This window comes from Alosa sapidissima, chromosome 20 (genome assembly GCF_018492685.1).
Source record: "Alosa sapidissima isolate fAloSap1 chromosome 20, fAloSap1.pri, whole genome shotgun sequence".
NCBI lineage: Eukaryota > Metazoa > Chordata > Actinopteri > Clupeiformes > Clupeidae > Alosa > Alosa sapidissima.
In genome coordinates this window covers 25,941,149-26,074,057 of record NC_055976.1, presented here as the reverse complement: position 1 = coordinate 26,074,057, position 132,909 = coordinate 25,941,149, and the positions used below count along the sequence as shown (strand labels likewise).

Sequence of the window (132,909 nt, the reverse complement as noted above, 5' to 3'; positions counted from 1 at the left end):
GCTGTCCCTATAAGAGAAGATTTCTCAGTTCAACTAAATAATCACGGGTATCAAACAAATTAGTTTGTGTATCAATGTTTGGGATCAAGTCAGTCAAGCACAACGAAATACACTTGCAATTGTGAGACTAATGGGAGGTTAATGACAAGAGAAGCTCAAAGGATACATTAGGGATTCAGATTTAAAAGTACCTGAAATTCTTCTCCAAGGAGTTTGTGAGCGATCTCTTCTTCCTCGTTAGCAGAACGACTACAGAACTGAGAAAAGAGCCTTTGCCAGCGGCCTTTCTCCTGAGCCTACACAAGCATTAACGAGAGCACGTCAGCTCTACAACAACATACAGTATTTTCCGGACTATAAGTCGCACTTTTTTTCATAGTTTGGCCGGTCCTGCGACTCAGGTGCAACATATATATTTATATATATGGTTTTTTCCTCTTCATGAAACATTTTTTTGACTCGTGCGACTTATACTCCGGTGCGAATTATAGTCCGGAAAATACGGTATACTAAAAAACATTTTCACTTTCACACTACCTTTAAAATATACTGTATATGTGAACAAATATATGTAAAATATATGTGAACACATTGTGAGTTCAATGCATAAGGGACAAACATTCTGATAATGCAAAAACGCTGTGTTCTACAGGTTAAAATGTCTTCATGGACTAAAAATGAAAAGCAATTTTGTCCAACCACGGCTTTGACAAAGCCCGTTTGCATGTTGTTTTCAGCAACAGAGTAATTGTCTTATCTAACATTTCAGTCGACCAAATTTTCCATTAGGTGGGAAAAATAGCACGAGGCATGCATCATATCCGTCCGCCTTGATATTAGACTCTTAGAGAGGTGGCTATTTGTGGGCGTCCGGACCTCTTCAGTCAGCTTGAAATTGCACATGGCAAGTGCAAATTCATTAAGTCAACAGCCAACCCCATTTCCTGGAGTATGACATGTAAGGTGCTTAAGAGCAAATACACCCATCCCGCTCAGCCAATAATAGCCCACGAATGGAAGTCCTCCAATATTGCTTATGAAGCACGCTTATGAAGCACGCATTTACATAACAAGACCAAATACTGCTGAAAGGTCTGCTATGAGTCCATTAAGACTTTTTGCTTCAAACTAAGTAAAAAGGCAAATAAAGTACATACAATCATGATAAAATCATCTAAAGCTTTTTATACTAGTGGGAAAGGGTATAATCTTAAACATAGTATAATCCAAACAAGTATCTTCTTAATGGAATGTATAGCCATAACAAAACAATTTTCTTCAGTGTACACTGAACTCTGGATGAGAGAAAGATGGTAGAGTTACCTGTTTGACCACAGCCACCATCTTTGCCATCAGCATGATGCTGGAGGTTTCAGGGGGATAGTGGACACTCCTGAGGTCAAAGACAAATGGATGGTTAGCCCTCCCGAAAGCAGGATAACAGCACAGTGTCTCCTCAGTAACAACAAATGCCAGGGTGGAGTTTGAAAAGTCTGCTTAAATAGAGCGTATAGTCTGTAGTTGTAGTCTCCAACTCAGCAACCATTGAGGTTATTCTAGAGGTATTTTTTGTGTGTGAGTTTCTCAGGGTTCCCACTATTTTCTAGAGCTCATTTTCCAGCATATTATCAGAGAAGATCTAGCTGGTGTGACAGACCGTGAACAACATGTCCCTCTCTGTGGTAAGTCATCTCGCTTCTTACACCATATACTGCCAGAGGTAAGAGAGCAGTCACCTCATCTGGCCTCAAACCCAAGTTTCAGTAGAATAAGATAAGTACGGCTGCTGTCAGAGGCAGGACAGGTGATTGCTGTTCCCATCTGCTACACACATCAATGATGCCCTCATCGCTTTCTTCCCATCCTCCCTCTTATCTGGTGGAGGAGATAACACTTTCCTCCCTCCCTCTCCAATATCAAAAATGATGCAAGCATTTCCTGAGGATGAAACAGCCTATCTAATCTGAACAAGCGAACTGCATAAATATAGCGAACCTCATAAAGAGTAGCAACACACTTCTTCCTCTACTATTTATTAATCAACATTTCATCAGACAGCCAAGGTGAAGCGTGATTAATAAATAGTTTAAAGACAATGAGTTGTGCTGTTACTTTACAGTTTCACCACAATGTAATGGAAGGCAGCTGGCAATGTTATCTGTTTTTGGGGGCTCCGATTGATAGCAGTTTATTCTCAGCTAAAAGAAAAAAAGGGAATGTTGAAATAATTTCCTAGGACAATACAAGATTTTCCAGGACAGTTCACTTTTCTGTCATTTTCTATGTTTTTAATAAAGAATAAGTCAACTGTTTAAGAGGTTTCCCTGGACATGTAAGAACCCTGATTTCTATTTCAGCAGTTGAATTCAATTCAGCAGTTACATTTTAATCACAGTTCAGTCCCTGATGATATGCATAACCAACATAGTCGCTGTTCAACGCTTTGACAAAGAAACCTGACAACAGTGCACCTTCTCTTCCACTTCCTGTTGATCTTGCAGCGTTTCCTGGATCATTAATGCACCACTCACCTCCATGCATCCTGCAGTTTGTTGATGGGATGATCAGGATCTTCCTGGGAGGACCCAAGACACAGGATCCTGTGGTACTGTTCCTGAGCAGCTTTTCTACACTCTGCACTGCAGTACTTCACCTGTAGAGGGAGACAGAGGCCCAGGACATTGTGAGCACATTTATTCTGAACATTCTGTACCATGAATGGAATGTCTGTCTGTACCCACATGAATGGAAGGTCTTTTGTCCCATCTTAGTATTTTATTAGGTACTTAGAGTATTGCTATGATATCTGTTATGATCTGTGATGAGATTACTTTCATTACTGACACTTCCCATCCTCTGACTTCTCTAGCAGAGAGCATCAATGTGTGGTAGCTGGCAATGTCTGTCCGAGGGGGAGATGGTTGGTGTGTGTGTGTGTGTGTGTGTGTGTGTGTGTGTGTGTGGTTCACCTGGCACTGCGGGCATGCTTGGTGCAGCTCTGACCTCACCCTGCACAGCTCAGGGTGGGGCAGGCTAAGCCCAGGGACCCCACTGAGTCTTCGTGCATTCTCTTCGGCAGTCTCCAAGGATCGCAGGCAGTACTCACAAGCTAAATACAGACAAGCATGGGAAGATGGAGATGAGCGCGAGAGTGTGTGAGTGAGTGAGAGAGAGAGAGAGAGAGAGAGAGAGAGAGAGAGAGAGAGAGAGAGAGAGAGAGAGAGAGAGAGAGAGAGGAGTGTAGTATTATGTATTATGAAGGTACAGGAACTATTTATGATGACCGTAAATGCATCAAAGCATCTGTTTTCACCATCACAGGCAACTCACCTTTATATTTATATAACGCATTCCACAGGAACTGAGAGGAGATGAGTGGTCGCTCAATCAATATAGTGTCTCCTTTGCGGATGGCTCTCTTTGCAAATAATCCCTTTCCCTAAAGGGTTCCCAATAAAATAAGCTGGTAATGATGTTTTATAACATACGATCAGTGACCAATTATTAGATTTCTACATTAGCTGTAATACGTTTGCGTTTGATCCGGTGTTTAACTGAAAACAGCGTTTTCTGCTTGAATGAATGCAGAGAAGCACCGTTAGCCTGTGCTTGCATTGCTATACATGTAACAAGGCGTATGGCTCTGAGACATACGGCCAAAACACTGAACAGTACCAGATAGACAACAAAATCAAAAGAAATGCGAACAATTGAACTAAATCTAGGCACGTCAAAATCAGGCAAATTAACCAGACTTTAGCTAGCTTTAGCCAAAGCCATTATTCACTTCTACAGTCTCAAGCCCAGCTGAGGGACCGGCTTTGATATGTATATATATGTGTAAGTACACAATAATTAGCCGTATCCGCTTAATGTGTCAAAACTGTTTGACTGTAGAGGCGCAGTTTACCTTTATATTGTCAATGAATCGGACTTCTACTGCACTGCTAACTTTGCCGGGCTCCACGCAGAGAGAAAACATGTCATCTTGGGGGGCCGCCATGTTGGAATTTCTTTTTCAACCTTGACACTAGAATTGACCAATGGGACGTCTCGTTTTTCTTCTTCTTTTTTTTAGAAGAACTCGCTCTACACACAGTCAGATAGTACCAGCAGCGCTGTGGTGGATGTTAAAGCAGTGATTTATGATGAGGAAATATCCCTACATGAATAAAGAAGTAAATGCCAATGCACGTTAAATGTGTTTATATTGATTTTCAATTTTATTTTGCATTACAGTATTATTTGTAGGAGTATTGTATTTGCATTGCAAATATCACCCAGTGCTTAAAAAATTAGCAATATCATTAACCATCAATACAACATACTGTATTTAAATATTAATAGATTACATATTTTTGTTAAAAATGTTAATGACAATTATGCAATAATTATTTCTAAAGCGTTCTTAACTGATGCATATAGAATTCAAAGCATTTCACTTGCAAGCAATTAGCTGCACTTAAATGAATTGGTCATCAAAACACAATAAATAATGTCATAATTTAAGCTACATTTAATAAGTATATAGATAAAGTAAAAGTACTTTACAGATAAAAGTACATCGTCTGTACAATGATGTTTAGACCATGCAATTTTTACATATTATCATTGATTTTCCCAAATCATTGTATAAATGAATAGAAATTAGTCCCAAAACAGGTAGGAAGAAAAATCTTTTAACAATGTCCATTCTCAAAATGCATGAATCTCTGTTAGAGTTACAGTACTTAATCAATATCAAAATAGAAGCAAGATTAGAGATATGCTTGTTCCCTTTTAGTTTGTTAGAGGTTTATTGTTAGACAATTATGTCAGTGCAATTAAGACCCTGGATTATAACTCATAGACAACAGGTTTACCATTAGTATTGCTTTATGGCTACATACAAGTCCTCTTTGTGAGCATGTCCAGAATTGGCAGGCATACACTTTGCCAATGGTTTCATTCACATTTGTGATTGGCTGCACATCAGGAACTGGCTCCCTTCCCGTGCACTCCACTCGCCGCCTGCGCCTCTCCTCACAGTCCCTTGTTGTAGGTCACTACCTTGCAATCCGTCGCCATGGCAATCTCTGGCTCAAGGTGAGACACCTCAATCTGTGAAAAGTAGATTCTGATGAGCAAACCTCCAGCCCTGAACACCTATTCCCGTTTCAACCTTGACCATGGCTATACACCACAACACCTGCTTTTTAAATCAGAAAAAAAAAAACACACTGGATACAAGAAATCCTGTAACGAAATACAGGCAACGATAAGTAAGCTCAGCTATTCAGCAACCTCTCTCTGCTCTCCCCTCCCTTTAGCATGGACACACACACACACACACACACACACACACACACACACATACACACAAACACACACACACACACACACACAAACACACACGCAAACTCTGTTTCTCAGCTGCTGATTCCACTGGTTGGGAGGACGGGCAGTACCTGAGACATCTGTGGGAACAGGCTGATGGCCAAAGGCAAGGACAGGCCGAACACAGCCAGACACACAAAGCTGTGGATGGGCAGCATCAGCCTGCGGTGAGCCTGGAGCAGTGGCAGTCTGTCAAAGGCAAACACACGCACAGCCCTGAACAACTTTCTTGATTTTTTCTACAGTTTTTTTTTAAAAACCACACTGGGCTTTCCCAGTCCAGGGCAGAACAGAACTGGGTTACAGTGTCACTGTTAATTACAGCCTGAATTGGTATGGCTCATTTGAGATATTCCCATATATAAAGCCTGAGGCATTGGTTCCGTGCAATGGTTCCAGTGTTTCCCACAGAATTTAATTCTATTTGTGGTGGTAGGTTTGCAGAATTAACTTGAATGCAAAAGTTTTTAACAAATTAGCGCAGCGGGGTTATTATGCACAATTTACAACAAAGGCATTGGTTCCGTGCAATGGTTCACTCTGCGGACCTAACAGACAGTGAGGCATGGGGCTTAAATTCTGAAATATATCAGTAATCAATAACCACAGCATGCATGCTGTTTTACTGGATCAGAATGATCAATAGATGCTTGCTGGGCAGGCTGTATGGACAGCTGGTTCACATCAGGAGATAGTCATACTTTTCGAGGTAGGCCATTATCATTGGCGGAAGGACAAAGATGGGAAACGGTAGAACCACTCTTGTAAAGGCTGTCTCCATCAGTGCCTGAGGGGAAATATATATATATAAAAAGGTATTTTTTTATTGATTTTTCCTCCAATACTGAGAAAACAAAACATTAGCAATGGAATGTAAGCAGTCTTTCACAGACGTGTTTGGCAGCAATCCGGGACGAGCCCACGACGTTCCCGTTGTCGTCCAGCACATCGATCCCCTCGTGGAGCTCGTTGTGCCTCATTAGGCCCACGTTACAGATGTTGGCGCTGGCTGAGGAGGCACGAGGAGCTGGGTTAATCACTGGGACATCGCCGTGTCCTTTCTGCACTAAACATGGCCAATGTGTGTTCTGGCAAAGGCCCCTTCACATTATGCCGCTGCTTATGAGATCTGACAATTAGGAATGCAGGAGGACCGCACAAAGACTGAGGCAGTGTTAATAAGAAATGGATCACATTGCATAAAATAAATGAATGTCTTCACCCCTCAAACAGAGCAGATAACTTAAATGTATGTCTTCTCTCTTTAGGATTTTACAGGTAATTTATATATCAGTGGGATAAGTATATAGTATAAGTATACTCTTTTGATCCCGTGAGGGAAATTTGGTCTCTGCATTTATCCCAATTTGTGAATTAGTGAAACACACACAGCACACAGTGAACACACAGTGAGGTGAAGCACACACTAATCCCGGCGCAGTGAGCTGCCTGCTACAGCGGCGCTCGGGGAACAGTGAGGGGTTAGGTGCCCTGCTCAAGGGCACTTCAGCCGTGGATGTGGGCATGGGAGAGCAGTGAGAGGTTAGGTGCCTTGCTCAAGGGCACTTCAGCCGTGCCTACTGGTCGGGGTTCGAACCGGCAACCCTCTGGTTACAAGTCCGAAGTGCTAACCAGTAGGCCACGGCTGCCCCAAAATGAGTGAATGAGTGCCTGTTACAGCCATATTTTCAGTGCTGAAATCTGCATAACAAGAGTCAGTGTTAATAAATAAATATGACATCACTGTTTTGATTTAATTGAAATATGTAGTTTTCAAATACTGCGATTTACCTGCCAGATACTGTGTGGTGGCAAACATTCCTCTGCCAATACTATACAACATATTTTCCTGAAGGATAACTAGTCATCAAAAACAGCACTAGACACTTTATTAAAACCACAGTGTGCAACTAAAACAAATATTGAAAACTAAGCCATATGCAAGCCATGCATTCAGCCTGACACATGCTTTACAAAACAAACAAACAAAAACGCTAAGCAGGATGATAGTGTTGCCTTAGTAACACAGTAACTGTGAGAGACGATACGGCGGAGTGCAAGATAAAACATACCCACAGCAGGGAAGGGGACGAATCTCTGAATAATGACACGAGTTGCTGGACTGAATTTGCTGGATTTCTGGATCAGTATGTTAAGCCCCACCTTTATAGGCACAGGTAAAATAACAAGTCGACATACACACACACAGAGACACACAAACACACAGGCACACACACACACAGAGTTTTAGAACAGCAGAGTCTATTTCATGAATGTCACAGATGGCTTAAGTTTCAGTTTCTGTCAGGAAATGAGGTGCATGAGTTTTTGACAGCACACTTGCACAATCACACTCCATACAGCAGGGGACGCTGTGGTGCCTTTTTGTCTGATTGTACATAGGCCACAGGTGTGAGGCCTATGGCAGAGTCTGAGTGCAAACAGTAGAGCTTGAGTGCGAGCGATAGGGTGCATCCCAAAGCTCTATTTGCATGCGTCCTCTCTCCTCGGTCTTTGGTCCTCCCGCTCCATGCTCATATGATATTTGTAGGCTTTGGCATAAGTTCATATTCTCTGCCATTTGCATGTAAAACCGTTTGTTTATTCTAGCCGAAGGGGTGAAGCGCCGCATCGTCATTCGTAATTGACGTCTCTTAAAAGAGAGTGAGTGTGCAGGAAATCTCATTTCTAATATCTGCCTCTCCTTCATTTCTCCATCCTCCTATCGTTCCTTCCTCATTTCCTTCACAAAATTAATTAGAAGGAAGGGGTTAGGACAGGAGGAAGGAAGGGAGGAAGGGAGGAAGGTAGGGAGGGAGGAAGGAAGGAAGGAAGGTAGGGAGGGAGGAAGGAAGGGAGGAAGGGATGGAGGAATGGAGGGAGGAAGGAAGGAAGGACAAATAGAGAAATGATCTGCACCCGTAGTGTCTGCTCAGATCTGAAGTGAACAGGTGACTTTGTTTGGAGTATGGTCGACATGTGGATATGCAGTGTGGTCAGTTATCTGTATCTATTTGGATGACGCTTTTTTCCAAATCGACTTACAGATGTCTATTAATTGCACGGCCAGACTTCCTTACAGATGTCTATTAATTGCACGGCCAGACTCCCTGGAGCACCCTGGGGTTACGTGCCTTGCTCGAGAGCACAACAGTGGTGCAACTGGATTCAACTTAAGACGTCAAAATATAATTTTCTCTTCTTAGTCTAGTCCTACTGCTCCTTATTTCTCCAAAGGGGTATTTAAGAAAAACAGGTGAAATCCCCTATGTGTTGTGGTCTGAGCTTAGCTTGGCTAAAGGTAAGCTGGTTCATTCATTCTAACAATAGATTCACACACATGCAGCTTTCACTTCATTGCACATAGGTTAAGGACTTCGGTATACCCAGAATACCTAGAGGTGAGTGTTAGTGTTCGTAGTTGGTTGACTGCTTAACATTTACTAAGAAATACATACAGCTTGTATCGCAAAGAGCGGTTAGGTGGAACTTACTGCAATTGAGACAGCACTACCGACAGCTCCAGCGTAGCCTTGCAGAAACTTGGAAGTTGGTGTGGGCTGAGAGAATAATATGTTACAGGATAATTATTAGGATTTCAAGGAGTACAATGACAGGCTAATAGAAGACAAGTTACATTCATACAAGTTACATTTACCGGTACATTACATTTGCATCTATTCATTTAGCAGATGCATTTATCCAAAGCGCCTTCACATGCTGTCAGGAAGACAATACTTCGCATTTTTGAATTTGGAACTATGAGTGTGTTTTGTTCAAGTGCTTTTGCTGTTGGAGCGAGAGAAAACAATGTCGGACATACGGTTCATCCTACCTGCTACGTTGGTAAAACAGTTATTGATTTGTTAATACAGGAGGAGGATGCCGCCAAACGCAAACGGTGAGTAATGTAACTGTTTATGAAGGCATTATTTACCATACGTAACGATTACTCTCCACCATGTTGAAATGTCAAAGGTTATCTCATCTCGGAAACTCGTGTATCAAAATTATTTCCCAATTTCCCATTTAAAATGACGACCTCAGTGGGCATTAATGTGCATTTTGCATGATGCACTTATTTTTACCATAATTCTGATAGCAAGTGAAGGCAGCATAATATTCAAGCTACATTGCAAACGATACCTTAGGTAACAATAAATACTACTTTACAAACTCCACAAGACTACTGTAGCAGAGGATAAGAGCAAGTATTAGACAAAGTGTAGTTGAAGGAATTAGTGGCAGGAGGAGGTAGCAAAAGGAAGTGCATGGTAAGTGCGTTATTAGGTGGGTAGATGTGTTAGGAGAGATACTCTTGGAACAGTTGGGTTTTTAAGAGCTTCTTGAAGATAGAGAGGGACACCCTTGTTCTGGTAGCACTTGTTAAGTCGTTCCACCATCTGGGAACTACACTACAAATTAGTGATTGACAGTCAGATCTTACACAGCCCTGCTCTGATTGGACCAGAAGAACCGGGAGCTGTGGATTTTTGCAAAACAAATAACAGGCTCTAGGTGGAGGTAGAAGTGCGTTTTTTTTTTCTAAAACCGTCTGATTTATGTTGTTGTGTCGGAGCATAGTGTCGGTTTCAGTGAATATGATCAAAAAAATCTTGCCAACTGCAGCTCTAAGTCGTTCCCCCATCTGGGAACTACAAATGGGAATAGTCTGGACTGCTGTGTGTGCAACGGGCAGCAGAGCCAGACGGCATGTCTTTGGAGGAACGGAGCGGTCAAGGGGTAACATCAGCCTTTATGAGGGCATTTAACTAAGTGGGAGCAGACCCAGCGATCACTTTGTAGGCAAGCATTAAGTGCCTTGAATTTGATGCAGGCGGCTAGCCAGTGGAGTTCAATGAACAGTGGGGTGATGTGCCCTTTTTGGTTGATTGAAAACCAGACGCGCTGCCCACCGCATTCTAGACCATCTGTTACAGCTTGTACGGTAAAATTGCACTACAACTAAAAATACACTCTAGTGGAAACTCTTAAAAAATGTCTACGTCAGGGGCTTGTATGCCATATGCTAAGCAGACCCCTTTGCCCTGAGGACAGAGGGTTGATCAATCATGTGGAATTACAAATCTGCTCTCCCTCCATTGAAACTCCAGCTGTTTACATTTCTCAAGTGAATAGGATGACCTAGAAAAACCTAACTACATAACATATTACCTTTGTGGCATTGCGGTTTGCATAGTTCACACAGGCGTTATGACTCTGATTCAACCACTGCAGGAAAAAAAAAGATTTGGTTATTAGCGTAGTACCTACATAGTACATAGTAGTACTCATCTTTATATAAGGGACATGTCTTTATAAACTGCATCTATGAATGACAATGTCATACCAAAGCAAACTGCTTATGTTTCCTGTCTCCCCAGCCCTGCATAAGAAAATACCCCCCCCCCCCTCCAACCCCTACCTTCATAACATAACAGTGCATGTTAATGATATTACTCAATACTAAATATTACAATTTAAAAACTATTTCATTCATGACCTTCACACTCCAAGTGCAATTTCCAGAAAATGTCTGTTTGGTTATCTATTAATCTTTGGTGTGACAATGATTTCCTTCGTTCCTCAATCCTTACCTGCCAAAAAACAGTTGTAGCCAGTGTTTGATTAGGAAGCAGAAGGCCCACAACCTAAAACAGGTAGAACAGACAACAACCAATTAGAAACTACTAAATATGCACAGCCATATGGAAATGACCCTCGTAACAAACACTCTTAGAGCTACAGCATTTAAAAAATAAATCAATTATGTTTTAATTCAAAGCCTTTGCAGTGACCTATAAAAGGAGCAATGATTAAAACCCTGACACATAATGAACCTGCCATAAATAGTTAGAGCTTCATTAGGCTAATGAATGGTGTTTGTCTCTGTCTCACTCCTGACTGAGGTCTTGCTCTCATAAATCTCTGTAAAGAAAAGACCAGCAAAATAAATGGTCACACTTTACTCGGATAATCCACCTACAGATTAACAAAACAGATCAACAGCTATGCTCAGATTAACAACAAAATATCTGTTGACTGTTAACTACAATCTATGGTTAATCTTAGGGGTTGGATTTGGTTATGGGGATGTTAAATCATTATTCAACAACAATTTTACATACTGAACTTTAACCTAACAGCATTTCTTCCCTACACTCACATGTATCTACAGTATTTGACACTTAACACTTCCCTTGGATAGTACGTCCATGTGTTAAGGTTCTCACACTGATTAATCTGATATTACACTCCGGCAAGCAGCTGTAAACTTACTATTGGTGTTCCAAATGGGACATAGCCTGCCAAAAACAAACACGCTCAATTAGTTATAAGACTGAAGCATGACAAGAACAGCAACCATTTAAATACAAACATTTGCATCAAAACACAAAAATAAAACAATGTTTTTCTTCATGCATTACATACTATCAACACAAAGTAAGCATACAATAGAGTACATGTGGAATGAGTAAGACTGAATAACTCAGTATAGCCATGCATGCAGATGTAATGACAGTGTTAGAAAGCAATACCTGACATGCGAAAAGGCATAAAGATCTTTTCCCCTGTATCAGGATGAATGATAGCCTGCATTCAGACAGATGACAACCTCAGTGGTCATAGCATGACTAGTACTGTCAAATGTGCACCGATTTGACAGTGTCAGTGTACTTTTGTCTTTCAAAAGGCAACGTGTCTGTGCCTTTTGAGGGATGACAAAGGCATTCTTCAGCATGTTTATTGCAGGTTTATCAAGTGCGATAATATGCTGAGAATGGAATGTTTCCACAAGAAAAACAATATTGACAATAAATATCTCAATAAGTTTCACTTTTCTTTATACAAAAAATATCATTTAGATATGAGAGCAAACTTTTTTTGGGAAGACATTTCAGCTTCAGTGATTTTTGCAAAAGAGAAAACAATATTTGGAAAGAAGTCTTACCTGTTTGGCTTTTTGTGCTTCCCAGAGCTTTGAACAAAGAAATCATCTTTAAGAATCTTTTGAAATATTGATATGATTTCACGATGGGTAAAACAAACAAAAATCAAGAAATGCATGTCCTCACATTCACTCATTACAATGGAAAATATAAGACACCACAGTACCAACTGTAACTGTATGACCAATGGCTTTCAAATTATATAACTCTTCCCCTCTCACCCACATCGATGCAACTGAGGTGACCTTTATCTTTTATATTTTGATATCTTTTATTTATTTTTCCTTTTTGTATTTTCATGTGCAGGACGGTTCTGTTGTGATACTCAAATTTCTTTTGGGATTGGTATTTCTTATTTTTCTATCTTCTTGTATCGTTCATGTACCTGTGAGTCAGTTACTCCAGGGGAAAGGCTACCATTCTTATAGTCATCCAGGAGCTTCACACATTCATTTAATCGACCCTAAAAAGAGGGAGAAGGAAGGAGACAATACAGTCTACATTGGACTCCCACCAAAAGCAGAGGGCTTTCCGTGCAGGGGGTCCTTTGAACAATGGCAGCCACTGGGCAAGCTTTATTGTAAGTTAAGCTTGTTTTCATTCCGACCAATTTAACTTAACAGCTGTCACTATAACAACAGATACATTTTATGATGTAATTAATGACTGTAAATGGGTGTTTCCAGGGAACAATTAAGCCTAGTGGAGACCTCCTTACCTCTGAGACAAAGAGTGTGCTGGGGTCAATGATGTCAATGAAATGCTTCAGCCTCCCCAGAAATGAGCTCTATGGAACAAAACAACAACAGTTACAGTAACAACATCCAATGACATACTGCATGACACCACCTAAATGACTGAAAGTAAGGAACTGAAGTTGAAAGCCATTTCATGTCATAAAACATTTCTTACTGTATGTCTCCTTTATAGCCTTTTTATATCGCTTTGCATCTGTCAGCACAAATCTAATAGCCACGAAAGTATAAAAGCCCAATAAATATACTTAAAAAAGAACACTGTTTTTGCACTAAGATGCACAATATGAGCTTGCAAACCAGCTATGCCCATTATATTAGTCTAAGTATAATTCGACTCTGAGGTATCCTACACTACAGACACTCTCTGTGGACGAGTACTTCCAGAGAGAACACTCGGATGTGAGAATGCCTCTATAACTCCATTCCAATTAGTCCCTCTCACTCCGGTATGGCCATTGCTCCCCCTCCTGCTCTGTCTGTGTGCCCGTGCCAACTGGAATGGGTGCCAAGAGTTAGAGAAAAAACCCAGTGGACGATGGTTGTCAAGGGTTTGTTTGTTGGCAAATGCAAGGGACCAAACATGGCAGCTTCACTCAACTCTCTCTCTTCTTCCTCTGTGAAATTAGGCCACTCGGTGAGAGCGAGATGAATTTCCCTCCAAAGGTATCAATGAATACTTGAATTTCCCCTGGGGATCAATAAAGTATCTATCTATCTATCTATGACGGCAACTCCTCGGCCTTTTGTTCACCTTTCAGTAGCTCCGTTTCTTGGTTCCTTGCTGCTCATGTCATGTGTGTTATTTTTAAACAGGTTAGCGAGCAACACAGCACAGTGGAGCATCTCAGCTTCTCTGCTGGAATGTGTGATCTGTGAGTGTGTGTGTGTGAGACAGAAAGAGAGAGAGAGAGAGAGAGAGCAGGGCGCAGATGCAAGAGAGAAGCCTTTAATTATGCATGTGTTTCAGATCCCTCGAGACTACGCAACACAGCAAGCAGTGATGCATCTGTGCAATGAGAAACACACCCCCCATTCAAGGACTGAGAAGATTTTTACTATCTAAAAGAAAGATGGGTCTCAATTTGCCCAAATTATGCCAACCTAAAACAGTATAATTCATTAGAAGGGACCATAATCCTACATTCCGGTTATCCTACATTCTGAAATTTGAATCTACAACAGACTTTCAAGTGTGTACCGGATTCTGTATTTGCAGAGCTGTAAAAGAGAAGAACCTTGCATAAATGCTGGCACAGCTGTCCTGTAGCAGTCAATGAATATTTATGATGACACCCTTTGTCCTTCTCATGCTCCTGTACATACAAATCCCATGGTAAGAGGGAGTAGGAGCTGGAACTATGAGGGTGATACACTGACCAGCAGAGGGATCCCTCATTAAGGTAATGAGTAGGCCTATTATTTCACAAAGGTATTGGTAATTCTGGACCTGATGGTGAAATAGGCCTGTCCCGATAAAAAACAACACTACACGTTCACAGAGTCTAATGTAACGCTGGTATAGCACTCGATGTGTGATGATAATATCGGCGTATTGTGATCCCATTTAGTCTATAGCCTATCTCATTAAATAACGGGGAATTTGACGTGCCCGTGACAGACTAGCGTCGCAATTTGCTTTTCTAATTATAGAAGACTCCAATAGACAGTGGCGTTTCCATGGAGTCCTTTGGCAATGGTAACCTATTAGACCAAAGTACAGTCTGCAATGGTTATATATTTAAAGATCTGAACGATATGGACAGCCGGCCCATTAATCTTACATGCTTTACAGAACTGACCCAGATTTCCAAACGTTCTAAAAGTAAAGCACAAAAAATGAGCAAGAAACACAAACAATACAATGGCATCTAGGCAAGCAAAGAACAGCGATAGTATCCAAACAGATGCTGAGTGGGTTGTCCTGCTGTTGGAGACGTTTAAGTTCTGCTACACCCTGTATCCTGAAACAACAAAATATAATTTTTGCAATATTGATAGCCTACATTTTAAGTGTCAGTAGGCAACCCAATTGCCCAATTACGCACGCAAATTTCCCTTTTTTTCCATCCCAAATTAATTGGAAATCTTTGTAATTAGTCTTTATTAAATCATCTAACTACTTTCTGAATTTAATTCACCTATACCATTAATAGGTTATGAACTTGATCAAGTAGCTTCGAGTTTTCCCAGTCCAATCAAACAAACACAATATGCTTGATGACATTCACAACGATGGTTATCATAATATAGTAGAGGTTAGGCTACACGGTTGATGTGCCAGACACATTATGCAAGGAGCGGAAGACTATCTGCAACTTCCAATCGGCAGTTGCAAACAGCAGATATCATAACACCTCAAACCTATCTGCAAAAAATAAATGTTTATCTGTACCCGAGGAAACAATGCACTTTGCATACAGAAGAAACTCATCAGAGCCTAGTTACCTGATCATATCGAGGTCTTCCCAACTGAAAAGGCGGACAAGCTGCAGGTTCCGCCATGGCAGCGACGACGAACTGTTTTTAGATAGTGATGGGTATCATGAAATGAAAAATTGAAGATTGAACTCCTGTGACAAACAGAGCAAGGAATCGCTGAGACTCTTGGGAAGTGTAGTGTTCGTTTCCAGCCACCATGTCCACATGGGGCCCACACTTGGGTTTTAGGTGGGTAACACGGGACTTCACTGTAGGCAGTGGTCTGAGCGTGTATTGTGTGTGCGGTTGAATCAGAGCCAATTTCAAGAGACTGCCCACCTCCCATTCGTCCCGTTATAGGAAAGTATAGCTGAGGAACGCTAGAGGGCGCCTGTGCTTAATGAGAGGTGACTGAAGTTGCTTGCTGGGGCTGCCTGATGGGGGGGTGGGTCGGGTTGGGTTGTCATGTTTGTGTCATTTAGATCCATCAAAAATACAGCTGTTACACATAATTGAGAGGGTGATAACGAATATGTCCACTGGATCATTTCGTGACAAATACAATTTTGAAATGTTCAATTATGGACCACATGTGCAAAACATTTATCCACCTACTTTTAGTCAAACTTCACATTCTTTACCAAGATTTATAATATATTTGAAATGTTTTTTTTTTAAATAAGCACAATTACTCAAGCAGTTTACACTTTTGGCCAAGTGAAAAATTAACCAACCCAACCGAAAATGACAGATGGCTCTATCCCTCATGCATATGCAGTATAGGAAGAAGGTGCACGATTACAGATGCTTCCCATGGTGCCTGCAGGAGAGCTGCAGGGGCTGCGGAGGCAGCATCCGTGCCAACAGGTGGAGGTCTACCGCCGTACCACAAAAGGTCACAAAAAGTCCAGCATGGAAGGGAGACCCCACCAGTCTACTGGTGCAGTAAGCAACTCCATCAGCCTATGTCAATTCCTGGGGAACCCTTGATTAGAATCAAAGGAGACCCAACAGGTAGAGCATGTTTTAAAATCCCACATTTGTAAATGTAAATAGATGTAGATAGCTATTTCCCATATAGCAAAATAACATAATATCCAATACATTTCTATCAGATGGAAGGAACAATGGTTGGTGTGTAACTGGAAGGTGCGTTCTGACACGATACACAGGTCGCATACATGTGAAGTGGTACATTTCAACAGATGCTTAAGAATTCCTTACTCATCTCATTTCAGCTCTCTGCACTGTTTTTACTCTTGTACAAAAACAAGAACTAACAGTCAATATATTATTATATTACAAAATAAAAAATATTAATATGTTTATATATATTCCTTAATAAATCATAACTAGACTACACACCAACAGGTCCTGTGTTAATACATAGTCATACGTACTTATAATAGTAAAATGGCAGTGGCCATTTTGTTTACATGTTCATTAGTCACCATTTTGTTTATTCCTTTTCTCATTTTAGCTGGTTTGGACAGTTTATTTTCTACAGTCTGGGGGGTTTGGATAATTAACAGTTGCTCAGATCAATCCACTTTGGATCTGTGAACAGCAGTTGATGGACTCCTTCACATTTTAACTGCTCACACTTCTTGTTTATGAGGTCCGACTCGCTGGTCTGAGACTAAATCCATTACGCATCTAAATTCCAATCTATGTCCCATCTTAGATAATGACACTCCTAGAGGTTGTAATTGCCTCATAAATCCTTTTTATTCACCTTCTTCCAGAGCAAATTAACTTTACTTAATGTTCCACTTGGAAACCTTATTCACATTAAAAATTAGTCATCAACTGTCTGCAACTCTGAAAGTAAAGTGGATTTTATTTTGTAAGTAAGGTGGTATATAAGCACCCTGTTAGTTGTGTACTGTATGTATCATAATGCATTCATAGCTGGTGAAATGCAATAGGGTAGCAAATGGTTCACTAGCTTTGACTTTGTTGTGCTAGCCAAGCTTTCCAAAACAAGCATTTCTCTTATTTACAGTAGCTTGGTTGACCCCTAATGTTTTTATTAAGTAGAGTTACGGCAAGCTTATAGCAACTAACTAAACTAATGGCAAAGCTTTCACATGCATGTGTGCGCTATATTCACACATTCACAAACACTGACTCACAAATCATTTTTTTTTTTCAAATCAAGCATTTGGGATTTTATTTAAAAGGTGGCCAGGATTCTGTACAGCAGTGTTGGAGTGAGACAAGCTGGGCTCAGGAGGTCCGTCTGTGACACCTGCCTCCTCTCTCCCGTGCTCTCCATACTCCTGGGGGAAGGGACATGATTTGAAAGGGGTAGGCGAAAAAAAAATAATAAGAGAGAACAAAAAGTGACAAAAAATGGAAGGAAATGAAATAGCCACAGTCGGAGCGCAGGAGAGAAAGAGAAGAGCAGAGAGGGAGAGAGGAGACTCGGGGAAGGACTGTGGTGTTCAGGGGGGCGCGAGCCGGTTTTCGCCTTGGCCTGAATGAGAGCAGTCGGTCACGGAGACAGGCAGTCCTGTGCAACTCAAACCACACACACGGAGACTCCATTCCTCCCTCCCCCCCGGGTCCTCCCCGTCTCCCCCCCCCCCATGGAATCCCCAGGTGGAATGTTCCGCTCCGCTCCGCTCTGTCTCAGAGAGGGCCGGAGTCACGGCCTCAGACGTCTCTTCTTCTCTCCTTCCTCCTCCGTCCCTCTCCCTCCCTTCCGATCCTCCTCTTTCGCTCCTGGCTGGGCATTCACTTGCTAGCCATGGTGTAGCAGCCGTGTGGGTGCCACTGCATGTCGCGGATACGACGCACGGACTGGAACTGAGGGCAGCGGGCGCCAAACTCGTTAAAGTGTCTGAAGTCGCCCTTCTCCAGCAGGAACTGGCTGCCACGGTATCCAGGGAACTGGTAGCCCACAAAGCTGCAAGCAAAAGCCAATTGGGTGGGAGGTCAGAGCTGGCTAGTGCAAACTTACACATAACTGACACATGGCTTACAGTACAGGCCACACGTGTGGATACTTATTTGCATTCTGGATTTTGCTCAGATCCACACAATTTACTTCCAGATTGCATGAAAATACTCTCACAAACATACATAATTACACAGAATGATGATTCCTTTTTTAAACACTAAGACAGATACACAATGGCCCCTTTGCGACTCAAGCAAACAATCCCATTGCCATAGGAACCGAATGTGGTCTCCAGGGCAACACTTACGTTCCACAGCTGACGATGATGCTGCCGACTCTGTCGGTGAAGCCGTAGGAGGAGAGACTGGGGACGTCATCGTCCATGATCTCCATCTTGCGGCCCTTGAACTCTCCGACCTCATACAGACAGATCTTGTGTTTCTCAGGGTCCTGATGAAGGCACAAGAAACAGGAGAGAAGGTGTCGGGTCAGTCAGGGCCACTATTTCCTCTCGTCATTAAGATATTAGTTAGACAAAAAAACATGTCTCTGTTTGTCTGTTTTCAGCTTGGAGCCCTGTGTGTAAGATGAAGGATGAAAACAGATTCCCAAACCTGCTGTTCTGCAAGTCTGTGTCACTTTGGATAAAAGTGTTTGCTAAATACCAGTCAACTTTAACTTTTAAGTGGAGCAAGATGGCAGGGAGAAGAAGTTGGTGCAAGACAGAAAGAAATAAAGAAAAAGAAAGAAAGAAAGAAAGAAAGAAAGAAAGAAAGAGAGCAAACCATCCGGATGATAGAGGCGTTTCCTCACCATTCTGATGGGTCTGAAGGACAGCAGGTAGTCGTTCTTCTGGCAGTTGCTCCAGGAGTCCCAGCGGGGGTACTCTCCCTTCTCCAGAATGTACATCTCGCCACAGAAGTTCATCTGCTCGAAGCCCACGTAACTACACAGGGACAACGCAGATGTGAGACCACTTTCACACACACACACACACACACACACACTCACAACTATACAGACACTTGACAACTTTTTGTACTGGTCAAATACAAACAAATATGCTACAAAATAGTACTTTAAAATGGAGTCGTACTTACGGACCACACTCCACGCGTAGTGAGCGCACTCTGTCCATGCCCATGTCACACACGTTCATGCACTCGGCGGTGATCTCGATCATGCGACCCTGGAAGTTCTCCTGGTCAAACACGTACATCTGAGAGGAAGACATTAGAATTATTAAGTGTGTACTGTATGTGGCTTCATACAAACCAAAGAAGCATGACAACATTTACACCATATCCAGTGTAAGTATGAATATTCCCTGTCTGAAAAAAAGCAACAGTTGACCAAAGTGCTATACGATGAAACAGGGAGAACCTACAAGACTGTAAGTGTGTGTGTAGGAGTGTGTGACTGTCCATGTGTGTGTGTGTGTGTGTGTGTGTGTGTTTACCTTGTAGTTCATCATGCCCATCTCGGAGGTCTTGCTCTGGGCTGCCTTCCCGTCGGTCTGGGAGGCAGTTTTAGACTTATCGGAAGACATGATGCCTGAGGGGAAAAGAGAGAGAGAGAAAGAGAGAGAGAGAAGGAAGAAAGGAGAGAGAGGGAAATATATATAAAGAGAGAGACCGGGAGAATGAGGGCGTTTAATACACAGTTAACTACACAGGAGATACAGAGATGGGAAAACTGAGGGGAAAAAGAGCAACTATGGTGCAGAACTTTGGTTTACTGCCTCCAGTGCTCTTGGTGAGTATTCGTGGTGGACAGGGGGGTGTATTAGACAGTAATGTGAATAAAGTGATTTTTAAAAAGATATATTTGAGTGTGAAAGTGAGGATTTATGAAAGCGGGAAACTACTCTCGCAGTAGAGCTGATGTTAGCTGTACTAATGAGGCTGGCCAGTGAGCCTGTGTCTCTGTGTGTGTTATGTGTGTGTTTCTGTGTGTGTGCTATGTGTGTGTTTCTGTGTGATTTGGATGTGCTGTGTGACCTTACCTGTGTGCTCGGTGACGGTGTCCACTCTGAGAGTGTGTGTGTGCTGGGGCTCGTGCCCTGCTTTTATAGTCTGGCGCAGGGAGGAGCTGGATCACGCCGCCACAAAGAGACCTGCTGACCGCACAGCTGTCCGCCTGCCAGAGAATAGAAACACAACATCATCAGAGGCTGAGGGGAACAGAGAGAGAGAGAGAGAGAGAGAGAGAGACACAGAGAGTAGGGAAGGAGAGGGAGAGAGAAAGAGACAGAGTAGGGAAGGAGAGGGAGAAAGAGAGAGAGAGAGAGAATGAATGGGTGGTCAATATACCACTCAGACTCACAAATGTTAAATGAAGTAAAGTCACATGACTAAGTGTGGCACACACCCAGGGTGTTAGTGCCCTTTTGTGGAGTGTTTGTGTGTCTCTTATTGTTTTCCAACACTGCTCTAGAACACACCCGCATACACACGACCCCCCCCCCCCCCCCCACACACACACACTGAGCGAGCTGAGGTTAATCCCGGTGACACTGTGTTTTGCACGGGTCAGCAGTTCAACTAAAGTCACTGTCTTTGTACCTCCCCTGGCCCATTCAGAAATAACGGCCCGCTTTGGAAACCTCTGTGGAGCCACATAAGTATGTGCTGACCTGGCGTACCCCTCAGTGGCGGAGTGTGTCCCGGGAGCGCGCAAAACAAGTTGGCTGGAAAGAAGAGAAATGGGGTGTCACGCGCCGCTCCGACCCCCATGCACGCCTCCTGCACGGGACACCCGGAGCCGCGCGGCCGGCGGCAGTTGATATAAAACCGAAGCGCCAGGTCCTCTCAAAGCTCCACGCGAGACAGGCGTTCAGGCGCGTGCCACTTCCAAGTTCTGCGAGTCAGTGACGGCCAGTACGGTAAGGTGCCAAACACTCGACTTTACCTTCTCCACCAAAACACCTAACCGGATAGTCGCGGATATTCACTGACTGACACAAAACCAATAATGGAATTGGTGTTTCTACACAAATGAAATCACTCAATGGCCGCCACAATTCACAGCAAATCAGAAAGTTTTGTAAACCTTAACAAAAAATATATATTTGATTATCCTAACTGTGTCAGATCAGTATTGACTTTAACTACAACAACCAAAATGAACAATATTTAATTTTTGGTTGTTTAACTATAACAACCAATAATTAACAATGTTTAACAAATTCATATAGTCTACTAACCAGAGCAGACCTGATTAAGAGGGACTTTTCTGAAAGTGTATCTATGGTGAGGAGTTTTGCAATGGCAGTAGAGAGAGACAAGGGATACACAGATGGATGGAGGACAAGCACATAGGTCCAAACGTATATAGCAAGACAGAAAATCTTCATGGAGAAAGTAATAATAATAATAATAATAATTATTATTATTATTATTATTTGTATAGTATGTTTTCAAAAACCAAGATACAAAGTGCTGTGTAATGGCCAGTGACATGCTGTCATACATTTTGAGCTGGTGTAGGACTACTATACTAGTCCTTGTTCAATAGTACTCCATGCCCCATGGTCCCTCACTCACTCGTTCTCTCTCTTAGGTTAAAAGATGTACAGATTCACTCGTTCGTCGATGATGCAGCCAATGATGCACTCCGGCATGGGCATGGCCCCCTTTTTCAAGGTAACATACTAAGTGCACAGGCGTTAGTTCATCCAGAGGAAGTCGTGCTGCTCACAGGAACAGACACACTCACGGTTTTGGTCTCTCACTCGCTGTCTCGTCACAGGTGACCGTGTTCGAGCAGGAGCACTTCCAGGGCAAGTGTCAGGAGTTCACCTCGGAATGCTGCAACATCCAGGACTGTGGCTTCGACAACATCCGCTCCATCCGCGTGGAGTGTGGAGCGTGAGTATAGTCTGTGTGAAAGAGGAATAAGGAAATGCAATTGTGTCCATGTGTATTTACAGTATGTTTGGAAGTGTATGTGTGTGTGTGTGTTTCGATACTGTGTGTGCAATTGTGCATGAGTTGGGTTGTGTGTGTGTGTGTACATATATTGTATTGTAAGTATATACTATTGATCCATGTGTTGTAAGTATATACACAAGATATTCTTAGTCTCAAACTAGCAGTCTTTGTGGAACGAATGTATACTATATTATATTCGTCATGTATTAGAGAGACAGAAGGTGTAAATTCTTCAATTGTCTGAGATTTGATTGGATTAACACCTCCATTTCAATTCCTTGTGTGTCCCCGTGTTTGTTTCTGTGTGTGTGTGTGTTTGTGTGCAGCTGGGTGGGTTATGAGCACCACGACTTCGAGGGCCAGCAGTTTATCCTGGAGAGGGGTGAGTACCCTCACTGGGACGCCTACAGCGGAAACCTGTCCTACCACATAGAGAGGCTCATGTCCTTCAGACCCATCTACTGCGCTGTAAGTACTAGCATGTGTCTGGAGTACTAGCATGTGTCTGGAGTACTAGCATGTGTCTGAGGTACTAGCATGTGTATGGAGGGCTAGCATGTGTCTGGAGTACAAGCATGTGTCTGGAGTACTACATATGTCTGGAGGGCTAGCATGTGTCTGGAGTACTACATATGTCTGGAGGGCTAGCATGTGTCTGGAGTACTAGCATATGTCTGGAGTGTTAGCATGTGTCTGGAATCTGTGGCTGTACCAAATGTGCAAAGCATGTTAAAGTCTAAGAGGATTTTAGACCATTTGTCCAACTCTGAGCCCATATTTATGTGTTCTTCAAAACGTATAGTGTGCTATTTATTCTGTGGTGATGATGAAGTGTGTGCAAGTCTCTGACTTCCTGCCGTATTTTAGGTTTGGCATTTGTCTTTTCAGTTAAATAATGTGTACATTCTTTCTCAGACTAACAGGCCTAACGGGGTAGTAGTAGTATGCTCTGTAGCAGTAATCTCTGCACATGAGTGTGTGTGTGTGTGTGTGTGTGTGTTTATGAATACTTACTTACCTCTCTCTCTCTCATTCTCTCTCTGTCTCCCAGTCTCACCAGAGCAGTCGCATGATGATCTTTGAGAAGGAGAACTTCCTGGGTCGCAGCGTGGAGATCTGTGATGACTACCCCTCTCTCCAGGCCATGGGCTGGTGTGGAACTGAGGTCGGCTCCATGCACGTGCAGTGTGGCGCGTAAGTCTGAATCAGCTCACATACACACACTCCCCCTCTGTCCTTATAGAATGTATGTGAAAATGTAAAATCAATTGTAATGTCACAATTTTGACTATGTTTTCAGTTTCCTAATTTAACTCAATTGCAGAATATTTGTTTTCATGCTAAAAATAGCAAGCTGCCATATAGTTCAGAATACGAGTAAGTTTGGTGTTAGAGTTGCTCATTTAAGACATCACAAAAATATAGCATATTCTTACAAATGAATAAACACAGTTACAGCTCACAGTTACTACACAGACAGTCCAAGCCCTTTAGGAACATGGGAGTGTTAGAGCCAGGTGAGTTACAGCTACAACCTGTGGCACAGCAGATCTACCAACACAGACTTCATGCCCCCCGACCTTTCTCCTCAAAATTCAGTACTCATGAACACTCCTTCTATTTATCTCCCTTTCCATCCCACACACACACACACACACGCCCTTGTGTTCTGTCCCTCTGCAGGTTTGTGTGTTACGAGTTCTCTGGCTACAGAGGCAGACAGTACATCATGGAGTGTGAGAGACACAGTGGAGACTACCAGCACTGGAGGAACTGGGGCTCTCACAGTCAGACCCCCCAGATCCAGTCTATCCGCAGAATCCAGCATTAAGGACCTCGTAACGCCCGCAAACCCTCCCAGCACCACCGAGACCGCCACACACACATACACAACACAGACACACACACACACTTATTCAGCTACTCCAAGCCAGTGTCTTTTTACTCCTAGCAGAGAAAAGAAACCACCTTCATTCACACCTGCATTTCTATACTGTTTAAGACGTCTGGAACTGACTAACTTTGCCCCGCGCGCACACTCGCGACTGAGCCACTCCGACAGAGGGTTCCATCCAATCGGCACAGACTAGACCACACCCCCCCTATGTGTGATTTGTCAAGGGGTGGAGGCGTGGCAGTGGAGACCCATCCTTCTGCTGGTCCAGTTTAGGTGTGCAGGGGGATGAGATCATCATGAAGCTAAAAATAATATGGAAAAAATAAACTTATGTGCACTTCAGTACCTCACCTCTGTGTTATTATTAAGTGTGTGTGTGGAGGTATGTGTGTGTGAGTGCATGTGAGTGTATGTGTGTGTGGGTGCAGGTGTGAGCTTGTGTGTCTGGTTGTAAATGTTGTGGTGGTGTCCTGTGTTTTACCTTGTCAGCGGTCTTAAAAGTGTTTGACCATTCTGTAAGTGATAATACATCCAGCGACCATAGAGAGTATAGTTCATTACTTGGTAGAAATATAAATAAATAGATTTGCATTAAATTAAGTGTGTTGTCATCTATAATAGTGACTGAGAAATGGATAATTTCCTACATGTAGTAGCTAATAATATCCACTAGATGGAGGTAAACCATTACTCAATGAGAAGCAACAAGTGGCTTGTTTACACTGGTGTCAAAACAGTAATCTGATGACATCTAATCACACATATGTTGCATGTGCAGTATAACTACGTTTTAGCTTTTTTAAGTTAGAATAAACATTGTCTAAAATAAAACGCATAATAACTCCTTGTACAGCCTATATTACAGACCTAAGCTGGTCTGCTTGATGCAGGGTAGGTCAGTAGGCTACAAAGACCTACAGTATACAAAACCAACAGATTTTATGTTATGAACTTAAATGGTCTTGCATTGGTTAAGTAAGGGATAATGGCCGCCGAGGTGTCCTGTTATACGGAATTAATGGACAAGGGCGAGGGGCAAAAAACTCCGCCCGAGTCCATTAATTCCGTATAACTGGACACACCTCGAAGGCCGTTATCCCGCTTATCACCCGGTTGCCACTGTAAAGCAAAGGAAACACACGGTTCTGTTTAAATAGAAGCTCACTAGTTCAGCTTGTTGTATAACTTTCGTTGGCCCAGTTAGCTTGTTTACAGTTGATTCCACTGTTGCGAAGCCTGCAACCAAAGATTCTAGTGCGCTGCAACCGTCGTCCTACTATGGTTGTTATAGTTACCATTCCTAAGCATTGATATGGAACGGTGTCCTGTTATTCAGAATGAATAGCCACCCCACCAGCCAATCAGAAAAGAGTATTTCTTCTCTCCGGGTGATAAGTTACCTTTTCTGTAACACATCAGCCTGCTATTACTTGCCATTCCAAACATGAGAGAGATGACCCTTCTGTTTTATGACACCCATTCTGTTGGACAGAACAGCTCAGAGGTCCTTAAATAATTCAGAGGAAAAACTTACAGTAGGTGTTCTGCTGTAGCCTACTGGGGCCAAGGCACTCCAGCATCAATGCCAATTGTCCTTTTAAAATGGACACCAGAAAGTCTGAAGGAGAATCCTGGCTGTTTATAAAAAGCAAGTTAGGTTAAAAAAAAAATAAGTATCATAAAAACACATACACCTGTGCATTAAAAGAAACATTTTAATTTGAACCTTAACAAAACAACAAAAACATTAACACTACTCAACTGAACCCAAAATCTCAATCTGAACTCCTGCTGATCCACCTTTGACCTCTGGTGGAGTGTCATGACCTTTGACCTAAGCCACAGAACGTTTTCTTTCCTGTGCACTGCACAGTCTCCATCAAACTTAAGGGTGCTCCTACAGGGTCACAGCGCCCCCCTGTGGACTGGTCCTGCCCAGCCGTCCAGCGAGTCGATTGGCCGGGGCGGTTGAGGGGCTGAGGTGGGCCTCTGTGTCTGGTTCGCCTTGGCACGGGGACTGAGGCCTGGGGGGCAGAGGGGGCCGTGGGGACGTCTCAGCGCTCTCCCTCCCCCACACTTCTTCATCCTCCTCCTCTTCATCCTCCTCCTCCTCCTCCTCCTCTTCATCCTCCTCCTCCTCCTCCTCCTCCTCTCTCTTCCGCTTCCCGAGCAACTTTAGTCGCAGTATTTTCATGTTCTTCCCCGGCTGCCGGCGCTTGGGGTCGGGAACGTCCGGCCCCATGCTGCTGCTGGAAGCCCACTCGCTGGTGGCGGACTTCCGCAAAAGTTTGGCCTGATTCCTGGTCATCCTCCGCTCCTCGAACATCTCCGCCCGCAGGCTGATCTCCGCTAGGATCCTCTTCTGGCCGCTGCCTTCCATCTTGCGGTCGGCGGGATCGCAGTGGCGGCGCCACGGGGTGGCGGACAGGTGCATGGTGCGCGTCAGCCGCGGTGCCCTCCGGCGAGGAGTGCGCATGTGTGTGTGTGCCGGCGCAGCGTCTCTCGCCTCCTCTCTGCTGCACTGCTGCAGATCCTTGATGATGGTGTACGGCCGCATGCTCGACGGCTGCTCCAGCGACAGCAGCAGGTGATCCAACATGTCGCTGACCTCCCCATCCGGCTGCTGCTGCTGCTGCTGCTGCTGCTGGGAGCTTCTGGCCTCGGCGTTGTTTCCAGACGGGCAGAGAATTCTGGGAGTTGAAGTGTTTGTTTCTCCAGCACCGCTAGGCTGGTTGAGCTCGAACAGGAGTTGTTCCAGTAAGGACCTGGGTGGAGTAGAGGGGGGCAGGGGCAGGGTTTGCAGCATGAACGGAGTCTGGGGCAGGCAGGGAAGGGTGGGGGTCAAAGTGCCACTGTCGGGGGGAGGCAGGCGAGCAACGAGAGGGGGTGGCCGGACCCGAGGTCGCCCTCTCGGCTTTTTGATGACAGGGACTTTGTCCTGTGATGAACAACACATAACATATGTTATTATACGGCTCTTCACAATGCAAGTAGAATGCTCCATTGACTTGAATGGGATTTCCGAAAGTTCTAGCGGTCATTATTTCTTGGGAAAGGACCTCTGAAAACAAGAATGACCGCTGTCAATGGCAACGGAGTTTGTGCTTGGAACTTTATTCAAAAGTGAAAGCAGACGGTTGATCAGCTGTGTTCTAAAGAATGTTTGATTCAAGTTCAGCGTGTGTTGAACTATTTGTTTCTCAGCAAAAGCCACGACGAAACGGTAACAAATAAGTGTAAAGAGACATATCATGGAGTTTATTTTTTCGTTTTGGCAAGTAGCCGTATAATAAGCAGGATAATGTATAAAACTCCGGTCATTATGGGAAAATAAGTCCATTTAGGGCGAAACAAGACCCCTCCGCTGGCGCGTCGGGGTCCGGTTTGCCCTCTCGGGACTTATTTTCCCCATAATGACCGGCGATTTATACATTATCCCTTACATATGACAACACATAACAATCTCAATCCACACAGATACACAATGAAACATGCACAATATATATCATCCACACTCAAACTCACACAAATACATAAACACACACTCAAACTCACACAAATACACACAATTAGTAGACAAGTGTTCAAATACAAAGTGGAAAAGCTAAAAGGTGTGGAATCAACATACAATAAGCACTTGACCACCAGTGGTTACATTTGAATGTAATCTTAGTTTAAAGATGGATGTCTAAGACAAGAATTCATTAACTCAACAGCTGTTGCCAAAAGTACACTTTCATTCACACACACACACACACACACACATACATACACAGACACACACACATACACACATGCGTGTGCACACACTCACACACACACACACACACATACACACATGCGTGCGCACACACTCACACACACACACACACATACACACACACACACATACGCACATGCGTGCGCACACAATCACACACACAAACACACATACACACACACAGACACACACACACACACACACACACACAGACATATGTGAGCACACACACTCACACACACACATACACACACACACACTCACACACACACAGATTGACCGCATACCTGATTCTGCTCTGTCCCTTTCCCTTTCGCACTGTTCTGCCTGACGCACGATCTGGGCCGGGTCTTCTTCCTGGTCGGCAGATGCAGGGACCGTCCGATGCGTCCCCCTCCGACCCCCCTCCAGGTGAGGACCACGGGGCATCCCTCTCTCAGCGGGAAACGCCGTTCCACCTTCTCGATGGCCTGCCTGTCCTCGTCCCCTTTGTCCGTTTCCCCCTTCAGTCGCCTGGCTCTCTCGCCCTGTCGCTTCTCTGCCCGCCTCGCCCTCCGCGGGCCTCTCAGCGCCCGCCGGCCTCGTCTCCCGCGCCCCGCCGAGTCCAGGAAGTAGCTGATGAATTCTGGGATGTTCCCTTCGAACTGCTCAAAACCCTCCACCAAACCCGCTTCGCCGCCGTCGCCTTTGGAACCCCCCGCGCGAAGTCTCTCCGTTTCGTTTGGCTGCTCCTCTTGAGGCAGGAGGAGGAGGGCGGGGCAGGTGTCGGGGGCTCCAATAGCTGATTGGCTGAACAGCTGACACACCGTGACGTCATCAAGCGTGGACGACATTGCCCCAGCAGCGGTGACATCATCAGGGAGGGACATGAGAGAGTGTTCGACAGTAGACGCTTGAAAGCAGCCGTCCGTAACCCACGGAAACTGACTCATGTGGCCAACCGGAGGCACGTCAGACTGGAACTCCGTCGAGCTCAGCCTCTCATACATGAACTGGGAGGAAGTGATGTCAGAGTGAGTCTGCGTGTCCGTCTCCGCTGCGCGTCTTCCTCCGTCAGTCTGTGTCACATCGAACTGCGTCTCCGCATCCTTACACTCCCTTCTATCAGTTCCCTTCTTCCCCCCCCCCTCTTTAGGTCCTCTTGTCTTCCCGAAGGCCCCGTCCTGCAGCGGTTCCCTATCCTCTCCTGCTTCCCACTCTCCCTGCTCTTCCTCCACCTTCTCCGGAGGGAGCGTGATGCCCAGTTTGTCAGCGGCCTTCTGCAGGTCTGTCCTCTCGCCCTCCACTGTGCCCGTATACAGCACCCTGACCAGCCTGAGCAGCGTGTAGGCCTCGACAGCCTGGAGCTCGATTACTCTACTCTTCCCGTTGGGGAGGGCTGGGAGAGTGGACAGAAACTCGCAGAGCCGAGGGCTGAAGGCCGACAGCACACAGCCGTGGACAGGCACTGAGATATCTGTAGGAGAACAAGGGGGCACAGTTGGCAGTCGCAAGCTGGGTTTAACTGGGATTCAACTCATGAAAATTTGTTTAAAAGAAAGTGCGGATAGCCTGCGTTTCCATCCACTGTGTTATGCAAATTAAAAATTAAAAACATTCTACTAATCAAGGGAATAGCTCTGATCAGCTGTGGGATCAAAGCGTAAGGTGGTCAGGGCAATGTTTACAGACAAAAATGTAGGTAAATGTATCAAAGGGCAATATATGTGAATTTTGATGTGAATTTTAGGGTTTTAAAGTAAAAGGGAAATGCCAGTGATTTTTCAGGTAGATATCCGTTTTTTTTTTTTTTTAAAAACAACAAAAATCTGTTTCACCTGACCTACACTGTAGCTCAAGTTGCTGCAGTCAATAGCTAAAGTAGCCAGGCAGCTATAGCACTACACTCTGGGGGCGTGTTCATGAGCCCCCATGTTCATGCCCCCAGAGTGTTGTTCTTTTCCCTACCGACATTACTCTGTGACCTTGAGAATCGGAGATCTATGTGAAAAACCACCAGAATTCCCCTTTAAGAGCTTTCAATGAGTCATCATCATCTCTCAATCGTCTTCAAATCATCTACTAAGCCTGAATGCAGACAGTGTGTAGATGCCTACAGAGGAAATGAGAGCAGAGCAGAGTGATTAAGGGAGTGGGTGTACCATTGAACTGGAGTTGTACAAGTGCACACACAGAACAGAACATGAGAGACTGACAGAGAGACAGAGAGAGAGAGAGAGAGAGAGAGAGAGAGAGAGAGAGAGAGAGAGAGAAGATAGAATGAGCACATTTAAAATCCAAACCATGTAGGCTATGATATATGTGAGAAACAACTATCATTATCATCCAGTTTTACCATTTATTACACTACAGTAACATGTCTGTTCATGTGTAAAATTTTAGAAACAAGAGTGAGAATCCTAGCCATCCCTGTATGTGTGTGTGTGTGTGTGTGAGAGAGAAAGAGTTAATATCAAGTGTCTGTATACATTAACGGGCCTACCCTGTGTCTGCAGGACTGTATCACAGAACTGAGCTCTGTGCTGTTGCCTCTGCAGCCCCTTCATCAACAGCTGTTCAAACATCCCCATCTGGTGGAGAGAGAGAGATGGAGGATGACTGTGTGAGTGCAGGTGTGTGTGTGTGTGTGTGTCACTGCGATGGGCAGGGACAGAAGAAAGAGGACTAGCTTGATAGAGAGGCAAGCAATAATTAATCAGTCTTGGGGTGATGTGCAGTGCTTTTTACTTGAGACCCCTCTGATGCCAGTCTGAAAGAGGGCTTCTGTTCAACCGGACACACATCACATGATAAGAAGATTTAGACTTTCTAAATAGGCACATACATGTAAGTCATCTTAATTTTTTGCCAGTTATGAAGTGATGATATTCAATCTGATTTTGACGATTCTAACCATACCATGCTAGCACTTCAACAAGAACTTAGGCTACTTTTCATGATCAAACTGACTAATTGAACTGAATAACAATGGACTGCTCAGGATCCATCAATCTGTGAAATTAACATCGAATGACCAGGTAGTATATTTATATGACCACCACACTGGCTTAGGCTTACAGAACTTTTACTTATAATGCTATAAAGCGGCAACAAGCAAGAAGCATGTTCTACTACATAGCTTAGGCTAGCTATCTACATGTGCATAAGTTTGCTTAGCCTGTATATTTTCTTACCGATAATTCAGTAAATACGATGTCCTCCTCCAGACTTGACTATAACCGGGTGGTTTACTTAAATTTTCAACTTAATCTGAACCTTGAGTGACCTTTGTTTTGCCTTGCAGTGTTTCGCTTATCATCGCAGGTGTCCTAACATCTCCACTCCAGCTGTAACGTTACACTTGTCCCATGGCTTTGCTTGCCACGCTTGCCGCGCTATCAGTTTATTTGGTCTGTCTCAAACAACACGAAGAGCCCAAACGAAATGCATAAAACGTTCAAATACATCAAAAAGTTCCACATGTAGCACTGAATAAATGAACGAATGAAAACGCAATACATAAATAAACAAATAAATAAATAATTGCAAAAGGTTCATGCAAACTTGTATGTAAACTTCAGAGTGTAAAATCACATGTAGTCTAGTGTAATAGGCCTATTAGTCTGGCAGCTGCCATTGAATTGGACTAGGTTCACAACCTTTTTGGGGCTAAAGCACACCAAATGTCAAACCAAAACGCCAAAGCAGTAACTTATAGTTACGTCACACACATTATCATAGGCTATTTGAGCATCACTTTGTCTCACAAAACACGTAAGAACCCCTGGACACGTAAGAAACCCTAGATTAGATGTCCAGGGACCAGTTTTTCAAAAGTAGGCCTAGGCTACTACGGATTGAATCAAATCTGGTAAATGGGTTTAAAAAGCGAAAGAGGGATTCCGAAATAAAATCAGATCATGTAATCAGATTTTAGGCTACATTTGATCTGGATCAAACCTGTCCTTGGTTTGGGATCTATTTGATCAAAATAAAAAACAAGATTATCCTGATCCCATTAGAATTGTGGATTCAGTTGTGATTTTTCGATCTTAACCCATTTAAGCCCCATTTTTTTCCAGACATGCAAATATACAAATCATGTAGTATTAGCAACCCTTTGAAATAATCAATAATTATTATTATTTATTTTTTTTAAATGTAGAAAAGTAGATGAAAAAGTGTGTTTTATTACCGGTCACAATTGTGACTGGTGGAATAATATTCATATTCTCAACTAAAGGTTGCTCAAATTGTTTTGTGTTTTTTTGTTGTTGTTGTTGTTGTTAAAATAAGGGTATTCTGACAGCAATCACTGATCAGGAACTTGGGACTTTCCACACTGATATAAACACTGAGACCAATGGCAAAAATATGTACAGTACATTGTTTATTTATTGCGTCTCTGACCAGGAGTTTCTATGTCTGTGCGTGCGAGTGTGTGTGTGTGTGTGTGTGTGTGTGTGTGTGTGTGTGTGTGTGCGCGCGTGTGTGTATGTGTGTATCTGCAGGTGGGTGTGAGAGCAGTGAGCAAAGAGCATGCATGCCGTGTGCAATGTGAAGTCCCTTTGAGTGTGTATGTGTGAGTGTGGGTGTGTGAGTGAGTGAGTGAGAGAGTGTGTATATCTGAGTATGTGTGTGTGTCTGTGTGTTTCTGTATGTATATGTGTGTGTGTGTGTGTATACAGTAGGTAGGTAAGATACAACAAGAATTGTGTTTGTATAAAAATATGTGTGCATCTAGATACAACATTTTATCCGATTGGTCACAATGTTTACTCATTCTGCAAACAGAATAATTACAAATGTATATATCATAACTAGACAACTTAAAGAGCATGTGTACAAACAATCTTCCTATGTTTATTTTAACATACTTTAATAACCTTTTATTCAGGAGCTTTGAGACAGCCATCCTCTTTTCAAGGTGCAATCAAGAAGGTAAACAGCTCTGGACATGTGACAATTTACTCAAAACATTTGACATTGCACACATTTCATTGAAACACTCTATTATTTCAGTATACTGAAAGAGTATTGGGAAATTCCCCAGTAACAGTTTTAGAGGCTTATAAATATTTGTCCCATTTATGACTAATGGGTTGAAAAAACGAATGATCACAAAATCAATGTTTTCAGGTGATATGTATTCATATTAACGATTGAAACAGTCATTTTTTTACTATTGGACAGTGATTTTTTGGGTACTTAACAAAAATAACATAAGGAATGCAAAATGTTTCTGTTTATTACAGTGTTTCTGTTTCTTCAAATTAAAACAAACAATGGCAATTTGTGGCAAGTGGTATTTAAGATGTAACTTCTTTGCTTACCCAGTAGGCTACACTGTTGGCTCCATTTAAAGCTCTGTTAAACAGGATTTGGTAATCCTGAAATTCGTTATTTACATCACAGTGATCCAATCCAATGTTCCTTTAAAAAACTGGCATAAAAGTAAAATGGATCAGGTGATCCTGTATAGCAAAACATGGGATTTTCAATTAATAATTTTGTTCCAGATTACATTTTTTGAACTGGGCCCAGGAGACATACAGTAGCACCATGTCTCATTTCGGAAAATCACATGGTGCACAGCTGCTTCAGTTAGGCCTACATGTATAGCCTACCCAAACTGATTGTCAGAGGGGCAAATCATTCTCAGTCACTTCTCTTTCAGCAGCTTGCCTTAATGATGGTGTGAATTCTAAAATAAATGTTGTATGCCTATACTGTAAGTGAATTTAGCCTATTTGACCAACAATAATAATAATTAAAAACTAGAAATGTAATGCCAGAGGAATTACAGTAGTGGATGGAAAGCTGCTGGCTTAATGTTGGTGGGTGTTTCCTGAAAAAAAAAACATTGAATCACTTAATCTTTGGGTTCATACAAACCCTCGTACCAAAAAAACCTTGTGTGTCAAGGCGTTCTTGAGATATAACACTTAAAGGGTTTTTGAACTTGACCTTTGACCTCCAACATCAATTCACTGTGCTGTGACTTTTGACACACGGGAAACACTTAAACAGGATGTGTAGTTTTAGGGAGTGCCAGATTGTATGCATTAGAAGCTGAGACAGTTGGATTCACAGGTGACACCTGTGCCAGTGTTCTGATTAGCCCAGGAACTACTCTGGGAGCTTATCACCCGGAGAGATGAAATACTCTTTTCTGATTGGCTGGTGGGGTGGCTATTAATTCTGAATAACAGGACACCGTTCCATGTCAATGCTTATGAATGGTAACTATAACAACCATAGTAGGACGACGGTTGCAGGCTTCAACAATGGAATCAACTGTAAACAAGCTGTCCATGCTATCGCTGTTATAGGGCCAACGAAAGTTGTACAACAAGCTAAACGGAACCGCGTGTTTCCTTTGCTTTACAGTGGCAACCGGGTGATCCAGTTATTCGGAATTAATGGACTCGGGCGGACGCTGCGCGTCGGGGAGTTTTTTGCCCCTCGCCCTCGTCCATTAATTCTGTATAACAGGACACCTCAGCGGCCGTTATCCCTTACTTATTATACGGCTCTTCACAATGCTAGTAAACGATCCATTGACTTGAATGGGATTTCCCAAAGTTCTAGCGGTAAAATTAATTAATGTAATTACCGCTGCAAACATATAATTACCGCTGTCAATGGCAACGGGTTTTGTGCTTCTGATACGTCTTTCATATCACTACGCAAGGACTGGAACTTCATTCAAACGTAAAAGCAGACGGTTGATCAGCTGTGTTCTAAAGAATGTTTGAATCAAGTTCAGCAGCGTGTGTTGTTGCGAACTATTTGTTTCTCAGCAAATGCCACGATGAACGGTAACAAATAGGCTAGGCTATGTAGGCTAAAGTCATATCGTGGGGAGTTTATTATTTAGTTTTGGCAAGTAGCCGTATAATAAGCGGGATAATGTATAGAACGCCGGTCATTATGGGAAAATAAGTCCCTTCAGGGCGAAACAAGACCCTTCCGCTGGCGCGTCGGGGTCCGGTTCGCCCTGTCGGGACTTCGTTTCCCAATAATGACTGGCGTTCTATACATTATCCCTTACTTAACGAGCGCAGCTGGCTTTAGGCCATTATGACATCACAGCCATTCAAGTCTATGGGGGAAAAAATAGCTTTTTAACATTTTTAATCCCCTATTTCTCAAAAAGTATAAACTTTTAAAAAAATCTGAAATAATAACTCTCTTGCCCCACTCCAGACCTTCATAACAGTTATTTCAACATGTCTGTATGTTAAGCGGTTAGAGTTGCATTCATTCTTGAAAAGGTAAAAAGAAAAGGTTATAATCATAAGAAGAAGAAGCCAGGAGATTTCAAGATAGTGGATTCCATCCACTATAAAAACATCTAGAATAGGTCTGGTCTACATCAGTGTTTAATGTCTAAACTGTTGAGATGTGTGAGATTTACGACAGAAAGAACTGAAAGATGTAGGCTACACATGGGCTGCTCTGTTATTTCTGTGAAGTCTCCATCTCTTGGTAGCCATTGATGTCAACCCACCAAACTTTGATAAAACTCTAAATGCAGGTGCATGCAACACCCTAACAGAACGGCTGTAGCTTTCACAGCTCCCACCACAGTGATTCCCCCCCGTTTCACACTATACTGGTCCTTGTGTCTCTGCTGACAGATATTTAGAAGAAATGTTAAACTGTCCCCGACTCTAGTCTTAAGACTCTTTGATCAGACATTTAGTCTGATCGCAAATTGAGAACTCGAGATGTAGACTGTACTTTGTACTGGTTTTGGTGTTTAACGGCATAACGCATGGTAAGTAGCTTACGGTGGTATGAAGACGTTGATGATGGCAACTGTTCCTTTTTTTATTTGACCTTTACTGGGACACATAATGTTGTCAAACTAAGGTCCTTTAGCATAGGCTAAAGTTATTGGTTGGGTGGAGCAGGGCTACACGATATTTTCCAGTTTTCACAATGTATCAACTTTTGTTCATCCCAGTGTTATAATTCAAGTGCCCTGCATTTCATTATAGTCATACTTGTATCAAGTACATCTTCTGCATGGTAAACTTACTGTGTGGGCAGACTCTGTCAGCCATGGGAGGTTTGGATTATCCCAGCGGATTGTTCCACAGTATGTGTAAATTAGAAATGTGTCATCAATGTGTCAAGGATTGTTCCAGTGCACCTATGCAGCTATAGTGGAGGTGTGTGTGTGTGGGGGGGGGGGGGGGCGCTACCACAGAAACAGAAAATTCTCGGTCCAGCAGCATGTGTCCAAATTTCAATCTTAACCGTTCGATTTAATCAGAAACAATCTGAAAACAGGGCTTTAAGTGTAAAATACAGAACTTGTCCTTTAAGTGCATATGCAAACATTGTATCTTACTCCTTTATGACCTTAGAGAGTCATCGCATGACTGTCTCAGGCCCTTTTTGGTACTTTGGTCAGTGTAAACTGTATTTTAAATATGTGTTATACATTTTACTTGCTTACTTACTTACTTACTATAACCTAAGGTCTAGAGAAGGTGTCTTGCATGACTGCCTTAGACTGGTTCTTGTTGTTTTGTATTTATCACAAACTGTATCTGAAGCGGTTGTGGTTTAATCGCACCCCATCTTTTAAATGTCAAGCTACCTAAATAATCAGAAGTGTGCGAGGGTATGCAGCCAAATATTACGATGCTAGAATTCATACGTTTGTTTATGTCTCTGTAATAATTATGGGCAAAGACCTCATACCGCTTTGTAAGCCTCGCTGAGGAGTACTGTGCATAGTAAATAAAGAACTGCTTGACCTGGATACCTGCTGTTATCTGTTTAACTAGGTGTACCGCAGAGCGGTACAAAATATGACCGCCGCCAGTCCAGCACATATAAGTCCCAGTTCCACAAAAATAAGTCACGCTGAAAGGCATATATGATTCTAACTGTCTCACTGAATTGCATTATGCACACTCAATTCTCACTGGTATCTGCTAGACAACAAGTATCAAAACATGATTAGTTCATAGATTTCACATGTAAAATACATTTTATACAACCTCACCCCCATTTTGCCTGTTCATAATTCTGAGAAATTCTTGAATTGTGTGCGTGTACATGTTTATGTTTATGTGTCTTCATGAAACTTGGCATGCATTCGGAGGGTGTCATAATGATCCTACACTTCCAATTTCGTGCAGTTTTGACTATGATACCTGCGATTACAACACCTCATTTTTAGTTTTTTGTGTTTGTGGCGCTATACATGAAATGAGTGGTAATGGAATGGGTTGACATGGCCCCTTGAGATCAACATACAAAAAAAAGGTGGTCCTCCTAAACCCTACGGTTCTCGAGATATTCACAGAAAACTGTGTTTGCCCTACCCTCCTTTCGGGGGGTCCAGTCCAGCGGGAGGGTTACAGATCAAAATGAAAAACGATGGTTCCATGCTATCCATGTGGGGTTACATGCCCACCAAGTTTCGTGTACCCCGGTCTTTCAGTGTCCCGGGAATCCTTGACGGAAATTTGGCCATGCGAAAAAGAAAAAAAAAAAATCTGACTAAACCTATTTGACCGCCGCTTCGCTGCGCGGCGGTCATAATAATCAATAGATATTTTGTATTACCTATCAGTAAATTTAGAACTGGTATCAAGTGCCACTTATACAGTTTTCGTCCAGAGAATTACAGGGAGAATTGTTACAGGGAGTGTTCGTCTTTGGGTGATTTACAGGCTGCAGTGCCTTCTCTACCAGCTTCAGATTTAGACTACTATTGTACATTATTCAATGAATGAGTATAACTTAATGAATTTTGTCACAATACAATGAAACATGTATAGGTATTTTGAAGTGGACAAATATTTGTGTTTAGCAATTTCCATCAAGGAAATTATACTGTGTTTAGCAATATTTTTTTTCTCTTCTTTTGTTTCACAGGAATGGAGACCATTTGTGATGCTACACAGAATGTTTTATGTCATGGGACTCTGGGCCAGCCTTTGTACTGATCAGCTGATCAGAACTAGATATGATCAATTGAATTTGTATAGAATAATCAATGAGTCCAGAAGTGATCGACTTATTAGGATCAAATAAAAAAAAATCTGTCCCAGTGATCCGGCTGAGATGGACGTTTTTTTCACAATGGGACCTTGATTAAATACCCTGTGGAGTGGACTGATTCAGGAACGTAGTAAATATCTTCCTGAAATCTTTCTCCATAGTAAGCAATGTGCGGCTTATAATAAATGGTAAATGTTTACATTTTGAGAGCAATCTTCACTTGCTAGAGTTAAATATAGTATGGACTACTTTTAGATAAAAGTATTTTCTGTAATATTCTATTTAAAAATATTTAATATGAGTGCTGTACAGTATATGTGTTTCAGAGATGACCCCCATGACACTGACCATTTCAAACAGCACATACCCATCTGTAAATAGTGATGGATATCTGTCAAAAGAACAATGGAATATCATCTTCATTTTTGTGGTATACAGTATTTACACTGCTGTTGTTGTTTCCCTCACCGTTTCAATTCCTGTGCAGGTATGTATACAAACATCTCTGAAAAGTATCTGTGTTTAGATTTTTCTTTTGTCCTTTTTCATTCTTAGACATAATGCTTGTGCCTGGATCTGTTGTGTTTGACTGTGTCAGGACTCAGGAGGAATATTCTATATCTGCAAAAGAAGAAAGGGCACCTACAGGGCAGGTTAGACATTTAAACATTGTTGACATTTAGACATTTAATAATTGTACAGACATTTCAGAATAAATGGTAGCTTATGGCTAACTTGTATAACAAGCATAACAATTATTTCATGCCTGGCTTGGCTCTTGTGCTAGAGTTGGTACTTCTTAAAACTACATACAAATACCAATATTCTTGCAAGTGTAATCACAAATGCATCTCAAAAGAAATGGTAATCAAGTAAAACACTGGGGAAAATTAAGTTTCACCTTTCATAATCTTTGCCTTTTTGCTCTTTTGATGTGTTTGTAGATTTCTTTACATTAAACAAAATCCCTCTAGCACTGGCTTCGGTGTTTATTCTGGTGTAATCTAAAATAGGCCTACTACATAAAAACACTTATAATGAAATAGTTGGTGGCTGACAAAAAATAATAATAAAAAAAAACAGGGTTGATTGTGCAAGCGATTGTAATTGAAACCAAATTTGTAAAAAATAATTTGTGAGATCAGACTTGACATCAGCATTGTAATTATACAGTCCTTGAAATGTGCTGATATGAATGACTTTTTCTGCTTCCTGTTTCCTCTCATATCTGTCTCCCTTCAGCTGAGCCTGAAGAGTTGGAGTCCACATGGTGCAAAAGGCAGCCAGAGCCGGGCGAAGGGAGGGGGGGGGGGGGTGCAGTGGAGCACAGGTACACGTGTGGACGTGCAGACCTACCACACACCTGTGGAACACCTGAGGAGTGTGTGAGCTTGGTCGTGTATGCTGAATCCGGAAACTAGAGCAGTCTGTGTGAAATGCACTTGGTCTTGCCAGTTCTGTGCTCTTGCCATACCACAGTAAGACAGTGAGAAAAGCTCAGCACAGTTGTTTTTTTTCGCACGTTGTTACTTCTCTGTTCTTGCATCTGAGCTGCTATTGTGCATGTGTGTCGTAGAAGTGAATATTTGTGACACAAGTCAGTTTTCTGATAACTGTAATGATGACTTTTGATGTGTACTGTAAATTATTTCAGATTTTTCTCTCTCTAACAGAAATCCTCAAAGACATTAGTTTATCTGCATTCTTTCTCCTTTAGGTCAGTGAACCTACTGCAAATGTGTCAACATAATTCTGAATGGGCCTCATTCAAGATCACTTTTGTCCAGGGCTTACCATCCTTGTTACAGATTATGTCAATGGGCATTTTGCATGAATAGACCAATTCTGAATGTATCCTTATATGTTCTAGCCCCCCAACTGAAGAACTTGCATTTAAGAAGACTGTAACATGGTGAGGAATTGTTATAACTGTACCTGAAATCTTACAGCATGTTTGAAAAGAAAGCTAGAAAGGTGCGAGGAGACACACAATTAAATATGTTTTGTCTGCAATTACCTGTTGTTTGCATTTTTTACCTGTGGTGCGTGTTGTTTTTTAAAAAAAAGGAAATTAAATGTAAAACGCTATAAAGGAAATGCATTAAACATGGTATCCAACTGTAATTTCAGGCTTTCCCTGTAAATCTATATTTCCCGTAAATGTAATATGAGTATAAGAAGGGAACAGGTTTTCAGAAATAGAGGCAGATATTCTTTCATTAACCACTTCAGTAAAACTGTGACAGCCTTAATGCCACTCTACAGTAAATGTTTTCTTTTAATTACATGTGAAAATGATTGAGCGGTGTGCCTATGCAAATAGTTGCTTTGGCCTATATGGTAATCACGGTCACTCCTGGTTTGGGATAACAAATACAGCTACGTGGTTTTTTTTTTTTTACTGAGTGCAGTCCATAGACTGTGGCAAGAGGAAATGACAACACACTTTTAAGTCTCCATAGACTGTGGGAAGAGGAAATGACAACACACTTTTAAGTCTCCATAGACTGTGGGAAGAGGAAATGACAACACACCTTTATTCCATGTGGTAGCAGTAATCTCCTCTTTAGAGTTGACACTTATTAATCATAAAGTTTGTTACACCTCCAGCAGATCTCACCACAGGGACTTGTTAAAGTCAGCCCACAGAAAACTGTGACTAGCCTACTGTTCAGACAGGTGCATGACAACATAGACAAATCGACTGGGTGTTGCTTTCACAGCCCCTACCACAGTGCTATAACAAACGGTTTTCTTACCAGACCTTGTTTCTTTGCTGAGAAAAGGAAATAGTTACTCCTTCTCCAGCTCTATCATTCAGACTTCTTCGTAAGATGTATTTTGGAGCTCCGATCACTTAGACATGAAGCTATGGACTGTGCTAGTGTTGGTTGTGGTGTTTGTGAGGACAACTCATGGTGAGTATAGCCTACGATCATGACACCAATACATTGCAGATTACACTTATTGTGACATATTATGTTGACAATGCAAAGATCTTTTAAAATGTCTTGGTTCATTGGCCAGAGGCTACAACATAATAACAACTAATGTCATGTGCCGTCCATGATCCTCATGACCTGGTAAAATCACCAAGTGTTTGGTCTAAATAAAAGTGCAACAGTGACCTTTTCTTGAACGTAAACGGACACTTTAAGATTGTCTAGTTCCACACCTACCTACAGCAGCGCTGCCTGGAAAGTGCTAGGATTAGGGATAGGGTTAGGGTTAGGGTCAGGGTTAGGGCTAGGCAAGGCAGCGCTGCCTTAAAGTCAATGATAGGAGCCAATCCTGTCCAGTTTTCACTATACATCAACTTGATGTATCACAGCTTAAACTCTAATGCAGGGGTGTCCGCGAGCCAAGTGTGGCCCGCCACGCACTTTAATCCGGCCCACCGAGCATCTATTAGTTTATCATAGATACGGCCCGCCACGCACTTTAGTCCGGCCTGCCGGGCATTTAATAGGTTATCATAGGCCGCTCGCTATTTTTTTCCAGCGACGACATTGTGGTTTGTGTGTGGCCTGCCGGCCTATTTTCAAAAACCCAATGTGGCCCTTGAGTCAAAAAGTTTGGACACCCCTGCTCTAATGTCATAGAATGAGGCTAAATTCAGAAGTGGTATGAAGTTCCACTCATTAACTTTTAGACTGGAGGATTCCACCCACGTGCTATAGGGAGTGATGGTGATCTTTACAGTCTGATTGATGTTTTCCACTGAATGTTCCCTTGCACAACTTAGGCTGAAGCATGAACTGTGGAAAAAAAAACTGTGTTTACAGTAGATCTGGGAGATTTAGAGGCTGCAGTGCCTTCTCTTACCAGCATGAGTCAATGAATGAGTAACTTTATGAATTTTGTCAATGCAATGTATATTTTGATGTGGACAAAGCATTTAGCAATATTTTTTTCACTTTTGTTTCACAGAAATGGAGACCATTTGTGATGCTACACAGAATATTTCATGTCATGGGACTCTGGGCCAGCCTTTGCACCTACAGCTGATCAGAACAACAACAACAAAATATGGAGAATTGTTTTTGTATAGAATAATCAATGAGTCCAGAAGTGATCGACTTAAGATCAAATTGAATAAATCTGCCCTAGTTATCCTGCCGAGATGGAGGTTTTTCTCTGACAACGGGACCTTGATGATAAACCCTGTGGAGTGGACTGATTCAGGAGTGTATGAAGTACTGATCTATTCGACAAATGGCGTGGCAGCTGCAAGTGTCTATGTGCGGCTGATAGTAAATGGTAAATGGTTACTTTTTGAGGGAAATATTCCTTTGTTAGAGTTAAATATTTTACAGACTACTTAGATATAAAACACTTGTTTATTTGTTGATATTCTACTTTATTTGAAAGTATTAAATATAAAATATAAGTGCTGTATATGTGTTTCAGAGACGACCCACATTATGACCCCCATTACACTGACCATTTCAAACACCACTTACCCCCCTCTAAATAATGATGGAAAAAGAACAATGTCAAAAGAACAATGGAATATCATCTTCAGTGAGAATTTGTTTGTGGTATATTTTTGTTGTTAGTTTTGTTGTGGTATAGTCATGTTGTTTTGTTGTTAATGTTGTTTACCTCAGTTTCAATTTCTGTATAGGTACATGGATAAAAAAAAATATTCACCCCCTTGAATATTTCCAATTTTACTGCTTTTATAAATGGAATCTTGATCAATTGGCCTTTTTCACTATAATTAACAAAAATCCCCTCTTTAATGTCAAAGTGAAAGCAGATTTCTACAACATGTTAATTAATTCAAAATATTGTTTGTTTTTGTAAAAAATTACAAAGATTCCATTTATTAAGGGGAAATAACCAAGGGGAATTATTTTTTATAGGCACTGTATACAAATATCTCTGAAAAGTCTCTAAGTTTATATTTTTCTTTTTCCTTTTTTCATTCTTAGCCATAATGGTTGTATTTGGATCTCTTCTGTGTTTGACTGTGTCAGGAGGATTATTATATTACTGCAAAAGAACAAAGAACACTTATAAAGCGGGTAAGATTGAAACATTTACAAACATCTCAGACCAAATTAGTCTTTAGCTAATGTCTAATTTGTGGGCCTTAAAATATCTTTAAGCTGGGGCGGCAGTAGTGTAGTGGTTAAGCTTGTGGTTTCAATTCCCAGCTTCCACCGTTGTGCCCTGAGCAGGGAAGTTGCTTTGGAGACAGTAGCCCTTGTAGTATAATTGACATACAGTATGTAAGTCGCTTTGGATAACAGTGTCTGCTAAATGAATACATGTAAATGTAAATTTCATGCCTGGCTTTGCTCTCGTGCCATATTATATAATTACACAAAATACCACTATACTTGCAAGTGTAATGACAAAGACGTATTTGGTGATAACAGCTAATCAAGTAAAAACATAATTAAATGAGGTAAACAATTAAATGTTGTGGCTATTGTAACTTGACATGACAGCATGCACTCAAAAAAATATCTTGTTGGATTTAATTAAAAATGTTTTGTCAAGTGGTTCCACGAAACTGTATTAAATAACTCTAAAGATACTATATTCTTTACAATTGACTCAAATAAATAACATTAACTGAACAAGAGTGAATAAAGTAGATGGTAAGTAATTGAATTCCTTTATTTTTATTTAGTATTCTTACATTGAACCAACTTAATGCTGTTATGTTCAATTAATTCAGCATTCTTACATTGACTCAACTTAATACTGTCCTGTTCAATCAAAGTCACATTGTTATGTTCAATTAATTTAAGTTAAAAAGATATCTAGCACACATCCACATTAAGTTACGTTTAAGTGATACAGTTACGTGGAACCACACTTGACAAAACTTTGTTAAGTAAACTCATCCTAAACACAAAGTTCTTAAGTAAATCCAAAGTAAACAAGTTGAATTTGTTCTGCATAACATTTCTAAATAAAATAAAATGTCTAAAATTGAACAAATGTGTTGAAATAGCAAACAGACACACGGTCTTCAAAACAAATCTGCATTTATTTAGCAGCAACCTTTGTCTCCATTCTCATCAATCCATCAGGGACATTTTTTAGTAAAATAGAAATGCAATGAACAGAAAAATATCTCTGCTAAACACAGCATGTTTAGTTTTGTTACATTGTTAGTGATTCAACTATAATGTCTACATCTTCTAGTGGAGGCATTGGCACCCTCATGTTTGATTACAAAGATCCCGATGGTGGTTTTCTCCATCTGGCTCTGGGCATCAGTCCACGTCCTTTACCACAGACCAAAAAAAAATACATTTAATTGATGACTTTTCAAACAAAAGTATATGTTTTTAGATATGTTTGAATTCAGTGGATTAACCTCGCATCTCCCATCTCCTTTAAATTAAAGCAATGGTTCTGAGTGAATTTCACCCTTGGGTCATTGCATGATCATCGCGAGCGCCTCTCCAAAATCCTTTACACTAAAAAGGTAGTTAACCAAAGATTAAAACTTTGGGTGACATTTTACCAACACAGACTAGGAAGCTTTGTCTGTAAAGGGTTTATGCGTGGTCAAACAGACCGATGGTGACTTGTTCTGCTTTAACATGCATATAGACAGCCTTAACAAAACATTACAAGCACCGAAACATGAACAAGGAAATGTCCATGGGTACTAAAATAATATAAGAAGCCATATTCATTCATACCCATTTTCCACTAGACGTACCACTGCTACTCTCGCTGCTGTAATGCTTTACTGTTTTTTTGATATTCATTTACACTTACCAGGTATTCCTTTATGAGTTTCTCAGAGCCTTCATTTAAGTACACAAGTGCTTTCAGGTTGCAAGCTCTCAACAAGCCAATGGTATAATTCTGCAAAATAGGGAAATGAACACTACTTTACTTACATTTACAAATTAAGCACCTTAATGTTTACCATGCCTTACCATGCAACCCCCTTTGTTAAATGTTAAAAGAGATTTTTAGAACGCACTGATCTTCAATTTAAATCTATTCATGGGGTTGAAACAGGCAGTGCACCCCAAATATGTCAATGTTAACTTTCAAATTCATGTCATGTCAGCAAGGTAAGACCTTTCAAAAAAAGTTAGCAGGTGCATGGCAAGGTCCGGTAGCTCATGGCCTAATATTGGATCACAGGTTTTCAAAGTGGGAGGCACAAAACAACTTCTCACTAACCTAGTCAATGGCAGCCATGATCTCCTCCCTTCCTACGCACACACAGCAGACAGCCTTGTGCAGATGATGTCGAGTTCTGACATTCTGACAACGTTATGAGGGGAGAGGAGATAGAAAGAACAACTAACAATACAACCCAGCATTTGGAAATACAGAAAGAATTACAATTAGCATATGGTATGGGTGTCTGCGACCAAAGTAACCATGAGCTAACCTGTAATACTTCAATAAATGAGAACTTGATGACACTCCGGTCTTCCGCTCCACATTTGCACTGCCACATAAAGGCCTGTGGGGAGATGAGAAAGTATATCAAACTCAACAAATTTACACTAAAATGTGTAAAACTATAATAATATTGGATCACAGAATCAATTCAGTTTTTTCATAGAATTGAACTAGGAAGAAACCCTTTAATTAGATTGGCTTGTTTGTGATTTAATTAATTACTTGTTTGTGATTAACAAATCATTCAAACATTGAAGAGTAGGCAGCCTCTAGCATGTAAAATTTAAAATTATTTACCTCCTGAATAGTGGTTGACAACAAATGTGTGTGCTTAAAATGGGCAAGTTTCCATGCAAGAAACTGCCATTTGCTTTGCTCTTTTAACTGATATCGATATATAAGCCGGATGAGAGCCAAGTAGCCTATGATAGCAATACAAAAATAATGACAAGTCTGATGTTCCTGCAACTGCTGTCCTTCAAAGATTGCAGCTACACGTGGCTAATGTTACAGAGAGACTAGGCAAGATGGCAGAGTTTGCTACACGAACATTAAAATGATTCAAATGTTTCTTGATGGACTTTAGAGTCTGCATCAACCCTAGCTAATTGTTCATGACACAGAAGGATAATTTGGTCAAACAGAGTGGGGTGCACCTACGTTTCATTACATTTTTCAGATACTGATCCAACTATTAGTATTCACATAAACCCAGGCAGGGTTTGTATGTGGCTAACGTTAGCTGCTAGCTTATCTTAGCAGTTAAATACATGAAGTCATCCTGACCTTGGCACTTCTATGAACATTCAATTGTGATTTATATGAAATAACCCCATCAAGGCACCACCCCTGTCTATCTTCAGTAGGGAGCAAAACTAACCCGGGAAACATGATAGAATTCTAGCCTGAGATGACTTAACGTTAGCTCGCCAGCCACCATGGCAGATTTAGTAGCTAACATTAGCTGTTCGAGTTTAGTAACACATTTACACTTACACATAAGATCTACTAAAATGATTATTCAAGTTGTTGTTACGACAAACTCGCTAAACTCAAAACAAAAACACTATGAACAGCAACAAATACATACCTTGCAATTACAGGATCCAAAAATGTTCCGTGAGCAAGCGAGGAGAAAATGGCGGACCTTCACTTTCTCAACCGTCTCTGGCGGAGTCCTCACCATGGTCCTCCTAAATTGTGAAATAATACTAAGGCAACCAAAGAGGGACACATTTCCTAATCTAATGCGTTTTGTTCAAGAAAGTTGTGTAGATCCAATGCAAACATGTTAAGTTAATCAGCAAAAACGCATTATTGATTTGAAATAACACAACCAACTCAATTTCACCTTAGAAACCTAATTTTGTTTTGTAAATCCTACGAAAGAGGATTTATTAAGATGAACAATAGTGAGATTTCATTTTTTTGAGTGTGACAGGTTAGTATTTCTCTTTTCACCTCTCATTCTTCTGTTCTGTAGCGGAGCCGGAGGAGTTGGTGTATGCAGCCGTGACCATACACAATCGACAGGCGAAGCAGTCAGACCAGAGAGAGAGGCAGGAGGAGACGGTGGAGTATGGGGAGGTGAACGTCCAGAGAGGTCACACACCTGTGGACCCTGATCAGTGCTTTTCCCTGGCTCTGTATGCTGAGGTGAAGACTAGACACAATAAATAGCAATCTGAAATGCACCTTGTGTAATCATCTCTCTGCTCTTTATTGCCTGTTGACAAGGGCGTAACTTTAGGTTCCTCTTCATGTTCTATAACAATTAATATTTATGATTATTGGAGGTGTCATATTGGCTGGTTTTGGTTATTGGGGGTTGGGGGGGTTGTATTGGCTGGTTTTGATTATTGTTTGTATACAACCTCCCCACCACCTCACATAAATTACACACTTGTCTGTCAGTACAGAACATCAGATGTAGAAAATGAGAGAACCTTTTTCCACACGTGTTCCTTCTGCTGTTTAGTTTGTCAATTCTCTGAGTGCTGGTGTGACACAATACAAGCTACATTACATTCTCAGTTGCTTCACCACAAATAAATGAATATTTTGAGAAGCATGGTAATTGATAATGTAAATAATTTATGACAGCATTGCTTTTTTGGCGTATGGAAATCCTGTTGACCTCTTTGTTGTGTGTTTTGTGAATAATACTCCAAGTGGGTCAGTGAGGCTCCATTCATTCAGTCATAGCATAAACAGATTTCCTGTCCTGAAACATCACTATTACTATTTCAGTTGTGATAGTCTGATAGGCTTTGGAACCATTTGTGCCAGTTTCTATGTTGACTCTTTCTTGCCACTAAAACACTTTTAAGTTCAGTGAAGTTCACGGCAGACGTGTGAGGAATGTGTGAAGAGGCCCATAAAGGTGTCATTTCCTGTCGAGAGTATTTCCTGTTGCTTTTGAGTTTGTAAAAATCACAGAATAAAAAGCTATGCATAATGTAAACGTGGCTGTAGAACTGTGTGAATGCAATCCATTTGAAAGATTCAACTGCTTAATTATGGCTGCAGGTAAGATGACTGGCACATGAGAGAGCATGAAACCATCAAAACTAAAATGCCACATGGTAACAAGGCACCCCTGTCAAAGTCATACCTGTCGAGTACTTTGAAAGGTGACATCAAGAGTTGACTTCACAAATGTAGCCTGATGTCAAACATCCGCATGTTCCAAACAAGTAGGCCTACAGCACTTCGCTTGTCTTACCATGGGGCTCATCATATCCATTAGCTTGAACGCTAAAAATATGGGTCACGACTTTAAGCACATGGGAAATTGTGGGTCCCAAAGCCAGACCAGTTGAGAACCACTGGCATGGCATACTACCCACCATCATTTCCATAACCAATGAATGTAGAATGACAAATTTAACAGGTCGGCCTCTTTTTAAACTGAACTGCGTTTCCCTTTTTTTCAACTTTCAATGTTCTAAGGGGATGATGAAACAGAAAAGACAAATATAAAGCTTTTAAGTTGTCTACAGGGTGACATTAAATTGGCGGCACAAACAAAAAAATTGGGTTTACAACCCATGTTGACCATTTTGGCTCCATCAGTTGACTTTTCTTTTCATTTTTTCCAACTTCAGACATGTCCAGAGGGGATCGTAAAAGAGAAAAGTTGTATGTAACACTTACGTTGGTCACAATGTGGCAATACTGCAAGAAAAAGGAAAAATGGGTTTACATGTTACGCTGTCCTTCCAAAAGGGTAATGAAATTAGTATTTCTATGGACAAATTGTGGTTATGAGCCAATCTGTGCAGTAGTGCTAGAAACCAGAAATGAGAATGTCAAGTCTTCGTATGCAATTATGGAGGTCTTGGCTGCCCCCTGGTGGTGAACATCTTTGTGGCAGAAGGTTTGCAGTACAGTAAAAACAGTATTAAGACTGAGGGTGAAATGACAATATTGAATGCAAATGTCTTTTAAAGGTCAAAGGTCTTTCTTAGTACCAATTACTTGCATTAAAGTGTTGAAGGTTTTTAGGGGTCTAAAAGACAGGACAGAGGGTGTCCTGTCTTGTAGGCCCTATTTCTGTAGTGAGTGACAAATAGCAGTACAGAAACATCAACACATATTTTTAAAATACCATTACCAATTAAACACTTTCTTTGAGTTTTCTGAGGCCAATATGTTTTCTATTATAGCTTGTTGGTCAAGGCTATAATGGCTAGAATATTCATCAGTGCAACCTCTCAGAAAAGGAATCTTTTGTTTTGTTCTGTGCAGGATTGGCGAAGATCTGAGATGTTATGCAGGAGGCTGTGTTATGTGACCCTTGGCGTAAAGGAAATAATGTGTACTCATTTACACATTATTTATGTTATTTATGACTATTGCAGGACTGAGTTTGTGCACTACATGTTTTTTTTTTTTATCTATTATTTATTAGAGTTTATCAGAAACGATTCCACTAGGAGGTGGTGTGCTCTGTGTGATTTATCTGTTTGTCCGTCCGTGTCTGTGAGCAGGATTACACTAAAACTACCCCGCTGCTAGTATGAGATGGCATTCACACATGGTTTGTCTTTTAGTGTTCAAATCAAGGCCTCTTTAGGTAAATTCCCCACCAAAGAACACAGAGACAGTTTCCCAGAGTGGCTGGGCCCGAATTGTGTAGGCGTCCCCATGGCCCTTTTTGCAGTTTTGCAGTAGTTCTGCAACCGCTGCGCCAAATATTATTAAGCAAGTGTTGTATGCTGGCCTCTAATAGGCCCATCCCATCCCCCCATCTCATTATGTGGCACTTGGGTCACTTGCTTAGGGTCTAGCTCATGATGGGCCATCAAATTAGCAAATACATTTAGCTAATTACGTTAGCTTTTAGGCTTTGCATTTTGCATGTCATGTCATTGCATTTTTCACATGTATGACATTTTTTACTGTGTATCAAGTAATCAGCATAATAGCTTTTATCTTTCACCTGAATACAAATGTAAATAGTACTCTGAAACAGACCAACGTGGTGTGCATTTTCACAGCTCAACAGTTGGCCGCAACGACTGCACACTGTTATGTGACCACAGTATATCAAGATAGCTCTCTCAAAATAGACACACAAGAATATCATGCAGGGCTCATTCTCATGTATGCCTATGTCTGTAACCTTAATAAGTTGTTGGATGAAAGTGGCTGACAAGAAGCAAAGGTGAAGGGTTTCTAACAGGGGCGATTCTAGACCTAGAGCTTTGCTGGGGCACAGGCCCCCAACTCCCAATACATTAAAAAAAATAAAATAATAATTAACTGTGCGCGCAATATGAAATAAATGGCTAGCCTGATTTGGACCATCACATATCTCCCCTAGGTCACAGACATCCTCCTCCATACTCTGAATAGTTTTACAGTACGTCTAGCCCCCATCATGTCCTCATCTGTTTCTTGCCTGTCTCTCTCCTCCTCCTCCTCCCCCTGCCTGGTACTGGACTGCCCAGCCTGTGCTCTTTCTCCCCTGTCTTCTCCCTCTTTTCGACCTTCTTCTCCTCCTCCTCCAGCACTCTCTCCCTCAATTGTTGTAGCAGCCACTATCCAGCAACATCCAAACACAGGCATAAGTAGGCCTATACTCACTGCATGAATTTAATAGGCTTTCCTACTAACACAAGGGAAGCTTATTTTTAGTCAAATTGAGATATACTTCCCTCCCAGCAAGGGTCCTATAGACATCCTGGCAATACTGCAGTTCTTTGTAGCTTAAATAGCCTACTAAAGCCTTCATACTGACTTTTGGTGATAATTTGCAAATGTAGCCTATAATAATCTACACAGATGGCTACTCTGATTCTGTGCATATTATTATAGGCTACATTTGCAAATGCAGCAAACTTATTTAAGTTTGCCATTAAACCATTGATCAAATCACAGCACTGGCTATTACCAGCATAAATGTTAATGTTACCGTTATTGTGGGCAAAATTATCATACCTCCCTCATCCTCCTCACTGTTCCTCTCTCCCTCTGTTCAGGAAGAATTTTCTGATGTCCATCTCTACTATCTCTACAGTATACGTATAAATCCTTATTAATTGTCCGCATGTGTGCATGCAGCCTACGCATGGTGTGAGTGTGTGTGTGAGAGAGAGAGCACAAGCTGGTAAACTGTTGCTAAATTTAGGCTACAATGACGCTAAGCATTGAAAAACTGATGCTAGTTATGTGGGTAACAGCGATCAACTTGTCATTTTTTCTGTCAAACAAGTTGTGAATTTGTTGTAACATTAAACAGGGGACGACTTACTCTGTGCTCAAAGTGATGTAACAAGCTCCAGCGGATTCCACAGTGTGTATGTGTGTGCAGTTCAACGAAACACTCGGAAGAATAATGTGAACGATTTTTATTGGTTGTTGCGTTCAATCTTACCCAGCTACAGAGGTGCTATTTCCTGATTGGCTATTATGGCCCCTTTCTTTATTCCTTTTTTTTTTTTTTATTGGCTGGTAAGTGACAGGCTCGAGCCATGATTAAAGCAGGCACAGAGATGCGCTCATGAATGCCAGCTAGAGCCGCGCTAGAATTTTACTGGGGCACTGGAGACTTTTACTAAGGCGCGTGCCCCAGTGAATAAGGTCTAGTGACGCCCCTGGTTTCTAAAGGAACTCTATTTTTGAAATGTGGGACATTTCTGAGCACACTAATGATCTTTATACTGACAGATAATTGTTCCTGTTCTTCACTGCTGCTGTGCATGTGTTGCATAAATGAAGATACTGAGTTAAATCTTAGCAGCTTCACCATAAACATGCAAGTCAACCTTCTGAGAACGTATTAATGACGGCTACTGACTTAAAGTACCTCTGTAAATAATTTCAGATTATTTCTAGACTTTTCTAGTGTAGTCTAGTTTATCCACCTTCACTTTGCTTCAGTTCAGTTAACATACCACAAATGAATCAGTATTCACAGTGCACTGTAGTGAGACAATGGTGGTTCAGTTTGTACTCTTCTATCGTCTAGCTTTGTGTTGGTGAACTCTTTGGTCATTTATTTGTGCTAATCCTCCAGTAGCTCACAGTAACCACATGTCACTTATAGAAGTGAACCCACAGAACACTCCAGACAGCCCCTTCCACAGTGCTATAAGAGGCGTCGTATATGAGTGCTTGTCTCTTTTGTCTTTTTCTGCAGCTCTATCATTCAGTGTTTGATGAGAGACACATTTAGACATATCTCTAACAGCTATACAACCTGCTGAAACATGAGATTACAGACTATACTATCTTTGGTTTTGGTGTTTGCCGGGATAATTCATGGTAAGTAGCCCGAGAACCAACACCAAGATACCAACAAACTGTCTATTCTAAAATATTGAGATATGTGTTGACGACAAGATTCAGTGGTTCAGTAGCACATTTGAGATTGTTACCAAATGTCATAACCCATGCTGTGGTGCCGTTAATGATCTTCATAACCTGGTGCAACAGAACTGGAATAGACCAAGTGTTTGTATGTTCTGTGACCTTTAAATAGCATTGTGATGCTGGATGACATGGAAAGGTGGTAAAAAAAACAAAAAGAAAAAACGTATAGACTCATTAACGTTCATTTGTACAATGTCACGTTATCACAACTTGATGCTTCAGAGCTTAAATGTAAGTATCATGGAACGTGGCAAAATTCAGAAGTGGTATCGGGTGCCACAGAAGCATTCTTCACTGGAGAATTACACCTACATGCCACTGGGAGTATTGTCCATCTTCACAGTGTGATTAATGTTTTTTTTCACAGGTTTTTTACAGGCCACAAAGCTTCTCTCACCAACTTCATCTTTAGTCTATTCTCCATTATTCATCTAATCATTAATCCCTAATTGTGTCACAATGTTGAGAAACCTGATGGTATTTTGAGGTGGCCAAAGCATTTAAACAATATTTGTGTCGCATTTCTTTCACAGAAATAGAGGCCACTTGTGATGCTACGCAGGCTGTTTCATGTGACGGGACTGTGGGACAGCCTTTGTATCTACAGATGATCTCAAAAGAGAAAGCACAGAGAATGCAACAAGAATATGAACTTAAATTGCAAATAAAAAACAATAATGGTGAATCCAAACCACTTCGATTTAAGAAAAACTCACAGAACAAGCCAAGATGGACATTTTGTCCAGACAATGGGACCTTGATTATAAACCCTGTGGAGGGGATTGATTTTGGAATGTACAAAGTAGAGATCTATCGGACAAACGGTGCCTTCGTGGCAAGTAGCAACATGACGCTGATAAATGGTAAATAATCACTTTTTGACAGCAATACCACTTATTTATGGTACTTATTTATTAAAATTAGACATAATGGTCTCAGGATGCCTTGGAATCATCTTTGTTTCACTGTCAGGTGCAATATTCTGTTTAGGTGTTGCTGTTGCTGCCAATTCAAATTCATTGCCTCATAATAAGTACAATGGAGTCTTTGACTAATGCATGCCCAGAATGCCTGATATTGCACTATGACACTTTGTTGTTGGATTTAGACTAATCAGATTCTACATTGTGTTACTTTAGCATCTATCTCAGGGCAGCCTGCAAGTTCAGAGGCCACCATCATGACTCCAGCAATTCAGATATCCACCAACATTCCACCAACATCAATCTCCAACATTAAACTCCATCAGCATAGTTACAAACTGTCAAAGGAATGTCAGAACTTTTTCTACAGTAAGATACCTGTGATATTATTGTAGTATTTTGGATATTGTCATTGCCCTTAGTACCATTCATGTGTACTCATGGACATACTGTATCAGTTGTTTGTTTTTTTTTGTTTCCCTCACAGTTACAGTTATTGTGTGTGTGTGTGTGTGTGTGTGTGTGTGTGTGTGTGTGTGTGTGTTAGTAGCTCTGGATAAAATTAAGACACATTTTTCTGATGTCATCCTACAGTTGTTTAGTGACATAATTCAAATGAGCAGCGGTCTGACCGACCGTCAACTCATTCGAATGTCACTCAGCAACCGTAGGATGACATCAGAAAAATGTGCAGTCAGTGGTCTCTTAATTTCTTTTTTTTTAGCCGTAATGGTTGTATCAGGAACTTTTGGAGTCTTCTTTCTGTGTTTGACTGTGTCAGGAGGAATATTTTACTTCTACAACGAACGAAAGAGGTAAGTATTTAAACACATCTCAATTTGGTTTTTGTCTGCTGGCTGGTTGTAAGCTATGCCTTAATAGATTCAACACCTGGCCTGGCTTGTGTGCAAATGAAGTTGATGCTCATGCATATTGTATGCAAATCTACTTGGAAGTGTAAACGCACATAGAGATACAGTAGCCTATGTCTCAAAAGATATGTTGGAGATAACATGTAATAAAAACACTAATAAACAACTACCTGTAATAAAACTGTTTATGATGACAGAGTTGTGTCATTGCTGTGGCTGTACTCCGTGGACTGACTTGGCATGTTACTTTATCTCTTCTCTGCCTCTCCCTCTTCTTACAACGCTGCCTTTATATCTCAGGTGTCGGAGTACTCTAGTGTACTGAAAAGACAGAAGGAGCACACAGAGGCGCATTCAAACTCTGCAAACAGTGGCGAACCTTTGTGACAAACATGTTTTTTTTTCTAAACAGTTCAATTTGAATGATTTTGTGTAAACATTCTTCTTTTTTTTGGGGGGGGGGGGTATGATCTTTCTCTATAGCCACATTTCTATAGATACATGTATTGTCAAAACACCTTTTCACACAGACAAATTTGAATATGGGCTCCTCTTCATAACCCTTGAAAACGGTAAGGGATTAGAGTTAAATGATCAGTGTAAAAGACTGTACAGAGAATGTCACTGCTTATCATGTTCTTTCATGTGATTTCAAACAATTTCTATATTTGTAGCTTGTCTCACTTTAAAAATAAACATGTGGAATTTGAAATGAATGGCCTTTTTGTATTTGTGATACAAAAGTAAAAATAAAAACTAAAGTAAAAACTAAAAAAGAAAATAGAATAGAAGCGTAATCAACTGATGAAACAATCGCTGTACAAAGAAATCTGAAACATAAAGAGGACACTCAGATCATAAATAGCACAGAACAGGGGATCAAATCTGTGACCTGTTTTAAAACATCTGCACCTATAGCTTCAATGGGCACAGCGCCACTGAGTGGATGTTTATAGTAATTGGAGAGTGATTCATTGGACTGTGGTAAATTCTTTCTCTTGTAGTCAGAGCCACGTAGGCCTATATTCATGTGTTTCATCAGGTCCCTTGCCACAGGTGTATTAATCAAGCACCATGCAGTCTGCATTCATCAACTAGGTGCTTGATTTTCTAAATCTGTGGCAAGGGACCTGATGAAACCCATTAGTAGAAAAAGTTTGGCCAACTCAAATCATGGGTGCCATGTTGGAGACCAATGTCGATTGACTCTTCAGCGTAACCCTATGGGGTGAATATGCTATGTTGAAATAAATACTTATTTTCACCATTCACAGGCATAAATGTTATTATCAGCGTTTGTCAATATGTAAATATCCCAGTGTATATTTACCTTATATATCTTAAATGGGCCTGTAAAATGCCCATTGTAGTGAGTGACCACATCGCCTAATCAGTCTCGGAGCAGTGTTTACTTTTCAGTCTCCCGAGTCCTGACGGAACCTTTCATGGTTCATCCATCGCTGGCAATGTTGAGTAATTATTTGCCCTCCAGTTTGTTCTTTTGAGCTTCTGTTCCCATATTTTTCTCCTTTTTGGGGGAACTTGTGCAATTGTTTCCCACTTCCCAGTCTTGCACTGCAGCCAAACCCACAACAGTTAGGCATTTTGTTAATCATTTATTATATTTTTCCAACTATTCCCTTCACTTTATCAATGAGGATCGTTCTGATGAATGTTGGTATCTAACATACATGTCGTCCATGAACCACATGACCACCTCGGAACCAATCGCATAACGGGATAGCTCAGACCATTTGATCAGACACTTTCTAATGAGGAGACACAGCACTCAAAAAATCCTCCATAGAAATGCATAGGGTTAGTTTGTAATGCCAATATGGCAGTTGTCTACACATATCCCGCCCCTTCCGTGGCAAAAAAGTCGACATGTGAAGACATCGTTCCAATCATGTGTTGTGATCTCGCTGCTGGAGCAAGGTTGGTGCCTTGTGCACGCACATTTCTGCTGAAATAGATGCCCGATAAGTGCCCAAAAACCGCCGAGTGGAGGGACTTGCCTAAAAGGACTTTGATTTGATTCCCTGGTTGGCCATACTCTCTATGTGGCTGTATTTGTGGTGTTAATGCTGCCATCTAGTGTTGAGGCAGGCTGCATCTGTTTCCGCCTGTTCCTCAGGCTCTGGCAGGAATTTAAGCTTCACACCCTGGTTCTTAACTTAACATCAACAAACGTATCAGGGTTTCTATTTTAAAGAATAGCACACATCTCTGAGCAAGCTAATGGGCCGGTTGCAGACAGAAATTATGTCTGTTCTTCTATCTCAAGATACTTATCACAAGATCTTTCCAGCTGAAGCAATCAGCGCTGGGTCTGATGAAAGCCCCATCTGCACCCCTGCAAACTTTAGAGCGGAACAATGTAGTTGCATTATGAGAAGGAGGTTGACTAGCCTGGGTGCCATTCCGAACTTAATCCCGCCCACAACATTTGAGGTCGGGAAGTTCGGTCTGGCATTGCTCCATTGTGGTAGAAGCAGGGGGTCAAGAGCGTGCAGATTAGCTTCGGCATGTTAGCATACGCCATTTTCAAATATGACGCTGCATGGAGCATTTGGAACCAGCTCCATGCACGAAAATCCGTGTTGGGCACGAGCTCTCATGCGCGTACATGTTGGTGGGCGGGTACCTATCCAGCGGCTACAGCCAAACGTTATTCAGTGCGTATTTCTTGAGGATCCTATGAGAAGACGTGCATATTATGGTTGTTTATCCATCATATGACAAATAAGCAAATAAAGAAAATTGTATTGATCTTGTTTCATTGTTGTTTGTCCCAAACAAACATAGTCTAAACATGATTAAAAACAATAAATTACACAACAGCGGCATAAAGACCTTGTCTCGTTACACCATGGGTCTCCAACACGTTGCTCTCAACCTATAGCCGCCCCCTTAGTTTGGAGCTTGCCAGAGGCTGAAGCACTAGGCTACTACATTTAAACACAATTATTGGCGCGAGGCATTCCAGCCTACGAATTTAATAAAAAGTAAACCATGCATAATTTAAAAAAAAACTCAATTTAGGCTACTTCGCTATGCAATAAGGTTTCCATTAGAGCACAGCGCACGTTCAATGAATGAAGGAAAGGCCTTGTCTCGCAATAAACAGCTGGAAATCCCAACACTTTTTCAACTACACGAAACTTTACAGTAATCATCAAATACCCTCTAGATTTAAATGCCCATCAGTCTCAACATTTAACTACATAATAAAAGTCAAAAAGTAAATTAAATCCCATACCAAAACCGAAAATCGTCTGCGTTTGATAGCCTGGTATGCCGCTCCAAACAAAACGCATGTCTCACAATAACGTACAATGTAAGAAATAAAGGTCTGCCTCGAATAAGCCTACCTCAAATAAATACCTGTGCTTTGCAGCCTAAGTAAATAGCAGACCCTGGACATAATTTAGGATTTACGGAAAGTATGCAATCATATGATGTTGGATGCCTGGCGATGCTCTGGCCGTCTACTGTGCCTCTGACTCCGCTGCCTCATTTGGATGGTAACTCCACAGGTGAGCGCGAAGATTGGATGTCGTGGATGCGTAAGTAAACGTTTTTTTGCTGAGTCAACAGACAACATTCTCTTTAACCATTACTTTACCATCTGCGGTGTACAACTCAAAGTAAAGACACCACATTTTAGACGAGTTGGGGACGTAATTGTCCGCTCAGGCTGACCGTTCTGTGCGTTATCTTCAATACTATCTTCAATAATATTGAATATCTTCAATATTATATTCAAAACAGGGTGGCTATTGAGGGCTCTGGCTCCAGTCATTATTGTGGCTACTGGCTATTATTGGCTTGATTTGGTCATGGGCCAACACTAGAATATGTTTAGAGCACCCGCTATGAGATGGCAAACAATAAAATAAAAAACAAACTAATCATAGACTGTAAAAATGCGCTACATTTAGCACTAAAAACCGAATAGTTTATTTATAGTTCGACTACGGATATTTCACGTAATGTTCGAATGCATATTTGCAGCAGGACAGCAGACAGACCGCTCTTAGTTAGAGCCGCTGTGTTATCCAATGAAATTAAGTTGCGCTTCAGGGTGACTCCACTCGGACTCCATGCGCGTTCCTGAGCAACTTTTTCTTCTTCTTGTTATGAGGCAAGGACTTTATGTGCATTATCGCCACCCTCTTACTGGAGGACGACTCTCTTTTTACAGAATATCCAATAAAAATCGACGTTGGTCCATGCGTCATTTCCAGCTTTGTAACTTGGCGCATGGTCAGAGCCGACTGGCGCTGGATCCGAACCCCAGTGTTCAAGATGGCGTTGACTATGAATTGGCCGGATTTACTAGCCTAGCCTCCACCATTTATTTGTATGGAGGGCGGGACTTAGTCACTCTCTCCAGTTATATATACATGTAATACCTCCATGGGTGGAAGTATGCTCGCCCTATATGGGGCGGACCAATCAAATCAGGCTTTACGATGATGGACAGGTGAGCAACAGCGCCGGGCCCAGTTTCCCGAAAGCATCTTAAAGCCTAAGAGCGTCGAAAAGTCCCTCTTACGAACGTCTTAAGATTTGCCGACTGTTTCCCAAAACCATCGTAGCTTAAGAGCGTCGTGAAAACACTCGAGTGCTCCAGAGTTCTCGTTACCGGCTAAGACACTTACAGTAAGAACACGTTTGAAGATAAGAAGTCGAGTAAGAAAGTGAGGAAATGTGTAGGCTTAGATTTTGATGCAGTACAGACTAAACCACATGTTCCTTTCTCTGCTTTTACCTCATAGGCCTAATTAAATATAGCCTTCACTTAGCAAAGATAATGGCAAACTATTCTGGCAACGTCTCATTTCATAACTGGATTGCATTTTTGTCCACTTTTCATCACATTATTTTTTTCGCATGCCCAAATTTCCGTCAATGATTCCCGGGACACTGAAAGACCGGGGTACACGAAACTTGGTGGGCATGTAACCCCACATGGATAGCATGGAACCATCGTTTTTCGTTTTGATCTGTAGCCCCCCCACTGGACTGGACCCCCTGAAAGGAGGGTAGGGCAGACACAGTTTTCTGTGAATATCTCGAAAACCGTAGGGTTTAGGAGGACCATTTTTTTTTGTATGTTGATCTCAAGGGGCCATGTCAACCCATTCCATAACCACTCATTTCATGTATAGCGCCACCTAGTTAAACACAAAAAAGTAAAAATGAGGTGTTGTAATTGAAGGTATCTGTGACCTAACATAGTCAAAACTGCACGAAATTGGAATTGTAGGATCATTATGACACCCTCTGTATGCACGCCAAGTTTTGTGGAATTCCGTTCATGGGGGGCCACACAATAAATTAATTTATGTTACTATACACCAACTGGCCTGTAGGTGGCCGGAGACAGTTTTCTGTGAATATCTCGAGAACCGTAGGGCCTAGGAGGTCCACCTTTTTTATGTATGTTGGTCTTAAGGGGGCATGTCAACCCATCCCATTACCACTTATTTCATGTATAGCGCCACCTAGTTAAAAATTAAAAAGCAAAAAATTAGGTGTTTTCATCACAATATCTCTGGCTGACAAGGTCAAAACTGCACGAAATTAAAAGTGTAGGATCATTATGACACCCTCCGAATGCATGCCAAGTTTTGTGTACTTTCGTTCATGGGGGGCCTTACAATAAAATAATTTATGTGTACATTTAGTGACGTACACCAACAAGGATTCCCGGGACACTGAAAGACCGGGGTACACAAAACTTGGTGGGCATGTACCCCCACATGGATAGCATGGAACCGTCATTCTTCGTTTTGATCTGTAGCCCCCCCCCGCTGGACTGGACCCCCCGAAAGGAGGGTAGGGCAGACACAGTTCTCTGTGAATATCTTGAGAACTGTAGGGCCTAGGATGACCAATTTTTTCCGTATGTTTGCCTCCAGGGGTCATGTTAGCCCATTCCATGTGCACACGTGCATAAACAGATACACACGCACACACATACATTTACAGTAATCATACGTATGACACATACTCACACAGTAGACATATGTACGCATGCATGCACATGCACAAACACACATACGCAGGCAAACACACAAGCACGCACACACACACACACACACACACACCCACACACATAAACATATATTTGTACACGCACACATGCACAAAATTCAAGAATTTTTCCCGTCATCTACTCCCTGAATTTTTGGTCATTGATACCCAGGACACCGAACCACCGGGGTACATGAAATTTGGTGGGTATGTAGCCCCACTAGACTTTTACGGAAAAATTTCATTTCGTCCCCGGGGACCACCCCCCCGTGCTGGGCCCCCTGAACCGCAAAAAAAAAAAACAGTTTTTCCTAAATAACTACCTGAACCGTGGCACTGAGGATGAAGAATCTTTTATGGTATGTTGGTCTCAAGGGCCCACATCAACCTGGCTCATAATCACTCATTTGTGATTTGCACCCCCACCCCCCGGTAAAAAATGAAAATGCAATATTATCCTGCTTTAATCGCCCCTATCTTCAGTTAAGATGTTCAGAACTGCACCAATTTTATGTGTATGATTGACCTGGCATTCTCTGGGGGTATGCCAAGTTTCGTAGAATTTCATCCATGGGGGGTCTAAAAAAATTAGGTTATGTGTACAAGCTTTGTTTCTGTATGATTTGTTGGATGGGGAGGCTAAGCGGGAGATAAAGTTTAGTCCAGCAACTGATCGAAATGACCCACAGAAAATTTTTGAGATTCTGAAAAGTAACTTTCGCTGCCCTAAATCTCTTAACGCTTTGTACTGTCAGTTTTATCACCGCCGGCAGTTCGAAAGTGAATCTGTGAGAGAGTATTCACGTGTTTTAATGGAGTTGATGGAACAGATTAAAGAAAAAGACACCGATTTAGAGCATTCTGACCGCCTTCTTCGTGACCAGTTTGTTGAGGGCCTTCGTAATGAGAAACTGCAAGGCGACCTGCTAGATCAAATTGCAGCAAACCAGCAACTAATTTTTAGGGATATACGCAGTGAAGCCCTTGATTGGCTTAATCGGCGTGCACAAACCACACCCCGGCCTCGGGCCTACTCCTGCAATTCTTATGAGGCAGATACTAATGCAGTTTCAGCCAGCCCCTCCTCAGAGTTGACAGAGTTGAAGGAGTGCCTCCGCAAACAGCAGGCTCAGCTAGATGCAATCTTATTTCAATTAGGACAGCCACATAGTATTCCCAGTTCCACCAACAGACCGGTGGTTGCTCAGTCTAGGCCATACAAATTCCAAGCAGATGGTAAACCTATCTGCTTACGTTGTAATAAAGCTGGTCACATAGCAAGAATGTGTAGGGCCATGCTCCCAGTAGGTCAGGGGGTTGCAACACGGGGTGACTTACCTAGCGGGGGGCAGATTGGGGTAGCCACCAATAGTGTCTCTCAGCAGGAAAACTAGCGCCCTCCGGTGTGGGGAGCTCGGCACCAGGAGGGGGTTAGTTGGGCTCAGAACAGAATAAGACTCTTGCGATGAAGTCACATCTTATCGGAAGTTGTCCTGTCATCGACATCCGTCTTGGAGGCGTACTTACACGATGCCTTCTAGACACCGGTTCCATGGTGACAACAGTGACTGAAAGCTTTTTCCGGCAGCATGTACAGCCTCAGACCAACGAAACGATGCAGCCGTGTGATTGGCTACAGATTAAAGCAGCTAATGGGCTAGCCATTCCCTACTTAGGATATATTGAGCTGGATTTAGAGGTACTGGGCAAAGTGCTCCCAAAGATCGGAGTGTTAGTTGTTACAGATGCACTGGACCCCACCACCCGCCAACAGAAGACTACAGTGCCAGGTTTGTTGGGGATGAATGCCATTAGCCGTTGCTATCAAGAGCTTTTTGAGGAACATGGGCAGGATTTGTTCCACTGTCCACTAGTACAGACAGAGAGCGGGTGGAAACGAGCTCTATCTGAATGCCAAATTTTAGAACGCCTCTCTAGCTCTGGCTGCATTGGAAAGGCAGTAGTGCAGCCAGGGCCAGTCCTTCGTATACCAGCTGGGTGCCTTAAGTTTGTGCATGCAACTTGCTCTCTCGTCCCAGGCCCTGTTACATCATGCTTCCTGGAGCCACTGCCCTATGGAGAGGGCCGATTGCCACCGAACCTCCTTATCTCATCAGCCCTATTGCCAATCACCCAGGGCAAAGTGAATGTACCAGTGGTCAATGTGGGGACAGAAGATCAGTGGCTCCAGCCCCGCAGAACCCTTCATATTGTAGACCCAACCCCCTGTGATGACCAGGTAGTCAGTGCGCAATCCGCAGCAGTTAGTACCTCAGCCTCTGTAGATTTCTCGGTGTTACAATGGCCAAACCTTTCTTCCTCACAACAACAGGAACCTAGAGAGCTCCTAGAGAAGTATAGAGGAGTCTTTAGCGATGGGGATTTGGGTTACACGATGGGGATTTGGGTTGTACGGCGTTTACCCTCTAGGCGCCACAGTCGACTTTAGTCGACAAGATGCGGTACTGAATAAAACGGCCGATTTAGTCAAATAAGGTGTCATATTTCGTTCGACCTCCACTCCACTAGATGGCAGACATGTCATACGTCATCCCCGAGTCGGAAAAAAGTCATGCTTTAAACAAAACTTTCGCGCTACAGCTGCAGTGAATCAGTGCGTGCAATACTGGAGCTAGTGTGCGTGTAAGCTATTTTATCAGAGCGATATTGTCAACGTCAGCGAGTATTTGCATAGATTATCGTCTAATGGCATCAAAAAAGTTTATCTGAAATGAAGTGTTGGGTCTTCTATTCGCGGACCCTGATTCTGAAGGGGAATATCTGCCTTCAGAAAATGACGGTGATTCGTTTAGTGAGGCTTCAGATGCGTCCCTGCCTTGCAATGATGCAGCTGGACAAAGTGAGAGTTTACTCCATAGTTTAGCTTACACCAAGCACAAACGTTGAATCGTTTGCCCAATGTCACTGGTGGGGATAATGTTTCACGGATTCGGAGTGTTCATCGGGAAGTTAGCAGGGTGTTAGTGGTGTGGCGAACGAGGCTGGAGGTAGCCTAATGTCCATAGCGCTAGCTTCTGTCTTCTGAACGTGTGCCTCTCCACAAATCGCGGCGACAGTAACGTGGAGAAGCCTTTGTCTAATGCCACTGGGTATGTTAGACGAGGTCGAAGTGCTCATAGGACAGTTAGGGGGGAACGTAGTGGCAGTGTGGGGAGTCGCAATGAGAATGACAGTAGGCCTAGGCCGAGCTGCGCAAATTCTCTCCACTCGGCGCGCGCGAGGCAGATCTGGCCATGCTGCTCGCATGGTGGAGGTGGTGACACGCTCTCTCCCTCTCCCTCTCCCACACACACACACACATTAGGTCATGCAAAGTCTATCACAAGATGATGGGAATGCCGGCCCTGTATGGATAGGGATAGGGAGTCATTATCTCTACAGCAAAAGGCCTGCTACATAAAAAAAAATGTCAGCCATTTATTAGTAATGATTTACACTGTTGATTTGCTATCTATTTCCCTGATCATTTAGGACATACACTATGTGTTCCTTTTTGTGTGTTCATGTCCTTGTGATGTGTGTGTCTTTGTCAGCTAAGAAAAAAAACAAAAAAACATCAACAAAAACAACAAAAAGAAAAAAAAATACTAACATTGTCTCTTGTCTTGTCTCGTCATCTCACTCCTGATCTGTGCCTTGCCGTGGCAAATGAGCTTTTGAACTAAACAGGTCTTGTCTACTTGTGTTTGTGTGTCATCTGAATAATATATATGTGCCCCATACATGGAATGTATGTAGTAAATGGAAAATCTCTACAGCAAAAGGCCAGTCTACCGCTACATGCATTTGGTTTGTTTTTGCCATTTATTAGTAATGATTTACACAGTTTGTTCACTACTTACTATTTACCTGAGCATTCAGTATTGTGCAATATAGCATACAGAAGGTGAGGGACATTTTGGGGGGAAAGAAGTGGTGCATTTTATCATTCAAACATGCGACTTTTCATGAAAATTCTATAATCCAAGATGGCTGCCACCATATGACGTCATAATATGCAAATTAGATATAAACATTTAATCTCTACATAAACTTTGGGTCATCCTTAATATTTACTATCTCTTATCACTTTTAAGATATAGCCTTTTGAAATGAAGATGTCAAAATTGATCGTTTCGGAAAAAAACCTCTGGCGCCTAAAGGGTTAATCCAACATGAGATACCCTTAGTGGATACAGCCCCAGTACGCCAGCGTTACCGTCGTCTACCCCCATCACAGTTTGCACAAGTTAAAGCTCATGTGAAAGAGTTAGTAGAAAAAGGGGTGGCTCGGCCTAGTAGTAGTCCATATGCTTCGCCAATCGTAGTGGTTCAGAAGAAAGATGGTGTGATTCGCCTTTGTGTGGACTACAGGCAACTCAACGCCAGAACCAGGAAGGATGCGTATCCTCTTCCAAGAATAGAGGAATCCTTGGATGCACTGACAGGAGCTACTCTGTTCTCCACGCTCGATTTAGCTTCTGGATACAATCAAGTGCCTATGGCAGAACGCGACAAGGAAAAAACGGCCTTTTGTACGCCGTTTGGCTTATTCGAGTTTAACCGAATGCCCTTTGGGCTATGTAATGCACCGAGTACATTCCAACGCCTGATGGAAAGAATTTTTGGCAATCTAAGTTTTCAGTCTTTGTTGTTGTACCTCGATGATATAGTCATCTTTTCGTCTTCTTTCCACCAGCATGTACAACGGCTACAATTAGTCTTGAGCAGGCTTAAAGAACACAACTTAAAACTCAAATTGAGCAAATGTAATTTTTTCAAGGAGGAAGTGCAATATCTTGGCCATGTAATATCGACTGGTGGAGTGGCAACTGATCCTGAAAAGATTCAGACTGTCCTGCAGTGGAAGCAACCGACTACCCTGACCCATCTACGACCATTTCTGGGCTTTGCCTCTTATTACCGCAGGTTTGTGGCAGGCTTTGCCAAGCATGCGGGTCCCTTACACAGGCTTGTAGCCAAGGTCCAAGGTAAAGGAAAGAAGTGTGGAGGTCCTAATACCAGGCTGGGGAATCTATGGGATGACCACTGCGAGCAAGCTTTTCAGACATTGAAACAAGAGCTTGTAAGTGCCCCTGTGCTTAAATACGCTGATTTCTCAAAACCATTTATCCTTGAAATTGATGCGAGCCAAATGCAAAAACTTCAATATCTTGTGATTGCTCCACAAAATTGTACATGTAGTGTCCATTCTGCAACTGATGCATTTCAATATCTGAATCATATACTGAATCAGCCTTACTGTAGTTAAGGTTTTCAGTGACCTCCTCATTGCTGCTGATAATGGCATGACATACTACTTCATAGGCTTGAACATTCCATAGAAATAGAGTTTATCCATCTCTTATTAGAGTTTATCCACCTCTCAAAAGAATGTATCCACCAATTGCAAATTTTAACATTCAAAAATCACATTGTATTATCCACAATATGTACACTCATCAACACTCTAGGAACCATTTAATACCACTGGTATTGTTATAAACATTGGGCAATAACGTCCATCATCATCAAACATGTTCTGAATGCTTTTTTACATAATCCTATAGACCCTTTCAACAATAAAAACAAAAACAATGCTTGAATGTTCTATTTGGGCCCCAATCTACTTCCTCTGCATTAAGATAACATATGGAATGTTAAAAAGGAAGTCTTGTGGGGCCAACTATGATGCTGATAATGGAACTCTCTTGAAAGGGTCTATTGACCCTTTCAACAATAAAAACAAAAACAATGCTTGAACGTTCTATTTGGGCCCCAATCTACTTCCTCTGCATTAAGATAACATATGGAATGTTAAAAAGGAAGTCTTGTGGGGCCAACTATGATGCTGATAATGGAACTCTCTTGAAAGGGTCTATACCGCATGACGTAGTCCACCTTATCATGCAGAATTTATAGTTTGCCCACTTCTTATTTTACCACCCTGCTTACAACTCTCCAGACAGCCCCTTCCACAGTGCTATAAGAGGCGTCGTATATGAGTGCTTGTCTCTTTTGTCTTTTTCTGCAGCTCTATCATTCAGTGTTTGATCGGACTTATTTAGACATATCTCTAACAGCTATACAACCTGCTGAAACATGAGATTACAGACTATACTAGCTTTGGTTGTGGTGTTTGCCGGGACAATTCAAGGTACAGTAAGTAGCTTGAGAACCAACACCAAGGTACCAACAAACTGTCTAAATTATCATCTTTTTTAAATATTGAGACATATGTTGACAACAAGATTCAGTGGCAACACATTTGAGATTGTTACCAAATGTCATAGCCCATGCTGTGGTGCCATTAATGATCTTCATAACCTGGTGCAACAGAACTGGAATAGACCAAGTGTTTGTAGGTACTGTGACCTTTAAATAGCATTGTGATGCTGGGTGACATGGAAAGATGGTAAAAAAAACAACAACTCATAGACTCATTAACGTTCATTTGTACAATGTCAAGTTTTCACAACTTGATGCTTCAGAGCTTGAAGTATCATGGAACATGTCAAAATTCAGAAGTGGTATCAAGTGCCACAGAGGCATTCTTCACTGGATTACACCCACATGCCACAGGGAGTGTTATTCATGTTGTTCATCATCACAGTGTGATAAATGTTTTTCACTACTTGCAGGCCACATTTCTTTCACAGAAATAGAGGCCACTTGTGATGCTACGCAGGATGTTTCATGTGACGGGACTGTGGGACAGCCTTTGTATCTACAGATGATCTCAAAAGAGAAAGCACAGAGAATGCAACAAGAATATGAACTTAAATTGATTAAAAAAAACAATAACGGTGAATCCAGACTACTTCGATCTAAGGAAAACTCACCGATCGAGCCAAGATGGACATTTTGTCCAGACAACGGGACCTTGATTATAAACCCTGTGGAGTGGGCTGATTTTGGAATGTACAAAGTACAGATCTACCTAACAAACGGGACCTCCGTGGCAAGTACCAACATGACGCTGATGAACGGTAAATAATCACTTTTTGACAGCAATACCACACCGTATAAGCAAATACAAAAGAGGGGTTGTCACAGTTACTAAACATGGAATCGCACAAAATAGTCATGTTTCTCATAATGCTATTATGTTGAACTAACATATTTAGTAATTAATTAAATGTATGCAACACATAGACTGTATAGACCCTTTCAACAATAAAAACAAAAACAATGCTTGAACGTTCTATTTGGGCCCCAATCTACTTCCTCTGCATTAAGATAACATATGGAATGTTAAAACGGAAGTCTTGTGGGGCCAACTATGATGCTGATAATGGAACTCTCTTGAAAGGGTCCATAAAAAAATCACTATCTCTGTGGAGGCTTCAAAAACAACAACAAAAACAACCTGGGCAAACCCAGCCCATAATAACATAGCAACCTGGGCAAACCCAGCCCATAAACACATAGCAACCTGGGCAAACCTAGCCCATAAACACATAGCAACCTGGGAAAACCCAGCCCATAAACACATAGCAACCTGGGCAAACTCAGCCCATAAAGACATAGCAACCTGGGCAAACCCAGCCCATAAACACATAGCAAACTGTGGCAAACCTAGCCCATAAACACATAGCAAACTGTTCCAGCAAATCACAGACGAGATGCTCGGTTAGGAGAGTTTCAATTGCACGGGAGAGAGGGGGAGGAAGTAGTGAGCTAGCTCTCTGTTTTGTTTGAATGTCAACAGAAGTGACGTTACCCAGCATCACTTAGAGCACCTTTAATTACATTAGCTTTTATTAGAGTTTAGAGTTCGCATTTTGCATGTCATTTGAAATGAGTGCCTTTTTAAGCAGACATTTTTTACTGTACTGTGTATCATGTTAGGGGCATGTATAGAGCAGTTGTGGCCTACTATTTAGGGCTTCGGGCTTGGAACCGAAGGGTTGCCGGTTCGATTCCCGACCAGTGGGAACGCCTAAAGCGCCCTTGAGCAAGGCACCTAACCCCTCACTGCTCCCCGAGCGCCGCTGTAGCAAGGCAGCTCACTGCTCCAGGTTAGTGTGTACTTCACCTCACTGTGTGTTCACTAATTCACGGATGGGATAAATGCAGAGACCAAATTCCCTGTATACGCAAGTATACTTGGCCAAGAAACCTGATTTACATTTACATGTTTATTTACAGATTCAGCATAATAGCTTTTATCTTTCAAATGAATAAAAAAGTAAATAGGAGTCTGAAACAGACCAACGCGGTGTGCATTTGCACAGCTCAACAGTTGGCCGCAATGACTGCACACTGTTATGTAACCTTACCACAGTATATCAACCTTGCCGACTACCTCTCTCAAAATAGACACGCAAGAATCGTGCAGGTCTCATTCAGATGAAAGCATACAATATGTCTGTAACCTTTTAAAGTTGGGGAAATAAGTTCCAGCTGCTTGATGGGAAAGTGGCTGACAAGAAAGGAAAGTGAAGGGAAGGTGAAACGCTGCACATTTCTGAGCGTACTAATGATCGTGATATTAACAAATAATTGTGCCTGTCCTCCACTGCTGCTGTGCCCAAGTGAAGATATTAAAGTTCAAGCTTAGCAGCTTCACCAAAAACTCAACCTTCTGAGAATATAATAATGATGACTATTGGCTTAAAGTGCTTCTGTAAATAATTTCAGAATTTTCTGTCTAGTTTATCCAGGTCACTCTGGTTTAGTTCAGTTAAAATACTGCAAATTAATCAGTATTCACAGTGCACTGTGCTTAAAGTGAGGCCTCATTCACCTACAAAACATCAGCTTTACTTAGGGCTCACCGTCCTTTATTACAGAAAAAGCTAGTTCAGTTTGTACTCTTCTATCGTCTAGCTTTGTGTTGGTGAACTCTTTGGTCATTTATTTGTGCTAATCCTCCAGTAGCTCACAGTAACCACAGTCACTTATAGAAGTGAACCCACAGAACACTCGAGGCGTCGTATATGAGTCCATGTCTCATATGTCTTACTCTGCAGCTCCATCATTCAGTGTTTTGAATCATTGATTCGTTACCCTAATTTTGTCATAATGTCACAACCACTGACAAGGCAGTATACAAAGTATAAGTATAAGTATATATACTTTTTTGATCCCGTGAGGGAAATTTGGTCTCTGCATTTAATCCAATCGGTGAATTAGTGAAACACAAACAGCACACAGTGAGGTGAAGCACACACTAATCCCGGCGCAGTGAGCTGCCTGCTACAATGGCGGCGCTCGGGGAGCAGTGAGGGGTTAGGTGCCTTGCTCAAGGGCACTTCAGCCGCGGCCCACTGGTCGGGGCTCGAACCGGCAACCCTCCACTTACAAGTCCAGAGTGCTAACCAGTGGGTCACGGCTGCCCACTGTGTACACATTGGCCAGAAGAGTTGTCTGTGGAGTGCCCCACCCCCTAGCTTTACAGAGTGAAGGCTACACAAATCAGGGTTGCACCAAATATCTCAGTCATGTGCGGTGCAAAAGTGAGAGCCACAGAAAACAGCATTTGAGACTCCTAGCAGCAGATTCAAGCAGTTGTAGTTATTGTATCCTACTAATGGGCAACTCTTGTTGCATTAATTCACATAAAAGTTTACAAATGTACAAATTTTGTTAATGTTCTCACATTTTTAAAGACAGGTGTGCAAATGTGTTTTGCATCATATATACTGCATCGATAGTAAGTGTATGACTCTGTATGACTGCTCAGTTTGATCGATGAGTTTTCTTGAAAATAGAGATATCTGTTTTTGCTACTAAACTCTTATTTTGTCAGATTTGTTTTGAAAATGGATATCTGTTTTTGCTACTAAACTCGTCTAATTGTGTCAGCTTCTATTCTGTTAGAATCTGGTCAGATTTCACGTTGGAATGAGAACTTAATTCGGATACTGTGTTCCATTGGAGTGGTCATAATTGCTGTGGTTATTCTTCTGAACAGAGTTCAATTCTGTCAACAAAGAGGTAATCACTAAAAAAAAAACAATGGGCCTCATTCACCAATATCTTCCGAATTTTCTTAACTGTGTTCTTAAGAAGGTCCTACGAAAACTCCTAAGCAGATTTACAAAGGTGTTCTTAAACCTTACCTTAAACCTACCCTAACCCTAACCCTAACCTCTAACCCTAATCAACCCGAACCCTAAACCTAACCCTAACCCTAAACCTAACCCTAATCCTAACTTGTTATGACAAAAACCAAATGTCACTTAATAACAGAAGCGTTATGTCATAAACGTTTATGACTTGTTTATGACACGTTCATGACAGTGTCATGTCACTCTTATGTCGACACTGTCAAGTAAAGTGTAACCCAAATTTCTTCGTAAGAACGGTTGGTGAATGAGGCCCATTGCTGCTTCAACAACTTTCTCCCCTATCTACAACCTCCATGGCAACAAGTGATCCGATTTCACTGTTGCAACTGAAATATAGCCCTTTGTTGCTCATATGCATGTTCTGTTTACATTTTAGGTGTTGGTGAAGGAATGACTGAGACTAACCCTGGTGTGTGCATTCCCATGGTATCCCAGTCAGCTTCAGTGCAGAATGAGCCGTGCCATGTTCCACGAGACATAAATAAATAACTCATTTAAACAGCAATATTTGTATATTTATGTTCATTATCACAAACTGCTCTTAACCAGCTTTGTCTTTTACTGTGTTATAATGCATTTGAAAATGAATTTATTTTTAAAAGGATTTTGAAATGCATTTCTACATCAGTAATTCTGACGCTGACTTCAGTGTTATTACTGGTAACTCTCATAGCACCACGTTCTCTCACAGGAAGTCAGCTGTCTAAATGTAGCGGTGCAGGACCTTTAGGTTGTTACAGTCATACTGCATCTCATTTTCTAACCTATAATCAGACTCTGGTCCCATGCACCTCAGCTCCTGGTGTCAGAAACTCAGTAGGTATTATTTAAAAAAGTCTGTTTCATGTGAGTCAATGTACTAACAACTAGTAAATCCTTTTTCTTTTGTTTGTGTTATTTGTCGGTTTCTTCTGCGAAGCTTCACAGTGGTCAGGCTCACCATACTGTAGTACAGACATTTCTTCCTCATTCTGCCAGTAGGCTACATGGTACATGAGTACCCAAAAGGCGTTGCAATATGGCCGCCGAGTGGAGGGACTTGCCTAAAAGGACTTTGCCTGTACCCATCAGACTTGAGTGCAGGCCATTCAGACACAGAAAACAACAAGATGAAAGCCATCCTCTCCATCCTGTGTGAGTTCTTCAGTAAAATACAACATACCTGTTGATAATATATCCGAAGAGCAAACATTTTGAGTAAGTGTGTTGTGTCTAATGAATCTGCTTTGTCAATGTATCTGCAGTTCTTGTGACATAAGGTGTCAAGCCTGAGTGAAGATATGTGATAAATATTCAGTTCCTGTATTTTTCATTTATTTTTGCACTGCTGTGGAGCCAGCAAGGGTTTATGGATCTTCAGCTGTTACGAAGGGAGACAAACAAAATACCATCTGAGGGAGGTGAAAGGAGGCTAAAATACTATTTTTATTATAATGCAGTGGAGAGCCAACATGGACACAAACCAACTAAGAGCAGGCTCATATGAGCAGCCTCACTAACAAATCACACAACACTGTGGTTATGAGCCAATCGTGCGGTAGTAGAAACCAGAAATGAGAATTCCAAGTCTTGCAGTTGTATGCAATTATGTTGGCCTTGGCTGCCCCCTGATGGTGAGTGACATATAGCTTTGTGGCAGAAGGTTTGTAACTTTACTGTAATGCAGTACAGCAAAACGCATTAGGCTACTAAGACTCTGAGGGTGAGATGACAATATTGAATGCAAATGTTTTGTAGTCTTTCTGTTGGTACCTATTGCCTACATTAATGTGTTGAATGCTTGTTTTAGTTTATGCCAAAAAGTTATACTGAAAGCAGGGGATGCCCTGTTCTGTAGGCCCTATTTTAGATAGATAGATAGATAGATAGATAGATAGATAGATAGATACTTTATTGATCCCCAAGGGGAAATTCAAGGTCTCAGTAGCATACAGACATCACACACAACATGCACTAACAGCAGAAAAAGTAATAAAAGTATATAATACACAACTAAGCAATAAGGACAGTAGAAAATAAAGAATATACTAAAATACAAATTATGCTAAATAACACTAAATCTAAAACAAGTCTAAAACAGTATCCACATAGTGTGCTTAGGGGTGATTAAGCATGAGGCGCTTGCAATGACTGAGGCAGGTACTGAGCCTGTGATTCTGTGTGCATAGTAAGGTAAGGTGTTCTGTGAAAGTGAGTGTCATGGTGATGGTGCAAATGAGTAAGTCCAACAGTGCAACAGTGCAAGAATAAAGTCTAGAGACCAGCATAAAATAAATATGGACATATAAGAGTGTAGACATGGTAATATAAAAAAACTATAGAAAAACTATATCAGTGCAAGAATGGGTTGACGTAATAAGGTACATTTTTGTAAAAGGGGGGGGGGGGGCACATAGGAGTACAGGAACATCAACACATTTTAGAAATGGCAATTAAACACTTTCTTTGAGTTTTCTGAGGTCCCAAGTACATTACACGTTTTCATTTAATCTATTATAGCTTGTCGGTCAAGGATATAAAGGATAGAATATTCATCAGTGCAACTTCTGAGAAAAAGCCATATTTTGTTTTGTTTCTGTGCAGGATTGGAGATAATCTGAGATGTTATGCAGGAGGCTGTGTGTTAGGCTACATGACCCTTGGCGTAAATGAAACGTGTACTCATTTACACATTGCTTATGTCATTTATGACCACTGCTGCACTGCATGACTGTATAGAGTTTGTCAGATATTATTTCCCTCCACTAGGTTGTGTGGTTTGTCTGTCTGTTCACCCGTCTGTCTGTCTGTGTGCAGGATTACACTAAAACTACCCCGCTGCTAGTATGAGATGGCATTCACACATGGTTTGTCTTCTAGTGTTCAAAGCAAGGCTTCTTTAGGTAAATTCCTAACCAAAGAACACAGAGTTTCACAGAGTGGCTGGGCCCGAAGTTGTGTAGTCGTCCCTTAGCCTTTTTTGCACATTTGTTCTGCAACCGCTGCACTAAATATTACTAAGCAAGTGGCCTCTAATAGGCACATCACACCCCCCCCCATCTCATTATGTGGCAGTTGGGTCATGTGACACAGTGAAGGACAGAAATGTAAAAATATGGAATATCTTGTGATTCAAACTCCACAAAATTGTACATCACAATTCTGGAACTGATGCATTTCAATAGGCCTATCACAAGAACTGCAAAATTGGGTAGGCTATGCCTAGGGCAGATTTAGGCTACTCACATATTAAGTGTTATTTTATTTCAGTTTTTTTTGGCTCAGTCAACAAAATGGCCACAGCTACTTTGTCCATATCATGTTAGCGGCATGTTAAAGCATGATATAGCATGTTGGCACCAGCTAACTGTTGTCTTTCAGTAATAACAATTGTTGCATAAGGCTGCAATTAGAGACAAGGTGCAATGTCAATGAACAAAGTATCTTGTGCATGAAGTAAAGCTGTGTGGCATGAGAAACATTAAGATGACCTATCAATGTTTGTGCTTAGGGTCTAGCTCAGGGGTATTCAATTAATCTTCAGTGAGGTCCAGTTACGGAAAATTTCCTCAAGCAAAGGTCCGGCGCATCATAATGTTTAACGTGCGTGTTTAGGCTATTTATATGTATGCATGTATAATATTAGGATGGATGGATGGAATTCAAGAAATAGAAGATTGTAGGCCTAGGCCTAATGTGTAATAAAAAATAAAATAAAGTGAAATAAAATAAGTAGCCTAAAAGGCAACATTCGAAATGAGGAGAAATAAGGCAAGACTAGATGTACCGCATAGCGGTACAAAATATGACCGCCGCTCAGTCCTGTACATCCGTTCCGCGAAAATAAATCACACTTCAATTTGTCTCCATATTTTACTCCATCCCCCACTCTTGAAACTTTTGTGTATGCTTGTTTGGCATGCCTGAGTGTGTGTGTGCGGCTGCACAGAAAGTAGCCTACTGGTGCTGAAAAGGTGAATAGATTGTAGAATAGCCAAAGAAGATGTAGCATTGTTATAAAACCTTTAAAATCTCTAAACAATCACAAGTAGGGCAGTTCATCACAGTTCATCCATTGCAACTGGATTGATGAAAGGTCACTTACACCTGTAGGCTACATTGTATTTGGGAAAAGCAAAAGGTATCATCAAAATTTTATTTATTTATTTATTTATTTATTTATAAATAAACAAAAACATCTCTGTCAGTTCCATGCCGTTTTCAACAGCTATAAAAACAAAGGTCATTTTTGGATGGATTTTTTGTGAATGTTTCTTCTTTTACATAAGATATTAGTCATCTTTAGTTCATGTAATACTTTATTGTCAATGCACAAATTAAGTAACAGTAGTCTGAAACGTTATTGTTAATGCACAAATTAAGTAACAGTAGTCTGAAACGAAATGCTGTTTTACAACTAATCAGTGGTGCAAATAACTGACATGTCCAAATGGGCCTTGATGAAATGCGTCGCTAGACTAATACACATTTTAACGGGCCAAAGTTGAAGAGCTGTTGTCCATTATTGTTCGTGCAAATATAGGCTGATTCATGTTCCCTTGCATTGTGTAACTGAGGTCCATGGCTAGTCTGGCTTTCACCAGACCAAGCTCAATCTTTTAAGAAATCAAAAAACAAATAGCGGGCAGATCAGGCTGGGTTCACTCAGCCTAGTCCATAGGCACCCGATATTGTTTAATTTTCCGATTGAGATATCCACGCTCTGGCTATTCTAAATGCAAAAATGCATCAGGGAGTTTTGACAAAACTGTAACTAACAAACTAGATCCTAATAGAAAGCTGTTAGCTTCCCTAAGCTACAGGTAGGCTTATAAGGTAGGCCTATTTACAACATAAATTGTCAATAGGCTATGCTGGCGACACAAATAAAATCTCTTTTGGAAACCAATGGCTTACGCCTTACAGTATCAAGCGGACTTAAACTGCCATATCGTGGCGAAAAGTTGTAATAAAATTCACGCAGCTCCATGAGTCAAGGAAAGCGCGAATGAAGTAGCCACTTCTAAATGGGACCCACTACACAGTAGCTTAAGGTGTGTTGCTAAAGCAGCCATAATGAAATGAAGGTGTCATTGTTTGGATACTTCACACACACGTGCTTTTTAATTTCACAGACTACAACTACCAAGCTGGAATCAAAGCACATCGATTCCCCTCTCACACCCTGCACACACTTAAATAACTTAAATAATAAACACACAAAATAAACAGGCTTCTCAGTCTCATGCATGTATAGGCAAAACTGTATCAGACCGGTGTATCGTTGGTAAATCTTCCATTGCACATGGATTATGGGCCAGGTTGATGTGGGCCCTTGAGACCAACATACCATAAAAGATTCTTCATCCTCAGTGCCACGGTTCAGGTAGTTATTTAGGAAAAACGGCTTTTTTTGCGGTTCGGGGGGGGGGGGGTGGTGAGTGGCCCCCGGGGACGAAACAAAAATTTTCCGTAAAAGTCTAGTGGGGCTACATACCCACCAAATTTCATGTGCCCCGGTGGTTCGGTGTCCCGGGTATCGTTGACCAAAAATTCAGGAAGTAGATGACGGGGGGGGGGGGGGGGAACTTTGACAATCTCTACATGACCGCTTCGCTAGCGGCGGTCATAATAATAATAATAATAATAATAATTTATTCACTGCAGGGCATTTCTACGTTCCTGTTTCTATGTCTACATTGAAAGTTGCTTAGGCTACACTAGGTTAAGACAATAAATAAACAGTTTGGCTCAAACTGCTTTCTTTCCCGTGAGTGGGAGGAGATTTTGATGCTATTATATTAGGCTATTTTATATTATATTATATGATATTATATTAGGCTACCTTACAGTATAGCTATTATTAATAATAAAATTAGTTGCCTAGTATTAGCAGCCTATTAATACGTTATTAGAATAGATTCCTAGTAGCCTACTATATAGTAGTGGTAATAAACAATATAGCAGAGTAGTATTAGACCTAGGCAAACTTTTCTATTGTTAACAAAACAACAAATAATTAATTATTATAGTATAGGCTACCCTCTCTGTCAATAAGATCAATTAATTCAAATAGGTTTCTTTAGACTTACTTGACAACATGTTTTCAGGTAGTGTCATAAAGCCCTTCCCCCCTTCTCTTTTGTAATATATCTGGCTGTTTGACCCTCTGCCCTGTGGCTGCACGGAAAGCTACATGAGTGAAGTTGCCGCGGTAATGTACTTGACTGGACCCTTGACCCCTTACCCCAGTAACAGGCTTATCTAATTGGGAGGTAAGGGGGTAGTCCCCATCCCCCACCTATTGTCCCCAAACCCTAAGTCCAAAAACACCTCAAAGAGAAGTGACAAGAAAAGTGAGAGTGGTGTCTCTCTGGAGGTTAATTTCAAGAATATGAGCACCAGAAAGATGAACAATGTATGGATGCACTTCGACCAGGAGAGCACTCTAAAGGCTAAATGCAAGTACTGCAAAAACCTGGTTTCAAATCATGGAGGATCCACATCCAACATGAGAAGGCACTTAAAAATGAAGCACCCCACTGCACTGCTTGAAGTAGGACTGAATTTCCTTGCGATTTAGCAATACTGACTCAAGTGACTCGTCCAACCCGGATCAGTTTAGTGAGTGACTCAGAATAACCCGGATCCTTAAAAGGAATCGAGTTTGACAGGCCTAGTCCGGATAGGATCATGTCACAGTCCGGACTCGGAGCCTTTTGAAGTTGGGGAAATAAGTTATTGCATGATGGGAAAGCGGCTGACAAGAAGCAAAGTTAAAGGGTTTCTAAAGGAAACAGTGCACTGCAGTGCTTAAAGCGAGGCCTCATTCACCTCAAAAAGATTAATTTTAACCAGGGCTCACAATACTTTATGACAGAAAACGCCAGAGGCCATTTTGCACGACAAGGCTCGTTTAGTTACTCTTCTATCGTTTAGCTTTGTGTTGCTGAACTCTTCGGTCATTCATTTGTGTTAATCCTCCAGCACACTAATGATTGCTATATTAACAAATAATTTTGCCTGTCCTCCACTGCTGCTGTGCCCAAGTGAAGATATTAAAGTTCAATCTCAGCAGCTTCACCGGAAACACAGAAAAAAAATCAACCTTCTGAGAACTTAATAATGATGACTATTGGCTTAAAGTGCTTCTGTAAATAATTTCAGAATTTTCTGTCTAGTTTATCTACGTTCACTCTGCTTTAGTTCAGTTAAAATACTTCAAATTAATCAGTATTCACAGTGCACTGGTGCTTATATGGCCTCATTCACCTCCAAAAGATCAATTTTACCCAGGGCTCACCTCATCCTTTATTATAGAAAACATTCGTTCAGTTTGTACTCTTCTATCATCTAGCTTTGTGATGGTGAACTCTTTGGTCATTTATTTGTGCTAATCCTCCAGTAGCTCACAGTAACCACATGTCACTTATAGAAGTGAACCCACAGAACTCTCCAGACAGCCGTTTCCACAGTGCTATAAGAGGCGTCGTGCATGAGTGCTTGTCTCTTTTGTCTTTTTCGGCAGCTCTATCATTCAGTGTTTGATCAGACATATTTAGACATATCTCTAACAGCTATACAACCTGCTAAAACATGAGATTACAGACTATACTAGCTTTGGTTGTGGTGTTTGCCGGGATAATTCATGGTAAGTAGCCTGAGAACCAACACCAAGATACCAACAAACTGTCTATTACACCTTTTCTAAAATATTGAGACATGTGTTGACGACAAGATTCAGTGGTTCAGTAGCACATTTGAGATTGTTACCAAATGTCATAACCCATGCTGTGGTGCCGTTAATGATCTTCATAACCTGGTGCAACAGAACTGGAATAGACCAAGTGTTTGTATGTTCTGTGACCTTTAAATAGCATTGTGATGCTGGACGACATGGAAAGGTGGTAAAAAAAACAAAAAGAAAAAACGTATAGACTCATTAACGTTCATTTGTACAATGTCACGTTATCACAACTTGATGCTTCAGAGCTTAAATGTAAGTATCATGGAACGTGGCAAAATTCAGAAGTGGTATCGGGTGCCACAGAAGCATTCTTCACTGGAGAATTACACCTACATGCCACTGGGAGTATTGTCCATCTTAACAGTGTGATTAATGTTTTTTTTCACAGGTTTTTTACAGGCCACAAAGCTACATTTAGCACTAAAAACCGAATAGTTTATTTATAGTTCGACTACGGATATTTCACGTAATGTTCGAATGCATATTTGCAGCAGGACAGCAGACAGACCGCTCTTAGTTAGAGCCGCTGTGTTATCCAATGAAATTAAGTTGCGCTTCAGGGTGACTCCACTCGGACTCCATGCGCGTTCCTGAGCAACTTTTTCTTCTTCTTGTTATGAGGCAAGGACTTTATGTGCATTATCGCCACCCTCTTACTGGAGGACGACTCTCTTTTTACAGAATATCCAATAAAAATCGACGTTGGTCCATGCGTCATTTCCAGCTTTGTAACTTGGCGCATGGTCAGAGCCGACTGGCGCTGGATCCGAACCCCAGTGTTCAAGATGGCGTTGACTATGAATTGGCCGGATTTACTAGCCTAGCCTCCACCATTTATTTGTATGGAGGGCGGGACTTAGTCACTCTCTCCAGTTATATATACATGTAATACCTCCATGGGTGGAAGTATGCTCGCCCTATATGGGGCGGACCAATCAAATCAGGCTTTACGATGATGGACAGGTGAGCAACAGCGCCGGGCCCAGTTTCCCGAAAGCATCTTAAAGCCTAAGAGCGTCGAAAAGTCCCTCTTACGAACGTCTTAAGATTTGCCGACTGTTTCCCAAAACCATCGTAGCTTAAGAGCGTCGTGAAAACACTCGAGTGCTCCAGAGTTCTCGTTACCGGCTAAGACACTTACAGTAAGAACACGTTTGAAGATAAGAAGTCGAGTAAGAAAGTGAGGAAATGTGTAGGCTTAGATTTTGATGCAGTACAGACTAAACCACATGTTCCTTTCTCTGCTTTTACCTCATAGGCCTAATTAAATATAGCCTTCACTTAGCAAAGATAATGGCAAACTATTCTGGCAACGTCTCATTTCATAACTGGATTGCATTTTTGTCCACTTTTCATCACATTATTATGACCATTACATGTAGGTTATAGGCCTACTATTTTGCACGCTAAAATCTGATTAATCGGGTAAACACCATAAAGAATGGGAACGTAAATTGGATTATGTATTCTAAGTTGTAATTCCTCTGTATGTCCTGTTGGTGACCTCAGTGAGAAGTACTGTTAAGACACTCTTAGCCGGTGTTACATGGCAACTGGCACCCATGTTAACTGGCTGTGTTGGTGACGTTTCTTTGACAGATGTGGCCGCTTGCAGATTTGTCACTTTTTGGTGGAAACTGGAGACGAACAAATACAACTATGCATGACATATTTAAATGTCAAAATTGTCTGTAGTACGCTACATGTGTGACGGGTGGGAAAGGGATAAGCCGTTGATGCACCTGGCGTCATTGTGATCAGTTTTAGGGAGTCACATGACGTTTCAGCTCAGGTGACCGGATGTAATGCAGGTAGAATAGTAGGCCTACCTCGCAGTCACTCTTTCTTTTCAAACCAGATGGTGCGTCTAATGCAGTGGTGAGAGCACTGTTTGTCGCGTTTGAACTTGCCGGCGGTGATCCAACACGAAGCGGGTAAGGAAAGCGTTTTTGGCTTTATTGTTTGAGGCAGACGTCAACTATTACAGGCCATACGCTTACAAACTTTGTGATGTGTTTTGACAAATAGTGTTTCAGTCGTCCGGTGCCTGGTCGTCATCATCGGCTGTGGTACATGCAGGGGGCGTCGATATTCAGGTATTAAATGACTTTATTGTCCGTCCATTTAGTGCAGCTTTGCTATAACTAATGTGTATTTATATTGTAGCTCCCTCATTCGCGTTGTGTCCAGACAGGGTGGCTGGCTAGCTGCACGAATGTTTGTTGAAGATTCTATTTGCTTAAATGTTATGTATATTAAAGTGTAACCCGTTAATCTTAGGAGAAAGGTACATGCTGTTGTGTGTTGAATATGCACTCATTGTCTTTAGTGTCAATGTTGGTTGAATGTGCATGGATTAATGTGATCTTTTGTTATTTTCAGGAGCAAGTTGTAGCCACTGTTTTCCCTATATGTAAAAAATGATATGTCAGTGGGTTAACGTTATGTTGTAGGTAGCTGTAGTGTGTAAAACCACCTCCAAGGTTGCGTGTTTATTTATTCTCTTGCTGTGTATGGCGAGGCCTGCTTTTTTCCTTTCATTCCTTTGTCAGCTGGGGCTGGGAGAACTCCGAGGGTAGCATACTCTGCTCTGCCTCCACCCTAGTCAGTGTAGCCTGCAGGAGGCCTGTACTAAGTCTGTGTGTGTAGTGACATTATTCGCTGCGCGGCGGTCATATAGGTTTAGTCAGATTTGTTTTGTTTTTTTTTTGTTTGTTTTTTTCGCATGCCCAAATTTCCGTCAATGATTCCCGGGACACTGAAAGACCGGGGTACACGAAACTTGGTGGGCATGTAACCCCACATGGATAGCATGGAACCATCGTTTTTCGTTTTGATCTGTAGCCCCCCCACTGGACTGGACCCCCTGAAAGGAGGGTAGGGCAGACACAGTTTTCTGTGAATATCTCGAAAACCGTAGGGTTTAGGAGGACCATTTTTTTTTGTATGTTGATCTCAAGGGGCCATGTCAACCCATTCCATAACCACTCATTTCATGTATAGCGCCACCTAGTTAAACACAAAAAAGTAAAAATGAGGTGTTGTAATTGAAGGTATCTGTGACCTAACATAGTCAAAACTGCACGAAATTGGAATTGTAGGATCATTATGACACCCTCTGTATGCACGCCAAGTTTTGTGGAATTCCGTTCATGGGGGGCCACACAATAAATTAATTTATGTTACTATACACCAACTGGCCTGTAGGTGGCCGGAGACAGTTTTCTGTGAATATCTCGAGAACCGTAGGGCCTAGGAGGTCCACCTTTTTTATGTATGTTGGTCTTAAGGGGGCATGTCAACCCATCCCATTACCACTTATTTCATGTATAGCGCCACCTAGTTAAAAATTAAAAAGCAAAAAATTAGGTGTTTTCATCACAATATCTCTGGCTGACAAGGTCAAAACTGCACGAAATTAAAAGTGTAGGATCATTATGACACCCTCCGAATGCATGCCAAGTTTTGTGTACTTTCGTTCATGGGGGGCCTTACAATAAAATAATTTATGTGTACATTTAGTGACGTACACCAACAAGGATTCCCGGGACACTGAAAGACCGGGGTACACAAAACTTGGTGGGCATGTACCCCCACATGGATAGCATGGAACCGTCATTCTTCGTTTTGATCTGTAGCCCCCCCCCGCTGGACTGGACCCCCCGAAAGGAGGGTAGGGCAGACACAGTTCTCTGTGAATATCTTGAGAACTGTAGGGCCTAGGATGACCAATTTTTTCCGTATGTTTGCCTCCAGGGGTCATGTTAGCCCATTCCATGTGCACACGTGCATAAACAGATACACACGCACACACATACATTTACAGTAATCATACGTATGACACATACTCACACAGTAGACATATGTACGCATGCATGCACATGCACAAACACACATACGCAGGCAAACACACAAGCACGCACACACACACACACACACACACCCACACACATAAACATATATTTGTACACGCACACATGCACAAAATTCAAGAATTTTTCCCGTCATCTACTCCCTGAATTTTTGGTCATTGATACCTAGGACACCGAACCACCGGGGTACATGAAATTTGGTGGGTATGTAGCCCCACTAGACTTTTACGGAAAAATTTCATTTCGTCCCCGGGGACCACCCCCCCCCCGTGCTGGGCCCCCTGAACCGCAAAAAAAAAAAACAGTTTTTCCTAAATAACTACCTGAACCGTGGCACTGAGGATGAAGAATCTTTTATGGTATGTTGGTCTCAAGGGCCCACATCAACCTGGCTCATAATCACTCATTTGTGATTTGCACCCCCACCCCCCGGTAAAAAATGAAAATGCAATATTATCCTGCTTTAATCGCCCCTATCTTCAGTTAAGATGTTCAGAACTGCACCAATTTTATGTGTATGATTGACCTGGCATTCTCTGGGGGTATGCCAAGTTTCGTAGAATTTCATCCATGGGGGGTCTAAAAAAATTAGGTTATGTGTACAAGCTTTGTTTCTGTATGATTTGTTGGATGGGGAGGCTAAGCGGGAGATAAAGTTTAGTCCAGCAACTGATCGAAATGACCCACAGAAAATTTTTGAGATTCTGAAAAGTAACTTTCGCTGCCCTAAATCTCTTAACGCATTGTACTGTCAGTTTTATCACCGCCGGCAGTTCGAAAGTGAATCTGTGAGAGAGTATTCACGTGTTTTAATGGAGTTGATGGAACAGATTAAAGAAAAAGACACCGATTTAGAGCATTCTGACCGCCTTCTTCGTGACCAGTTTGTTGAGGGCCTTCGTAATGAGAAACTGCAAGGCGACCTGCTAGATCAAATTGCAGCAAACCAGCAACTAATTTTTAGGGATATACGCAGTGAAGCCCTTGATTGGCTTAATCGGCGTGCACAAACCACACCCCGGCCTCGGGCCTACTCCTGCAATTCTTATGAGGCAGATACTAATGCAGTTTCAGCCAGCCCCTCCTCAGAGTTGACAGAGTTGAAGGAGTGCCTCCGCAAACAGCAGGCTCAGCTAGATGCAATCTTATTTCAATTAGGACAGCCACATAGTATTCCCAGTTCCACCAACAGACCGGTGGTTGCTCAGTCTAGGCCATACAAATTCCAAGCAGATGGTAAACCTATCTGCTTACGTTGTAATAAAGCTGGTCACATAGCAAGAATGTGTAGGGCCATGCTCCCAGTAGGTCAGGGGGTTGCAACACGGGGTGACTTACCTAGCGGGGGGCAGATTGGGGTAGCCACCAATAGTGTCTCTCAGCAGGAAAACTAGCGCCCTCCGGTGTGGGGAGCTCGGCACCAGGAGGGGGTTAGTTGGGCTCAGAACAGAATAAGACTCTTGCGATGAAGTCACATCTTATCGGAAGTTGTCCTGTCATCGACATCCGTCTTGGAGGCGTACTTACACGATGCCTTCTAGACACCGGTTCCATGGTGACAACAGTGACTGAAAGCTTTTTCCGGCAGCATGTACAGCCTCAGACCAACGAAACGATGCAGCCGTGTGATTGGCTACAGATTAAAGCAGCTAATGGGCTAGCCATTCCCTACTTAGGATATATTGAGCTGGATTTAGAGGTACTGGGCAAAGTGCTCCCAAAGATCGGAGTGTTAGTTGTTACAGATGCACTGGACCCCACCACCCGCCAACAGAAGACTACAGTGCCAGGTTTGTTGGGGATGAATGCCATTAGCCGTTGCTATCAAGAGCTTTTTGAGGAACATGGGCAGGATTTGTTCCATTGTCCACTAGTACAGACAGAGAGCGGGTGGAAACGAGCTCTATCTGAATGCCAAATTTTAGAACGCCTCTCTAGCTCTGGCTGCATTGGAAAGGCAGTAGTGCAGCCAGGGCCAGTCCTTCGTATACCAGCTGGGTGCCTTAAGTTTGTGCATGCAACTTGCTCTCTCGTCCCAGGCCCTGTTACATCATGCTTCCTGGAGCCACTGCCCTATGGAGAGGGCCGATTGCCACCGAACCTCCTTATCTCATCAGCCCTATTGCCAATCACCCAGGGCAAAGTGAATGTACCAGTGGTCAATGTGGGGACAGAAGATCAGTGGCTCCAGCCCCGCAGAACCCTTCATATTGTAGACCCAACCCCCTGTGATGACCAGGTAGTCAGTGCGCAATCCGCAGCAGTTAGTACCTCAGCCTCTGTAGATTTCTCGGTGTTACAATGGCCAAACCTTTCTTCCTCACAACAACAGGAACCTAGAGAGCTCCTAGAGAAGTATAGAGGAGTCTTTAGCGATGGGGATTTGGGTTACACGATGGGGATTTGGGTTGTACGGCGTTTACCCTCTAGGCGCCACAGTCGACTTTAGTCGACAAGATGCGGTACTGAATAAAACGGCCGATTTAGTCAAATAAGGTGTCATATTTCGTTCGACCTCCACTCCACTAGATGGCAGACATGTCATACGTCATCCCCGAGTCGGAAAAAAGTCATGCTTTAAACAAAACTTTCGCGCTACAGCTGCAGTGAATCAGTGCGTGCAATACTGGAGCTAGTGTGCGTGTAAGCTATTTTATCAGAGCGATATTGTCAACGTCAGCGAGTATTTGCATAGATTATCGTCTAATGGCATCAAAAAAGTTTATCTGAAATGAAGTGTTGGGTCTTCTATTCGCGGACCCTGATTCTGAAGGGGAATATCTGCCTTCAGAAAATGACGGTGATTCGTTTAGTGAGGCTTCAGATGCGTCCCTGCCTTGCAATGATGCAGCTGGACAAAGTGAGAGTTTACTCCATAGTTTAGCTTACACCAAGCACAAACGTTGAATCGTTTGCCCAATGTCACTGGTGGGGATAATGTTTCACGGATTCGGAGTGTTCATCGGGAAGTTAGCAGGGTGTTAGTGGTGTGGCGAACGAGGCTGGAGGTAGCCTAATGTCCATAGCGCTAGCTTCTGTCTTCTGAACGTGTGCCTCTCCACAAATCGCGGCGACAGTAACGTGGAGAAGCCTTTGTCTAATGCCACTGGGTATGTTAGACGAGGTCGAAGTGCTCATAGGACAGTTAGGGGGGAACGTAGTGGCAGTGTGGGGAGTCGCAATGAGAATGACAGTAGGCCTAGGCCGAGCTGCGCAAATTCTCTCCACTCGGCGCGCGCGAGGCAGATCTGGCCATGCTGCTCGCATGGTGGAGGTGGTGACACGCTCTCTCCCTCTCCCTCTCCCACACACACACACACATTAGGTCATGCAAAGTCTATCACAAGATGATGGGAATGCCGGCCCTGTATGGATAGGGATAGGGAGTCATTATCTCTACAGCAAAAGGCCTGCTACATAAAAAAAAATGTCAGCCATTTATTAGTAATGATTTACACTGTTGATTTGCTATCTATTTCCCTGATCATTTAGGACATACACTATGTGTTCCTTTTTGTGTGTTCATGTCCTTGTGATGTGTGTGTCTTTGTCAGCTAAGAAAAAAAACAAAAAAACATCAACAAAAACAACAAAAAGAAAAAAAAATACTAACATTGTCTCTTGTCTTGTCTCGTCATCTCACTCCTGATCTGTGCCTTGCCGTGGCAAATGAGCTTTTGAACTAAACAGGTCTTGTCTACTTGTGTTTGTGTGTCATCTGAATAATATATATGTGCCCCATACATGGAATGTATGTAGTAAATGGAAAATCTCTACAGCAAAAGGCCAGTCTACCGCTACATGCATTTGGTTTGTTTTTGCCATTTATTAGTAATGATTTACACAGTTTGTTCACTACTTACTATTTACCTGAGCATTCAGTATTGTGCAATATAGCATACAGAAGGTGAGGGACATTTTGGGGGGAAAGAAGTGGTGCATTTTATCATTCAAACATGCGACTTTTCATGAAAATTCTATAATCCAAGATGGCTGCCACCATATGACGTCATAATATGCAAATTAGATATAAACATTTAATCTCTACATAAACTTTGGGTCATCCTTAATATTTACTATCTCTTATCACTTTTAAGATATAGCCTTTTGAAATGAAGATGTCAAAATTGATCGTTTCGGAAAAAAACCTCTGGCGCCTAAAGGGTTAATCCAACATGAGATACCCTTAGTGGATACAGCCCCAGTACGCCAGCGTTACCGTCGTCTACCCCCATCACAGTTTGCACAAGTTAAAGCTCATGTGAAAGAGTTAGTAGAAAAAGGGGTGGCTCGGCCTAGTAGTAGTCCATATGCTTCGCCAATCGTAGTGGTTCAGAAGAAAGATGGTGTGATTCGCCTTTGTGTGGACTACAGGCAACTCAACGCCAGAACCAGGAAGGATGCGTATCCTCTTCCAAGAATAGAGGAATCCTTGGATGCACTGACAGGAGCTACTCTGTTCTCCACGCTCGATTTAGCTTCTGGATACAATCAAGTGCCTATGGCAGAACGCGACAAGGAAAAAACGGCCTTTTGTACGCCGTTTGGCTTATTCGAGTTTAACCGAATGCCCTTTGGGCTATGTAATGCACCGAGTACATTCCAACGCCTGATGGAAAGAATTTTTGGCAATCTAAGTTTTCAGTCTTTGTTGTTGTACCTCGATGATATAGTCATCTTTTCGTCTTCTTTCCACCAGCATGTACAACGGCTACAATTAGTCTTGAGCAGGCTTAAAGAACACAACTTAAAACTCAAATTGAGCAAATGTAATTTTTTCAAGGAGGAAGTGCAATATCTTGGCCATGTAATATCGACTGGTGGAGTGGCAACTGATCCTGAAAAGATTCAGACTGTCCTGCAGTGGAAGCAACCGACTACCCTGACCCATCTACGACCATTTCTGGGCTTTGCCTCTTATTACCGCAGGTTTGTGGCAGGCTTTGCCAAGCATGCGGGTCCCTTACACAGGCTTGTAGCCAAGGTCCAAGGTAAAGGAAAGAAGTGTGGAGGTCCTAATACCAGGCTGGGGAATCTATGGGATGACCACTGCGAGCAAGCTTTTCAGACATTGAAACAAGAGCTTGTAAGTGCCCCTGTGCTTAAATACGCTGATTTCTCAAAACCATTTATCCTTGAAATTGATGCGAGCCAAATGCAAAAACTTCAATATCTTGTGATTGCTCCACAAAATTGTACATGTAGTGTCCATTCTGCAACTGATGCATTTCAATATCTGAATCATATACTGAATCAGCCTTACTGTAGTTAAGGTTTTCAGTGACCTCCTCATTGCTGCTGATAATGGCATGACATACTACTTCATAGGCTTGAACATTCCATAGAAATAGAGTTTATCCATCTCTTATTAGAGTTTATCCACCTCTCAAAAGAATGTATCCACCAATTGCAAATTTTAACATTCAAAAATCACATTGTATTATCCACAATATGTACACTCATCAACACTCTAGGAACCATTTAATACCACTGGTATTGTTATAAACATTGGGCAATAACGTCCATCATCATCAAACATGTTCTGAATGCTTTTTTACATAATCCTATAGACCCTTTCAACAATAAAAACAAAAACAATGCTTGAATGTTCTATTTGGGCCCCAATCTACTTCCTCTGCATTAAGATAACATATGGAATGTTAAAAAGGAAGTCTTGTGGGGCCAACTATGATGCTGATAATGGAACTCTCTTGAAAGGGTCTATTGACCCTTTCAACAATAAAAACAAAAACAATGCTTGAACGTTCTATTTGGGCCCCAATCTACTTCCTCTGCATTAAGATAACATATGGAATGTTAAAAAGGAAGTCTTGTGGGGCCAACTATGATGCTGATAATGGAACTCTCTTGAAAGGGTCTATACCGCATGACGTAGTCCACCTTATCATGCAGAATTTATAGTTTGCCCACTTCTTATTTTACCACCCTGCTTACAACTCTCCAGACAGCCCCTTCCACAGTGCTATAAGAGGCGTCGTATATGAGTGCTTGTCTCTTTTGTCTTTTTCTGCAGCTCTATCATTCAGTGTTTGATCGGACTTATTTAGACATATCTCTAACAGCTATACAACCTGCTGAAACATGAGATTACAGACTATACTAGCTTTGGTTGTGGTGTTTGCCGGGACAATTCAAGGTACAGTAAGTAGCTTGAGAACCAACACCAAGGTACCAACAAACTGTCTAAATTATCATCTTTTTTAAATATTGAGACATATGTTGACAACAAGATTCAGTGGCAACACATTTGAGATTGTTACCAAATGTCATAGCCCATGCTGTGGTGCCATTAATGATCTTCATAACCTGGTGCAACAGAACTGGAATAGACCAAGTGTTTGTAGGTACTGTGACCTTTAAATAGCATTGTGATGCTGGGTGACATGGAAAGATGGTAAAAAAAACAACAACTCATAGACTCATTAACGTTCATTTGTACAATGTCAAGTTTTCACAACTTGATGCTTCAGAGCTTGAAGTATCATGGAACATGTCAAAATTCAGAAGTGGTATCAAGTGCCACAGAGGCATTCTTCACTGGATTACACCCACATGCCACAGGGAGTGTTATTCATGTTGTTCATCATCACAGTGTGATAAATGTTTTTCACTACTTGCAGGCCACATTTCTTTCACAGAAATAGAGGCCACTTGTGATGCTACGCAGGATGTTTCATGTGACGGGACTGTGGGACAGCCTTTGTATCTACAGATGATCTCAAAAGAGAAAGCACAGAGAATGCAACAAGAATATGAACTTAAATTGATTAAAAAAAACAATAACGGTGAATCCAGACTACTTCGATCTAAGGAAAACTCACCGATCGAGCCAAGATGGACATTTTGTCCAGACAACGGGACCTTGATTATAAACCCTGTGGAGTGGGCTGATTTTGGAATGTACAAAGTACAGATCTACCTAACAAACGGGACCTCCGTGGCAAGTACCAACATGACGCTGATGAACGGTAAATAATCACTTTTTGACAGCAATACCACACCGTATAAGCAAATACAAAAGAGGGGTTGTCACAGTTACTAAACATGGAATCGCACAAAATAGTCATGTTTCTCATAATGCTATTATGTTGAACTAACATATTTAGTAATTAATTAAATGTATGCAACACATAGACTGTATAGACCCTTTCAACAATAAAAACAAAAACAATGCTTGAACGTTCTATTTGGGCCCCAATCTACTTCCTCTGCATTAAGATAACATATGGAATGTTAAAACGGAAGTCTTGTGGGGCCAACTATGATGCTGATAATGGAACTCTCTTGAAAGGGTCCATAAAAAAATCACTATCTCTGTGGAGGCTTCAAAAACAACAACAAAAACAACCTGGGCAAACCCAGCCCATAATAACATAGCAACCTGGGCAAACCCAGCCCATAAACACATAGCAACCTGGGCAAACCTAGCCCATAAACACATAGCAACCTGGGAAAACCCAGCCCATAAACACATAGCAACCTGGGCAAACTCAGCCCATAAAGACATAGCAACCTGGGCAAACCCAGCCCATAAACACATAGCAAACTGTGGCAAACCTAGCCCATAAACACATAGCAAACTGTTCCAGCAAATCACAGACGAGATGCTCGGTTAGGAGAGTTTCAATTGCACGGGAGAGAGGGGGAGGAAGTAGTGAGCTAGCTCTCTGTTTTGTTTGAATGTCAACAGAAGTGACGTTACCCAGCATCACTTAGAGCACCTTTAATTACATTAGCTTTTATTAGAGTTTAGAGTTCGCATTTTGCATGTCATTTGAAATGAGTGCCTTTTTAAGCAGACATTTTTTACTGTACTGTGTATCATGTTAGGGGCATGTATAGAGCAGTTGTGGCCTACTATTTAGGGCTTCGGGCTTGGAACCGAAGGGTTGCCGGTTCGATTCCCGACCAGTGGGAACGCCTAAAGCGCCCTTGAGCAAGGCACCTAACCCCTCACTGCTCCCCGAGCGCCGCTGTAGCAAGGCAGCTCACTGCTCCAGGTTAGTGTGTACTTCACCTCACTGTGTGTTCACTAATTCACGGATGGGATAAATGCAGAGACCAAATTCCCTGTATACGCAAGTATACTTGGCCAAGAAACCTGATTTACATTTACATGTTTATTTACAGATTCAGCATAATAGCTTTTATCTTTCAAATGAATAAAAAAGTAAATAGGAGTCTGAAACAGACCAACGCGGTGTGCATTTGCACAGCTCAACAGTTGGCCGCAATGACTGCACACTGTTATGTAACCTTACCACAGTATATCAACCTTGCCGACTACCTCTCTCAAAATAGACACGCAAGAATCGTGCAGGTCTCATTCAGATGAAAGCATACAATATGTCTGTAACCTTTTAAAGTTGGGGAAATAAGTTCCAGCTGCTTGATGGGAAAGTGGCTGACAAGAAAGGAAAGTGAAGGGAAGGTGAAACGCTGCACATTTCTGAGCGTACTAATGATCGTGATATTAACAAATAATTGTGCCTGTCCTCCACTGCTGCTGTGCCCAAGTGAAGATATTAAAGTTCAAGCTTAGCAGCTTCACCAAAAACTCAACCTTCTGAGAATATAATAATGATGACTATTGGCTTAAAGTGCTTCTGTAAATAATTTCAGAATTTTCTGTCTAGTTTATCCAGGTCACTCTGGTTTAGTTCAGTTAAAATACTGCAAATTAATCAGTATTCACAGTGCACTGTGCTTAAAGTGAGGCCTCATTCACCTACAAAACATCAGCTTTACTTAGGGCTCACCGTCCTTTATTACAGAAAAAGCTAGTTCAGTTTGTACTCTTCTATCGTCTAGCTTTGTGTTGGTGAACTCTTTGGTCATTTATTTGTGCTAATCCTCCAGTAGCTCACAGTAACCACAGTCACTTATAGAAGTGAACCCACAGAACACTCGAGGCGTCGTATATGAGTCCATGTCTCATATGTCTTACTCTGCAGCTCCATCATTCAGTGTTTTGAATCATTGATTCGTTACCCTAATTTTGTCATAATGTCACAACCACTGACAAGGCAGTATACAAAGTATAAGTATAAGTATATATACTTTTTTGATCCCGTGAGGGAAATTTGGTCTCTGCATTTAATCCAATCGGTGAATTAGTGAAACACAAACAGCACACAGTGAGGTGAAGCACACACTAATCCCGGCGCAGTGAGCTGCCTGCTACAATGGCGGCGCTCGGGGAGCAGTGAGGGGTTAGGTGCCTTGCTCAAGGGCACTTCAGCCGCGGCCCACTGGTCGGGGCTCGAACCGGCAACCCTCCACTTACAAGTCCAGAGTGCTAACCAGTGGGTCACGGCTGCCCACTGTGTACACATTGGCCAGAAGAGTTGTCTGTGGAGTGCCCCACCCCCTAGCTTTACAGAGTGAAGGCTACACAAATCAGGGTTGCACCAAATATCTCAGTCATGTGCGGTGCAAAAGTGAGAGCCACAGAAAACAGCATTTGAGACTCCTAGCAGCAGATTCAAGCAGTTGTAGTTATTGTATCCTACTAATGGGCAACTCTTGTTGCATTAATTCACATAAAAGTTTACAAATGTACAAATTTTGTTAATGTTCTCACATTTTTAAAGACAGGTGTGCAAATGTGTTTTGCATCATATATACTGCATCGATAGTAAGTGTATGACTCTGTATGACTGCTCAGTTTGATCGATGAGTTTTCTTGAAAATAGAGATATCTGTTTTTGCTACTAAACTCTTATTTTGTCAGATTTGTTTTGAAAATGGATATCTGTTTTTGCTACTAAACTCGTCTAATTGTGTCAGCTTCTATTCTGTTAGAATCTGGTCAGATTTCACGTTGGAATGAGAACTTAATTCGGATACTGTGTTCCATTGGAGTGGTCATAATTGCTGTGGTTATTCTTCTGAACAGAGTTCAATTCTGTCAACAAAGAGGTAATCACTAAAAAAAAAACAATGGGCCTCATTCACCAATATCTTCCGAATTTTCTTAACTGTGTTCTTAAGAAGGTCCTACGAAAACTCCTAAGCAGATTTACAAAGGTGTTCTTAAACCTTACCTTAAACCTACCCTAACCCTAACCCTAACCTCTAACCCTAATCAACCCGAACCCTAAACCTAACCCTAACCCTAAACCTAACCCTAATCCTAACTTGTTATGACAAAAACCAAATGTCACTTAATAACAGAAGCGTTATGTCATAAACGTTTATGACTTGTTTATGACACGTTCATGACAGTGTCATGTCACTCTTATGTCGACACTGTCAAGTAAAGTGTAACCCAAATTTCTTCGTAAGAACGGTTGGTGAATGAGGCCCATTGCTGCTTCAACAACTTTCTCCCCTATCTACAACCTCCATGGCAACAAGTGATCCGATTTCACTGTTGCAACTGAAATATAGCCCTTTGTTGCTCATATGCATGTTCTGTTTACATTTTAGGTGTTGGTGAAGGAATGACTGAGACTAACCCTGGTGTGTGCATTCCCATGGTATCCCAGTCAGCTTCAGTGCAGAATGAGCCGTGCCATGTTCCACGAGACATAAATAAATAACTCATTTAAACAGCAATATTTGTATATTTATGTTCATTATCACAAACTGCTCTTAACCAGCTTTGTCTTTTACTGTGTTATAATGCATTTGAAAATGAATTTATTTTTAAAAGGATTTTGAAATGCATTTCTACATCAGTAATTCTGACGCTGACTTCAGTGTTATTACTGGTAACTCTCATAGCACCACGTTCTCTCACAGGAAGTCAGCTGTCTAAATGTAGCGGTGCAGGACCTTTAGGTTGTTACAGTCATACTGCATCTCATTTTCTAACCTATAATCAGACTCTGGTCCCATGCACCTCAGCTCCTGGTGTCAGAAACTCAGTAGGTATTATTTAAAAAAGTCTGTTTCATGTGAGTCAATGTACTAACAACTAGTAAATCCTTTTTCTTTTGTTTGTGTTATTTGTCGGTTTCTTCTGCGAAGCTTCACAGTGGTCAGGCTCACCATACTGTAGTACAGACATTTCTTCCTCATTCTGCCAGTAGGCTACATGGTACATGAGTACCCAAAAGGCGTTGCAATATGGCCGCCGAGTGGAGGGACTTGCCTAAAAGGACTTTGCCTGTACCCATCAGACTTGAGTGCAGGCCATTCAGACACAGAAAACAACAAGATGAAAGCCATCCTCTCCATCCTGTGTGAGTTCTTCAGTAAAATACAACATACCTGTTGATAATATATCCGAAGAGCAAACATTTTGAGTAAGTGTGTTGTGTCTAATGAATCTGCTTTGTCAATGTATCTGCAGTTCTTGTGACATAAGGTGTCAAGCCTGAGTGAAGATATGTGATAAATATTCAGTTCCTGTATTTTTCATTTATTTTTGCACTGCTGTGGAGCCAGCAAGGGTTTATGGATCTTCAGCTGTTACGAAGGGAGACAAACAAAATACCATCTGAGGGAGGTGAAAGGAGGCTAAAATACTATTTTTATTATAATGCAGTGGAGAGCCAACATGGACACAAACCAACTAAGAGCAGGCTCATATGAGCAGCCTCACTAACAAATCACACAACACTGTGGTTATGAGCCAATCGTGCGGTAGTAGAAACCAGAAATGAGAATTCCAAGTCTTGCAGTTGTATGCAATTATGTTGGCCTTGGCTGCCCCCTGATGGTGAGTGACATATAGCTTTGTGGCAGAAGGTTTGTAACTTTACTGTAATGCAGTACAGCAAAACGCATTAGGCTACTAAGACTCTGAGGGTGAGATGACAATATTGAATGCAAATGTTTTGTAGTCTTTCTGTTGGTACCTATTGCCTACATTAATGTGTTGAATGCTTGTTTTAGTTTATGCCAAAAAGTTATACTGAAAGCAGGGGATGCCCTGTTCTGTAGGCCCTATTTTAGATAGATAGATAGATAGATAGATAGATAGATAGATAGATACTTTATTGATCCCCAAGGGGAAATTCAAGGTCTCAGTAGCATACAGACATCACACACAACATGCACTAACAGCAGAAAAAGTAATAAAAGTATATAATACACAACTAAGCAATAAGGACAGTAGAAAATAAAGAATATACTAAAATACAAATTATGCTAAATAACACTAAATCTAAAACAAGTCTAAAACAGTATCCACATAGTGTGCTTAGGGGTGATTAAGCATGAGGCGCTTGCAATGACTGAGGCAGGTACTGAGCCTGTGATTCTGTGTGCATAGTAAGGTAAGGTGTTCTGTGAAAGTGAGTGTCATGGTGATGGTGCAAATGAGTAAGTCCAACAGTGCAACAGTGCAAGAATAAAGTCTAGAGACCAGCATAAAATAAATATGGACATATAAGAGTGTAGACATGGTAATATAAAAAAACTATAGAAAAACTATATCAGTGCAAGAATGGGTTGACGTAATAAGGTACATTTTTGTAAAAGGGGGGGGGGGGGCACATAGGAGTACAGGAACATCAACACATTTTAGAAATGGCAATTAAACACTTTCTTTGAGTTTTCTGAGGTCCCAAGTACATTACACGTTTTCATTTAATCTATTATAGCTTGTCGGTCAAGGATATAAAGGATAGAATATTCATCAGTGCAACTTCTGAGAAAAAGCCATATTTTGTTTTGTTTCTGTGCAGGATTGGAGATAATCTGAGATGTTATGCAGGAGGCTGTGTGTTAGGCTACATGACCCTTGGCGTAAATGAAACGTGTACTCATTTACACATTGCTTATGTCATTTATGACCACTGCTGCACTGCATGACTGTATAGAGTTTGTCAGATATTATTTCCCTCCACTAGGTTGTGTGGTTTGTCTGTCTGTTCACCCGTCTGTCTGTCTGTGTGCAGGATTACACTAAAACTACCCCGCTGCTAGTATGAGATGGCATTCACACATGGTTTGTCTTCTAGTGTTCAAAGCAAGGCTTCTTTAGGTAAATTCCTAACCAAAGAACACAGAGTTTCACAGAGTGGCTGGGCCCGAAGTTGTGTAGTCGTCCCTTAGCCTTTTTTGCACATTTGTTCTGCAACCGCTGCACTAAATATTACTAAGCAAGTGGCCTCTAATAGGCACATCACACCCCCCCCCATCTCATTATGTGGCAGTTGGGTCATGTGACACAGTGAAGGACAGAAATGTAAAAATATGGAATATCTTGTGATTCAAACTCCACAAAATTGTACATCACAATTCTGGAACTGATGCATTTCAATAGGCCTATCACAAGAACTGCAAAATTGGGTAGGCTATGCCTAGGGCAGATTTAGGCTACTCACATATTAAGTGTTATTTTATTTCAGTTTTTTTTGGCTCAGTCAACAAAATGGCCACAGCTACTTTGTCCATATCATGTTAGCGGCATGTTAAAGCATGATATAGCATGTTGGCACCAGCTAACTGTTGTCTTTCAGTAATAACAATTGTTGCATAAGGCTGCAATTAGAGACAAGGTGCAATGTCAATGAACAAAGTATCTTGTGCATGAAGTAAAGCTGTGTGGCATGAGAAACATTAAGATGACCTATCAATGTTTGTGCTTAGGGTCTAGCTCAGGGGTATTCAATTAATCTTCAGTGAGGTCCAGTTACGGAAAATTTCCTCAAGCAAAGGTCCGGCGCATCATAATGTTTAACGTGCGTGTTTAGGCTATTTATATGTATGCATGTATAATATTAGGATGGATGGATGGAATTCAAGAAATAGAAGATTGTAGGCCTAGGCCTAATGTGTAATAAAAAATAAAATAAAGTGAAATAAAATAAGTAGCCTAAAAGGCAACATTCGAAATGAGGAGAAATAAGGCAAGACTAGATGTACCGCATAGCGGTACAAAATATGACCGCCGCTCAGTCCTGTACATCCGTTCCGCGAAAATAAATCACACTTCAATTTGTCTCCATATTTTACTCCATCCCCCACTCTTGAAACTTTTGTGTATGCTTGTTTGGCATGCCTGAGTGTGTGTGTGCGGCTGCACAGAAAGTAGCCTACTGGTGCTGAAAAGGTGAATAGATTGTAGAATAGCCAAAGAAGATGTAGCATTGTTATAAAACCTTTAAAATCTCTAAACAATCACAAGTAGGGCAGTTCATCACAGTTCATCCATTGCAACTGGATTGATGAAAGGTCACTTACACCTGTAGGCTACATTGTATTTGGGAAAAGCAAAAGGTATCATCAAAATTTTATTTATTTATTTATTTATTTATTTATAAATAAACAAAAACATCTCTGTCAGTTCCATGCCGTTTTCAACAGCTATAAAAACAAAGGTCATTTTTGGATGGATTTTTTGTGAATGTTTCTTCTTTTACATAAGATATTAGTCATCTTTAGTTCATGTAATACTTTATTGTCAATGCACAAATTAAGTAACAGTAGTCTGAAACGTTATTGTTAATGCACAAATTAAGTAACAGTAGTCTGAAACGAAATGCTGTTTTACAACTAATCAGTGGTGCAAATAACTGACATGTCCAAATGGGCCTTGATGAAATGCGTCGCTAGACTAATACACATTTTAACGGGCCAAAGTTGAAGAGCTGTTGTCCATTATTGTTCGTGCAAATATAGGCTGATTCATGTTCCCTTGCATTGTGTAACTGAGGTCCATGGCTAGTCTGGCTTTCACCAGACCAAGCTCAATCTTTTAAGAAATCAAAAAACAAATAGCGGGCAGATCAGGCTGGGTTCACTCAGCCTAGTCCATAGGCACCCGATATTGTTTAATTTTCCGATTGAGATATCCACGCTCTGGCTATTCTAAATGCAAAAATGCATCAGGGAGTTTTGACAAAACTGTAACTAACAAACTAGATCCTAATAGAAAGCTGTTAGCTTCCCTAAGCTACAGGTAGGCTTATAAGGTAGGCCTATTTACAACATAAATTGTCAATAGGCTATGCTGGCGACACAAATAAAATCTCTTTTGGAAACCAATGGCTTACGCCTTACAGTATCAAGCGGACTTAAACTGCCATATCGTGGCGAAAAGTTGTAATAAAATTCACGCAGCTCCATGAGTCAAGGAAAGCGCGAATGAAGTAGCCACTTCTAAATGGGACCCACTACACAGTAGCTTAAGGTGTGTTGCTAAAGCAGCCATAATGAAATGAAGGTGTCATTGTTTGGATACTTCACACACACGTGCTTTTTAATTTCACAGACTACAACTACCAAGCTGGAATCAAAGCACATCGATTCCCCTCTCACACCCTGCACACACTTAAATAACTTAAATAATAAACACACAAAATAAACAGGCTTCTCAGTCTCATGCATGTATAGGCAAAACTGTATCAGACCGGTGTATCGTTGGTAAATCTTCCATTGCACATGGATTATGGGCCAGGTTGATGTGGGCCCTTGAGACCAACATACCATAAAAGATTCTTCATCCTCAGTGCCACGGTTCAGGTAGTTATTTAGGAAAAACGGCTTTTTTTGCGGTTCGGGGGGGGGGGGGTGGTGAGTGGCCCCCGGGGACGAAACGAAAATTTTCCGTAAAAGTCTAGTGGGGCTACATACCCACCAAATTTCATGTGCCCCGGTGGTTCGGTGTCCCGGGTATCGTTGACCAAAAATTCAGGAAGTAGATGACGGGGGGGGGGGGGGGGAACTTTGACAATCTCTACATGACCGCTTCGCTAGCGGCGGTCATAATAATAATAATAATAATAATAATTTATTCACTGCAGGGCATTTCTACGTTCCTGTTTCTATGTCTACATTGAAAGTTGCTTAGGCTACACTAGGTTAAGACAATAAATAAACAGTTTGGCTCAAACTGCTTTCTTTCCCGTGAGTGGGAGGAGATTTTGATGCTATTATATTAGGCTATTTTATATTATATTATATGATATTATATTAGGCTACCTTACAGTATAGCTATTATTAATAATAAAATTAGTTGCCTAGTATTAGCAGCCTATTAATACGTTATTAGAATAGATTCCTAGTAGCCTACTATATAGTAGTGGTAATAAACAATATAGCAGAGTAGTATTAGACCTAGGCAAACTTTTCTATTGTTAACAAAACAACAAATAATTAATTATTATAGTATAGGCTACCCTCTCTGTCAATAAGATCAATTAATTCAAATAGGTTTCTTTAGACTTACTTGACAACATGTTTTCAGGTAGTGTCATAAAGCCCTTCCCCCCTTCTCTTTTGTAATATATCTGGCTGTTTGACCCTCTGCCCTGTGGCTGCACGGAAAGCTACATGAGTGAAGTTGCCGCGGTAATGTACTTGACTGGACCCTTGACCCCTTACCCCAGTAACAGGCTTATCTAATTGGGAGGTAAGGGGGTAGTCCCCATCCCCCACCTATTGTCCCCAAACCCTAAGTCCAAAAACACCTCAAAGAGAAGTGACAAGAAAAGTGAGAGTGGTGTCTCTCTGGAGGTTAATTTCAAGAATATGAGCACCAGAAAGATGAACAATGTATGGATGCACTTCGACCAGGAGAGCACTCTAAAGGCTAAATGCAAGTACTGCAAAAACCTGGTTTCAAATCATGGAGGATCCACATCCAACATGAGAAGGCACTTAAAAATGAAGCACCCCACTGCACTGCTTGAAGTAGGACTGAATTTCCTTGCGATTTAGCAATACTGACTCAAGTGACTCGTCCAACCCGGATCAGTTTAGTGAGTGACTCAGAATAACCCGGATCCTTAAAAGGAATCGAGTTTGACAGGCCTAGTCCGGATAGGATCATGTCACAGTCCGGACTCGGAGCCTTTTGAAGTTGGGGAAATAAGTTATTGCATGATGGGAAAGCGGCTGACAAGAAGCAAAGTTAAAGGGTTTCTAAAGGAAACAGTGCACTGCAGTGCTTAAAGCGAGGCCTCATTCACCTCAAAAAGATTAATTTTAACCAGGGCTCACAATACTTTATGACAGAAAACGCCAGAGGCCATTTTGCACGACAAGGCTCGTTTAGTTACTCTTCTATCGTTTAGCTTTGTGTTGCTGAACTCTTCGGTCATTCATTTGTGTTAATCCTCCAGCACACTAATGATATATATTATATATGTTATATATATATATTAACAAATAATTTTGCCTGTCCTCCACTGCTGCTGTGCCCAAGTGAAGATATTAAAGTTCAATCTCAGCAGCTTCACCGGAAACACAGAAAAAAAATCAACCTTCTGAGAACTTAATAATGATGACTATTGGCTTAAAGTGCTTCTGTAAATAATTTCAGAATTTTCTGTCTAGTTTATCTACGTTCACTCTGCTTTAGTTCAGTTAAAATACTTCAAATTAATCAGTATTCACAGTGCACTGGTGCTTATATGGCCTCATTCACCTCCAAAAGATCAATTTTACCCAGGGCTCACCTCATCCTTTATTATAGAAAACATTCGTTCAGTTTGTACTCTTCTATCATCTAGCTTTGTGATGGTGAACTCTTTGGTCATTTATTTGTGCTAATCCTCCAGTAGCTCACAGTAACCACATGTCACTTATAGAAGTGAACCCACAGAACTCTCCAGACAGCCCCTTCCACAGTGCTATACGAGGCGTCGTGCATGAGTGCTTGTCTCTTTTGTCTTTTTCTGCAGCTCTATCATTCAGTGTTTGATCAGACATATTTAGACATATCTCTAACAGCTATACAACCTGCTGAAACATGAGATTACAGACTATACTAGCTTTGGTTGTGGTGTTTGCTGGGACAATTCATGGTAAGTAGTCTGAGAACCAACACCAAGATACCAACAAACTGTCTAAATGATCATGTCACCTTTTCTAAAATATTGAGACATGTGTTGACGACAAGATTCAGTGGTTCAGTAGCACATTTGAGATTGTTACCAAATGTCATAGCCCATGCTGTGGTGCCGTTAATGATCTTCATAACCTGGTGCAACAGAACTGGAATAGACCAAGTGTTTGTAGGTACTGTGACCTTTAAATAGCATTGTGATGCTGGATGACATGGAAAGGTGGTAAAATAAAAAAAAACTTATAGACTCATTCCCTTTTTCCCCCTATATATGATTGCTTCTGCTAGACTAGAATGTATGGGAGAAGTGCGTGTTTGGCAAGGTAGCTGTCCGTGGTCCTGGAGCGGATATCGCGATAGAGCGATGACCGCTTGCACCCCCCTGTGTAAGGAGGATGAGTAACAGGGCAATTGGTGAAATGGAGGAGTAGGGGGAGGAGGGGGGATGATTTCGCGAACGTCGGAGCGTGTGACGTATGGAAAAGGAGGTCGGCTTAAATAGGCCTACCCTGCAGCGGCAGTGGGTGAGTTAATTGCTGTCAATCATCCCGAAGGCTCCACCCGAACTTTGTTTATAAAACATCATTTCACTAGTTCGCCCTTCTATATGATTGCTTCAGCTAGACTAGAATGTATGGGAGAAGTGCGTGTTTGGCAAGGTAGCTGTCCGTGGTCCTGGAGTGCCTGGAGCGGATATCGCGATAGAGCGATGACCGCTTGCACCCCAAAAGATCACAGAGAAAGGCCGCTACCAACTACATAAGTGCTTGCTGAGCGAGTCGTAGGCACTGGTAGGCATCCGAGGACCAACGGCCCAGTATTTTAATTTGTTGCTCCGATAAGCCGTTGAGCGCAGCTGTTGCGGCAGCTCCTATCCTGAAGGAGTGTGCGGAGTAGCGATCCGCGGGAAAACCAGATTTGGCTAGAATGGTTTTTAAGAGAATCTGTGTCTGGAATCTGTGGCGAGTGATGGGTAGCCCTTCGTCTGACACGAAGAGCGGGCTAGTAGACGAAGCTTGAGCTGACCGATATGAGATGTAGTGAGATAGGTATTGGAAAGGCTGAAGATCTGAGGCGGAGTTAAATGGATATGGAGTGTCCTTTTCGGGACTGATCGGTTTTACTCTGTTTGATGGTAAATCGAATGGTGTCTTGGTCTAGCTGCTCTAGATCTGCGATGCACGGGTGGACATCGGGAATGAAGAGAGACGAAGGGCATGTAAACTCGCTACATCTCAGCAGCCCAAAAAGGCCAGTAGAAACATAACGGAGATGGTGGAATCGGAATGCGGTGACATGAACCCTTTGCGAAGGGTAGCGAGGCAGGTGGCGAGAATGCTTGAGGTAATGGGAAGGCGGGAGTCTTGGGGGACTGGATGTTGCCTACGGATACCTTTAATTAACAAGCCTATCCTGGTGTCGGAGAAGGGGCATTCGGAGCCGTGGGGGCGTTTGTAGAAGAAATGAATGCCAGCTAGGTAGACTCTAATGGAAGAGACTTTGATCCCGAGTGAAGTGTGGGCGTAGGTGATAAATGATGATATGGTGACTGCATCGAAACTGGGAAATGGTAGTGAGTGCTTTGCGTGGAACTGTTTGAAGCACGACCAAGCAGTCCAGTAGGACTGCATGGTCCTGGGTGCGAGGGCTTGAAGGGGTAGGTCGGCCGTGATGGGCTGAAGATAGCTGAGGGGGTGGTTTATGGGAAGATGGTCTCCGAAAAGCTGGGGAGTGGAGTAGGGTACGTGTCCGCCTCTGGAGCCGAGCTTCTGAATCTCTGGAATTTAAGACGAGAGAGAGAGTCAGCAATTTCATTGTGGCAACCGGGGACGTGCGCGGCTCTTATAATAAGCTGGTAGCTGGCTGCTATCCAGATTAGACGCCTAATAAGAGGGGAAAGCGCAGGCGATTTTGAGCTCGAGTTATTAATGACGTGCACTACGGCTTCGTCGCTGTGGATTAGCACACTCTTGGAGGTCCACTCATTCCCCCAGGTAGGGCCGTGATGGCTATGGGGTAGAGTTCGAACACGGCTGACGATTCGTTTCCAGTTGTTAGCTCTCTGAACTCTAGTGGCCACGGGGATGCAAACCAGCGCCCTTTGAAAAAGCCTCCGAAGCCTGTTGAGGGGGCTGCGTCGGTGTACAACTGGAGCTCTTCTGGAGATGGTTGGCAGTCGTCGTAGAACATGCACAGACCATTCCATTCGTCTAAAACATCCTCCAGAGTTTGATATCGGCTAGACACTGGGCATCTAGAGATACGACGTCTTCGAGAGATGGGGTTGCTGAGCGCAGTTTAGGAGATGCGAGATGAAAGGGCGGCCCTGGGGAATGAGTTGACTAGTGGACACTCGACCGCGCTGTGACTGGGGCTATTGCAGAGGGGACAAGATGGCTTAAGTCCTAGGAAAACGCGGTTATGGAGCTCCATATCGAGCGCGCCCCAGTAGGGGTTTTGGTTCCAGAGGCCGACTCTGGCAGCGCATTTTGCTGAAAACAGCCGGTGGTAGCCTACGTATAAAAATGGGCTCCCCCGTAGGATACGGCTAGGCCAGCGATGATGGCCAGGTAGTCATTTAGCTCTTTGCGTCGACTGGGGAACACGAAACAGACGACTTCTGTGTAGTTGGTAAAAGCTACGGTGAACTCGGGGAATGACAGCATTTTTGATGCTGGGCCAGAATGTTTTAAAGACAAAACCAGTTCGCCGCAAACTAAATCCCGGTTATGAGAGGGAATAGGAAGGGAGGGAAGAATGGTAGAAAGGTCTACGTCTGCACCTGACAAAATGAGGTTCCTGGTGGACGCTGTGACGGGTGGTGGTTCGAATGCTGCAGCGTGGGGAGGCGGTGGCAGGGCCTTTGCTGTGGCTAATGAATAGCTTGGAAGCCGGAATGGGACGTCGTGATCCAAAGCACTCGCTGAATGCTGATGACCCGCTGCGGCGGGCTGGTCTAGCGCGGAGCCGGGGAAGAGATGGGAAGGGAGAAAAGGGGGGAGGGAGGGAGCGGTCGCTAACGCGACCGGAAGGGGAGCGACCTGGGACAGGGTCACGGGAAGTGGGACGGGGAAGGAAAGAGGGTTAGGGGGGAGTAGCGACGCTGTCGCTATCGGCGCCGGCTGAGACCAGGTGCTCGCTAACTCATAAGAGAGCTGGGGAGCTAGCGAGGTGACTCTTCGAGCTGACGCTTCGTGAGTTGAGGCGTGCTGTACAGACGTGGCTCCCGGAATGGAAAGGGGAGGGGGGAGCGAGAGGAGCACCTTCCGCGACCCTGTGTCCTGGAATCCCTACGCTGGCGGCAAGGGGAACGAATAAGATTATTTTTTGCCCGGCGGAGGGCCCTGGGTGTCGGGTGTTGGCGGGACGAAGTTGTCCTCCAGATCGCTGGAAGAGGCGTGGATTTCCAGTTCCATGAGAGCTGTCTTGTCAATGCGAACAATACGCAGACTGAATGATTTCGCGAACGTCGGAGCGTGTGACGTATGGAAAAGGAGGTCGGCTTAAATAGGCCTACCCTGCGGCGGCAGTGGGTGAGTTAATTGCTGTCAATCATCCCGAAGGCTCCACCCGAACTTTGTTTATAAAACATTTAATGTTTATTGGTACAATCCTGTCAAGTTTTCACAAACTTCAGAGCTTAAATGTAAGTATCATGGAACATGGCAAAATTCAGAAGTGGTATCAAGTAGGGGTGGGCGATATATATATATATATATATATATTTCAATCAAGTACATCTACTTGCCTCAAGCAGTCTGTTATTGTTCCAGTACCGAAAAACAAAAGTCCATCATGTCTGAATGATTACCACCCAGTAGCCCTGACGTCTACAGTGATGAAGTGTTTTGAGAAGCTTGTGAAAAACATTATCTGCTCATCCGTCCCTGCCTCCTTCGACCCCCTCCAATTTGCTTACAGAGCCAACAGGTCTACAGAGGATGCCATCTCAAACCTCATGCACACCACCTTAACTCACCTGGAGGAGGGGAATGGGAATTATGTGAGGATGCTGTTCATTGACTTTAGTTCAGCATTCAACACGATAGTACCTCTCACCTTGGTCACAAAGATGAAGGCCTTAGGACTGAACACCACCCTGTGTCACTGGATATTTGACTTCCTCACCAACCGTTCACAAGTGGTTAGAGTGGGGGGTCTGACATCTGACTCATTAACCATCAGCACTGGTGCTCCCCAAGGCTGTGTTTTGAGTCCACTGCTGTACAACATCTACACACATGACTGCAAAGCCAACAGTAGTCATACCTCCATCATCAAGTTTGCAGATGACACAGTGATCTTGGGCCTGATTAGTAACAACAATGAACAGCTCTACTTGGATCAGGTTGATGAGGTGGCACAGTGGTGTCAATCTAACAGTTTGACACTGAATATCAGTAAAACCAAGGAAATGGTAGTGGATTACAGAAGGCAGCAGCAGAACTACAGTTACACCCCACTAATGATCAGCGGGCAACCTGTAGAGAGAGTCACAAGTTTTAAATACCTTGGTGTCCACATTACTGAAGACTTAACATGGACTGTTAACACTCAATATGTTCTGAAGAAGTCCAGACAACGACTCTACTTCCTTCGTCAGCTAAGGAAATTCAAAGTTTCTACATCCATCATGAAGGCCTTCTACACTTCAGCGGTTGAGAGTGTTCTAACTGGTAGCATCATCACCTGGTATGGGAACTCCACAGTTAGAGATTGTAGTACTCTGTAGAGAGTAGTGTGCTCAGCTGAACGTACTATAAGAACTCAACTCCCTGCTCTACAAGATATCTATTCCAGAAGAGTACTCCTAAGAGCCCAAAAGATTCCGAAGGACTCTTCTCATCCTAACAATGGATTATTCCTACCGCTGAAATCAAGAAGACGCCTAAAACTGAGAGACTCAGGAGAAGTTTTTATCCCCAGGCCATCCGAACTCTGAACTCACACTATACTGACTTTGCACTCATTCACTCCTCAGCAATCATGACCCCCCCCACACACACACACCTACATGACTTTTAGAACTTTTACATCCCTCTCCCTATGCTACAGACCTTTTATTTATTTTCTTATTTCATCACACGTCAAAACACACACACACACACACACACACACACATATCTGACTTTCTCCAACTTTTGCACATCTCCATAGAACTTTTTATTTATTATTTTTGATTTCTCCTCCATCTATCTACCCATGTCCTTGATTGCCTAGCCTTTCTGCTAGCCTACGTGATTGCTCTAAAACAAAACATAGAAGGAAATAACTGAGATGTAGGCTACTCTGTTGGTCTGCTTTTAGTTTCATAGTAAATCCTATGTAAAGGTTTGAAAGGAACTTCAGCTTCAGACTTTCTCTTAGGAAACTGTTAGGCCTATTCATCTTCTCTAATGTAGCTGGCTAGACCATGTCATTGCCACACACACAAGTGGGGGCAGAATTGGAAATGTGTCAGAGTGACAATACATTGGTTGATTTGGTTAAAAAGTCACAGGTTAGGTTATTGGTTATTATTGTAATGATGCTATTCATAAAAAATGAGCTGTAAAGTAAATCAGACTTGAACAAAAACATTTTTTTAAAGGATATCGACTAATTATCGTTATCGTCAAAATCACAAAAAATATCGAGATATTATTTTTTGTCCATATCGCCCACCCCTAGTATCAAGTGCCACAGAGGCATTCTTCACTGGATTACATCGACATGGCACAGGGAGTGTTGTTCATGTTGTTCATCTTCATAGTGTGATAAATGTTTTTCACTATTTGTATCACATTTCTTTCACAGAAATAGAGGCCACTTGTGATGCTACGGAGGATGTTTCATGTTACGGGACTGTGGGGCAGCCTTTGTATCTACAGATGATCTCAAAAGAGAAAGCACAGAGAATGCAACAAGAATATGAACTTAAATTGATTAAAAATAACAATAACGGTAAATTCAGACTACTTAGATTTAAGGAAAACTCACCGATCGAGCCAAGATGGACATTTTGTCCAGGCAACGGGACCTTGATTACAAACCCTGTGGAGTGGGCTGATTTTGGAATGTACAGAGTACAGATCTACCTAACAAACGGTGCCTCCATGGCAAGTAGCAACATGACGCTGATGAACGGTAAATAATCACTTTTTGACAGCAGCACTTATTTATGGTACTTATTTAACTTATTTACTAAAATCAGACATAATGGTCTCAGGTTGCCTTGGAATCCTCTTTGTTTCACTGTGTCAGGAGCAATACTGTTTAGATATTGCTGTTGCTGCTAATTCAAATTAATTTTAATGCCACCCTGTAATAAGTACAATAGAGTCTTTGCCTAATGCATGCCATGAATGCCTGGTATTGCACTATGGCACTTTGTTGTTGGTTTTAGACTAAGTAATCAGACTCCTGCATGGTGTTACTTTAGCATCTATCTCAGGACAGCCTGCCAGTTCAGAGGCAACCATCATGACTCCAGCCATTCAGATCTCCACCAACATTCCACCAACATCAATCTCCAACATCAAACTCCATCAACATAGTTACAAACTGTCAAAGGAACGTCAGCAATTTTTCTACAGTAAGATACTTGTGATATTATTGTAGTATTTTGGATATTGTCTTTGTCCTCAGTACCATATGGACATATGGACATGTATGCCTCTGGTATGTGTATCAGTCAGTTTATTTTTTTTCCCCTCACGGTTACAATTATTGTGTGTGTGTGTGTGTGTGTGTGTGTGTGTGTGTATATAGCTAATTTTTCTGATGTCATCGGTTGTTTAGTGACAAATGAGTTGACGGTGATATTAAAATTTGCAGTGGTCTCTTCATTTTGAATATGACCGTCAACTCATTCGAATGTCACTCAGCAACCGTAGGATGACATCAGAAAAATGTGCAGTCAGTGGTCTCTTAATTTTTTCCAGAGCTATATATATATGTATACGTATATCATTGATCTCTTTGTGTTAATGTTTTACTTGTCTGCCTTTTTTTAGCCGTAATGGTTGTATCAGAAACTTTTGGAGTCTTCTTTCTGTGTTTGACTGTGTCAGGAGGAATATTTTACTTCTACAGGGAACGAAAGAACATCTGTAAGGCAGGTTAGTATTTAAACACTTCTCAATTTGGGCTTTGTTGTAGGCTATGCCTTGATAGATTTTAAAGCACAAAAACAATATTCAACTCCTGGATTGGCTATTGTGCAAATTAAGTTGATGCTTATGCATATTGTATGCCAATCTACTTAGAAGTGTAAAAGCACATAGATACAGTAGCCTATGTCTTCAAAATACATGTTGATAATATGTAGGCTAATAAAAACACTGAGAAAAATAAACAACTAATAAAACTGTTTATGATGACAGAGTTGTGTCATTGCTGTGGCTGTACTCCGTGGACTGACTCGGCATGTTACTTTATCTCTTCTCTGCCTCTCCCTCTTCTTACAATGCTGCCTTTATATCTCAGGTGTCGGAGTACTCTAGTGTACTGAAAAGACAGAAGGAGCACACAGAGGCACATTCAAACTCAGCAAACAGTGGCGAACTTTTGTGACAAACATGTTTTTTTTTTTTTCCAAACACAACGATGTTGTGTGAACATTCTATTTCAATGGTAAGGGGCCGATCACACTGACTCTTTTTTCACCCCAGGCTACGGAACAATGTGACTGACGTTGCAACGAATGGCTGTATAGAAATAGTCCATATACTATGCACAGTAATTGGTTGCAACGTGCCTCGCGTTTATATGAGCGAGGTGCAAAAAGAAAGAGAGTCGCATCTCCTGAAAACATGAAGTGTAAGTTAAGAATAGCTACACATTTGAGCCTGCTGCAACAGACAGCTGCCTGACCTAAGTCAGAGAGCTATATTTAGGTAAATATAACATGGCCTATCATAGCAACAACAACATTTGCACAATCAATTTCCACCTTACAAGTTTTTAACATTCACTACTCGCTTTTTGGAGGTGAAAAAAGTATTAGTGTGAAGGCCATGATCTGATCTAACCCCTCGTAGCTCTTCTCTATGTATGTGGAGAACTACCTCCTCAAACTGTTTGTGAGTGTTTTAAAACATATAATGAAGAGAACTCTGAACGCACCCCAGATCAGACGGAGAGGCTGGAGGAGCACGAGGAGGTGACCCTACAGAAAGTTCGTACATCTGTGGAGCCGGAGGAGTGTTTTCCCTGTCTGTGTATGTTGAGATGAAGGCTGAAAACCAGAAAGATCAATCTGAAATATACTCGGTGTAATGTGTTTTTTTTTCCGGTCTTTCCCATCTGTTTTAAGTACAGAACCATTTTAGCCATATGAAGAACATAGACATGCATTCTTTCCTCTGTGTGAACTTCTTCTTACTACTGGTGTTTCAGACTATTGAAGGACACAGCAGAAGGGACACAATTCTTTGTCAATTCTTTGCTTAATCAGTTTGCTTTACCATAAATTGTCTAATCTTCGGATGAGAATAATAATGGATAATGTAGATAAATTACGACAGAATTAGACTTAGATTAGTCAGATTAGCATGCACATCTTCCCAGTAAACCTCCCCACAGAGGCTGCGCCTATGCTGAACTTGAAATGTAACTGTGTAAGCAGCAAATACAATAATTGCACTGTCTGGAGTAGGTATGTCATGGTACCTGACATTTGGTATTCAGTAGGCTACCAGTGACTCACATGCAGCTGATTATATATATAAAAAAATGCAACACAATTTAAAGTTCAGTGTGCTTTCATATTCCTATTTAAACAATTTCTACATTTGCAGCTTGTCTCAGTTTAAAAATAAACATGTGACATTTGAAATGAATAACCTTTGTATTCAACTCATAAATAGCACAGTACAGGGGATCGAAACTGTGATCAGTTTTAAAACATCTGCACCTATAGCTTCAATGGGCACAGCGCCACTGAGTGGATGTTTATAGTAAGTGAAGAGTGATTCACTGGACTGTGATGAATTCACTTTACCGTCTTCTTCCTCTTGTGTTGTAATGCTGCCATCTAGTGTTGAGACAGGTTGTGTCTGTTTCCGTCTCTTCCTGACTCCTGCAGGAATTTGAGCTTCACACTCTAGTTCCTTCACTAGGAAGGAACCCAGGAAACCCTGGAATTATAATTATTTTGACTTTTTATAATGTTATTTTAATGAGTGTATTACTGTTATTCCTGTAATGTGCTGTGCTCATTTTATACTAGTGAAATGAAATGTAGCACGGAAATATGTCATATATTCATGACATCATAAAGTCATACACTCTCTTCCCTATGATATTGGTTTCTTTAAGCCTTGTGTTATCCTCAAATCTTACCGACATGCTTTATCCTTGGGGTCAATTTGACCCCAGCTAAATAAACCCTTAGAAAATGATTATAATTCATATTGTTACCCAGTTTTTGTGACAGGTACTTAACAAGAGTGTAATAATCACCATCAAAAGCCCTACAAAACAATCCCACCCCCACACACCCCTTTATGAACCGTGGAACCCTGGCTGGCAATATTGCCAATCCAGTGTCAGCAGCCCAAAGGCTTGCTGTTGCTTCCCCTTTTGACTTGTACAGTCCTGCCAAAATTACTTATATGTACTTGTGTATGTAATAATGATAATAACATTATATATTATACTATATATTACTATTCAAATAATGTGTCAAATATTCATGTATGTTTCATACAGCTGGGGTCAAACTGACCCCAAGGAACATCAATGTACAAAATATTTGTACAGGACATTGAAAACATATTGTACAAATTTCATGCTAACTCTGTTGTACCCTTCAATTGAGGAAAAGTCATGAAACATGAAGCAAAAAAAAAAAAGTGAACCATATATTTTATGATGATATTTTATGATATTATTATGTTGCTTGGGGTCAAATTGACCCCAAGGATAACAGGAGGGTTAAAATATTGCAGGCCGAAGTAACAGCTCACACATACATGCACACAGAACTCTTCCCAAGTCAGGAAAGGAGAAATCCGGCAAATTTTCACATAGATCTCCATTTCTCAGTACTGTCGGTAACAAAAAACCCCGAAAACAATCGGTTTTATCTAGCACGAGTTGCTACAGCCAGCAGCTAATGTGGCCAGGCAGCTACAGCACTACAGTCTGGGGCCATGTACATGGGGGCTCACTGACATGCCCACAGAGTGTAGCACTGTACAGTAGCCGCCTGTGTGAAAATTTGCCGGACTACTCCTTTAACTAGATGTACCGCAGAGCAGTACAAAATATGACCGCCGCACAGTCCAGCACATTTTTTCCACAAAAAGAAATCACGCTGAAAGGCCTATATGATTCTAACTGTCTCACTAAATTGCATTATCCACACTCAATTCTCACTGGTATCTGCTAGACAACAAGTACCAAAACATGATTAGTTCATAGATTTCACATGTAAAATTCATTTTATAAAACCCCACCTCCATCTTGCCTGTTTATAATTCTGAGAAATTCTTGATTGTTTGTGTTATGTTTATGTTATGTGTGTGTGTGTGTGTGTGAGTGAGTGTGTGAGTGAGTGTGTGTGTGTGTGTGTGTGTGTGTGTGTGTGTGTGTGTGTGCGTGCGTGCTTGTGTTTGTGCCTGCGTATGTGCCTGTGCATGCAAGCGCACATATGTCTACTGTGTGAGTATGTGTCATACGTATGATTACTGTGAATGTATGTGTGTGTATCTGTTTGTGCACATGTGTGCATATGAAATGGGTTAACATGACCCCTGGAGGCAAACATACGGAAAAAAATGGTCATCCTAGGCCCTACAGTTCTCAAGATATTCACAGAGAACTGTGTCTGCCCTACCCTCCTTTCGGGGGGTCCAGTCCAGCGGGGGGGCTACAGATCAAAACGAAAAATGACGGTTCCATGTTATCCATGTGGGGGTACATGCCCACCAAGTTTCGTGTACCCCAGTCTTTCAGTGTCCCAGGAATCCTTGTTGGTGTACGGCACTAAATGTACACATAAATTATTTTATTGTAAGGCCCCCCATGAACGAAAGTACTCAAAACTTGGCATGCATTCGGAGGGTGTCATAATGATCCTACACTTTTAATTTCGTGCAGTTTTGACCTTGTCAGCCAGAGATATTGTGATGAAAACACCAAATTTTTGGCTTTTTAATTTTTCACTAGGTGGCACTATACATGAAATAAGTGGTAATGGGATGGGTTGACATGCCCCCTTAAGACCAACATACATAAAAAAGATGGACCTCCTAGGCCCTACGGTTCTCGAGATATTCACAGAAAACTGTCTCCGGCCACCTACAGGCCAGTTGGTGTATAGTAACATAAATTAATTTATTGTGTGGCCCCCCATGAACGGAATTCCACAAAACTTGGCGTGCATACAGAGGGTGTCATAATGATCATACACTTCCAATTTCGTGCAGTTTTGACTATGTTAGGTCACAGATACCTTCAATTACAACACCTCATTTTTACTTTTTTGTGTTTAACTAGGTGGCGCTATACATGAAATGAGTGGTTATGGAATGGGTTGACATGGCCCCTTGAGATCAACATACAAAAAAAAATGGTCTTCCTAAACCCCACGGTTTTCGAGATATTCACAGAAAACTGTGTCTGCCCTACCCTCCTTTCGGGGGGTCCAGTCAAGCAGGGGGGTTACAGATCAAAACGAAAAACGATGGTTCCATGCTATCCATGTGGGGTTACATGCCCACCAAGTTTCGTGTACCCCGGTCTTTCAGTGTCCCGGGACTCATTGACGGAAATTTGGGCATGCGAAAAAGAAAAAAAGAAAAAAATCAAAAAAAATCTGACTAAACCTATATGACCGCCGCTTCGCTGCGCGGCGGTCATAATAAGACATCGAACTAATCAAACGTTTTTCATAGCATGGCCAGATTAACTAGCCTGATTAAAGCCATATTCATTCAGTTCGTGAAAAGAGTCTGGGGGTTCACAATGGGGAAACGTTTCTATGCACTAGCATGGTGACAGGTGTAGACTTTGCGTTAACTTTGAACTTTGATCCATCTTCCTGAAAGGAGATCTACTGTAGGTGGCCAGGCAACAGATCAACTATCCCTAATGACATACTCATATGCAAACACAGGTTACTTCAGGTTGCAAATGCAGAGGAGTATAAGGCACATTCTTCATTCAATGGTTCAGTGACAATACTTCAGTGAAAGAAACAATTCATAATGAGTAAAATATTTATGTCTGCACTCTGTACATATTTTTGAAAATGCCATCTAAGCCAGAGTATCCCACCATCATTATATTGAATTGATATGAAAACAATCAATGAGACGTAAATTATTTTTCCTTGATATAAAAGCTGACATAGGAAATATGCAAGTGTTACCACATCATATTTCCCTTATATGGTAGTCTAGACTGATCTGAAATAAAAAAAAACAAACAAAAAAAAACAAGCATTAGCTTGTGTAGATAGCCATTACAATGATCAAGATAAAAGCTTAGGCAGTAAAATTACACTGAAAATAGCCGCCTAGGCCTCAACGGGTTAAAGCATTCTGCTTTTCTGACTCGACTCCAAAGAAGCTCAGTCAGTGGAAATGGAGACAGAAGATGTAAGCTGTGCAAGGGTCAAGGGTCAAAGCATACTCTGCTTTTCTGCCCTGTGGAGATAGGTGTTAGAAGAGGCTGTTAGAAGTCAGCTCTTCTCTTGGGTTTTGGGCCAATGGCTATGGCTGAGGCACTCACAGACTATTTGGGGTCATGTTGTAACCTGAATTGAATCTGAGATATGTTTAAATCTTAATGGCCAGAGCAACAAAAATGTGTGTGTTTTCACATCAAGGGCTTGCCGTTTGTCTGGTTGTGTTGCTGATTGGATCATAAACAGCCACAGCAATGAACAGTATGAAATCTGTTGACAGAGAACGCGTCATGAGTGTGGAGGGTGGACACCAGACACTGCTGTTGAGCCTTCTGGAGGTATTGAGGGCCTAATTCAACAACACCAATGAAGGAAGGTGCCTGCTTGATAAACCCAGTGAAATGCTAATGCAAGCTGCTCTGTTGGTGATGCTGTTTTTTGTGGACTAAGGTTGCTTTGTTGGTGATTTCATTTTTGTTTTGCTTTGGTTCTTTGGTTGGGCATTCAGGCTACTGGCTGGCAGCGCATGTGGTGTGAAGGAGGATTGTTTCGGATCCTGGGTTCAACATGTGGTGCGTTTGTGGCTGCCACCAGCCAACTGTGCATTGTTGTTGTGTCATGCGTTATGGTGTGTAATGTTATGGCTTGTTGATTGACCCCTAAGGGAAATCCTCTTCCTACAGCACAAGGAATTTAACACCTCTCCCATGTATATCTGAAAAAGTATAGCATTGCTATCTGGTCCTTATGTCATGGGGAAAGGTAAACCCTCAGCCCAAGGAGGTTTACAAGGAGCTTGCTAGCATGCAACTGGTGCAACATAACTTTAAACTGTGAATTGTAGCACAAAATTAGTTCAGCAACCTGCTTCCTGCAGTTTCATTTGATTTTTTATTTCATTTTTGTTGCTTTGGTTCTTTGGTTGGCCATTCAGGCTTGCGGCAGCACAGGTGGTGTGAAGGTGGGTCGTTTTGGATCCTGGGTACATGTGGTGCGTTTGCGGCAAAAGCCCAGCTCTTAAGATAGGCGACCAAAATGTTAAGCATTTTCACAGCTCAACAGGTATGCACAATGACTGCCCAATGCTCAGCGACCAGATATCATGAACATTTGTCAACTAGCGACTATCTCAAGATTCTGCCAACTGAAGCCTTCAGGGCTGGGTCTGATGAAAGCCTCTCTGCGCCCCTGCAAATTTTAGAGTGGAACAAAGTTGCATTCTGGGAAGGAAGTTGAAAATAAACCAATAGGCGTGTTCGGCTTCAGGCAGATCTGTGCAGATCTGACTTGATGTGATGCATGCTGGGTTGAACACAATGCATACTAGGATGAACGCAATGCTTACTGGTTAGAAATTTTGTCCGACTTCTGTCAGCCGGGGAGGGACTTACCACCGTGACACCATGTCACATGACCTTAAAAAATCGCGGGAGTCTTAGCCTGCAGACAGATCTTGCAGTTGCCTTCCACGAGCTGAAACACGCCCTCATGACGTCAGTTCAAAGACGTGATAGGGCCATTTGGGAGGAATGTCCTCATGACGATTTTGACAGAAGTCTCATGCTGCTTCTTTATGTTGGAATATGCGAAAATAAACAGAAATCGAAGGGATACCTTCTCATACGTGATTTCTGCAACAATGGTAGGCTAGCCTACTGAAAATGTTTGGATATTCTGTTATTTTCTGCTGTTGGTTAAATAGATAGACACACATATAGGGAAAACACTTGATATTGAATTTATGTGCTATAAAGTAGGCCTGTTAACTGTATGACAACAGTGGTTTATTTAAACTACATCATAAGAATTTATTTCGTCAGTCATCATGCTCATTTTAATGAGTAAGAATGAAAGTTCTGCTGTGTTTATTGCAAACAACATTCCGCGATATCTCCCGCGATGTCTCCCGCGAGTCACGTCAGGCAGACTGTAGCCTGTCTGTCCGGGATGAGCTGCCCTCTGTTGTAGCTCCTCCCGGCTAGGCTCTGAAGATCACGTTTACGTAGTAAGCCAGACCAAGTCAGACTCAGTCCAGGTAACACTTTACTTGACAGTATCAACATAAGAGTGACATGACACTGTCATGACACATGAAACCTAACCCTAAACCCTAGCCCTAATCCTAACCCTAAACCTAACCCTAATCCTAACCCGAATGTCACTTAATAACAGAAGCGTTATGACATTAATGTTTACGACTTTTTTATGATATGTTCATGACAGTGTCATGTCACTCTTATGTCGACACTGTCAATTAAAGTGTATTAAATCTGCAACTTTTACTTTGAATCTGCTCAAAGTCACTGACAAAATATCAGAGGACAAATTAGTTCCTCCTTTTAAAAAGGTATCACACTATCAAAGCTTCTTAACACGCTGCCTCTTACGTTCGACATGACATTGATTGCTCAGGAATCGATTTTCTACTTCACGTGAAGGTGCATGACGGCGTTAAGAAACACAACACGTTCTATGCAAATGAAACATTCCTCAAATTATTCCAGTAACATTTATTTTAACATAGTTTAAGTTATCAGTAAAATATAAACTATTAACTAAATTATCAAAATTATCAGTAGGCCTAATATGTTTACACGATATGTTGTGACTGGTAGACTAACCGGGTAGGCCTATCCCTTGCTAATCATCCACCCTCCTTATCCCGTTGTGCCACTTGTGCCGCTTCTTGACATGGGTTTAACAACTTCTTAAAATGATGTAATACACTTTTATATTAATGGTACGGTACCTTACAATTATAATTGATTGGCAAGCAGCTGCAGTTACTTCTGTTTAATGCGGTATTGATAGATAGATAGATACTTTATTGATCCCCAGGGGAAATTCAAGGTTCAAATAAAAAAAAAAAATGCCATTGCTTAATGTTTTCAATAAAAAGCAACCTATCTACAATGAACAGAGAGAGATTTAGATACAGTATGGTGGGGAAGCAACGTAAAAAAAGGGCACCAAGCTTCTCGTCAGAGGAACTTAAAGTTTTGCTGGACGAGGTGAGCTTGCGCTAGGTGACACCGTTTTCCAGCTTTCGGAATAACTTGTGCAACAGCAACAAAAAAGAGCTAGGGAGCGACATGGACTACACAGCGTTTTTGATTCAATACAAGGACACGTTGGATCGCTGCCATAGGCCTAGTTGGTCGCTTACTGGACACCACCATGCTTACCCATTTATAGATCTTAGCCATTTAGAGGCAAATTCTTTGCCAGCTTCAAAAGTGATTGCCAATTTGAACGCTTTAATGACATTACTAAATAGCCTAGGCTAATTACCACCATATTAGTTCTGATACCAAATAAAGTAAACTTCATAAATAGGCCTGCATCCATTGCGAATATATTTTATTAGTCTTAAAATGTCCATAATAACATAAAATCATCGTTGAGCCACAACATTGTCAACATACTGTCGGCCTACCATAGTTTGACTTGTACTGCGCTGCACTGATTTCTAAAGACTGCTGCACAGTGGCAGCGACTAGCGTCTTGAGACCTCAAACAACGCTAAGAGAGAGCTTACGAATGGTCCAGACCAACCTTACGAACGTGTGACTTACAGAAGATATACTTAGCGTACGAACGTGTCGGGAATCGTGCCATAACGTTAAGGAATAGGTTAAGAACTACTTAGCGATAAGAACGTTTTGGGAAACCGGCCCCTGTTTCTGTAGGCTAAAGAAAATCATTGTATGGACTCCCATGCAAAGAATTAATTGTATTTAGATATCTGGGCCTGCACTCATTTAAGATCGACTGAGGTATAGTGGAAAACAGTCCTGTGGTTAGACCAATCAAAATGTTTATTTATTTTTGGAAATCATAGATTCTGTTAGCCTCGTGAGACCATCTTGATGTCACGAGCTTTCAAGGTTTCACTCGCAGATCAGTCTGGCAACTTTTCGTTAAAGAGAATTTGGAGCAGTTCACCAAACGAACGTCCAATCAGCGTTGGCTTTGAGGCGGGTTGAGGTGTGACGAACATGACGGCATCCACAGATGAGATGAGCATAGCTATTATATCGCGCACGTTTTATTCAAATTAGAAAGTATTCCTGGGTAAGCTGTGAAGCTATGAGTCTCAGCCATGCAGCTGGGAGGAATGAACGACACAGACATCCTCCACGGCCGATTCCAGTTCATAATGGATGAGTATACTTTCTTCAGAAGTGTAGGGCCTACCGTGAAAACTTGATGGGAATTGTCGTTGATTAGGTTAATGTCACATACAAATGGTAAGTTAAAACATCTTAACGTTAGTTACTAACGTTAGTAACGTTAGTTACTAATACAATTAAGTTACCTAACTTAATTGTATGTTAAACGAAGGCATTAGAAGAACACTTTGTTCATCTAATTCTACAAGAAAGGGCAGAGCAGGCTGTACTTCCGCGATGGAGGCTGCGGTCCTTCAATGTGTACAGTAAGCTCCTCAGGATGTTCTACCAGTCTGTTGTTGCCAGCGTCCTCTTCTATGCAGTAGTATGCTGGGGAGGAAGCACAAGGAAGAAGGATGTGGGGCGAATTAACAGGCTGGTAAGGAAACTGGCTCTGTAGTTGGAGCTGAACTGGAGTGCATCACTTCACTATCTGACAAAAGGACCCTGAACAAACTGATCAACATCTTGGACAATGAGTGTCACCCACTCCACAGCACTATTGTTAAGCAGAAGAGCCTGATCAGCTGGAGACTTCGCTCACTGCCTTGCACAACTGACAGACTGAGAAAGTCATTTGTCCCCAGGGCCATTGAACTGTTCAATGCCTCACTTAAGGGAAGAGGAGAGATAGACTTCTCTGCATAGTCTGTCTGCCTCTTCACCCCCTCCATGTTTGGTACTGTCTGTCCACTAGCCACTTGTACCACTGTCTTTATGCCTCACTGTATATTAGCACATCAGCACATATGCATAACCCCCCCCCCTATATTAGCACATTAGCACATATGCATAAACCCCCCCCCCCCCTCCATGCCACAGCCGAACTGTGGCCACACTTATACATTTTCTTAAATAGTTAAATATATAGATATATAGACTTTACTTTACTTTATTTCTGCATTGTTGCACTGTTGACTTACTCATTTGCACTATCACCATGGCCACTATCACCATTGCACTACCACCATGACACTCATTCACACAGAGCACCTTAGAGCACCTTACCATACCTTACTATGCACAGAGAATCACAGGCTCAGTCCCTGCCTCAGTCATTGCAAGCGCCTCTGATTTATTAATCACTACTATGTGGATACTGTTTTTAGAATTGATTTAGATTAAGTGTTAGTATAATTTGTATTTTTGTAATTTGTATTTTAGTATATTTTTATATATTGTATTAAGTGTTAGTATAATTAGTATTTTAGTATATTTAGCATATTCTTTATCTTCTACTGTCCTTACTGCTTAGTTGTGTTTTTATATTATATACTTTAATTACTCTTTCTGCTGTTAAAGAATGTGTTTGTGTTGTATGTATGCTGCTGCTGAGACCTTGAATTTCCCCTGGGGATCAATAAAGTATCTATCTATCTATCTATCTATCTATCTATCTATCTATCTAATTGGTTGATTTGGCCCGTCGATAACCACCAAAGGTGGTGATAGACAGATGGTTTATCCAATCAGCTAACCAGTATTTCCGCCCCTTCCCAAAAGTTCTTCAATGAAAAGTTCCCAGATGGATATGCGGAGCAAATCCATCTGGCGGAGTCAGGTTAAGATTCTGTATCCTCTGGGCTAAAGAGGAGAGGGACTACCTAATTTGTTATAATGCTCAGTTCAAAACCCAGATCTATGATGGTGTGGAGGTGCATTAGTGCCTATGGCATCTGGCAAAGCACAATCAATTCTGAATGAAGTATACAGGTTTTGAGCAAAACATACTGCCATCCAGACAAAGGGAAGACTTTGAATATTTCAGGAAAACAATGCCAACATGAATTCTGCACATATTTAAACAGTATGACCAGAGTCCAGGTGCTAAAAATGGGATGTCTGCAGTCCAGACCTGTCAAATTATGTGCATCATGTAACGAAAAACATAATTAAGAAGACCCCATGCTATTTAGCAGCTGAAATCCATATTGAGCAGTGGGACATTCTCAAAACTCTAGTCACTGCCTCCTCAGTTCTTAAACATTTACAGAATGTTGTTAAATGAAGAGGTGAAGAAACACAGTGCTAAAAAGCCCTATGAGACATGGCATCAACTTTTATTTCCCCATGAAATAGTAAAATTATTATTATTATTATTATTAATAATAATAATAATTATAATAATAAACTATATTAATATACTATACGGTGTTGTTGTTGTTATTATTATTATTATTATTATTATTATTATTCACTGTTTATTATTCATTGTCATTATATGATATATTAAATATATTTTTAGATGCACACAGCACTGTGACATCCACTAACACACTGATTACTGTCAATGACAACCCCAAGATGGAGACACCTGTTTGTGAGTATGTCTTTAATTACTTTAATTAATTACTCATTAATTAATTGATTGATTTATATATGTCAATTCCATACAATAATATTTTGTGAATATTCATATTCTCTTTAAACATATTTAGACGTGATCATAGCATCAGCTTGTCTTGGCGTGATCCTGCTGTGTGGGGCTGTGGGAGTGCTCTATGTCTGCCAGAGGAGAACACACACACCCAAACCAGGTCAGACAACCAAGTGCAGTGAGACATGAGTTAGACCCAGGAAAGTGTAAAGAAATCTGATATTTTTTTCTAATAATGATTGCAGAAAAAACAGCAAACAGAAACCAAATTGCCATAAAAATATCTGAAATGTCAGATATGAAAGTTATTGGCATAAATATTGTCCTTCAATGATTACTTGAATTCTTCTAGGTGATCACAGCTGAATTTGGGATTATTAACACTCCACGCTTTTTTGATGCATGTACCCCCCACCTTCCTGTCTTCCCCTTTAGCTGAGACTACTGAACTGGAGTATGCTGTTGTGTCTACACTGAGAAGAAAGAAAAAGCAACCAGAACAGGAGAGTTGTGAGGAGGAGATGGACCACAGGGAGGGGAACTTACCTGCAGCCATTACAGATTCTCCGATTGTAGAGCTAGAAGAGATTGTGTATGCTGATGTGCGACATAGAGAGTGAGAGAGGATTGAATGGTCTCCCATGCATCGTCCTGGCTCAGGATAAACCTCTGCTTTCCTTTATGTGAAAACTGCATTGATACATTTTAAATATGACCATGCAAAAGTTATTCTGTTGCAGCTTTGTTTTTTGCAACCTGTTTTATTTATAATTACATATTACATTAAATAAATACACTATTATACTATTTAATATACTAAAACTGCAAGACATATTCTACTGTTTGCCCCATTCATTAGTTGTACTCTCCATATTCTGTTGATGTTCATTCTCAGTTTATTCTGTAAATTCTAAAATAATTCCAAGCATTGAATGTATATATATAGAAAAATAATATTTTATTATTTTATATTTAAAAGTTAAAGTGTGATTGCCAAAAAAGTGTTAAAATAAATCTTTATGCTAATTTTGATTTTTAAATAAAAATAAACATTAGAGAGATCAATGTAGTATTGATTAATAAAAGTAATAAATAAGTAATTCATAATCTTTGACATATTATGTTGATGTTTCCAAGACTCTTTGTGTTAATGCATTCAAAATACATACAGTATACACCCATGAAACCTGCCTCCCAGGCCAAGAGCACAACAAATAACCCTACATGCAGCAGTCTGACTGCATACCCTTATGCTAAATGTCCCTACATGCAGCAGTCTGACTGCATACCATCAGGCTAAATGTCTAAATGACAATCAGACCGTACCTAACCCAACATGCCACCCAGCTCTAGTACAGACCGTAGTTATCTCACAGATTGACTACTGCAACTCCCTCTTCACAGGTCTTCCAGCTTGTGCTGTAGAACCGTTACAGACAGCCCAGAATGCTGCGGCCCGTCTGGTCCTCAATGAACCAAAAAGGGAACTCGTTACCCCACTGTTACTTCAGCTCCACTATCTTAGCCACCCACATCCAATTCAAGTCACTAATGCTTACATACAAATTGATTGCTTTGCTGGCACTGCCGCCCCCACACCCACGGCAATCCACACTGTAAAAAATGACACAGTAGGAATGCATGAAAAAAATGAGGCAACCTATTACACGTGAAAATATTAGGGAAAAATATAACCCTATTATTTTTAAGAATATAGACTTTAACAAATCATGGAAATTTACTTAAATTATTCATGTATACAAAAACAAATTGTGTAAAATATCTCAATGCAATTAAGCATATTCAAAATAAATCAAGGAAATTTCCCTGATTTTTTCTGGTTAATATCGCATGATAAAGTCACGTGTAATATAGTTGCCTCACTTATTTTGAGTAGTTATGCATGTTTTAAATAAGTCTATTACTATATATTTTAAAGGATGTGGTGTATATACACAATTAGAGAGTCAGTATTTCATTTAACAGCATTTATTCAGTGTAAATTAAACCTGACGTTGAGAAAAAAAAAATAGAGATATAACAAACATATCATCTTCATCAACATCTACACAAAATCCTCCAACTCTCCGCAAAAAGCAAGCCAAACTGAGTAATCCTGGGACAAAGGGGCCTTGGTCAAACAGGTAACCAAGGACCCAATTGTGACTATGAATGAGATCCAGAGTTCCTTTAAGAAGATGAGAGAAGTGTAAAGAAGGACAAACATCAGTTCAAATTTGTTTTTACACAACAATTCTACTACCAAATTTAGTTTTTTCTTGTCACGCTGCAGGCAAGTTGTGTGAGAGGCTATATGTGCACAATAATGCTTCTACTTTGTTTTTTCACATTACAAAACAAAACATACCCATGCATTTCAACAATGTGGCTGACCAGGATATGATGCCGTCTTGTGCAGTGTGTCACGGTGCTCAATCTCTTATATTCCTCCATTGTTTCCTCTCCCCCTGAACTCTTCTCCAGAATCTCCTGGACCATCTATGGGTAAAAGAGAAACAATAACGGTGATACACTTGTAAAGAGAAAACTTACCTGCACCCTCTAAAAACACAGGAGATGTATTAAAGTGTAACTCAAGAGTACAAACAACCTAGGGTATATTTATGGTAGTGTGGTAGCAAAATTGTGTTAATTGGTGGAGTTTTGAGCAAGACCGCAACACTGAATGGGCATAGGCTACAGTGAAAGCTAAGGGGGCAGCAAGCATGTTGAAAAAACAAACGCCATTTTAAACCACTGGCAGTGCTCAAAATACGATTACACTTGGTAGTGTGGTGAGGGTCTCTACAGACAAACTAAAGTGTTATAAACTTTTGAAAGTGTACAGGGAGATTATAACAAGACCTGTATCTGAAGGAAGAAAATTGCCTAGATTCGTGTTCCGTTAACGTCAAATGAGCGGGCGCGTTCGATCTTGCAGCACTGGATCTGCAAGCAGATCTGGCTGAATCTAAAAAAACATGCCTTACGTTCAGCCAGATCTGTGTAGTGCTGCAAGATTGAACGTGCCCGTTGATTTGACACTACCGGAACATGAAGCCAGGCTTCCGCATTTGGAGGACAGACAAGGATTTCTCCTAGTGAGATTTTAATTTTAATTGCTCAACCATTTGGCCTTTTCTGCTGCATCCCCTATGGCAGAGGTGTTCTCTCCTGCACCAGGAGATTGATGTCCCTTGTTTGAAGAGGACCTCTCCATATCACTTGAAGAAATTAGAGTAGAAGAACCTGCTGGCATAAAATTCTGCAAAAACACAAAATTGGAATCTTAAAGGGTTGCTTTAAGAATTTAAGAAATTCAGTTTCCAATTTTAGTTCATTTAATTCAACTAAAGGGTAACAAAATCTTTTTTTACCTTACCCACTGGCCAAGTGATCTGATATCAGATGCATGCAAACATGGATTTTAAATTTATTAGCTAAGCTCACATAAAACCTTACCTTCTTCAATGAAACTTTCATAAGAAAAACCAGGATGCAGTTTGAGGTACTTTTTTTAGTCCACGGTACTGGACTTTGATGAGCATTTTGCCAACCCTGTTAAAACAAACAAAATCCATAATTATATAAACACAAGAACCACAATTGACTATCAGCAGTATATCAACTAACTTAACTAGCAAAGGACTTCCAAAATTCATTCTGACATCATTTACCATGTAGGCTACCAAATGTTTTAACCGCAGACAAACAGAAGTGTTTGTGTTCAAATATCTTAACATAATCGCTAAATAACCCAAATAAAACCAACAGACACTTAACTAATATCAATACTATTACTGAGAATGGACAATGCACCTAACCTTAACCAACAACACTAACAGTTACCTTACACCACGTGTATGCTACAAATGCCTAAAAGAATGCCCTGGTGGTCTCGGCTAACGTTAGCTACGAGCAAAATATATATAACCCGAATTAAAAGCAAATAGTGTTCAGTTCAATCAAACGTCAATTAGTTGACAGACTGCTTTAATTAGTCAGTCAACAGATCCCTTAGTGCCAGACAAGCATTTGAGACCACACTAGATCGCTTAGAACAGTGGAGTCCTGGCTAACTAATGTTAACCAGCATCGTTAGCATGTTAGCTATTCCCTCAGTGGCTATTAAAATTCCAACCATTTTTTCAAATTGGTTACAAAAAGATTAAGACGTCGTCGACTCCAATAATATATTAATGTCAGTTTAGAGTGTCCCAAGTATTACAAATGATTATAAACTTGGCCATTTCAAATTGATAAGGTTATAATATAACCTACCGAAGTTAAGGTTAGCTTGCTGGTTAGTTTACCAACCATCTGAGTAGCAGCTAGCTTCTACAGCTAACGTTAGCGACCTTGCTACTGTTAAGCTAACTTCACCAATATTTCCTAGTAGGTCAAACACGTTGGTATGAAAATATATACCTGTGATGTGACATTACTTAATTGTATATTTGTAGTAGTTTTCATGCTAGCTTTCACAAGTAGCAGGAACAAAATACTTTACCTTTTACTATTCCATGCTGAACTTCAGTGGCGTCTGTCTTTGAGGCATTCTTTTCAAAATCTCAACTGAAGGACGTTTTTCAGATGTTCAAAATATTTGAGGAAAAGGCTGCACATTTATCAGCGAGAAATTGTGCAACTTCCCACAATTCTTGTAGGGAACATTTTCTCTGAATATTTTTCTCGCAAATGTAGTTGATTTATTTGGGGGAAAACATAATAGTTATTTTTTTAAGGCGACTGCTTCAAGAAATTAAGTCATACTTGATTTTTTGTGTGTAATTTCCTTGGCACCAGGATTCATTTTTTACAGTGCAGACTATTTTAATCTGTGGTTCCTTGATGGTGGAACCATCTGCCTAGTGCCACTAGAGCAGCAGGGATGTCCCTCTCTGTCTTCAAATAGCTTTTGACTCCATTTTGAGCTAGACTGGCCTCGGCTTTTTAACAGTCTTCTCTGCACTGTAGCTTTGATGTTATTCTATTGCTGTAAGTTGCTTTGGGTAAAAGTGTCCTCCAAATGAATACATGTAAATGTAAATGTTAATCGGTCTGTCAAGTGATACATTTCTTTTGACTGTGTCCAGGGGCTCTGTAAAGTGAATTGAATTGAATCTGCAACTTTTACGTTGAATATGCTCAAGGGCACTGACAAAATATAAGAGGACAATGGAGTTCCTCCTTTTAAAAAGGTGTCAGAATCAAAGCATTAGTCTGCAAGCCAAAGCAAAGAACATTTTCCACTGTGGTTTCACTGACAAGAGTTGCAAATCACCACAACTTTCATACAAATGAAAGACAAAGGAAAGAAACAAGTGGGTTTTAAAAAAAACATGCAGTACACCTTTAGAAAGCTTTACAGATCTGCAGAGCTGCTGCTCACAGCTCTCCAACCACAGTGTATCACAGGAAATGTTCTTGACTCAGAAGGCCAGTCACACACAAACACTCAGTGGTGTAGTAAAGGCACGCTGTTTGTCTGCAACCTTTTGAGCAAAAATCCAAAGCTGCATAATGGGGAAAACATTTGCATGCATAGATAAGGGTTTGAGGCTTCTAGGAGGTATCTATGTTATCACACAAAGGACTCAACATGTTTAGTATTGTATTTAGTAAGTTTTGTATGCATTTTAACATTCCTTTCAATTCATTTACCTTCTGTCTTTGTAGATTGTGAATTTGATTGGATAGGAATTGTATCAGGTTTACCAAGTGACTGTTATCAAATTCGCAAACATTTTCCTTGAACTTCTTTTTGAGAGCCACTCAGAAACAGGTGGGGAGCTACTGGTAGCTTGCGAGCTGCTGTACCTGTTGGAGACCCCTGGAGTAGGGTACCAGGATAAATTACGTGGAAGCAGGGCAAGAAGAGCTGGTAGCTGGTGACCACACTCATGCCTTGCATCTAATGCATGTACAGGAGACAGAGATAGATGCTTTTTAGATGCTGTATGAACATCTCTATAAATATCTCCTGTCAAGGCACCATACACCACACTGGGTTTTCACCACATTAGCGAGAGAAGACAAGAAGACAGTGTGGCTTTGTAACAGGGTCACAGTCAGGCTCAGATCTTATAGACTTTGTTGATGCAAAAAAGGCATACAGCTTTATTTTTACATGTGACCATAGAAATAGACTTTTACAGGTTACTTTAGACAAGCAAGTCCTTTTAGAAACCCCTGCATTTCTCTCTCTCTCTCTTTCTCTATCTCTCTCTCTCTCTCTGTCTCTCTCTCACACACTCACACACACACTCTCACACACACACACACACACACACAGACACATACACATGTCTTGTTCTGCGACAGCCATCTCAAGCTGAGGCCGTATTAGATTTTCTCACTTTCTCACTTGACTCACGTCATTTTGGTAAACTGAGATCATAATGGGTGATAATCAATTAATGAGTAGTTAGATAATACTTACAGTAGTACTGTATTAACTTCATTTTTGTGTCATTACAAGCAAAGAAACAATGTTAGGCAAGGGCGCGGGAAGGGGGGGTGCTGAGGGTGCTGCAGCACCCCCTGCTGGCAGGAGATAGATTTAAAAGAAAAAGATTATATATATTTTTTAAAATAATTACTAATTCGCTGTCTGACATTATTTATATTTTTGTATGTGAAATGATGAGTCAAATAGCAAAATAGGGTTATGGATAGGTTCGAATATAGGCTACTAAAAATTAACAGTTATAGAGATCAACGTGAACGTGAGTCAGTTACTGTAAGAATCGTAGCGTGGTTTCAGCTATGTGATAGCGATCAAGTGTGTAGGCCTACGGTTGATATAGGCCTACATAGGCTATTCTATGCGATTTACACGTTCAAAAAAAGCATGGATAAGCTGAAAGAAACTAATAAATGTATAGCTAGTGAAATCATTTCACTATCCTAGTCGCTAAGATAGAAATTATTAGGACTCATACTTGCTGTGGAGACCACACACTTTAGGCTATTCAGAAATGATTTGCGAGATCATTGCAGCCTGATTATTAGCCTATATTTAAAGCTTATACCATGGTCTAGGTTGAAAAGAGTGTCATTTAAAAAGTGATATACTACACCTATAAAATTATTATGACGTTGCTTGACAATGCCTGAGTTAGTCCGCTCTGTGACTTATCAACATTCCACAGCATTGCAAAAACAGCTGAAAAAACGAACGATTTTAACTCTAAAACTCATTTAGTATTAATAATTGATTTCATATTTATTTATTTCGTAAGTGACCATGGTATAAACGGGATAATGCCCTTCGATTCGTCCATTATCAGAAATAAATACTTCGCAAAAGCAACCGTCCTCCGCTTCGCGTCGGACAGTTCACGTCCATTTATTTCTGATAATGGACACCTCGTCGGGCATTATCCCTTACCTAACAATTCTGGTATGGTTTTGACGATCAGAAAAGTAATTTTCCTTAGCTATACTGAAATAGGCTAATGATGTCAAGTGCGCTTCTGTGGGGTTAGGGTGGGTGCAGTGGACTCGGAGTGCTGTCGCGGAACATTGGAATTTATGGCTGCCCAGGTTATTCAGCACCCCTGGTCAAAAATAGGTTCCCGCGCGCCTGTGTTAGGCTGCCGTGAACAATAAAAGGCACATTTCACAGTTTAAACGTGCATACTTTATGTCTTCTTGGTAAAGAATCTATTTATTTTAGGATAACATTTCATTACATTATATTTAACTAAAGCAATAAGATGGGGCAAAGCATGTCATTGGAGGGCAACTGCAAGTTCCACAGTGTATTGTTGTACACTTAATACTTTGAGACCAGACATGTTATTGTATTCTGAGTGTGAGCGATCGTCCATAAAAAAGTTTTTTATGGACGATCACTGAAAAGAGATGTAAAGGATTTGTTTGAGGCTCCTGAAAATGCAAATCAATGGTTATTGAGCACTCAGAGACAACTTGGGGTCATGTTATGTGACCTGACTTGTCTCGGACATAAAAATGAAAATGCATTTGTTGATGTCTGTATTTTTTTAACATGGCCAATCTTATCATCAAGAGTGTGGGTCCATGATGCCTGAGGGGGGTCCATGATGCCTGAGGGGGGTCCATGATAATGGAAAACTCCGGCATTTTTTTACATAGATCTCTGTTTCTCTTTTTCTTTCCGTACCGACAGTACTCGGTGACCTTCGAGAAACAGAGATCTACGTGAAAAATGTTCTCCTCTCCAGAGTTCTCCTTTAAGCCCTTTAGCGGTGTCATGGGCCTAATTCAATGAAAGATATATGAAGGATGTGGCCATATTTGTTAAGGATGCCAGTAAGCTCACATTCATATTTTATCTACTAGGGAGCGGTGTTACAATGATAAAATAGTAAATGGAGCTGTTGGACTCTGTAACTGTCTGGACATGTAGAAAGGTAGTGGGGCATGCAAAGTTGCAAACACCCACATACACATAGCTACACGAACACTCACACACCAGTTGGTCCGCTTGCATTCTCAAATTCCTCAGGAGAAGCTTGAGAGCCTCCTCTACTGATTAAACTATCCTGTTAAAGGCATCATGAAAGCCAAGTTCTTAAATTGATATAGGGGACCAAAAGGCAAAAAAGGAGTCTGAAATAGACCAACATCATGTGCATTTTTCACAGTTCAACAAGTGTGCACATGACTGCCCACTGCTCGGAGACCAGATCATGAAAGTTTTTCAACTAGCATCTATCTCAAGATACACAAGATCTTGCCAACTAAGCCTTCAGGGCTGGGTCTGATGAAAGCCTCTCTGCACCCCTGCAACCTCTAGAGTGGAACAATGTAGTTGCATTGTGGGAACGAGGCTGAACAAAGGTATAAAGGTTTCTATTTTTAAACATAGCACACATCTCTGAATGGCCCGGTTGCAGACAGAAATGATGTGTGTATTTCTCATGCTGATGTTATCAGGAGTTTCAGATGGTAAGACTTTATGGGAATATATGAATCTTTTGTCATTAGTGAATACAGTTTGACTGGTCTATATGAGTCTAAATAAAATGGGGGCCCTCTTTAGAAACCTCAAATTACAAAACCTCAAATATGAGGAGCCAAATTGTTAAGCAAATATTGTCATCATTTAAGCATTTCACTAAAACTCTTAAGAAGTCATACTGATTCTGATGTAAAGTATAGCATCTTCAGTTTAGAGCAGAGATAGAAATAGTAAGGCTAAAAATAGTTAGAAATGTGATGTAATTACCTTTACAAAAAAATAATTAAGTTAAAGTTGTCGTTATGTTGTCAACTTTGTACTAAGCACTATAGATTACTGGCTGTGTTAAACCAATAGCTGTGTTACATCACACAAGATATATATTGATTGTTTGCTAATGGATACATAGATACCTTATTATATTGTTTGGAATACTGTCCCGTAGATCCTCTTTAAATTGATCTGTTGACTTGTTTTGCTTCATTGAAAGGAAACACTTGTATCTGTGATGCTACGAAATCCATTACATGCCATGGAGTCCAAGGAGAACCTCTTTATCTACAGGTGATCCCTAATGCCACTGGATATCGCCTAATTTTAAAGGAAATAACCCAGAATGGTGCGAGTACGATTTTTAGATATAAAAGAAATCAGATTCTGTTCTTCAATGAAACGCTCAGTTCATCTTTAAAACAGAGATTGCACTTTACTGCTATGAACGGGACTATATCTATAAACCCAGCAACAAAAGGAGACTCAGGAACATATCAAGTAGAGATCATCAATGATGACAAAGGGGTAAATGTGGCAAACATCACAATTCAGATTATTATTCAAGGTAATTTATTTTTAAATGAAATGTTTGTGTTTACTTTTCAAATATCTATATAAATGATCTTTTCCATCTATTATAAATGTGTGATTTTATTGAACAGTATATAATATATAAGTATATAAAGGACAAATTAGACCACAATAATAACAATACAACCCCAAAACAGGAAAAAGTTGGGATGTTGTGGAAAATACAAACCCCCTCCTGTAAACCCATATTTAGCTAGAAAAAAGACAGACAAGATATCAAATGTTGAAAATTACAGATTGGATTATTTCATGGAAAATATAAATGCATTTTGAATATACAAAATGCTGAAAAAGCAAACCTGTGTGGGCAAATGATGAATATCAGAATAATGCTTCTAAATATAAAATTGCTGAAAATAATTATAGGATTTCATCATACAGTACATAATTTCATTAAAATATTTAGAGAATCCAAAGACATCTTTGCAGACAAAGGACAGGGCTGAAAAACAATATTTTATTGCCATTGTCTCTTGGATCTCAGATGCATTTCTGTAAAGAAATATGGACTCTTGTATGAAAACTGTATGGAAAACTTCCAATAGTCATTGTCTGTGAGCACAGTTTGATGCTCAGTTTGCAAATAAAGTTTGCTAGTATAAACTTTACCATGCACAGAAGAAATTGTATTTAGACATGATACAGAAATGCCACCACATTTATCCACCTTCACAGCTCATATAAATATATAGATGCACTCAACACTATGACATCCACTGGTTTTAACCAGGCTATTATTATTGTTGTTGTTGTTGTTGTTGTTGTTGTTGTTATTATTATTATTATTATTAGAGTGCATGAAAATGCACTCTACTGTTATCCGATTTTTTCTTATTCCGCTGACGCTTTTTGTGCGTTTAATACAGCTTCAACCGTTTAACTTAGAAACTTCATTCAAACTGCGTTGCGTAGGTCCTACTTATGTGACTTTTTCAACTTTGTAACTTTTATACTTTTTAAACTATTAATTAAAAACTACTAAAATGTCCCCATTGAATTAACATTAGATTATGACATCACAATAGAGCAATTAGAATCCTATCCCAGGTGTTCAGGCCACCTGGAGCCACTGTCTCAGGCTTTAAGCAGAGAGGGTTAAAGCGGAGCGAGAGGCGCAAACGTTTGACAATTTCCGCGTTCGATTATTGCAAGGGGGAGGGGGGAAAATCCCCCTTTATGCAGACCAGAGTAAACCCTCGCTGCACTAATGTCAATGGAGACTTGTGGAATTTTACCAATAAATTGGTCATTATGTCTTTCTGGATTTGTTGAGGGTTTTTTGGAACATTTTGTCATAATCTGTAAGTGTTTGGGATCATTTCAAGTCTAAAAGTGTAATTTTTTAGTGTTCGGATTTGTAATAAAATAACTTAATATCAGACCATGCTGCTGCCAGTTACTGTCCAGTTGTTAGCATGCTAGCTAGCCTCTTAGCTAAGGTAACATTTTAAACGAAGAAGTGTAATTTCTTTGAAATGACAACTAGCTGAATAACATTACTGACATTAGTTAAAGTGGATAGTTTATACTCAAGCGAATTTGGAACAGTATATTAAGTTTAAGCGAAGTCCTTCAACTACTAGTCACTTGTTAGCGCATATCTGTATTGCCATAGCTACTCCCATCCACTTGTATGGCGTTTTAAGCTAGCGTTAGCTAGCTAGCTAGCTCACATGACTAATTAAATTATTTATATCATGTCCTAAAGAATGATTCATTGATATCATACATGATTATAGACAATGATATTGTGAACACAATTATGTTTATCTGTTCTTATTGCTTATTAAGAGAGAAAGTTTATTTAGTGACAAAAGGTGACACTCCCACTTATGCAGACCGGAACTGTCCCATTTTGCTCCCATAGTAACGAATTACGTTACTCTATCTTGCTAGTAATCAAGGATCTTTGCTTTAAGCATACAATATGGCTGTATTAAGACAGCAGATCCTGTTCAACTGCTTCCTGTGCCCACAACTGTTTCAAAATAAAAGTCCCTTTAAACTATCCAACTTTTTAACTGTTCAACTGTTATCAACTGTTCAACTGTTCAACTGTTACTGTAACTGTTTGTCAACTATGACTCCCATCAACTGTATCCTCTGCCTTCAACTGTTTCAAAATAAAAGTCCTCACTAGCTAGTTAGCTAGTTAGCATCATTAGCATTGTTAACATAGTTAGCATTTTAGCAAAACTGCTAAAAATGATTAGCTCAGTTAGCTGAGTCACATGGTTAGCATAGTTAACACGTTAGCATTGTTAACATTTTTAGTAAAACTGCTACAAATGATTAGCTAAGTTAGCTAAGTCACATGGTTAGCATGTTAGCATTGTTAGCATTTTTTCCTAAACTGCTAGAAAACATGAGCTAAGTTAACTAAGTATTATTTTGGTCAAAATAATTAGCTTTGTTAGCATAACTGCTAGCAAACATTAGAGCCATTCCAACTGTCAGTTATCGTCAACTATCTACCTATATAGAGCCTTTAAACTATTGTCTACCAACACGCATTAAACTATCAGTATGTCAACGACTATCTACATATAACTTTTAAAATTTCAACATTCATTAAACTATCTGTCTATTAAACTATCTGTCTATTAACAACTGTTAAACTATACATTCAACTTTTAAACTGTCTACGTCTAAACTATCAACTTTTTATTAAGCTATGCTATGTCTGTCCTAGCTTCATTTTCATCCTGGAATTACATTCTCTAGTTATTATTATTATTATTATTATTATTATTATTATTATGTAGAATATTAGGCATTGTTTATTATACATTGTCAGTATATAATATATTAAATATATTTTTAGATGCACACAGCACTGTGACATCCACTAACACACAGATTACTGTCAATGACAACCCCAAGATGGAGACACCTGTTTGTAAGTATGTCTTTAAGAGTCATTAATTAATTAATTGATTTATTTATCTATGTCAATTCCATACAAAAATATTTTATGAATATTCATATTCTCTTTAAACATATTTAGACGTGATTAGAGCATCAGCTTGTCTTGGAGTGATCCTGCTGTGTGGGGCTGTGGGAGTGCTCTGTGTCTGCCAGAGGAGAACACACACACACAAACCAGGTCAGACCACCAAGTGCAATGAGACATGAGTTAGACCCAGAAAAGTGTAAAGAAATATGAACATTTTATAATAATGCCATGCCTGGTCCTGGCTCAGGTTAAGCCTCTGCTTTCCTTTATGTAATATCTGCATCACTACAATTTGAATATGACCGTGCAAGTTATTCTGTTGCAGCTTTGTTTTTGTATTATTTTCTATTAAATATATTTGTAAACTGCAAGACATTATGCTACTGTTTGCTCCATTCATTACAGTAATTGTACTCTCCAAAATGTATTTTAATTATCAGTTTATTCTAGTAATTCAAAAATAATTATGCTTATAGGGTTCAGATCTTAAAATACATCTGCATGTGTTGGACCACGAAGAGCTTACATATACCAAAACATTGCACTTTCTTATTTAGCTTTTAATTTTGAGTGCTACATTATTTTCTTTGAATTCTTTTGGAGTGGCCCATTATTTTATGCTAAATATATTGTTATAGAAATATTACATGTCCAAATTAAAGTGTGTTTGGTAAAAAAAAGTGTTAAAAATAATCCTTCATGGTATTGTTTTGAATGAATATTAGAGAGATCAATGTAGTTGTGATTCATAATAAGTATCTTTGACATATTATGTTGATGTTTTAAATTGGTCATTGAAGTGATATATTGACTATATCCAGGGGCGTTGCAAAGTGAATTAAATCTGCAACTTTTACTTTGAATATGCTCAAAGGCATTGACAAAACATCCTATCAAATGCTTTCCTCCTTTTAGTTGTTGTCAGTGTCAAATCATCAGGCTGCAACCACTGTGGTTTTACTGACAAGACTTTAATGACAAAGGAAAGAAACAAGAGTTCTGAAGGAAACTTCTCTGCTTCCTGACCACAGTTCATCACAAGAACGATTGTTGACTCATTCAATAGTCAGAAACACACACTCAGTGGTCTAGTAAAAGCATGGTTTTTGCCTGCAACCTTTTGAGCAAACGATTTTTCGCCATTAAGCAGCTTATTGAGAAGAGGTTTTTTGGAGCCACCTTTGGAGAAACGGTGTACTACAGCTCTGCTGGGTTTTGTTCTTGCGTTGTTGCTGTACCCACTCACTCCACCACCGTATAAAGCACTCCCCACTTTCTTTTAATTTTCCCAAAGGAATAAACTCTTTCCATGACTGACCAAAGTTAATGCCATAAATAATATAGATTATGCCATGGCATATTCATGAGACAGATCTTCAGGAGTACCTGACCTGTAGCCTACACGATTTTAGGAT

The 132,909-nt window shown here is 41.2% G+C and overlaps 10 protein-coding genes and 2 long non-coding RNA genes across 20 annotated transcripts in view; 6 read left to right on the top strand and 6 right to left on the bottom strand.

The window, feature by feature from the left end:
- Positions 1 to 4,009, bottom strand: part of smyd5 (SMYD family member 5) — a 9,755-nt gene extending 5,746 nt beyond the window's left edge. Inside the window, exons 1-7 of the mRNA XM_042074798.1 lie at positions 3,911 to 4,009; positions 3,331 to 3,439; positions 2,970 to 3,109; positions 2,532 to 2,653; positions 1,324 to 1,393; positions 192 to 296; positions 1 to 7 (exon numbers count right to left, since the gene is read on the bottom strand). The exon at positions 1 to 7 is cut by the window's left edge and continues 56 nt beyond it. Coding sequence (XP_041930732.1) covers positions 1 to 7; positions 192 to 296; positions 1,324 to 1,393; positions 2,532 to 2,653; positions 2,970 to 3,109; positions 3,331 to 3,439; positions 3,911 to 4,003 — 646 coding nt within the window. The 5' untranslated portion in view covers positions 4,004 to 4,009. The remainder of the gene's footprint in view (positions 8 to 191; positions 297 to 1,323; positions 1,394 to 2,531; positions 2,654 to 2,969; positions 3,110 to 3,330; positions 3,440 to 3,910) is intronic.
- Positions 4,010 to 4,235: 226 nt separating this feature from the next.
- LOC121694340 (sideroflexin-5-like) lies at positions 4,236 to 15,778 on the bottom strand. Its single transcript, XM_042074464.1, has 14 exons — positions 15,530 to 15,778; positions 13,045 to 13,113; positions 12,712 to 12,789; positions 12,329 to 12,355; positions 11,916 to 11,970; positions 11,656 to 11,681; positions 10,974 to 11,027; positions 10,552 to 10,608; positions 8,871 to 8,936; positions 7,449 to 7,539; positions 6,270 to 6,385; positions 6,078 to 6,163; positions 5,448 to 5,565; positions 4,236 to 5,100 (listed from the first exon to the last, which is right to left on the bottom strand). Exons 1-14 carry the CDS (start codon positions 15,584 to 15,586, stop codon positions 5,023 to 5,025), a joined length of 978 nt encoding a protein of 325 aa, XP_041930398.1. The 5' UTR covers positions 15,587 to 15,778; the 3' UTR covers positions 4,236 to 5,022.
- Positions 15,779 to 18,082: 2,304 nt separating this feature from the next.
- Positions 18,083 to 22,207, bottom strand: crybb1l1 (crystallin, beta B1, like 1). Of its 2 annotated transcripts, none has more exons than XM_042074703.1 (7): positions 22,125 to 22,207; positions 20,413 to 20,546; positions 19,867 to 19,961; positions 19,508 to 19,626; positions 19,221 to 19,353; positions 18,715 to 18,857; positions 18,083 to 18,413 (listed from the first exon to the last, which is right to left on the bottom strand). In XM_042074703.1, exons 3-7 carry the CDS (start codon positions 19,954 to 19,956, stop codon positions 18,242 to 18,244), a joined length of 657 nt encoding a protein of 218 aa, XP_041930637.1. In that variant the 5' UTR covers positions 19,957 to 19,961; positions 20,413 to 20,546; positions 22,125 to 22,207; the 3' UTR covers positions 18,083 to 18,241. The 2 variants fall into 2 exon arrangements, with proteins under 2 accessions (XP_041930637.1, XP_041930636.1); XM_042074702.1 differs by having other exon boundaries at positions 20,413 to 20,580; positions 22,125 to 22,187.
- LOC121694513 lies at positions 18,205 to 31,399 on the bottom strand. 4 transcript variants are annotated; one of them, XR_006025790.1, is made up of 6 exons: positions 31,170 to 31,399; positions 30,479 to 30,566; positions 28,284 to 29,452; positions 25,999 to 27,174; positions 25,771 to 25,871; positions 24,412 to 24,538 (listed from the first exon to the last, which is right to left on the bottom strand). XR_006025790.1 is itself a non-coding variant. In XM_042074700.1 (4 exons), exons 2-4 carry the CDS (start codon positions 30,564 to 30,566, stop codon positions 26,134 to 26,136), a joined length of 2,298 nt encoding a protein of 765 aa, XP_041930634.1. In that variant the 5' UTR covers positions 31,170 to 31,399; the 3' UTR covers positions 25,934 to 26,133. The 4 variants fall into 4 exon arrangements, 1 of the variants encoding a protein (XP_041930634.1); XR_006025791.1 differs by lacking the exons at positions 24,412 to 24,538; positions 25,771 to 25,871 and adding an exon at positions 18,205 to 18,215 and having other exon boundaries at positions 25,991 to 27,174; XR_006025792.1 differs by lacking the exons at positions 24,412 to 24,538; positions 25,771 to 25,871 and adding an exon at positions 18,207 to 18,218.
- cryba1l1 (crystallin, beta A1, like 1) lies at positions 21,209 to 24,269 on the top strand. Its single transcript, XM_042074704.1, has 6 exons — positions 21,209 to 21,291; positions 21,969 to 22,051; positions 22,158 to 22,276; positions 22,666 to 22,807; positions 23,391 to 23,533; positions 24,023 to 24,269. The coding sequence occupies exons 2-6, from the start codon at positions 21,977 to 21,979 to the stop codon at positions 24,168 to 24,170; spliced, it is 627 nt and encodes a 208-aa protein (XP_041930638.1). The 5' UTR covers positions 21,209 to 21,291; positions 21,969 to 21,976; the 3' UTR covers positions 24,171 to 24,269.
- A 6,897-nt stretch (positions 31,400 to 38,296) lies between the features above and the next one.
- Positions 38,297 to 47,206, top strand: LOC121694515. The gene is made up of 5 exons (XM_042074701.1): positions 38,297 to 38,491; positions 38,603 to 38,657; positions 42,415 to 42,528; positions 42,942 to 43,034; positions 46,883 to 47,206. Exons 1-5 carry the CDS (start codon positions 38,333 to 38,335, stop codon positions 47,077 to 47,079), a joined length of 618 nt encoding a protein of 205 aa, XP_041930635.1. The 5' UTR covers positions 38,297 to 38,332; the 3' UTR covers positions 47,080 to 47,206.
- Positions 43,993 to 46,593, bottom strand: LOC121694518. The gene is made up of 5 exons (XR_006025794.1): positions 46,490 to 46,593; positions 45,386 to 45,460; positions 45,172 to 45,255; positions 44,755 to 44,844; positions 43,993 to 44,252 (listed from the first exon to the last, which is right to left on the bottom strand). It is a non-coding gene; the product is annotated as an uncharacterized LOC121694518 (long non-coding RNA).
- Positions 47,207 to 52,059: 4,853 nt separating the features above from the next.
- Positions 52,060 to 54,544, top strand: LOC121694460. Its single transcript, XM_042074632.1, has 5 exons — positions 52,060 to 52,170; positions 52,812 to 53,141; positions 53,418 to 53,570; positions 53,926 to 54,016; positions 54,374 to 54,544. Exons 1-5 carry the CDS (start codon positions 52,116 to 52,118, stop codon positions 54,396 to 54,398), a joined length of 654 nt encoding a protein of 217 aa, XP_041930566.1. The 5' UTR covers positions 52,060 to 52,115; the 3' UTR covers positions 54,399 to 54,544.
- An 11,500-nt stretch (positions 54,545 to 66,044) lies between these two features.
- LOC121695020 lies at positions 66,045 to 70,683 on the top strand. Its single transcript, XM_042075500.1, has 4 exons — positions 66,045 to 66,275; positions 66,760 to 67,107; positions 69,944 to 70,060; positions 70,571 to 70,683. The coding sequence occupies exons 1-4, from the start codon at positions 66,221 to 66,223 to the stop codon at positions 70,681 to 70,683; spliced, it is 633 nt and encodes a 210-aa protein (XP_041931434.1). The 5' UTR covers positions 66,045 to 66,220.
- Positions 70,684 to 87,718: 17,035 nt separating this feature from the next.
- On the top strand, positions 87,719 to 92,357 carry LOC121695019. The gene is made up of 4 exons (XM_042075499.1): positions 87,719 to 87,949; positions 88,434 to 88,781; positions 91,618 to 91,734; positions 92,245 to 92,357. The coding sequence occupies exons 1-4, from the start codon at positions 87,895 to 87,897 to the stop codon at positions 92,355 to 92,357; spliced, it is 633 nt and encodes a 210-aa protein (XP_041931433.1). The 5' UTR covers positions 87,719 to 87,894.
- Positions 92,358 to 120,685: 28,328 nt separating this feature from the next.
- LOC121695050 lies at positions 120,686 to 123,582 on the bottom strand. 2 transcript variants are annotated; one of them, XR_006025984.1, is made up of 5 exons: positions 123,235 to 123,582; positions 122,187 to 122,282; positions 121,853 to 121,989; positions 121,093 to 121,223; positions 120,686 to 120,912 (listed from the first exon to the last, which is right to left on the bottom strand). It is a non-coding gene; the product is annotated as an uncharacterized LOC121695050 (long non-coding RNA). The 2 variants fall into 2 exon arrangements; XR_006025985.1 differs by lacking the exon at positions 123,235 to 123,582 and adding an exon at positions 123,006 to 123,225.
- Positions 123,583 to 127,571: 3,989 nt separating this feature from the next.
- LOC121695049 lies at positions 127,572 to 131,708 on the top strand. Of its 4 annotated transcripts, XM_042075567.1 has the most exons (5): positions 127,572 to 127,661; positions 128,165 to 128,238; positions 128,371 to 128,512; positions 131,363 to 131,437; positions 131,546 to 131,708. In XM_042075567.1, the coding sequence occupies exons 1-5, from the start codon at positions 127,595 to 127,597 to the stop codon at positions 131,671 to 131,673; spliced, it is 486 nt and encodes a 161-aa protein (XP_041931501.1). In that variant the 5' UTR covers positions 127,572 to 127,594; the 3' UTR covers positions 131,674 to 131,708. The 4 variants fall into 4 exon arrangements, with proteins under 4 accessions (XP_041931501.1, XP_041931500.1, XP_041931502.1 ...); XM_042075566.1 differs by having other exon boundaries at positions 128,165 to 128,472; positions 131,422 to 131,437; XM_042075568.1 differs by having other exon boundaries at positions 128,165 to 128,512; positions 131,422 to 131,437.
- Positions 131,709 to 132,909: the final 1,201 nt, after the last annotated feature.

Bases quoted from the DNA above. Each gene is read 5' to 3' on its own strand.
- LOC121694340 (XM_042074464.1), bottom strand. From the start codon at position 15,586: ATGGCGGAACCTGCAGCTTGTCCGCCTTTTCAGTTGGGAAGACCTCGA. The intron at 8,937-10,551 runs GTAATATGTTAT...TTATTCTCTCAG, and splicing joins CAAACCGCAATGCCACAAAG to CCCACACCAACTTCCAAGTT. The intron at 6,164-6,269 runs GTCTGTGAAAGA...ATTTCCCCTCAG, and splicing joins CCCGGATTGCTGCCAAACAC to GCACTGATGGAGACAGCCTT.
- crybb1l1 (XM_042074703.1), bottom strand. From the start codon at position 19,956: ATGTCTTCCGATAAGTCTAAAACTGCCTCCCAGACCGACGGGAAGGCA. The intron at 19,627-19,866 runs GTAAACACACAC...TCTTCCTCTCAG, and splicing joins TGGGCATGATGAACTACAAG to ATGTACGTGTTTGACCAGGA. The intron at 18,414-18,714 runs GTAAGTGTTGCC...TTTTGCTTGCAG, and splicing joins ATCATCGTCAGCTGTGGAAC to CTTTGTGGGCTACCAGTTCC.
- cryba1l1 (XM_042074704.1), top strand. From the start codon at position 21,977: ATGTACAGATTCACTCGTTCGTCGATGATGCAGCCAATGATGCACTCC. The intron at 22,277-22,665 runs GTGAGTATAGTC...GTTTGTGTGCAG, and splicing joins ATCCGCGTGGAGTGTGGAGC to CTGGGTGGGTTATGAGCACC. The intron at 22,808-23,390 runs GTAAGTACTAGC...TCTGTCTCCCAG, and splicing joins TCAGACCCATCTACTGCGCT to TCTCACCAGAGCAGTCGCAT.
- LOC121694513 (XM_042074700.1), bottom strand. From the start codon at position 30,566: ATGGGGATGTTTGAACAGCTGTTGATGAAGGGGCTGCAGAGGCAACAG. The intron at 29,453-30,478 runs GTAGGCCCGTTA...GTTCTCCTACAG, and splicing joins TACAGTCCTGCAGACACAGG to ATATCTCAGTGCCTGTCCAC. The intron at 27,175-28,283 runs GTATGCGGTCAA...TGTTCATCACAG, and splicing joins AAGGGACAGAGCAGAATCAG to GACAAAGTCCCTGTCATCAA.
- LOC121694515 (XM_042074701.1), top strand. From the start codon at position 38,333: ATGACCCCCATGACACTGACCATTTCAAACAGCACATACCCATCTGTA. The intron at 38,492-38,602 runs GTATGTATACAA...TGACTGTGTCAG, and splicing joins CCGTTTCAATTCCTGTGCAG to GACTCAGGAGGAATATTCTA. The intron at 38,658-42,414 runs GTTAGACATTTA...TATGTGTTTCAG, and splicing joins AAAGGGCACCTACAGGGCAG to AGACGACCCACATTATGACC.
- LOC121694460 (XM_042074632.1), top strand. From the start codon at position 52,116: ATGAGATTACAGACTATACTATCTTTGGTTTTGGTGTTTGCCGGGATA. The intron at 52,171-52,811 runs GTAAGTAGCCCG...TTTCTTTCACAG, and splicing joins GTTTGCCGGGATAATTCATG to AAATAGAGGCCACTTGTGAT. The intron at 53,142-53,417 runs GTAAATAATCAC...GTGTTACTTTAG, and splicing joins CAACATGACGCTGATAAATG to CATCTATCTCAGGGCAGCCT.
- LOC121695020 (XM_042075500.1), top strand. From the start codon at position 66,221: ATGAGATTACAGACTATACTAGCTTTGGTTGTGGTGTTTGCCGGGACA. The intron at 66,276-66,759 runs GTACAGTAAGTA...CACTACTTGCAG, and splicing joins GTTTGCCGGGACAATTCAAG to GCCACATTTCTTTCACAGAA. The intron at 67,108-69,943 runs GTAAATAATCAC...CTATTCTGTTAG, and splicing joins CAACATGACGCTGATGAACG to AATCTGGTCAGATTTCACGT.
- LOC121695019 (XM_042075499.1), top strand. From the start codon at position 87,895: ATGAGATTACAGACTATACTAGCTTTGGTTGTGGTGTTTGCCGGGACA. The intron at 87,950-88,433 runs GTACAGTAAGTA...CACTACTTGCAG, and splicing joins GTTTGCCGGGACAATTCAAG to GCCACATTTCTTTCACAGAA. The intron at 91,735-92,244 runs GTAATCACTAAA...TTTACATTTTAG, and splicing joins TCAATTCTGTCAACAAAGAG to GTGTTGGTGAAGGAATGACT.
- LOC121695049 (XM_042075565.1), top strand. From the start codon at position 127,595: ATGGCCCGGTTGCAGACAGAAATGATGTGTGTATTTCTCATGCTGATG. The intron at 127,662-128,164 runs GTAAGACTTTAT...CTTCATTGAAAG, and splicing joins GTTATCAGGAGTTTCAGATG to GAAACACTTGTATCTGTGAT. The intron at 128,513-131,362 runs GTAATTTATTTT...ATATATTTTTAG, and splicing joins AATTCAGATTATTATTCAAG to ATGCACACAGCACTGTGACA.